This window comes from Tribolium castaneum, chromosome 8 (genome assembly GCF_031307605.1).
Source record: "Tribolium castaneum strain GA2 chromosome 8, icTriCast1.1, whole genome shotgun sequence".
In the NCBI taxonomy this organism is placed as follows: Eukaryota; Metazoa; Arthropoda; class Insecta; order Coleoptera; family Tenebrionidae; genus Tribolium; species Tribolium castaneum.
The window spans coordinates 15,571,943-15,693,838 of record NC_087401.1 but is presented as its reverse complement, the minus strand read 5'-3'; the positions used below and the strand labels follow the sequence as shown (position 1 = coordinate 15,693,838).

At 31.1% G+C, this 121,896-nt stretch overlaps 2 protein-coding genes across 20 annotated transcripts; one reads left to right on the top strand and one right to left on the bottom strand.

Moving 5' to 3' along the window:
* The first annotated feature begins 2,491 nt into the window (after window positions 1–2,491).
* Window positions 2,492–109,702, top strand: LOC663587 (zinc finger protein 768). 18 transcript variants are annotated; one of them, XM_064358327.1, is made up of 12 exons: window positions 21,331–21,463; window positions 21,517–22,275; window positions 43,271–44,173; window positions 46,728–46,817; window positions 73,437–73,662; window positions 86,406–86,599; window positions 99,377–99,527; window positions 102,661–102,852; window positions 103,084–103,257; window positions 105,140–105,474; window positions 106,136–106,454; window positions 106,506–109,702. In XM_064358327.1, the coding sequence occupies exons 3-12, from the start codon at window positions 43,679–43,681 to the stop codon at window positions 106,673–106,675; spliced, it is 2,346 nt and encodes a 781-aa protein (XP_064214397.1). In that variant the 5' UTR covers window positions 21,331–21,463; window positions 21,517–22,275; window positions 43,271–43,678; the 3' UTR covers window positions 106,676–109,702. The 18 variants fall into 18 exon arrangements, with proteins under 18 accessions (XP_015836369.1, XP_064214397.1, XP_064214396.1 ...); XM_064358326.1 differs by having other exon boundaries at window positions 46,728–46,841; XM_015980887.2 differs by having other exon boundaries at window positions 46,710–46,817.
* Window positions 109,703–111,552: 1,850 nt separating this feature from the next.
* LOC663602 (uncharacterized protein) lies at window positions 111,553–115,388 on the bottom strand. Of its 2 annotated transcripts, none has more exons than XM_969642.5 (7): window positions 115,178–115,388; window positions 114,693–115,132; window positions 114,481–114,637; window positions 112,431–112,568; window positions 112,221–112,380; window positions 112,012–112,171; window positions 111,553–111,960 (listed from the first exon to the last, which is right to left on the bottom strand). In XM_969642.5, exons 1-7 carry the CDS (start codon window positions 115,281–115,283, stop codon window positions 111,814–111,816), a joined length of 1,308 nt encoding a protein of 435 aa, XP_974735.1. In that variant the 5' UTR covers window positions 115,284–115,388; the 3' UTR covers window positions 111,553–111,813. The 2 variants fall into 2 exon arrangements, with proteins under 2 accessions (XP_974735.1, XP_008194678.1); XM_008196456.3 differs by having other exon boundaries at window positions 114,780–115,132.
* Window positions 115,389–121,896: the final 6,508 nt, after the last annotated feature.

The window sequence follows — 121,896 nt, the reverse complement described above, 5'->3', positions numbered from 1 at the left end:
TGGATGTTTTACACACTCCATTGTTTCGTTATCTTGAAGACATTGATAAATTAAGGTTACTTTTAAGGCGGCCATCTTTGTTCTCATTGTGGCATTATTTAAAAGATGAGGAGATATACTGAAGGGCGGGAACAAACAAACACGCAATGGGATATTTTGCTTTAATTTAACGAAAAAAACACACAAAATAAAGCAAAGCTGCGGGAGTTTACTTTCGGGTTTTTGCGTCTGCTCCGTAAATAAATATTTTTTGCAAGGGTTGATATTTACACTTTCGGAAACATTAAACTAATGTAGTATTTACTTAATTAACCCAAAAAAATAATCAAACAATTTGCACAACACAAATACGTTGTTTTAAAAATGATGAAAATTGGTGGATGCGCCGGGATAGCAAGTCGTAAAAGTTGTCAAAAAGTATTCTAGATTTATTTAAGCTTCAAAATTAGGTTTTGGGTCGTCATTGAAATTAAAATTATTACAATTTAATTAGTAATAAATATACAATGTGAAGCCAAAAATCGTGTCACAATAACCAATAATCAAACAAAAATCAAAGTTTGCTGTGAAAATTGTCTACAATAATTGGTTATAAAAAATGTTAATTAAATAATTTTTATAAAACTAGAAATATTAAAATATTCATTTTTGTGCCATTTCAATTATACAGGGTGGGGCAATTTAAAAGTCCGAATAGAAAATCACCGAAACTAAACGTTGTAGAGAAGAACAATTGACACATTCTTAAGTTCATTTTTTGAGAAAATAATTTTGGTCCAAACTGTATCTCGCTATCGTCTTTTGTTTTCGTGTTATAAACAAAAGTTTACATTTTGTAGTCATAATGTAGGCACCTTTTTACGCAAAATTTAATAATCTTGTTAATGAATTTTTTGCTATTTTTTTAAGTCCAGTAACATAGAGTTGTGTTTTTTAAATAAAAATCATAGGCGGCATTTTAAAAAATATATTAATTTGTGTAATACATATTTTTTAAAATAAAAAAAACATATTCTTTTACTTTTTTATAGTAGGCCATGAAAAAATGGGAGATCTTCAATTAATATACTAATCAACAAGTATTTATTACAATGATATTATAAACAGTAATTAGTCCGAAAACAGTATTTGTCAATAAATTTCTGCACATTTTTTACGTAATTAAAATCCGCGACGATCGTATAACTGTTAATTTAAAAATAGCTTTAACATAGTGCCATGTAATTATTGTTTTTGTTGTAAACTTATGGCAATATATATATATGATATATATATATATATATATATATATATATATATATATATATATATATATATATATATGCCATATAATTATTGTTTTTGTTGTAAACTTATGGCTATATATATATATATATTATAGCGTATTTTTATAATTTCACTAAACTTTTACATTATTTATTCTTTTTATTTAATTTTATTTAATAAGTAATAGGTTTACCACGGCCAACTACTAACAAATATTTTAAATATTTTCTATCAAAAGTATATAAAAATATCAAACTGTATTTAAATATTTTTGAATTCGGAAAAAAATAAGCTTTCGAAAACGTCATTTTCAACTATACCTACTATACCTACAGTGCTTCTACAAAACTCTAATTATTCCACAGCCAACTACTATCAAATATTTTAAATATATTTCTTATTAAAAGTATATAAAAATATTAAACTGTATTTATATATTTTTTATATCAGAAAAAATAAGCTTTTCAAAAATGTCATAGCCAACTACGTATCTCATTTAAAAAAATAGAACTTTATGTTATGTAATGATTAAAAAAAACCTTGACATTATTAAATTCTTTATAAAAAAGTGCCTCTACTTTATAACCGTTCACATAACTTATCTTTTATGTCAAATAATTTTTTCATGGCCAACTACTATGAAATGTTTCGAATACATTTTTTAGCAAAAGTATATAAAAATATCAAATTGTTTTATACTTTACTTTAAATACAGACTTGATTAATCAATTAAAATAAAATTTTTGAATCGAGTGTGCCTTGAACGTTAGTAGATAGAGTCGCTTTTCGTCCGCGCCCAGCGATTTCGAATGTCATAAAACAATCGAAAGAAACGGCAGGTTTCGTTCCCTCATCACGTCCCCATTTTGCGTCGTCGTCGTCTTCGTCGTCGCGACGCCTTTTCCATCTCTATCGATAAAAATGCTCGTCGCCGCGTTCTACTTTCCTCATCCCATCCACGCAAACGACTGCTAACGTCCCTTTTTAAAAGGCCGAGTTTTCCCTCCACGCTTTTTCTCTCTAACCCTCACAAGGTGTATAAGTCGAGACCGTCGGAACGTCTGAAGAGTCTACCAACGTCTAAAATACCGATCAATAAAACATCTGAACGTAGCGGAGTTTTCATTGGTCGACCAAGGAGTTTTTCCCCCACTTTTCCACGGAAATGTCCGTCAGAAAGCTTTCTTTTGTTTCAGGTTTTATATTAGATTTCGCCTCTCGCGCGCGCGACGCCGCCACCGGGGGCGGGAGGGGCGGCGGGACCGCGGCTCCCCTTCCCGGACGTCTCACAGCCAAGAAAAATTCGAGCGAAAGGAGGAAATCAACACACGGTGAGTTTAGCGTTTTCTTTTTTTTTCATGAGCCTAATGTACAAACAAATCTCTTACATTAAAAAGTAACAATTATGCGTGCAAAAAAATACCCCTGTATATAACAATAAACATTTTTATTGCTTTATAGTTCGTATAAAAAACTTGTGTCCAAATAAAAATTAATTAATAGATCGTAGAAATAATACAGGATTATTCACAAGTCACAAGCCGAATAAATACAGGGTGATTCTTTTATTGTATACATCAGAAATTTTTTAACTTTTAATACAGCTCATGCTTTAAAATGTTGAATGCGATCTAAATTTTGAGCTTAACTAAATTATTTTCAAGATGGCTGAGCGTTTTTAATTGTAACACATTGTAAGACATTTTTATTGTAATTTTGAATTCGCTTTTTGAAAATAAGCAAAATTTACTCAAATTATTGGTACTTATCTGTCATAGTTTTTGACATATGTCAATTTTTTTTAATTTATATTTGTCAAAATTTGAGACTAGTATGATTTTTTTAATGGTTATAAAAAATGGATATACCTAACTCAGTTTTTTTAAATAGAACTAACGGCTTTATTTTTTTACGACAATTGAAAAAACATTGATATTTATGATAACTTTTATGAATACGTCCTATACTTATTTCTTACAGTTTTTGAAAAAAATCAAAAGAAACGGAGTAATTTGTAATTTTCATCGTTAATCAAGTAGGTTTTGGAAAATGGTCCACAATTATCAAACTTTATCATTTTGTATGTTTACATATTATAGTAATGTGAATAAAAATACCGAAATATGTTCGAATTATGACGGAAAAATTAATGCATAATTATTTGTGAATAACCCTGTATAACATAAAAAATATGTTACATTAAAATTATAATACGAAGTTTTTTATGTTTTTACTAATTACTAACGATATGCAAAAAACTAATTATTTAATTACTACAAGAACATAAAAATAAATGAAAAATAAATATGAAAAAATGGTTTGATTTTTATCTGAAATACAAAATCTTGTTTTGGCAACAATGGCTAATTCAAACGTTAACCAACAATTGAGCCAATTATTCAGTGTTACCAATAGAGCAGATTACATTAATATATTTTTTTCTATTTTTTTTCATTAGTTTTAACAGCAGGTATGTAAAAAATGTAACAACTGGGGTGAGTTTGACACCCCTTATATTTTATTTCTGTTCATTTGAACCCCACATATAAAAAACTACCCCTCTATAATACAGTATACATTTTTTGTTTGATAATTGATTCGACTTATTATCCTGTTAAAGTTAAAAAAAAATATTACTAACGAAATTGAAGTGGAAACTAAGTTGGCAACGATGAACGTCTCGGCCAGCTAGATTTTTGTTTCCATTATTTAATAATTAATTAAGTAAGTCACAGAAAAAAATTAACTTACTTTTGAATTTTAAATTTTTAGGTTTTTTTGCTAGCCTTTACGACTTTACTACTATTACAGTGTTGCCAACAGATATTTTTATCATAAAAATAAAAAAAAACTGACAAGTTACAATTAATTTAAAAATCAACATCTCGGCTACGCCTCGGCTAATTAACTTGTTTTATTATTATTATTATTTTTATTATTATTATTATTATTATTATTATTATTATTATTATTATTATTATTATTATTATTATTATTATTATTATTATTATTATTATTATTATTATTATTATTATTATTATTATTATCATCATTGACTAATGTTTTTTATAAGCTTTGTATTATTTATTTCTAAAATTTTGAGTAAATAATTTTATTAAAAAAAGAAAACTATCTTTTACATCTTTTAATTTTAATTTGGCAACACTAACTTTCTAACTTGTTATGACCAGTAATAATTCACTGATGCTAATAATTTTTTTCTCTTTATTTCGGTCATTTAAATTTTATTATTTACATTATTATAAAAAGTACTACTAAAAAAAAATAATAGACTCGTATCAGTTTGCCACCCCTCACCACATGATTAACCCTCTAGATTTTTTCACCACCGCCAAATAAACCGCCCTTAAAAAACCACACACGCACAAAAAACGAAATAAACACCCCGAACACAAAAGAGACGCGAAAAAACACCTCATAAAAACTGTCATTAGGGGTAGCATCAACAGCATATTGCCACACGTAAAAAGCGCGACCATTAAAAAACATGTGTTGACAGCTTAAACGGTGAAAAAACAACCCTCACACATCCATTAAAAAACAATCAAGAGGGTTGCGGTTTTTTAAATCGAGGGTGATTTTTACAGACGGTAAAACAGAACGTGTCGTCTGACGTTGCTATCGGACGACAGAGGGCGCCAGGTGAGCGTCGCGCGAAACGGTTGTGAGAGGGCGCCACTGCTAGGGTCACTCGATTCGAATATTATCATAAATTTAATCCATGTAGTAATTTATTAATTGTGTTTTTGATTAATTAATTGATTTAAATTTTGTTGCTTGCACAATAATTGAGTTGGTTTTTTCAACCAGGGTTAAAAATTAAAATTGCGTCTTGAATCAAGCCACCCTTGAGGGGTGACAAGGGGTGGCTTACCTGTTTCCATTCAATGGGGTTTTTTTCAAAATGAGAATTTTTACAGACAGTTGACCCTCTCTTTATTGGTCCAGTCTTTAGTACTCTCTTTGGTTAAATCACGAACGGACGTTTTGGTTTTTCGAAAATTCAATCAAAAAATTATGTTTTCGCAATTGAATCATTGTTTCACAACGTTGCGTTTTTTCAGTTCGTTTAAAAAATATCGGGCGATTTTTAAGACTAGAAAGGCTTTAATTTAATCAACTGAAGTTTTGGGCTAATTATCAATGAAACCATCTCAGGGCAAAATGGTGCAACCGGGCTTTTTTGTACATAAAGTGTAGTGTTAGTGTTAATTAGTTAGTGTTTAGTTAGTTTGAAAAAAAAATGGGTGAGTTTTCATTTCAAATATAATTATGATAATCCGATTTCATATTTAATGTACTTTAAGTATTATTTACATACCTGTCAAAATTCGCTTGATCCGGTCACTGTTACACGTTATAAAATGCTAAATTATTATCCGAAATTATTTTCGGACGCAAAAATTAACTCAATCTGCGATAATTAGTTGATTAATATTGAAATAAGAATAATAATGAAATTAATTATTTCGCTATTAATTCGATCACAAGTTTTAATCCTTTATTAAATGACGGGTAAGCTCCGCAAAGCCGTTATTTGGGCTTCTGATGCAAAAATTTATTTTGCACCAAATGAATTTGTTTAAAATAAACGCAGTTTTACCAAAAAAGGAATTATCAATTACTGATAATTATCTTCATTAAAAATTTAATTATTGCCAACTGGATGAACCCAAGTTGGATAATAAAGTGCTCACCAAATTATACAAAATTTTTGGTAATTATAGATATTTAAAAAAATTAAATAAAATATAGAATGATATTCAATTTAAGTTAATTAATTCATTGTAACAATGTTTTTTGATAAGTATTGTAAATCAGAAGATTTTTATATACTGAAAAAAATACCACTAAAAATAGATTTTCCTAAGTATATCTTAAAAACTAATAATTTTTTATCCCTACCTAATAATTGAAATTAATTAACTAATTAATTAATTGATTAATTACTATTAAGTGTAGCTGCAAAAAATTGTTACTTTGTGTATCATTAGTAAAAAAAAATGCCGCTAGCGTTCAAAAATAATAACTAATTAAGTAAAAATTAAAATAATACATATTTAATTGTATAATTAAAATAATTATACAATTAAATTAAATTAAATTAAAACAGAAACCATAAATAAGATGTTTTTTGTAAACAGGGTGAATGTACCTACTAAGGTCCAGTTTCTGGAAACATATTTCCGAAAGAGACAAAATTTAACTGTAGTTTAATCGTACAAAAATCGGGGCTAAAAGTATATCTTTTCTATACCTATCTCAAAAAGTAAAAATTGCACAGAATTCAGCGTTTGCTGCTAATTACTTTGTATTTTTCTTTAGCCTTGATTTTTTCTACAGTTTCTCATCTTATAATTAAAATTAATTAATTAATTGCTATTAAGTAATTACAAAATTTTTTTATTTCAGGTGTCATCTGAGAACAAGCGATGCAAACAATTTAAATGTTGTGATCCGTAAAAAATGTCGCTAGCTCCAACAAATAATTAATTACGTAATTAATTAATTAACAAAGTAACACTAGAAACAATAATAATATTAATAACTAATTAATATTTTCGTATTTTTAATTTTATTGATATAATTATTCTTAATCAATTAAGTATAATTAGAAGGAAGGGTAGAATAAATCTGAAAAAAATACATACGGGCAGAAAATGCAACTATTGAACTATTAGTTTTTGAAACCTAGTGAAATATATACTTTTAGTAGAGTCTTAATTGCAGCGACTTAATGTGAATTAATTAATTAATTTTAATTGTAAGTAACTATAGTACACCTTGTTTTTATAAAATATCAAAGCTTTGTAAAGCTGTGAGATTTTCTAAATTAAATAGAATTAAAAAAAAATAGAAAAAACCGAAACGCCCTCGGCTTCGCCTCGGCTACTTTTTTATGACTTTTATTTAAGTATTTAAATTATTTATTTATTTTAGGTATTAATTACCTAAATGAAAAAAAAATGATTTATTTGATACATATTTAATTACCACAGTACATAATGAAGTAATAATTAAACAATTAAATTAAATTATAAAAAAATGGACCATTCAATGGATTTACGTGATTCTAAATTTTTGAAAAAAAAACGAAATTTTAGAATATACAGAGTGTTTGGACTGATTAGGCTGCAAAAAACTGAGCTGTGAAAAGGAAAATATGTAATTTTTTGTTGTACGATGTTTTTTCTCGTGTTTAACGTCTGTTGCGCGTCGTCCAATTACCAATCCTTTGGAGTGAAGACAGGGGTCGGTCGAATCGATGAAAAAGCAGCGCTCCTATAAAAACAGTTAAAAACAAACGCTTCTCTCTTTAAAAGCGTCGGGTAATTAAAAATGATCTAAAAATAACAAACTGGTAAACTTAATTGGCAAAGAAAAACAGGCCACTTTACCCGTTTTCGCATCGCCTCCGAGTGAAAATTCAATTTAAAGAAACGCACCAATTAAAAAGCGACCCCTTTTATAATTCATCGTATCAGAGTTAGAGAAGAGAAAAGAAAAAAAATCATGGAATAATAAATAACGACGAAACATCTGCTCTGGCCAGTGTCCCCTCGAAAATTTGACCTTATTGTTTGACCCTTTGTGGCCATTTCCGTGTTGGGTTTTTGGCTACCTGGTCTTTTGTCTAACACGGGTTACCCCTTCCAGGTGACTTGATGTAATCTGGATACGGTTTTTGAACGATGGCAGGACAACGCGATTTAATTATTAGGGGATGGTTTTTAAGCGGAGAGATCGCCTTTAATATATTCGAGGATTAGCCATTAGACAAACAATTTACAACTTTTGCCAACTTTTTAACACCAAATTCAAAGACCGGGGATTTACCAACTGACCAACCGGTACGTTTTGCCAAACTTACGAAAATTGATTCAGTTATTAATTTTTTAAGTCACTTTACTATGTAATTAATATAAATATTAAGATCAATAAATTACAATTTTTTAAATATTTCTAATCGAAATTTATACCTAATTATTTCTAGTGTCAAATATTAATTTTCAAATTTAATTCAAGTTAATTATGTTTATAATTTGTTGGACAAAATTTGTAATTGTTGTTTATCTAGCTAATTAATTGGCTTTTTAATTTTGAAATCGGTTTTTAATTAAAAATTTTGCACACAAAAAACATTTGTTGTAAAACCAAAATTGGTATTAGGAAACAATTTCCCAAAATATCAGAGTTATAAACTCAAAAAAACATGATTTTCAAAGTAATTAACTAATTTTTTGCCCAGTTTTAATAAAATTTCGCCAACAACTTATCGTTCATAAAGAGAAGAAAAATTGTTCTGAACAAGTTAAAATAACGCCAAGTTCGGTCTAATTTTGACAAAAGTTTGCTCAGGTTATTTAACAAAAAGTAATAGAACACTGTTATTGTGAGCCTTTTTGTTTTAATTTTTTATAAGAAAATTAATAAAATGTGCTAAAACGTTTTGCAAAAGACAAAAACAATAAATAATCAAAAATAATTATTTTGTCATTATTTAAAGTAGGTAAATTCTGTTTAAATAAAATAATTTAAACAGGCAAAAGAAAAGTCAAGGTCGATATAATAATTTAATAATTTTTTTAATTTACAAAATTGGTGAATTTATTGCTTATAAACAAGATATATCTAACAAGAAAATGACAAGTAATCATATAACACAAAAATATAAATAAAATGAGAATTTGTTTGAAATTTTCAGGCCTTTAGGTCATGCTTATATCATGCTCATTTCATAAAATAAAAAAAATTTTTACTATAATTAATGATTTAAAGATTTAAATACCACAGAGATAAAAAAATTAAATTTGTAACAACAAATAAATTAAAGCTAAGAGCCAATTCAACCTTATTTAGTAAAATTCGAATTGTTTCTCTTATAAAAAGAAAATTTCGCAAAATATCCAAGTTTCTACAGTGTGTTCAAAAAGTCTTTAGATCAACTCTTGCTCTGAAATTTTGAGCGTATGTTGATTTCACATACAAAAATACTGGCTTTGGAAAAAACCGCAGTTAGTGCCTTTGACACTTGAACAGAATAAAACAAAAAATCTGTCAATTTAAATTCCACAGCAAGAGTTGATCTTTTTAAACGCACTTTCTTCGCCAAAAACTTATTTTAAAAGTGAAACGATTTTTGAAAATTTTAACTTGTACGAATCAATGGTCGCCCTCCCCGAGATTAAAAACAACGTTAAAAGCCCTACTCTTCCACTATATGGGGTTGCATTTTTCCACCCCTTTGTCCCACCCTCCACCCACCACCCTCCCTCGAGACAGGGGTCGGTAATGGCCCGATCATCGCCATTTTCATCTGGCAAACATCACAAATAATGAAACTTCATCCACTGTTAATAAATTTTAATCAAAAAAAATTGTTCAAAAAAACCGCCCCGAATAAATGTTCCAGAGGAAAAGCGTGTGCACAAGGGTAAGATTTATCTGTTCCGACCTTATTACTCTTATTCTTCGCCTTCTTCCTTGACGTACATTTGTTTTCTACAAGCCAGCGGCCTGTTTTTAATCTCGGAACGAAACTTTTTCCGAACTTGAGGTAATTTATGGCAGCGGGGGTGGTTTTCTTGTGAATGTCGCTCTCCGTGTAAAGGCGCACTTTTTAACGGTAATTGTTTTAACTTAGCATGCTGTGTTTATCACAATCCGCGGCAATTCCGCGTGATAATGAGCAGACGAGGTGATTCTTGTACTTAACCAGATTATAGATTTTATTTATTTTAGTGTGAGCGAAAATTATGAGAGAGTTGGTTTTTGGTCGATTGCGACCACCCTCCAGTGGAAAAGAATGATCTAATTATTTTTTCTCGCTCACTGATAAACTGTCTGTCACGAAGAACACCCCAAGTGTCTTAATTTCGACGCCTGTCGCAAAGAAGCGGCACAACATTGATTTTTTAGTTTACAAGAACAGAATTTTCGCAAAGTTATTATTTTGTGCCTTTTTCAAGTTGGAAGACCATTTTTAAGCAAGAAACTCAGTTTTTTGCTCAACATTCTTAGAACGAGAAATTATTTACGACTGTTCCTTATCGCTAGAACAAGCCAAAATTTAAAAAATCGTAACTGTGATGATCGAAAGTAATTTTTTCCATACAGTATATATACTTAAAATGCCAAAAATTTGTTTTTAAAACTTTTTTAAAAATAATTTCAATAACTAAATAAATGTCGTAAAAAAGTAGCCGAGGCGAAGCCGAGGGCGTTTCGGTTACTTCCATTTTTTTTCCAAATTTTTCCAAAAATAAAAAATTACTTTACTTTTATTTTTTCAAATATTTTGATACGTTTTTTAGGTCAATAAATTTAAAAAAAGAGTTAAAAATAATATTATTTTGTCCTTTTTTGTAAGATCTATGATGTTTGTTATTACCTGGCTATATTAAGCAATTAACTCAAATTTTCCTCGAGAATGACCAGATTCGATCAAAATCCATGTGATTGTAACCTTTTTATACGATTTTTTGAGCTTTTTAATAAACTACAAAGTCACTTTTATGTCAAATGTCTTTAATTTTGGCTTTTTTCATCATTTTATTGTTATTTATTAGGCCTTTTCTTATAGGTTGCCATAGAAACGGGAGAAAAAAATGTGAGAAATTATAGTTTTTTAAACCAACATTCAATGAATTTGTTTTGTTTTTACAGGACAGACAACACAATTTTGAACAGAGTTTGTCATTTGTTTAATCAGAAATGTTTCCATGGCAAACTATGCAAACATAGCTGTGATTAGTAAGAAATTTTCAACAATGTCAAAAAAACCGACATAACTTGAAAATTATCACAGATAGGTGTAGGAAATGCTAATACAGATCGATGCAGAAAAAAATTCTCCTCCATCTAGTAAAATAAAAATTGGGACATCACATTTGAAAAAATTAAGTTATGAGTACTTGAAGTTGCCCAAACCTAACCGTAAAATTTTTGAGTTTGTTAACTTCTTTTCCAATTTTGAACACACTGGAGAACAGATATAGGCTTTCTGTTGTAATTTTTCAAATACGATTTCGAAATCTCTAAAACTAAGCGAGTTACTGATTTTTTAAGTAACAGGTGCAAATCCAAAAATTTTCAAAAAACTTTAAATATCTCGAAAACGGTTAAACTTAGGTATAGGGAAAGCCGATAAAAACGGCCTTAAAATAACCCAACTAATCCAAAAACGCAGTAAAAAACACAGCTTTCTATTTAAAATAAGAAAGTTGATGGCGACTTTCGGTATAACCGGACGTGCCGCCATCTTGAAAATATTTTCAAATAAATGTCTTTATTTAATGTGGACACCCTGTAGACATAATTAACAGACTGTGTCTAAAAAACTCGCTGTAATGCAATGATTATTGCAAAACCTCTCCGAACAAATTGCAAGTGTAATTAAAACAAGCCAAATAAATAATTCATTCGCTAATCCGTTCAATAATCATTAAATCAGCAATTAACCTTCGCGTAAGAAACGCATGAACATCGCTCTCGATTAGCACCAATCAGCATCGATGATGATAAGCCGGCCACTTTCCGATTTTCCCTCAGACGTGATAATTGCTTTAAAAAGCCGACCCTCGGACTTAACGGATGAGCAATAAACTGAAATTGATGAAACTGACCCTTACATTTTTATTTTTTTTTCATTTCTCTCCCTTTATATTCGATTTGATTTTTGCACACAAATGTGCAAATGCTTATCGCAGTGCGCTTGGAATCGCATCATTGCCAGTATTGCATTGGCTGGCTATTGCAGGACTTGTTACAATAAAATATCTATGTGATGTGTGCGAGCGCTTTATAAAAGCCGAATTTCGAATCGAATTTATCATTGTGTGTGCAATTTTACGTTTGACGGCCGCCTGTCACAGACGAGAGAAAAAATACAGCTTGTTTATCGATATTTATTATGAGGAGCGCGTGAATAAATTATGGAAACGTGGCAGAATTTAATTGTGACATATTTTCATATCACGCGACGAGACATAAAAACACCATCAAACATTTAGGATCAGTTGGAAAAGCGGACAAATGGCCCTAAAGTGCAACTTCTCGCTTTTTTACTCATATTACCATAAGCGTACTTGTTACGATAAATCTAGTAGGCCAAAGTAAAGCCCATAAAATTGCCTACAAGAGGGTGGTTTTAATTTTTTTCAGTGTCAACTAGTTTACAAGATATGTGCCACGAAAATTCATTTTGACGTAACAAAGAAAATTCACGAATTGTTTTTTAAAACAACATAACAGAAGAGTTAAAAAAATAGTAGATATAAAAATACTTATCAAAAATTAATTTCATGACGGATGCTTTTACAAGTCAAGCTCTTTGAAAGATTTCTTATAATGTTCAATAAATATGTTACATTAAAGGTACAGTCACGATCAAAAAGAGTGACACCCCGCGCCGGATAGCAAGTCCAACTAAAATCAATATCTAGCTAGTATATTAAACTAGCCAACGTACACATTTACCGAATCATTTGAAAAAATTTGAGGCTGCGGCTTTAGGGGTGTCATTCTTTTTGATCGTCACTGTACCTATAAAGAAACTTGTCTTTAAGCAAAAATATAATCTATATTGTTCATATAACAGAAAAATATGAAAAAAATGCTTAGAATGTTTAAAACTTGGAACTGAAAGCTAAACTAAAAATAAAGGTATATTGTTTTATTTTTTCTTACCTTTTGCTGCAACTTCAAATTTAACAGAGAATTTAAAAAAACGAGCAAATTCACATTAAAGTCACTTAACCCAAAAATTTTGTGTCTAAAGAAAATTAAATTTTTTTACTTTTTACAAGGAAATTCCGCAAAGATCTTAGTTTTAAACTTAATTTAACATAATTTCCAAAGTAATTAACTATTTTTTGACTAGTTTTAAAAGAAAGAGAGCTAAAAATATTCTAAACAAGTCAAAAGTTCTATCTAATTTGACAATTTTGCTTCAAGTTATTTGCCTAAAACCAAAACAAATTTAACACAAGAAGGCAAAATAATGTCATTCTAAACAATTTTTTAACATTTAGTTAAATAAAAAATATATCAAAAAAGCCAAAACTTAAAATTTTGCAACAAACTGACTTTTCCACTCATTAAATGATTAAGAATTTGTATTATACTATTTTTTTTAATTTATTGATAAAAAACGTAAAAAATGCTCAAAAAAAACAAAAGTCGATCTACATTTTAAGTATTTGAGGCCATGTTAAAACGTTTGAAAAAATTCCTTTATTAAAAAAAATTCTTAAATTAATCAAAACATAATTTTCGAGTAAATTTAAAAAAATTTGAAATAATTTAAGCAGGCAAAATGAACGCGAATGTCGATATAATTAATTATTTTTTGACGGTTTTAAAATTTCAGAACGTGACATCATATTTATAAAGAAAGCTAAACTTATTCTAAAGCAGTCAAAAAAATACCAAAATTGATCTAATTTTGTCAGAATGATGCACAAGATTATTCATTGAAAAACAAAATAAATCTAAAAAGGGCAAAACAATGTCAATGTAAACCATTCTTTTGTAATTTTCTGTTAAAAAACAAATTAAACTGTTCAAAAAAAGCCAAAAGTAATAACATTTTAGAAAAAAATGACTTTATTGCTCAATAAAAGATAGTCAAAAATTTATATAAATAGCTCAAAAGATCATCGACTTTGATCGAATTTGACAAATTTTTGGAGCAAGTTAATCACTTAATATTTTCAAAAACACGGCAAATCCAACGAAAAGAACAAAATAACGTTATTCTAAACTTTTCTCATTTAATTTATTGGCAAAAAACGAACAAAATGCCGAAAAAAGACAAGTATTTTCGATCTGCATTGTAACTAGTATTTGAGCAAGAATTTGCTTAAAACTTTTCAAAATAATTATTTGATTTATTTTTTTTGGGGAAAATTTCTCAAATTTAGTAGGTTTTTGGTTTTGTGGCATCCTTTAATAAAATTTTTTAAGCGATAATTGAGTCAGTTTTTTGAATAAAATTTTTCAAAATAATAATAATAATGGTATTTGGGGCCTGTTTTTGCAAATTTGTTCAAAATAATTGGTTCAATTGATCGGGGAACTGAAATTTTTCAAGTCACATATTTTCGGTTAAATTTACCCGAATTAATAGTGAAATAATTTTTTCGTGAAATCTCTGGAATGGCATCGTTCCGCACCGGCGCGCAACATTTGCTCGCTAATATATTTGTTTATTTATAATATTTATTTAATCGGGGCGTGTTTATTCAATATCGCATTTCCATGTAAAATTCAAATTGAAAATAAACACTTTGCGCGAATTTTTCGGCCATTTCCTCCTCCAATATTGAATTTTTCCCGCATTTTCACAATCGAGAATTAATTGGAGTCATTTCTTAATTTCTCGCTTCTGAAGTTTCCTCGGCGCCGACTTAAGAATCTCCGAATCTTTTTCTAGCACTCGCGTTCGCCATTTCGACGTCTTCTAATTAAAAGGGCAGAAAATTAATTTAATTTCATAATTGAATTTTTCAGCCGGCGACCGTTACTCCAATTAAATCCGAGTGACCCTTAAATAAATAAGTGTTAAGTTTCTATTATGACGAGGGGTCAGAAAAAACGCGCTCAGGTAGCGGCATGAGCCGCCCCTTTAACCGCCACTCGGTGTGAGAAAACGCCTGTTTGCAAACGGCGTTAATTAATCGCCAAAATTTGCATCGCACGAATTGAAATGAATCGATAACTAATCAAGAAAATGCAAATCGGAAAATATAAAATTAATTCGACAAAATGAAGGAGCGATTTTAAAAACGATGACGCTCAGAGGGTGGAAAAATTAGATAGGGGTGCGAAAAAAGCCTTTTAAAGAAATACCGACTGCTTTAAACGCTCTTTGGAGCGCTATTTACGCGAAGCGGCACAATTTTTTTGTTTCACAAACATCTGGTAAATTATCAGCATTGTTCGGTTATTTTAAAGCCGCCAACTGTAACTCTTTACCTGGCTTTAAGTACATAATTGATACACGAAACCGGATGTCTTCAAAGAATGCACTCGATAAATATTTTTTACGATGCTTTTATATCAATAAGGGGAAAGTTAAACAGATAAAAGCGCTTCTGTGGCTTTTTTTGACTCAAAATAAAACTGTTTTAAACTTGGTTTAAACAAAAACGATAATTTAATAATAATTAGTGATTTAATAAATTAAATTAATAATTTTATAAATTGTTAAAGCAACTCACTCGCGCTAGCTCGTGCTTTAAACAAAATATCTTACAAATGACTTGATTATTTTCTAAACAAATACCAACTCTCTTGATTTATTTTATTAGTTTATGAAGTATTGAGAATAATTTTTAACTATTTTTTAATCTTAATTAAAAATTACAACTGTCTTGAAAAAAATTAAATATTTCCTACTTTCGGCCAATGACTCGGCTTTGCCTTGACTTGTGAGACATACGGCTGTGCTAGTTAATCTTTTTCGAAAAATACCAAAAAACACAGGTATTACAGTATGGCTAGTTCTGTTTCTAGGATATGGATATAATTTTTGTCGCTGGCTATACATTTAGTACAGTGAGTATAAATAATAATGTCGTTTTTTGTTTGTCTGAACTTATTTGTTAAAACAATTTTGAAATAAAAATTGAGAATGAGAAAACAATAAACTGTTTTTTTTTTATTTTTTACAAAAAAATAAGTTCGAAGCTATAAAAAAATGTATTTTTTGGTCAAAAATCATCAAAAAATAAATTAATTCGTCTAGTAGACCAGAATGTACGTAGGTATGTACCTCAAATATTTGTTTTGTAACTTTGATAAAAAAACATTTGTTTAAAAAAAATCAGTATTTTTTGTTTTTGGCCAAAAATTAGTTAACAATAACTCGGCTTCGCCTCGATTGGTTAGACGCTGTGCTGCTTAAATTTTAACCAAAAATATAAAAAAATCAAAGTTATTAAAGTAGAGTTAGTTTTGTTTCTTTTGTCTCCGACAATATTTTAGTCGGTGACTGTACATTTTGTACAGTGGGTCAAAAACATAATGTCTTTTTTATTGGCGTAAAGACCACAACCCAGGACAGTGTTTCAATTATAAGCTTAGAATGTGAAGATGTCTGGATAATCTAAGAAAGTTGAATCACATTCTAAGCTTGGGATTAAAACGCTGTAGTCTGACTTGCGACAATACGACACTATATTTTTGATCCTCTGTACAACTCGATTTATTTATTAATTTCTAGAGTCAAAAAGCAATTTCTCAGTAAAAACATGAGAATGAAGAAACTAAAAAAATATAAAAAAATATGTTAGAAATTGTAAAGAATATTCTATATTTTCGGTCGAAAATTTAAAAAATAATACAATTCGTTTAGTGGACCAGTATTTGAGTACATCGAATATTTTTTGTAATTTTGATAAGAAAATTACACTCATCTTAAAAAATATTCATAATTTTTTGTTTTTACCTGAAAATTATTTAAACAATAACTTGGCTTTGCCTCGACTAGTTAGACTTACTACTGTGTTAATATTTTTTTTTAAATATAAAAGAACAGTTTTTAAAGTAAGATTAGGTCTATTTCTTTACCTCCGACAATATTTTTGTCGGTGACTATACGTTTAGTACAATGAGTGAAAAATATAATGTCGTCTTTCTCAACGGCGTAAAGACTACAACCCAGAATAGTGTTTCCAAGTTAAGCTTAGAATGTGAAGATGTCTGGATAAACTAGGAGTTGTAGATCACATCCTAAGCTTGGGATTGCGACCACGACATTTTATTCTTTAGCAACTGTACAACTTTATTTATTCATTTCTATTGGTTTGCGGAGTTAAGAGCTATTTTGAAATAAAAAGTGAGAATAAAAAAACCATCTGATTTTACAGAAATTTTTAACAAAACAATAAGCATGAAACTGTACAAAAATTTTTGAATTTTTTGGTCAAAAACCATAAAACAGTAAATTTAAAGGACTATTAGTTTCGCCTTTTTTTCGTTTAGTGGACGTACATTTTAAAAAAGGATACACACGGTTTTACTTTAGTTAGTAGGTACTTTATTTTTTTTTATTTTTCTATTTTTTTTTTGAGGAAAAAACACGTGTCTATACCAGGCAAAGCCGAGCTCTAAGCCAACTTCACCTCATTATATATAAATTATATATAAAAAAAATATATTGAAAAATATTTACACTACACTAAATAAAATAAAAATAAAATACACAAAGTCATCAGCATTTTGGAAAACTGATTGAAATTTTTTCATCAAAATGTGAGTGTTCACGTGATTAGTAATTTGAACTCGTCTGTTTTATTATTTCCATTGCGCTTTTCCTTGCACTAGATAACGCTATTTTTGCCCTTAACCTTCACCTTGAGTTATTTCCATCTTATCTAATCACAATTATGTCAATATTTTATTAAAAAACAGCCAACACGTAACCCCAATTTGCTTATGCAACCTCAGCCACAGTCGCGTCTCTTTGGTTGCCAGCACTTTTTTCCCAAAGCACCAAATTACCCTTCGCTTCATTTCTCCAAAATAGACTTTTAAGGCTTCGAAAACAAAGAAAATAAACGATATCGATTTAAAATTAGTCCATTGTTCATTGGCCATAAAAATAACAATGGCCGAGAAGCTTTTCTTCGACTCTGACCTTTCATCAAATGACAGAATCGTTAATTAGCCGACGAAATGATCATTTTTACCAATCGCGTTGGCTTTAGTGCGAAAGCATGTACCAACTGAATAATTAAAAATTATCAAAACGACAATTTTGCAAAAATACGAGAGAGGGAGGCACTTTAATTGCGATTTAATGTATATAGAAAATTGCAGAAATTGACCAATCACAACGCGCGATTTTTATAAATTTGTACGGCCGTTGCGAGCTGGCAACGCAAAAATTTTTGATGAATTTGCATCGTTGCCATGGGGACGGACCAGAGGTGGGGGCGAGGGGATTTTGATAACACATAGATTTATATGCATGTATTTTACAACTATATATTTAATACATTTCGAATCTAATAATCAATACAGTTGGATTATAACAAACTTCATGAAAAAAAATCGAAAAAAATAAAATATGTACTTCCTTCAGTTGCACAAAATCTAGCACGCACTGAAAAATAACGCATGGAAAAGGACGCAGCGAGAGTTTGCCGTGTGTGGGACAAGGACGGGCGATGGTCATGGCCTACCTTCATCCGAATCGTATAATACGAGTATGTCGATGGTGATTAGTTTTATCTCGTTCTGTGTGTGTTTCTGTTGCACTCTCAGTACGCCAGAAATGCATTTTGAACCATGCGTGATCCCGAACTGACGAATTTATATTGATTTGTATTAGATAGAATTTAGTTTTGTCCAATGTAAAGCCGCCGCTTTTTTTTTTCAAACGGATGGAAAAAAGACAGACATATGCAACCATAAATACAGGACGGACGATGCAATAACATAAAACTAGGAGGTTGGGTTAGGGGAAAAATGCGAGGGGACCGTGCACGGTTTGAGAACCGTCTGACTGTGAAACAATATTTGGAAAAATTATTGCATTAAAATCTGGTTTTACAAACCTGGAATTTAAATAAACCGGGTATGGACCTGGTTTTTGGGTTAAAACTCGCCCGAAAATGTAAAAAAATGGCCGAATTTCGTGTATTTTTAGCATTTTTTGAACAAAAAAATTTTGTTTACTGACTGCTTAGTTAGTTAACCAAAATTTAATACGGCTAGTTTTTCGTTAAACTCGCAATAAAACTAGTTTTAAGTTTATTTATTCAAGTTAAACCGGTTCCGAATTAATTTCCAGGACTTTCGAAAACGGATTTAAAACCGGTTTAAAATTTAGTTTAAACTGAAAACAAACAAAGTCATATCGAGATAGCCGACTAACCACTAACCTCGTATAACTGTGTTAACCTTCAGTTAACTTAGTTAAAAGACAGGTTTGTTTTTAAGTTAAATAACCATTATTAGCAGTTAAACATCAGCTTTTCTAAAACACTGCATAATAAATTTTTCAGTTAATTTGATCTTAGTTATTTAAAAATTTGGTTTAATTTTCGTTTCTTTCCTATTTAATATGTAGTTTTTATTGACAATAATAACTAAATCTAGAGACCTGTGAATTATGATAGATCGGAGCCAACTAGATTGAAATTTCCAGAATCATGTATTGTTTTTCTATAAATTGAAACAAATGGCAATCGGCTGAATAAATGAAACCTCGATTTGATTTAGTCGGCTGTAAACCTCGCAATCAATTGTTTTATTGCATTTGTTGCAAAATGGCGGCTCTGAGCTAATAGTAATTTTTCGTTTTGGAGATCGATCGAAAAAAATAAACACAGGTAAAGGTTTAAGCATGGTTTAGTGGGAATTTAGTTAAAAGAAGCTAATAATTATATAAATAAATTCAGTTAAAACTCGGGTTAAAAAAACTAAACTAAAGGTTTTACTAACTATTATTAACTAACCAGGTTTTTTCAGTAAATTTCGAGCTTACTTTGGCACAGCTTTAACTAAAAGTACTTGTTACGTACACAGTTAACTCGGTTAAAATGTAGGTTTTTACACCCCAGTTAAGAAAATATAAAATTAAAGAACTACTCTTATTAAGAAAACAGGTCTTAAACTACAAATTTTAAACAAGTTTTGGTGCAGATTTAGTTTAGAATAACTAGTAATTATATTAATTAATTCAGTTAAAACACAGGTTAAAAAAATTTGACTTTTATTTGGTAACCAGTTTTTTTCAGTAAATTACGATCTTATTTTGGTTCAACGTTAACTAAAAATACTTGTTAAGTACACAGTTAACTCTGTTAAAATTGATGTTTTTACAACTAATTAAATAATTCCTCTTTAAAAAAAACGTTTAATCTATAAGTTTTATCCATGTTTTGGAGCAGATTTAGTTAATTCAGTTAAAAAAAACTAAAAGTTTTACTAACTATTGTTAACTAACTAAAATTTTATCAGTAAATTTCGAGCTTATTTTGGCACAGCTTTAACTAAAAATACTTGTTAAATACACATTTAACTCAGTTAAAATTTAGGTTATTTCAGATAAGTTAAGAAAATAAAAAATTATAGACTTTTCTTATTAAAAAAAAAGGTTTTAATCAAAAAAAATTAAGCAACTTTTTGGTTTAACCGTAGATTTTTACCGGATGTAAAGGTTTTACTAACTATATTATTAACTATCCAAGTTTTTATCAGTAAACTTCGAGCTTATTTTGGCACAGCTTTAACTAAAAATACACAGTTAACTCAGTTAAAATTAAGGTTTCTATACCTGAATTAAGAAATTAAAAAATTATAGAACTTTTCTTTAAAAAAGAAAATAAATTAATTCAGTCAAAATCAGGGTAAAAAAATTAAAAAGTACAGTGAACTACACAGATAAAGTCGCACAATTTTGAGACGATCAACGTTACTGACATTACTGTACATATTATACAAGGTGACTCGCAAATATGTGCAAATATTTTAGCACTACATTAACAATAAATTGATGATTTTTTTTTAAATTTATTAATATTTTATATATTACAAAAATATATATAAAATCTAAATTTTTGGGGTAACTTTTATCTTGTACAAAGTGTTTTTGCTGAGTTTTATTGAAAACAGCAAGACGCCTTCAGCAGGCCATGAAAAAACGCGTAAACTTGTGATACATCTGTACCAGATTGATCCAATGAACAAATGCCTGCACCCTGGCAATCAATTGTTTTAATGCAATTGTTGCAAAATGGCGGCTCAACAAAAACTTTTTCGTTGTGATCGAGCGCGGCTGTGATTTTTTCCACCGTGGATTGTTTCAAAATGGCGGCTTGTTTAAAAATAATGCATGTGTGTGTGTGCATCGATGTTTCGAACGTGTCCAAATGCGAAATCCACCCTCGGATATGCGGCTATAGCGTCAAATGTCTACCCCACCGCCCTCTCCGACAATCGAGAGAGATTTTCTGTCTCTCACACATAGGCAGGGCCACACACATCACTATGTACAACCTATATGCAATCTATGTACACCATCTATGTACCTCCAGTACACATTTTCAACCCTGGAAAATTTCAGTGCATAGCCAACTGCGTTAAATACCCTTACACAAACCCTTAACCCAGTCTATACCTACAGTTAAAAAAATCAAGCTCAAAACGAAAAAATTCACAAACCGTAAGTCTCGCACGCTTCGCTCGCACTATTTTAATAATCGATGTGTTTTGCAGAAATTACAGTTCGAAACGTAGTACAAAAATTAAATTTCGTGATAATCTTGGCTAATGTTCCTATTTAGAGTAAAACGCACCGGACGCAGGAAGCTATAACAATAAGAGGATCAATTTTTACTTCAGTTCAGTTAACTAAGGGCACGTTTACACGTTTTTCAGCGCCAGTTAAATATTGAAAAGTGCATCGGGCAACTAACAACAAACGCATTTTCAATCATTTAACTCCGAGCTCAACTTCAGTGCAACTTTCGTTCATCAAGGGCAGCTTATTTCGTTTCCACTAACATATACCATAACAATAAACCGGGCAATATCGGGCTAAGTTTTAGTGAATTCAATCGATACACTGACGCGATTTTTTACGTTTCCATTCGACTTTTAAACGATCATTTAAACGAGAAATTTTCGAATAACCAAAACTGTGATTTCGTCAATATTAATTCATTTATAAAAAGAAAGAAAGTATTTATTAAACTAACTACATAAATAAGTTTTGCGAGTTTAGGTGTTGAAATAATTATTTTGTCGCAACTAAAAGTATTTTTCCAAAAATTCGACTATAGTGCCTTATTGTCGGCCTTAAAACAAACCTTCCTACTAGAAAAATTTGTATATTATTAATAAAAAATCACTATAAAAATACACAAAAAAAAAAATAATTAACTTGTGGCTTACTTTGGGAAAGTACAAAATTACTAATTGTTAAAACCTAAAAATCCTAATTGTGACTTTACGCCTGGACTGCGACAACCACCGGTAAGTTCGATGTTTGTGATGCTTGTGTTTTCAAGATGGCGGCGCTTGATGCCACTCCTTTGTTTTTTGCCTTTTCTTTCTACAAACGCCCTGTATATGAATGTCAATAACCGGACGCTATTGTTGCTCTCAGACGCTGATTTGCAACTGTTTGGCGTATTTTTGGACGGGTCATGGGCACGTTGATTAAACGAGGAAGACGTTTCGGAATTACAAGTGCACTCGTCAGTATTTTGGTAATTTTGGGCTCGAAGATAACAATTTTTGAGCACACATTACGATAAAATCGCACTTTTTCCCCAAGTTTCGCCGTAATCGCCCTTTGAAAAGTACAACAAAGCTCTACTAACTTCGCCGTAATCGGCGTTTAAAAATTTATGTTGTCTTAAAACTTTTACAACATTTTATAGATTTTTGGTCATGATATCAGACTTTATGCGCTAGTTTCAATAGCTTCGTCGTAATCGGTGAAAAAGTGCAGAAAAGCTGTTCTAGCTTCGCCGTAATCGGCGTTTAGAAACTTATATTTTTTGCAATATATTACCTTAAAACTTTATTATTATTTTATTTTGGAGATTTTTGATGACAATTTCAAAGATTTTGGGTTTTCTGTGCTGGCTTTAACAGTTTCGCCGTAATCGGCGCCTTGAAACTGAAGCCTTTTATGATATGTTGCCTTAAAACTTTCATCATTTTATAGATATTTGACAATAGTATTAGATTTTTTACGCTAGCTCTTATACTTTCGTTGTAATTGGTCTACCAAAAGTGCAGCTTCGCCGTAATCGCCATTTAGAATCTAATTTTTTATGCAACAATATGTTATCGTTATTTTATAGATTTTTGACGACAATTTTAAGTATTGGACTTTTAATGCCAGCTCTAGCAGTTTCGCCGTAATCGGCATTTGGAAACTAAAGGCGAAATGTTCCTTTTACAACACTATATTACTTTAATACTAGCGTAATTTTATAAAATTTTAACAGTCATTTGAATAGTGCTAGACTTATAGTACCAGCTGTAACAGTTTCGTCGTAATCGGCGCTTGAATCTAAATCTTTTTACGATAAATTGCCTTGAAGCTTGCAACATTTTATAGACTTTTGGCAATAGTGTTAAACTTTTTGCGCTAAATCCAATAGTTTCGCCGTAATCGGCGTTTGAAAAGTGTAAAAAGCTTTTCTATAACTCCGCCGTAATCGGCATTTGAAAACAGTTTTTTTATGACAATATAATTTCTTCAAACTTGTATTGTCTTGTAGATTTTTGACAAGATTTTAATGGTATTGGACCTTTTGTGCTAGTTCCAATAGTTTCACCGTAATCGCCATTTGAATTTATTTTTTTACGCTTCAAAGTTTACATAATTGTATAAGTTTCAATAGTATTGAATTTTTAGCACCAGTTCTAATAATTTCGCCGTAATCGGCGTTTGAAAAGTGTAAAAAACTTTTCTGTAACTCCGCCGTAATCGGCAATTAAAAATGAATTTTTTTATGAAAATATAATTGCTTGAAACTTGTGTTATTGTATAAATTTTTGACGAAAATTTTAATGGTACTGGATTTTTTGTGTTAGTTCCAATAGTTTCACCGTAATCGCCATTTGAATTATCTATTTTTTAACGCTTCAAAGTTTACATAATTTTATAAATTTCAATGGTATCGAACTTTTAGCACCAGTTCTAATAATTTAGCCGTAATCAGCGTTTGGATTATATAACTTCTTACGCCTTAAAACTTGCATATCGGGCTTTTGCTTTACTACAAATACTAAAAATGCATTAAAACACACTTAAATTTATATTGAATTGTCAAATCCTATAACTCGTAAATTATAAATGTAAGAACAAACGATTTCTTCAAGCGAATTTTTACATTAATTTTACTCTTTTTTGAAATTTTTAAAATGATTTTACAATTATTAAGTAAGATATTCGAGGGGTACATTTTTCCGCTCTCGCCTGTACCCATTTTGGGCCATTTACAGAATTTTTCGCGCCAGTCTGTGCCAGAAAAGTGTTTCATTGTTTCATTGAGCGTCTTTTGTTCTCCAACGCCGCCCCTTTATGTCCATATGCGGCCACCTAATCAACTTTGCAATTAATTATGTCGTCGAGTGTACACCGAAAAAATCCCCATCACTCACAATATGTGCAAGTGAACGAACTCGCTTTAAAATTTATAAATACCGCCAATATAAAGATAGATCCTTATATTTTGCAGTGTAAACTAAACTAAAAAGTTCTAAAAGAAACGAAAGAGTGTACCAGCTAGAAAATAAAACAAGTATAAAATGCATTGACCTACCCTACACAGATTCAGTTAAGTATGGGAGGCTGTGTGCATGTATACATATAAGTCAGTGGCGTCCCCTTATTTAAATTTTCATCCAAAAAAAACCGCCCATTTTTGTGTTTTTTTCTAAATGAGCCGACCTTTAACCACGCCCTTGGCCCAGCAGGGCCCACTTGATTTTTTCCTCGCCAAAAACTGGCCACTTTCTCGGGGAGAAAAAAAACTGGGGGCGTTTTACGCGTCTTGAAGGTGTAAAGTTAGTAGGGGAGGTCGGGGTAAGGTGGGCCCAAGGGTCGCAAGGCGGTTTTGGGGCCTCGTGGGGGTGGTGGTGTCGCAGTCGCCGCCACTGCGCGCTCCGTGCGTGGGACAGAGACAGACGCATATCTTTAGTTCGTTGACCTGCCGTTTCTTTCTACAGTACTTTATTTGCATGTCTTTTTTTCTCTCTTATTGCGTTCTTTTACAGCCTACTTTAACAGAAATAACTCAGCTTAGGCTAGGTTATGGTTGTTGTGAAAAAATCGCGGCGACTTTTAATTATGGAAGAGGGCGTTGCAGTCACAAACTTTATAAAAAAAAATCCACCAAGCAATAAAGTGGCTATTAATCTAAGTCATCTCTCTCTCTAAACGCGGAACAAAACGAATATAAAGAAGAGCGAAACATACGCTATTTGAACTCGAGACCTTTAAACTCCGAGTGTCAAACTACTTTTTAGGTTGGCGGAAAAATGGACACTCGGTAACGGATGACAGAACAGTGATTTTTGCACGATTTTTAATTATCTCAAATATGTAATTTCTATTATGATTTATAAGTCTATCGAACTACCGTTACAAGTTATTTATTATTGAAAATTGTTGCTCATTATCGGGGAAAAGAAACGGTTTGCCATTGATGGAAACCTTGTGGTGATTTTGTGTGGACTTTTCCACTTTTTTTCACATTTTAGAACGAGTTTATTTTGCAACTGCGTTAGGACGAGATATCGTATTATTTGTGTGTGCGCTCACCCATGTTTAACTAACCTATTTTTCTTATTACAAGATTTTACTAAATTCAAGATGCATCGAACAAATGGAGAAATATCCGGTTTTAATGAAGTTGTAATGATTTCCGATTAAATCACCGCAGAAATCTTACTTCATTTTATTGTCGCGATCGCTCATCAAGCAAAAATAACACTTTAAAAAATAAATAAGGTTAGTAATGTAATGGAAATACAGTACAACCTCATCGCAATGAATTGTACTAAAAAAATATATCAATAAAAATAATTACAGTACAGTTATTTTTTTTTCACCTAAATTACTCATAATATAAATGAATTATGTTTATCAACTTTCATATAATCGATAAAAATTAAATATCGCAAAGTTTAGATATTTATTTTATTCAAGTCTCAGTTTTTTGTCTTTTAATAAAAAAGGAAATTATTTGTGAATCATTTTATACAATACTCGAAAAAGCAAAAAACTTGATTTAATTTAAAAAAAAATGTTTTAAAAGTGTACAGTCTTTTATAAAAAGAATGTACCCACATGGTTGTCAATTTGTGATAACTTAATGCTCTTTACAATAAAGATATAAAAAATAAGTTAAGTTAGAAGTAAGTGTCACATTTTTTATGACAAAATTAATTAAATCTATAAATTAATCAATAAATTAGTAACTTTTAAATCTTTTTTGAAATTTTAAATAAAATAATAGCACCGAAAAAACGTAATAATTTCATAGTAATAGTTACAATGTAATAAAAAAATCGGAATCACTTTACACACATTTTCTACACATGTCAAAATATGTACACTTTCTTATAAAAAGAATGTACCCCCGTAGTGGTCAATAAGTTAGAAGAAATATTATTATGACCTAAAGCAAATCAAAAATAAGGTGTGGATTTTTAAATAATTTCAAATTTGCAATCAATAAAAATTAGATATAGCTAACTGAAACAAAGCCAATGGCAGTAGATATGTAATTTATTCAAGTCTCGTTTTTTTTCTTAAATTATTTGTGAATCACTTTGCACAATAATGCTTAAAAAAAGCGAAAAAAAAAATAGATTCAATTTTTAGGAAATGTATAAAAAGTGCACAGTCTTTTATAAAAAGAATGTAGTCATTTGTATGAGACAAACGTGACTTTATGTATAATATTTTCTACACCACTGGATTTGGACAATTGCCCCAAACGTTTTTTATTGTACGTCATATGCAGCTTTTGTACAGTTTCTGGCAAAAGTAGTGTTACTAGACCAGCTAGCGCGATACATTAAACTTTAGTGGCCTAATTATTTACTTTTATGCAATTTTTAATCGATTTTCTTATCCGAAGCTTTTAGCCGTTGCAAAATCAATTTTTAAATAGGTCAGAGTGATAAGGTCTTGCCGTGTCGTTACACACTTGATATTTTTCGATGCTATCGCCAACTTAGCAATTTTTCTCTTTTTGTACAGTAAACAGTCGCATATTTTCCCGCTTCTAATAAATTACCATTCACTTCAATCATTTCGAGCACCTTTTTACGTCACGTTACGCCACTGGAAACAAATTATAATCGTAATAATTACACAAATTATGTCAGAAAATTTTACATAAAATCGTTTCACATTCTAAATAAAATATACAGGGTGATGCGTTTTCAATTTTTATTGCGTCGCATCGTCGCATTTTTCCTCGTTATTTGTGAATTTTTATCTCGCTTCGCAACTGATGGATAAAAATGGCTTTTTCGTCCTATCACTCGTTATCATCGCACTTATCTGCTTAGCCTTGATCTCGTCTGCTGTCTCGCTCGCACCAATGGGAGAGACAGTGTCGGGCGCCATTTTTTCAAACACTGTCTGTCTTTGTCACTAGAGATTTCGGTGTCCTAGGTCAGACATGATAACAGTGTGTTTGGTGGAATCGAGACTTTTCATTGGTCGAATTTATTGAAACAAATATTGTGACAGGGATTTTAAAAATTTCCTCCTGCGTGATTAAACCATGTTTTTACGCCAGGAGTCGGATTTAAAAATTTGAAGGCTTATCGCAGTCGGCGGTCTTATCACTGTCTACGACGCGAAAAAATCACACATGATGAAAAAATTAGGCGCAGATTCGGTTTTATCCAAACCATTTTCAGCTTAAATACTAGTTTTAAGTTTGCAACTAGTGATTTTTTAACGAATTTTTGATGTTATCATGTAGTTGAAAAGTGAGAAGATAAATGGTATCCATGCATTATTTTACAACTACAGATCTTATAGCACTTTTCCCAATCGTAGTGTTACATTAAAAAAATAAATAAAATACTTGTCGTAAGACTATTGTGAAAAATTCAGTCTTGAAAAATTCCAAAAATGTGATACTTTGAGCTGACCTGACTTAAATTTATTTATTTTTTTATTACTTTATTTCCGATCTATTGAGGACTGGGGGGTACATTCTTTTAATAAAACACTGTACTCTTTTATAAAATTATTACTTAAATTTTTTTTTACGTATTTAAAAAAAAGTTACAGAGGAACATAAATAAAAACTCTTATTATTTAATAATTGTATGTACATATTTAGAATTAAAAAATGTGAATTACGTATTACTTAACTTTTGCTTATCATAATGTTATAATAAAATTTTTTGTTTTTTTCGATATTTTTAGACATTTTTGTGTAAAGTGACTTGCAATTTTTTTAGACAATATTTCAAAAATTTGTGAAAATTACAAACACCAAAACAATTAATAGAATCCAGTGGCGTAGAAATAAAAAATACAAAAATTATAAAGTTTAGCAAAAATCTCGGAAAACGGTTAGTTTTCAAAAAAATTTTGCTTTGTAACTCATATAAAATATTTAAGATGAGAAAGGGAAACGACTGCAGAAGCCCTTTTTTGTTCGTATTTTTTTTTTAATTATGACAATTTAAATTTTAACCACTTTTCTTAATTTGGACAATTTTTTTTGTTTTTTTTATCGCAGGAACCAATTAATTAACCCAAAAATATGCTTTTTTACGTAAAATTATTCAAGGATTTTAATTCTATAATCAATTTTGGTATTGGATTAACAATTTCTAAAATGTAGATCAAATTACTCTGGATTTGTTTTTTTTTTAATCAAAGTGTTTTGGAGAAAGCCTTCCAATAATACTTTTTAATTTTTTCAAAAGCTTTCGAGATACTATCGGCAAAAATTCAACATTTCTTTGCAATTCTCTAACAAATCAAACCTTGAAATTATAATTATTTAAAGGTAAATGAACTTCTAAATTAAACCGAAAATATACTTTTCTTATGCAAAGATATCCAAGGATTCCGATTCTTTAGTTAGTTTTGGTCTTGGATTGTTAATTTCAAAGATAAAAAAAATGTTTTAATTTTTTAAAATTAAAGTGGTGTTTTTACAAAGTTTTCAAGTTAAAATTTTCAAGGTCACACACGCAAATCAAACCAAAATAAGCTTTTTTACGTAAAAGTGTCCAAGTATTCTAATTCTCTGTTCAAAAGTTTTTGAGATATCGGAAAAATTCCGAATTTTTTGCAACTCCCCTTAAAATTTTATTTTTTAAAACAGAATAAACTTCTAACTTAAACCAAAAATATACCTTCTTTATGCAAAAATATTTACGAATCCGATTCTGTAGTCAGTTTTGAGCTTTAATCGACAATGCTCAAGACATAGATAAAAAAAATAATTTTTCAAAATTAAGGTGGTGTTTTTAAAAAGTTTTCAAGTCATAATTTTCAAGGTCACACCAAAACAAGCCGTTTTTTAAGTCAAATTGTTCAAAAGATTCTCATTTAGTAGGTAATTAATTTTAATTTCCAAGATCGTCAAATCGTCAAAGTTAAATTTTTTGTCTTAAAAAACCATCAAGTTGAACCAAAAATAGACTCTTCAAGGATTCTGATTGTGCAATCACTTGTGACCTCTGACCAACAATTTTCAAGATATCCGCCAAAAGCCCTCAATTTTTTTCAAAAAATGTCAACTGAGCGAATTATTATTAAATTATTAATTTATTCAAGGTTTTAGAAACGCTAAATCGAGTCTAAATTAAACTTTCTTTGTGTTAAAAGAATTTTTAAAAAATTGTCCGATGATTCATGGCTGGCAAGATGGTGCCTTATCAGTATCGTCCCGGTGGGCCGTCCTTCCCTCCTCTCCCCATTTTTCTCACGAAATCGTCGCACAAACAAATCTCTTCTCGCGTCCGTCCCGTTCCCCGCATGCAAATTAAAATAAAGTTAAAAGATAACTTTTACTTTACAACTATGACCTAGATAAGAACAATATTTTCAACCGCTGCATGCGGCGAGCGAACAAAACAGCGACGAAATAATGATCTCTCTCTTGTAAATTTGCCGCAACACTCCGTCAGCGAATCGAAGAAAAATGGCCGTGATGGTGAAGCTGGCACCAAAATAGACGAATTAGACGCTAGAACGCGGGCCGGTTGGGTTTTTTATTAGACGTAATGGGCGGCGATTAGACGACTTTGTTATGGGACAAAGTTCGGATTTTTTCGACAGCGCGATGGCGAACCGTGCACGAAAATAACGCATGGGACCAACGATGGTATGCAGATGCTCCATCGGCATCTTGCAGAAATTTTATTCGCGAATTTTATTGCGGTATTTATAACTCTCATTACGCGGGTTTATGACATTAAAACCTTATTTCATTCAAATGGCAATTACCATTTTTCTCTTAATTTCTATTTTATTGTAAGATTATTGGGATAACACAGTTAGCTCAAGAGATTTGTGGACGGAATGCCAAATAAATAAACAGTTAAATCATATAAGTAACTCTTGCTTTACATGCACCGTTTTTTAGCTAAATTAATTTAAAAAAAGTTTGCAACAAGTAGCTGATGATTAATTTCATAATAAAAGCCTTGTGTCAAAAGTCTGCTTTTTCTTATGTAAAATAGGCTAAAAATTCCAAATCTGCAATTTATTATTTTGTTTGTAAACCACTCAGTCTTGGACACTTATTCAAAATTTATTGTTACGCCACTGGATTACAAAAATTCGTCAAACATTTATATTTTATCTTGTAAACTGATCTAAGTTCTAATTATGTTATTGGAATATTTATAAATTTTTGTAAATCCATTAGAAACCAAACATCGTAAGGAAAGTATATTTTTGGTTTAATTCAAAAGTTTCGTCTGCTCAAAAAATTATTTGCCGGCTACTTGATTATTATTTAGCGTGTTGTAAACATTTTTGCCGATATATCTAAAACTTTTGACCGCACGTCAAAGTCAAAGAATCAAAATCCTTGGACAATTTTACTTAAGAATAGTTTTATTTTGGTTTCATTTGACAATTTCCGTGCCTATGAAAAATTTTTATTGGAAAAAAATTGATTTATTTAAAACACTTCAATTTGGAAAATATCTAAAGTATTTTAATCTGCGTTTTGGAAACTGTGGATCTGAGACTAAAACTGACTAAAAAATCGAAACCTTTGAATATTTTTGCATAAAACAGTATATTTTTGGGACAATTTATTAGTTTCTGGCGATTAAAAAAATTAAAATTAAAATTAAAAGACATGATTATTTAGAAAAAAATTTTACTTAAACAAGTATTATTCTGGATTCACTTCACAATTTTCATGTCAAAAAAATTATGATTAGAAGATTTTATTCAAAACGTTTTTATTTAAAAAAATCTAAAGTATTTTAATTTTCGTCTGAGAAACTAACAATCCGAGACCAAAACTGATTAAAAAATCAAACTCCTTGTATGTTTTTGCATAAAGAAAGTGTATTTTTGAAGAAATTTATTAGTTTTTGGCGATATAAAAAATTATAAGTTACAGACTTCAGTTTTTAAAAATTTGTAAAAAAAAATTTTTGACGATATTTTGAAATCTGATGACAGAGTGATAATTTTTGGACAAGTTTACTTAAAGAAAGTCTTATTTTGGTTTAATTTCACAGTTTTTGTAGCCTTGAAAAATATTATTTGAAGACAATCTTAGTAATCAGATGAAACACTTTATTATTTTTTAAAAATCTTAAATCTAGAAATTATTAACAGAATCGAAATTCTTTAATGTTTTTACATAAAAAAAGCATTTTTTTAGTTAAATTTACGAATTTCTCCGGTTTTAAAAAATTATAATTCGTTTTAATTTGTTAGCGATCTTTTATAAAAAATGCTGAGGAATTTTTGCCGATATCTTTAAAAGTTTTGGCCGTACCTCAGATCTAATCACAGAATCAGAATCTTTGAACAATTTTACGTAAAAAAAACTCATTTCGGTTTCGTGATAATAAATAAAAAGATTGTAAAACTTCATTAGAAATACTTTGATTAAAAAAATTATTGTACTTATCTAGTATTTTGATCTACATTTTTACAGTATTAATGCGAGAACAAAGCTGATTACAGAATCGAAAACTTTGAATATTTTTGCATTTTTGGCAGTTTATGCGACTTTTAAAAAATACAATTCAAACGCTTTGAAAATTTGCAAATTCGTAAAAATTCCTGTCCATAACTCGTAAACTATTGGCCGTAGATAAAATCTAAATACAGAATCGGAATTCTTAAGCGGTTTTGGTTCATTTTATAATATTTTCCGTGCTTCTAAAAATTATTTTTGAACAAAAAAAATTTTTTTGTAAAATATTTCAAACAAAACTGTTATTAATTGTGATGAGAAAATTCTCTCTAGTGTGCGAGATGATGAAAGCTTCCTTCGATTAGGGAATTTTTCAAAAATGTTGTTATGAATCATTGTGATATTGCGCCACAAATAATTGGTAAAAATCAAGTGATAACTGTGTAGTACTCGTAATCAATGAAAATATTTTTCTGCGCCGTGATTATTTATAAATTGCAAGTAAATAATAAATATTTTGTAAAACGTCGAATTTCCGAATCCAAGGTCAAAAATTGTAAACCGGGTGGCTAGATCAGACAAATGCCCATCGTCTCCGCGTTACGTAACCCTCGCATGCTTAATAATCGAGCATGAATTTCGCATACTTGCCGTAATCTCTCAATTAATCTCGATAAAGTTTTAATTTATTTGGATTAAATTACGTTACGTCACCGGTGCAAGCAGGCTGCGTTCGTTCGCAAAAGGCGGCATTTTTTCCCCATTGTCGAAAGTAAAATCCCGTGTAAAAAGCCCGAGCGGCGACTATTCGCTGCATCCGTCCTTATCCAATGCAAAATGCACAGTGTTCTAAAACTTATGCAATTTCGAATCCCCCCCACCTTCGCCGCCTTCATTTCTATATGCAGCTTTCTTACTACATACTAAGATGTTCAACTCTGTTTCAAACTCCAAATAGACACCTTCGAGTTTGAAAATGAATTATCAAGCCACCCTGTCGCGAAACAATCGCTAATCGCGCGTCTTCCGGGCCCCGGAGTGCACAGGTGATCCGATTTTTGTGAGGTTCAAGTGGCATAATGTGGCTCAAAGTGACCGATGGTTTGTGCACTTAATCTTACCCTTTGCATGTTGTGCGAAAAAATCGATACGCGCGCCATTGGCGCACTTTTTTAACCGAACAATCCAGCCAGCGCCGGAATAAAAATGGCTTCCACAAATATTAGAATTTTAACCGATAAAAATAGATTTGTTTGTACAGCCATTTTGATTTTTATCGCCGGCCGAAAAAAATTACACACAGTCGGTTCAAATTTCGGTGGTAAGTCACTTAAGATTTTTCGCTTCTCTTCAAATAAACGATTTGCGGCCGTAAAGCGGCCGTAAATCTCCAATTAATTGCATTTTAAACACACACACACGCATATACACAGAGGCGGCTAAACTCTCAATTTTTTTCCCACCGAAAAACTAACCTAGACAATAAAGCCTGCTTGATTGTTTGTTTGGATAAATGGTTATTTGATTGGCTGGATGCTCTTATTAAGCTAATTAACGGTAACAGTAAACTGTCAACGAGCGAATCCATAAAACGTGCAACTTTTGATATAATTTATACATAATTATGGCCAATAAAAGAAAAGCAAGTTCTACCACAGGAGAGGAATTTCTGTTTCCCACACTCGCCGTATTTATTTTACCTAGTTTTGTCAACAGGAAAGTTGTTCCAGATTGTGGAAAAAGCGCAAGATTTTAGGCCTAACTTAACGAGGAAATGACAATTAAATAATTAGAAATAAACAAACTTGACTCGCAATTAAACTTAACAAGACGAGACTTAGAAGTAATTAGAATTAATTAGATTTAAGCACGTTCATAACAATTCATTGTTTACCTACTAAGTTATTTTGGTTAATGTGATAACTTTTTTTCGAAAATTTTGCCAAAATCATGACCTACTGCCTGTCAAATTATCAAATAAAGCCGAGCTAAGAATGTGTTAAAAAAAGAGTATAGACTTTATTTTGCATTCTTTTTTTGTTAGAACAGTTTTCACCTAAATTTTCTTAATTTCGATGAACGGAAAATTACTAGTCTATATAGGTTCTACTTTTTTTTACGATACAAACCATTAAAATTTGATTGTTTTGAGCTCTTTTAAACTTATTTGCACAAAGAATTGGCTTAATATTTTGACACAATATCTAGACAAAAAAATAACGTAGATCTAATGTCATTACAGCGTTTAAGAACTTCTCAAAAAATAAATTGGAAGAATACTTAGAGCGAATAAATTACCTCCTTATACCCTCAGAGAATAATTCTAGTATTTAGTGAATTTTATTCATTTTTAATTTCTTTTTCTATCAAACAAATTTTTGGACTTTGGACGTTTATTTTAATTATTAAATATTTTTTTAATTCATTTCTCTATGAATTTCTCACACTTTACGACTTTTTTATATTAAAATAATCTAGGGTACAATCATCGACAAAATTAACGCCACAGCGCGCTCTTTTTTTACCTTAATAAATGTTTAAACAAAATTAAACTATTTCTAGACACAGTTTTATTAAAAAAAAACTACAATGTACTTACATTTTTAAACATTTTTTTCTAGAATTATTGCTAAATATGTTTTATGCGCTGTTATAAACAATATAGAAAATGTCTTTTTTATTTTTTAATTTATAAAAAAATAATTTGATTAAACTTGGGCTTAGTTAGGCTTTAAACTTTACAATTTTTTTTGTATTTTTCTGTTTAATTAAATTACAAGTTTCCACAATGTAAAATATTTTTTAAATAAATTTGACATAACGCAAGTCTTATAGCTGTAATAATATTTTTTCTTCCGAACTTTTCCATAAAAAAATTCTTACGAAATACTTGACCTAAATTTTTAAAATTTTTTTTCGTAAAAGTATTTATAAACAATGTTTTTTCCACTTTATTTTTTCACTGAATATTATTAGTTTAGATGTAAAACGAAAATCATTGTAAGTCCCCATTTTCAACATTTTTTACTAAATTTGTCTTTAATGTACAGTCGCTCCCAAAAGTAGTGTCATCTATAACACAAATACTAATTCATAAATTTTCATCATTAAGTAAAACCGGTTTCAAACATTTAAATATTTTCGGCTTAATTCAAATAAGCACAAAAAACTATTAGTACTGGATTAGAGTACAGTTATTGCCAAAGTTAATGTCATACGTAGCGTAAATAAAATTACAAAAAGTATTACAAGGAACGGTGTTTTTCGTCATTTTTAGAAAATAAGTATAAAAATGGCTAGTTTTTGAACTTCCAACGTTTATTTTTTACAAATTCATTAAATATAGTAGAGTACGTAACTACTTACAATTATTATCCAAAATATTTATGATCCCCTTTTGATTAATTTTTTTAATAATTTTCTTAATAGTACAAGTCAAGTCATCACGTTTTCATCTGTTTTTTTTATATTGAAATAATTAAGGGTACAGTTATTGACAAAGCTAATGTCACAGGACGCCATCTTTTACCTTAATAATTGTTTTAAACAAAAGTAAACAGGCTCTAAACACAGTTTCATTATGAAAAAAAATTACTACTCACTCACATCCTACAATAATTATTGCTTAGCTATTCCTCACACTTTATAATATTTTTTGTATTTTTCTGTTTTTTTTTTAATTTATCGGTTTCTACAATATAAACATTTTTTAAAGACAAATCAAACTACAACATTATTGCTATTAATGATGTTTTTCCTTCCTAATTACAATTTTTTATAATAAAATTAAACTTTTCTAGACAACTTTTTCTATAAAAAACCTTACTACTAGACGAACTTTTTTTTTCATAAAAGTATTTATAGTCAATGTTTTTACTACTTTATTTCCTTACCAAATTTTATTAGTTTGTGTAAACCGAAAGTTACGACCAGTCTCACTTTACAACATTTTTTTACTAAATTTATCGTCAATGTACAGTCATTGCCAAAATTAGTGTCACTTATAGCGCAATAATTACTATTTCTTATTTTTTTAATAAAGTAAAATCGGTGCCAAACACTTACATTTTTTTTAATTCCTATAAAACACAAAAATTATTAGAACTATAGTATATAAGGTACAGTCACCGCCAAAGTTAATGTCGCATAAATAAAAAGACAAAAATTATTACGAATGGTGTTTTTAATATAACTTTGAAATAATTTAAACTCGCAGATGCTCACTTTTGTCAGTGAGGGTATATAATAAAAATGTTAATATTTAGATAGAGTCACGCAATATCGGTGTAAATACCAATAAATCGCTCAAAATTTCGATTTTTATGCCCTAATGCTGTGCATGTTCTTACATGTGTTCCCACTTTTTCCGCTGTCAACTGTCAATGTAATAAACGCATTTAATTTATCATTGCCAACTGGCGCAATAATTTTCCTTTTTTTCCAATTAGCTTGCAATTAATGCGCTTATCAAGTGAAGTTTTGAGTCCCGAAAGCCTCCTTCTAAATTTAAAATTTTATAGCAGCGTCGACATTGGCCAAAGTGTATTTTTTCGCGTCTCCCCCTCCCGTTTATTTTGAGCCTTGCAACAAAAATAAAAATCAGTGCAGCCAACCTAATCAATAGTAATAAATTCGCGCGATTTCCGGAATAAATTACCGTCCCTTATTAATTCGTAACTGTTCTTGTTCGTGTGAAAATGTCCACTTTTGCGTGCATGTTCACACGCCCGAAAAAAACCCGCCATCTTGTTTATACTAGAAACTTAAAAAGTGATTTAGAGGTCAGGAGCGATTTTTATTGGTTTGTATTTATCATATCGATAGATAACGAGTCCGGTCTAAGTTCACACTGCCGGAAAAATCAACATTTTTCGGTGTGTTTGCTGTGAGGTCGGTTGTGCCCTTAGCCAGTGTCCCACGCCCCCCAGGTACGGCCCTGTCTCATTATCACCAACGCGCCATTTTATCAGGCGCAAGCCGGAACGCAATGTCTAGGTCAGGGAAAGTGATTTTTTTGCGATGCGACGACGCTCGAGATAAGGACGCCGATGCCATCTAGCGGACGCGTCGCGACGCCAACAAAAAATCAACACGCGAGAGCGAGAAGACCGGAAACAACACGTTTCCGCACGATTTTTCTAATGTTTCTCCACGACCTCTTATATTTACTCCGTGTAAATAAAACAATTAGCGCACTTTAACAATCGAGGCGGCCTTGGTGCGGATTTTTCGGACATTAGAAATTTTATTTTAAGGACTTTATTAATTTATTTCGTTCAATAATAAGTTACACTTCGACACAGTCTTTTTTACATGAATTATTAGTCGAGTACAGTCAACGACAAAAATAATGTCACATATGAAACAATATAAATAAATCGTGACTAATTCTTTTGTTTTTAGTTTCAAAAACTCGATAAATTTATGTGAACCTAAATTCACTTCTAAGATATCATAGTTGGCTGAGGCAAAGCCGAGACTAGTAGTTGCCTCACAATATATAATTTTAATAATAATAATAATAATAAATCTCAGAAGGCGAAGTCTAGCTAATGATAAGCTCTACTTAATTTTTTTAGGAAAAAAATACTATAAAACACATGTAAAAAAAGTATATTTAAAAAAAGCAAAAAAAACAAAAAATAATACAGCAAAAAAACAATTACAAAAATTAGGAATTAGGGATTTATTAATTATATATAAATTGTATATATATCATAGTATTTTTTTCTAATTTGTGTAATAAAATCGTTAATATCAAAGCATTCTCGATTTTTATTAATTTAATTAATTTACTTGATGAAGACTAATACTTTAGTACGTAATTTTATTCTCATTTTTAATAAGTAATTAATTAATTTTTGAAAACTTCACTTATTTTGCATGTAATTCGGTATAAGTATAGCGTATATGTAATTTGGGTGATGATTATAAATTAATTTATTTTAATTTAGTTAAATTTAAATTTAAGTCTAGCATCCATTGTCTAAGAAAAACACGAAATTTGGGTTAATTGAAGTGAATTAATTTAATTTAGTTTATATTATGTTAGTTAGTAGTTCCTTTGAATTAATTATGTCTTCATTATTTAATTTTTACTAATTTATTTTAATAAAAAAAACTACGTGATATACTGTTTTGGTAAACTTGCAGAAAAAAACACATTAAAGAACAATAAGAAATAATAAGAGAAAATACAAAGATATGTAAAAGAAAAAGTTCCTACTAATAACAGATAATGGAAAAAGTAGAAAAAAATAGAAATGAAAACAAAATAGGAAAAGAAAAATCACTAATGCTAGAGATAGTTTAACTTGATTTGTTTTTAGATAAGTTTTTAACAAAGATATTGTGTAAATTAAAAAAAATATTATAATTAATTTAGGTAAAGAAACATATTATTATGATTTATTATAATTAATTAATTTATCACTACCTACAGTCTTATGACCATTTTTAATTCAGGAAACCTAAAATTAAATTTAATTGAAGTTAATTTACCTAATTTAGTACACAAATTGTAGCTTGTAATTAATTATTTAAAATTATTTTCACTTTTAAAAAATAGTCAGTAAGTGCATGTACGTATAATTAATTAATTAAGAATTAAGTAGTATAGATAGTATAGCACATTTTTCTAATTTAGATTAATTTGTGTAAGAAAATCGTTAATAACAAAGTAGGCATTTAATGCCTTCATTAATTTGATTCAATTTACTTGAATTAAATTGAAGAAACAAAATTATGTTTAATCAAAATTAATTTAATTAATTTACGTGATTGAGGCTAGAAGTTTAGTAATTTTGTCCTCAAATTTAATAATAGATAATTAATTAATTATTTAATAGTTCAATTATTTTATATGTAACTCGGCATAGCAGCAGAGATGTAGGTAATTAATTTGTGTTTTAATTATAAAATAATTTATTTTAAATTAGCTAAATTTAAATTTAAGAGAACCATTCGTAGTCATAGGAAAACTCGAAATTTAGGACATTTGAAGTGAATTACTTCAAACGTTACTTTGCAATTACTTCGTTATTAATTATTAATTTCCAATTAAAAATTGTTTTTAATCCTTAATATAACTTTATTAATTAATTAACTGAATTTGCCCCGACATCTAATTTGATAAAAAATTCCTCGTTTTCTTACGTAAAAAAATTCATAATTAAATTAATTCACCCTGAACTGTCTTAATTGGGGTAGGGATACGTGGGACAAGAAAACAGAAACGACTTTGTAGATTTTATTCAGACACTTTTTGCCACATAATAAAGAAAATTGTAATTACAATTAATTATTTTAGCTAGCAGTCGTGTGATGTCTGCGCCATTTTTATGTTTATTAAAGTGTAACGCACTGGAAGTCCACTTAATTATGTTAATTTAAGCTAATTATCATCGTTTTTTTGCGGAGCGTAATAATATTTTTTTCTATAACTCTAATGTTTTCGCCATTTTTATGTTCATCTGCGTTAATTATGTTAATTTAAGCTAATTAGAAAGAAAAATCCCTTTTTTTCCCGGAGCGCATAAATATTTTTTTCTGCAAACAGATGCTCCCATTACATAATAGTGACCTTACCCACGAATTATGCAAATGAATTCTGTCTGTAATGCGAGTTAGTGAATTTTTCTGAAATATTCTTCGCCCTTTTTGCGCACCCTCGTGTGGGCCGAGCGCGAAAAAAATCGCCCCCGTAGTGGTGCGTCTTAAAAATGTGGAGGGGGTGCGTGGTGAAAAAAGGCGATGTTGGTCCTCGCAGACGTCGTCCACGACTGCCGTTCCATCCCTTAGATCGCCGCTGCCTCCCCTCCCCGGTGGTGGGGATGCGTTTGAAAAAATAAGGAGCGCTTTTTTTCGAGGGGCGAGATGGTGGAGGGGCGACTCCGTCGGATGACTCCTTAAACTTGCCAAGGGGTGCGCCTGCGCCGCCTAAGATACAATTCTAAGGTTCTTCCATCTCGCTCCTGTTCGTTTTTCTTGCATATATTTATTCCACTTGCCACCCTTGCTCGCGCCTTCGCTCTCGCTCCCACGCGTCGGCCTTGCCTATGTCCGTCTCGCTCGTTCCTTGTCCGTATTTGTGCCCCGTCTCAGTCGGGAGCGCACATCTTGGATATGGCCGTCTCGCTCTTTGAGATTCTACCCTTATTTTCTTAGTTTGAAGGCGTCGTTTTCAGACGCTGGTCGTCTTTTCGCGACGCCGTTCATTTTCTTAGTTATCTACTGACTTTCTTATCGTTTGGACGCGTCGGGACGCTCGCGACTCAACTTCGTGGCACAAGTTTCGAATTTTTTTTTTACTTGATAGTGAGATCAAGCCGGCGTTGATTCGAGTGCCATTTTTTCTGTGCTGCTACGGTGGTTACCTGATTTAGTGCAATATTTTTATAACTGTAAGTAAATTTTTTCGATTTTTTTTTTTTGAGAAAATTGAAAGCGACGGCAAACGCAACAAGTCAACACTGAAAATTTTTCTTATCACCGGCCTTGACCGCGCAATGAAAACAACTCGGATTAACTTAAAATATGTTAGGTTTTAATGATTGGCAAGAATTAATCTAGTTCCGGACTTATTTTTAAGACGCGCATTAAATTCGCAAAAACAACACTATATACAAGGTGGACGATTTAAAGTTGTTGCTTTCTCACAGGAATTATTTCGTTACCACTTTACCTGTCGGCACTGTTTGTTTGACTCACGTTTCCGGTTCTACCAGATGTACCATCATTTTTTACCAACACACTGTGTACATTCAGGATTATTTCGGACGCAAAAAATATACACAAGTATTTTAATTATTCATTTCCGGGCAAATCAAGTCGCCTTCGTGTCAAAATTGCCACTTTGAAGCGAGATTTTAATTTCTAAATTTGTACAAGTGTTGCGCAAAAATCGTAGTTAAATTAATCATTTTTTATTTTGGCCACATTTTTTCAGTAATTTTACACTGAAACTAAAATTATTTTTTGGTGTTAAAACATATTTAATTCATTATTTCACTGAAATCGGGATTATTTTTTGCCGCCGATTCGTGTAATATTTCGTAAATCTAACGCTCAGAAAATTGTTACAGATTATTTTAACCGAAATTTTGGACACACTACCGTTTTTTTTTAGTTAACTTTTATTAAAATTTAGCATATACCAGGTGTTTTATTTAACTATATGTTGCAAAAATCAGCAAAAAACCTTCTAAAGCTAGTACGCGGTTAAGTTTCAAACCATTTCAATTAATATTTAGTTAAATAATTTAACAAAAAACTAATAAGTGGTAACGTAATTATTATCCGAAAAATTGAAAAACCAGATTTTTAATGAATGTGTAACTGAATAACTTGTAACTAATTTTTTGAGCAAGAAACTAAATGCTAAACTAAACTCACCGGCAAATTATTTGCTTATAAATATAAAAAAAATATAACGTGTGGTCAACGCTTTCTGGATCAAATGTTTAAATTAATGTTTATACACAGTGAATGATAAAAAATTGTAAAAATAAAGCCCGTTATGACCAAAAATTCTGTTCAATTTATTTAGTCAAAAGGAGCAATAAAACAATCGTTATTTAGCAAAAATTTATTGATTTTTTAATCTAGTGCTCACGCATTATATACACAGTGAATGGCAAAAAATTGCAATTGTTGCTTCAATTTTGACCCGAAACTTGAATTTACTTCAATTAAATTGTGTTCGAATTAATTTTTACTGAAAAAATTAAACAGATAAATAAATTAAAATACGATTATTTATTGACAATAAAAATTAGAATAAATTAATAAATTATATGCTCATTGATCGACTAAGAATAAAAGTAACTGCCCTCGGCTCCGCCTCGGGCTGCAATAATTTATATTTTTACAGTTATTTAGTGATGTATTTAACGGTTTGTTATTAATCGACATAATAATTGCATCTACAGGGTGTTTAAACAATTTTAATCGTACGCATTTGCACGGAATATACGGTAAAAATTGTAATAATTTGTATAGAAAAAAGTAGATAACAAATAATAATCGAATGGAAGGTGATTTATTGATTATTAAAATTAAAATAAATCAGTAAATCAGTTAGAATAAGAATCCGAGACGCAGTCGAGGGCTGTAAGTATTATACTAATTGATATTTTAGTTACTTTGTGATTTCCTTGTAACGAATTTTTTGTTTTTTCGCAAATATATTTTTTAACAGCTGCACTCTTATACCGACTCAGCGATATATAGAATTACCTAAAATTATTCTCAATTATACAGGGTGTTTCAGAGGCGTAATAAATAAAAAATAATAGCCTAAACATAACATGAATATTACTATAACTAACTGAAAACTTCTCTTTTGAGTTATACAGGGTGTTAGGAAATTTTTTTTCCAACACGAGTTGGAAATCCTTGTCATTTAAAAAAAATGCATACTTTCTTCAAATTTTTTTGTTAACCCACCTATTGAGAGCCACTGTGTGGTTTATGGTAATTTATTAGCAGTTAATTTTTTCTTAAAAAAATGGGCATAGAGGCTTATGGACGATTATAGAATTTTTAAATAATGTTATAGTTCTGCCATATTTTTTTAATTTTTTTTTTATAAAATTTAATAATATAACACAAATTGCAATAGAAGAATTACAGAGTGAACCAAAAAATTAATTTACCTCTCTTTTTTCTCAATTATTAAAATTTACGCTGTTTTTTATCATTCTAGTTCAGCGATTCTCAAAATTTGTCACTGTAATTTTGTAAAAATCGTTTTACCATTTCTTCAAATTTTTGCTAAACCATTCTCTACACTTCTAAATGTCAATATTTTTCACAAAACAATTCCTTGTCTATTATATACAAAAAGAAAGCCGTCCTATTTAAAAATTTTCTTTGTAAATCAACTTATAAGAAACATCTTTTGTTTGAAAAATGATTGAAAAAAAAACATAAAATTGCATTTGGGAGTTTTTTTCTGAAATATGCTAAATACCTACTCACTTGAGAATAATTCTAGGTGAAGAAAAAGTACAGTCACGATCAAAAAGAATGACACCCCTACCAACTCATATCAAAAAAATGTGGGTGCGGTTTTAGGGGTGTCATTCTTTTTGATCGTGACTGTAGGTAACTATACATTTTAATAAAAAAACAATTTTCTAAGACACCCCAGCTATACATAATAACAATTAGTACAATGTGATATTAAAATAATTACGATAAATTAATCAAATAAGTTGTTACAGAATTTTATTTTAAACGTTTTTTGCTAATGGAGACATATACAGGGTGTTTGCACGACCGCATGCATAGCTAATTGTATTTTTTTCCTGCATACAGAGTGTTTATTTGACTTTGTCCGTTTCCAGATTGGAATTGAGTAAAGCGATCGGTACCAATCCGGACTCGTATTTCGTCATCGTCTCCGAACCCCTTTACCACGACGCCAATAACCCAGCCATCGCGCTCGCCACACCGTCAACCGGCCACCACATCCACCCCTAGTCCCATCGTCGGTACTAGAGCAAAATTAGTGCCGTTCGAGCGTTGGCTGCGCCTTCTTCTTCCGTCAAATAAAGTCGTCGTCCCTCACGGGCCGTATTCTCGCCTTTTCCCGCCCCGCCGTCAACATTTTCAACACGGAGGACCAAAATCTAATCAACAATCTCAAGGTCGAACATGAAAACCTCGTAGCGAAGTGGCTGCAGAACTCATTCAAGGCCCAGGAGAACGCCGCACTGGACCTCCGGTCGACGCCGCTGTCGCTGCAGATACCGATGGCCGAGGTCAACAACAGGCCCGTCTTCAAGATGAACAACGACTTCTGGAACCAGGCCCGCGGCCCGCCCCAGAGCATGGCCCAGAACTTGTCCAACTCGAACCAGAACTCGCCGGTGCCGGGCTCCACCAACTCCATCCCGGCCCACTCGCCATCGCAGCAGAGCAACAGCAGCCAAAACCACGTCATACAACAACAACCACAAAACCAACAACAACCCCAACAACAACAACAACAACAAAACTCGGTACAGCAACAAAACAACGGCCAACAACAACAGCAGCAACAACAGCAACCGAATCAACAACAGCAACAGCAACAGCAACAGCAGCAACTGGGCAGTCCCAACTCGCAGGTGGCGCAGGCCCATGCCCATGCCCTGGCCCAGGTCCAGGCCCAACAGCAGTTGGTGCACATGTCACAACAGCACCAACTCAACGCTGGGCAAAATTCGCCGGACAAAATGGCCGAAAAGTTGGTCAATGATTTGCAGGTAGGTGTTGTCCGATTTTTTGCATGACGTTTCGGACGGTTTACACGAAAATCGACAAATAATGAGAGTTTTAGAGGAGGCGGGACGGACGAAGGACACTTGATTAGAGAGAGAAAAATTGCGATTGGTTGGTGCGACTAATGGGTGGCGACCAAAAACTGACCACTATCATATTTACTTGCACATTTATTGTAATTGCAATTAAAATATTTTCGGAAAAATACGTAAATAATTAAATTACAGCCAAGTGGTAATTAACTTATTCATTTGTTGTGTTAATATTTAAATGAGCAAATATAAAAAACAATCGACTGTGAGTTAACAATTATTCAAATTTTATAAAGCAGCGAGTGACACTTTTATTATTCCCATTAGTTAGACGAATTACAATTTAATTATTATGTAAAAAATTAAAACAGTTCAATTGTCACTTCTAATCAATTAATTTTTTTAATTTTTTTTTATTAATTAATTCAAAGAAACAATAAAATCGTTGACAGGGGAACTAAATTGACACTAAATTAATTTACTAAGAAATTAATCAATTTAAACATTCCAATTACGCAAAACTAAATAATTTGCATGTTTTCTTGAGCAAAATCAGCTAAGCCTTGGAATGAAGTTAGAAGTATTTAATAATTATTTTTGATTAACTTGCATATTTTATTACGAATTGGACGCAACTTTCGTGTTAAACAGTAGAAACGAACGTTTAATTAATTTAATTAAATTTTAATACAGGGTTAGTCTGCCGAAAGTACCTAAAAAACTAACAAAAACTTAAAGTAATAGTAGCTCCGAATTCAACATTTGCCTTTAAATAATCAATATTTTTGCCTATTTATGTGATTTTTTTTAGAATTTTTCTACTGTTTCTTATAATTAAGATGAATTAATAAGTAGTATATGAAAATGTTAATTATACGAAATTAATTTATGATTTCTAGTAAAAAATTGCTAGTCTTAAAAGTACGTTTTTGAAATTCTTATCAACTTTCAAGTAACGCTGGTTCTCTGATAATACAAGAAATAATAATTAATTAATTAATTGTAATTTTTAATAGAATCATCTTGTATATTAACTGGTGACTTTAAAGTCAATTTAAAAGAGAATAACTGTAAAGGTTTAATTCATTATTAATTAAAAAAATTAATTAGCTATGATTATAAAAAAATATTAAAATTGTAAGCTATACCAATCTAATTAAATTAATCAAAGAATTAAGATTAATTCTTCAATTTGGAACCGTTATTTTAAATAATTTGTAGTTTTATGAAAATAAATTGTCGAAATTTTTCAGAATTTTTTTACCCTTCCTTACAATTAAAAATTAATAATTAATTAAAATTATGAAAATACATATTACTTATTAATTATTCGAAATTTTATAATTTTCTGTTTTATTCTAAAAAAAATTGAACAAAACGTTGTAAAAACTTCTACTATTACCAAAATTACGTTACTTAATTTTTTAATTTTCACTTAATTAATTATTTATTAAACTTAACGACAATTTTTTAGTCACAAGATAACATTTAAGCATTGTTTTGTCTCAGACGCGTCAAGAAAAAACAATAATTTTTACAACTATTTATCAGTAATTAATTAATTCCTTAATTAATTAAGAGAAACTGTTGACATATTCTGAAAAAATGCACAGGAATAGAGAAAAATAAACCGTATTTAACAACAAATGTCGAATTTTGTGCGATTATAAGTTTTGAGTAAAAGTGTACTTTTAATAGCCTCACCCTGTATAATAACTTTTTTTTAATTATTTCAGATTAAAATGATACGATTGAGTTGTAATTAATTTAATAATTATTAATTAAATTAATTTAATTATTTGAATCTAAGAAGAATTCTACAAAATTCATTTTAAATGATAACTAAAATCTGAAAAATTATGTTATTATAGCTTTCTTGCCAAGCCCTGTTGATTCTTATTCTAAACGATGTGCTGACATTAGACAAATAAACAGTTGAATTGCGAATCGAATTATAATTAGTTACGTTAAATTCAATGTGTTTTTATTGCAAAAAGGAGAAAATAAAACCGCGGGCCAAACTTGCCGATTGTTTTGACCACATTTTGAAAAAACTATTGAAAAACACCAAAAATGTGCAAGTAATTTTTCATCCAGTGGATTTTCCCTCTCGATCGGAAAAGTGGCCACGTGTCCTTTTTTTCGTCCCGTCGATCGGAAAGCATTTATTAGCCGTATTGCGAGACGAGCAGCGACTTTAATTACATACGCACTCTTTAAAAAAAATCCCCAACATATGTCGGCAACATATGCTCAACATTTTAGTACGCATTGTCTTCGATCGGAAGGGTTATAATTTAAGTAACACGGCAATTATCCGTTCGGGCGCCAAAAAGGGCCAGCTAGCGCCCTCTTCTCGGCGACGTCGCGAGCTTTTTATCGGGGCGTCGCGACGCCGGTTCGCTTCTTAACTAGAAAAAGACGTGTGGCTGTTGTGTTTGTCCTTCTCTGGTTCTCTGTTCGAATTGTACTAATGTATACTAAACAGTTGCTTTCCCAACTAACGCTGCCGGACTTTAACCAACTGCAGAGGAATTCGACTTCTTCGGCCATCTCCGAAAGGACGCTTGAAGAATGTTGGACCACACTGCAGCGAGTGAGTTGGATTCTATTCAACCGTGTAGAGTATTCTTCCAGTACAAAAAAAAAAAAATTCGGAAAAAAATTATTTTTTTTTGGTCATTTTTCAGTTCGAGTTTTCTTCCTGTCATGTCACGAAAACACACGGAACGGTTAATTGTTTTCCCAGCGTTTTGCGTTTTTTCGCGCGCTGTTGGCAAGCTTTCGGTTGCGATTATGCAAAACAAACAATTCACTCTGTTCAAATATTTGATTGTTGCGACACTCGATTGGGTTTTTCTTGCGCTGGCAAGTTTGTCTTGACCTACGGATGACCCACTGGAAAAATCTCACACAAAACTGCAAAAATATTGCAAGCAATTCTGTACAATTATTTAAAACGAATCCAAATTAGGGTTAATTCTACAAAATTCTACAAATTAATTAATTTTAAAATTGGGACCATTTTAGTTAATTGATTAAATAATTAATTAAATTATGTTGATTTTATTTCAGTTTGTCTGAGTTTAAGAATACAATTAAATTGAATTAGTGTTAACTTAACTAATTTTCTTTAATTGAAACGAAAATTAGCAATAATTAAATAGTATTCTGCTACGATTTGCATACGTTAATTTATGACCAAATTACAATTAATTAAATTAGTTAAATTAAATTGTGGTAAGTTTAAAAAAAATAACTTCATAAATCAATATATATCAAAAAAATATATATTCTTTTAATTAATTATCTTTAATTTAGTCCAAAATTACGTAAACTAATGACTAAATTACAATTAATTATTAATATTAATTAACAATTAATTCATTATTTAAACAGATAAAAATCTTCATGTAGTTTTTATTTCATTTTTTGAATTCATTAAATCAATTAAATTAAATTACTATTACACTTTCTGTACAAAATAAACTAAATAACAAAAAAAAACACAAAAAAATATTCCCATTTAATTAATTATCTTTAATTGAATCGAAAATTAGCTACAATTTGCATAAGTTAACTTATAATCAAATTACAATTAATTTAATTAAATTATTGCAACAAAGGATAATTAATTTGTATGAATTTAAGTGAATTTTAGATTAAATCAAATTAAATTATTAGGAGTATACAAATCAAAACGGATTTAATTTTATGTTAGGTGAGGTAATAATATCTAATAAAAAATTATACCCCTTAATTAATTATTTTTAATTTTTAATTTTCACGACATTAATCATTTACTTTAATTAATTTATAACTAAATTACTAATAATTAAGTTCAATTATTGGAACAAAAAGGAAATAAATTGTATGAATTTAAGAGAACTCAGATCACTTTAAATTAAATTAAAGTGACAAATTAGGAATATAAAAATATAGAACGGATTTAATTTTAATTCAAGTCGAAAGCAAACCCAAGTTAAAAAAATACCTATTTCAATAAAGTTGCTAGAATTTTTAATTACACAATTATAATTAAAAAATTAAAACGAAAAATAATTATTAGCTAATTAATTAAATTGAATTAAATTGCAGAAACGCAAAGATTAATCATTTCTGTGGCTCTACATTATATATAATATTTTTAAGTAAAACAATTAAAATAGTATTCCGAGGCGAAGCCGAGGGCTGTAATTACGTATAATTAATTATACTTACTATAGGTTTTCAAATTTTAAAATCAATAAAAATAAAAATAAAAATACTCATTTTTATTGAGTGTTTGAGTAAAAGTAATAAATATTATGCACAATTAGTCATTTGTTGAAGCTCGAAAGTATACTATAACAATTTTGAAGCCAAAAATTATTTAATTACTGGTAAAAATTAATTACAAAAAATCATACAACTTCTTGGACTTTGGTAAATCAAGAGGTTATAAATAAACTTTAATAACTTTCCAACGATAAACTTCAATTTTCTTTAGGTTAAAAGAGCACATCTACAACATTATTAAAAAATTATTAAAAAAATTCAGTGAAAATAAAAAACTAATTTTATTTAATTTCTTTAAATTTTGTTTAATTTCGATTAATTATTTAAAAAAAGTAAAGAAAAAATAAAACCCAGACGGTGTTCTTAAAAACTTTCGTGCATTTAATTAATTAAATAAAATCAAATTAAATCCAATTATACTACCGAAATACTTAGAATTATTTCCGTTTTAAAATTTTGGTTAACTGTAAGTCCAAGGCGAAACCATAATTCATCAAATATTAATAAAAACTATAAAATGTGAAAATTAGAGCCTAATTTTATCAAATTATTTCAACAAAAACCAAATATTAAATTAATTAAAATTAAATTATATTATAATAAATAAAATTTTGTGATTAGTTTTGAAAAACTAGACAAAAAAATCTTGAAATTGGATTAAGTTATAACAGCCGAGGCGAAGCCGAGTGACTCATAGACGTGTTTGTGTAAAAAATGAAGACCTTTTGTGTACAATTTGAGTCAATAAAGTAGTCACATCTCTCGCCGAAAAGACAATTAACCGTTTCTCCCCTTTTCCCCCATTTGTCGCTTTCTTCGTGTGTCTTTTGCATGTTTGTTCGCACTGTCTCATTTGTAAGTGTGTGTGTGTGTAAAAATGCAACGAAATGTACTCTAAATAACACAAGGACATGATGGCATTATTTGGGGTATTGGCAGTAAAATCATGTCTCTCCGGTGAGTATTTTTCCACTTCCACATCAATAAACCACCACAATTCTACCCCTCGCCCCAATTGACACGCGGGCGTCCGCCCACCGCCGCCCCAGCATGGCGCGAATTTTATCAAAAATCGGGGGCGCATCTCAGGCGGCCGCGACATCCGTTTCCGGTAATATTTCACCCTCGGCGATCAACACGTAACATCTTAAAATTTTTAACACTCCAACACGTTTTAATTCCGCCGCGCGCTACTGTGCAAACAGAGAGGGGCCACCCCCCGAAAAATTTTCAATACGCCACTGGGCCGGAACGAGTTTGAAATGAAACAATGCATAAGAAGAGAGAAAAAAAAACGATTCACACGGAAGTCGAGTAAAAACAAAAAAAACGCATGTCATAGAGAGGGTTAGATGGGGCGATTGTTTCAGGGGTTGATGATGAAAAAATTTCCAAAATTAAACCCTCATGCAAATGAGCACCAGGTAAAAGAATAACAACACGGCGTGCGAGAGGAGGAAGCGAATCCGAGAAGCGATTCTCACGGAGGACGCTTTTGTTTTCCGAAATTTTTTTCGGATTGTTGCTTTGTGAAAGCTTCATTAACATATTAGGTGCGTTAAGACGATCTGCCAAGGGGTGAGGAATAAAATAACGCACGGAGACTGAAACAAAGACGCGAGCAATTTGAAAAAAAACATAGCCAACTAGAAACTAAAACAGTTATTTATTATACAAGACGACCTTTAAAAAAATCACCAAAAATTTTTTTGTATACAGGATGTCCATTTTTCGAGTTCCACTACAGAAATCTTAGTTAATATAAGAGATACGAGGTCGGTTAAATTAGAGCAAAGTTGCGCATTTTTATGCTGAACAGTTAGTTTTGATGTGTAATTTTTAGTTTTTGAATTATTGCAAAAAAACGGTAATTTGTAATTTTCGTTTCTATTTTTTCAAGCGAAAACCAAAAGAACTAGACGTTTCTAACTTGGAGATTCTTCAGGCACTTTTGTACAAGGAATCTAAATTTGTCATCGCCTTTTCCAAGGCGTTCTTGATATCAGAGTTACAACACTCAACTTTGTTTTTTCTTATGGAAGCCATATTTAATTTTTATATTTTTGAAAAGAGTTTTTATTCCTGATTCCAACGATGTATCACATGATATGATCGAATCTGACATGCTGATCACAATGGAGAAAAAAGCATTTTTGCGAAGAGTGCTTTGGAAAAAATGCCAACAATTTTGTTTAAATTTTGAGGTTTCATTGAATTTACATCTGGAAGTGCTAGAAATTATTCTTTTAAAAACAAAACAAGGCAAAGTTATAAAAATTCTACTCGCATATTTAATATAACTGTCAATATTTTTGACGTTTTTTTTCCGAAGCACTCTTTGAAAAAACACTTTTTTTTATTTTAATCAGCATTTTAAATTTGATCATATCATGTGATACATCATTGAAATCAGGAACAAAAAACTTTTCAAAAATACAAGTATCAAATATGGCGTCTATAAGAAAAACCAAAGTTGAGTGTTATCAAGAACGCCTTGGAAAAGGCGATGACAGATTTAAATTTCTTGTAAAAAATGCCTGAAGAATGTTTAACTTAAAAACGTCTAGTTCATTTGGTTTTCGCTTAAAAAAATAAAAACAAAAATTAAAAATTCTTGGTTTTTTTATCAATAATTCAAAAACTAAAAATGACAAATCAATTTTTTTTTTAGGTAATTGTCCAGCATTAAAATGCGCAACTTTACTCTAATTTTACCGACCTTGTACTTTTATAATAACTGAGATCCCATGGCGTAGCTCGAAAAATGGACACTCTGTATATACCGCAAAATTTTTAAAATATGCAGCAGAAACGCCATTATAATGTAAAAAAAAGTCAGTATTTCTAACAATAAACAGGTTATGGAGCTTTTTAGATCGTTCGGACCGCCTATATTTTCTTATTTTTAATATCCTTAATTAATTAATTAATTATCTTTCAGGTGGTAATAAAAAAAAATTGAAAAAATATAGGAAAATTAAATAAAACAAAAAAAATAACAATTACATACCGAAAGCTTGATCATTTTGTTCTTATTTTATTTTATAACAAATAATTGTTTTATATACAGAGTTATTCACATATAGGACTCCAAACCTAATTAATTGTAAAAACTAGAAAAACTAACTAGATTACTGTTATAGTGACATAATATCTACTTGAATTAATGATTTGATATTCAATTTTAGATTCTGGTCGCACGTGCTTTGTAAAATATGTCTTTCTCGTAAAACAAATGAAACCGTAAACAGCTCGCCTACGGCTCGCCTACTAAGTTTTATTAGGTTTTATTTTATATTTAATACAAAAAATAAGTTTTTTAAATTCCAATAAAATTTTGGAAAATAATTCTACATTTCTTCCAAAAAAATTGAAACATTATATAACTTTCCCCTAATTAATTATAACTAATTACCAATTTTTAATTGTTACTTGTTTTTTATTATTGTATCAATTAATTTAATATCTATTTTGTTTTCAAAAAAACAAAGGTAAACATATTTTTTCAAAAAATCTGAACCAGAATACCTTTTTTTAATATAGTATATGTCAGTTTTTGACACTTATGGAAAACTGGTTCAAACTTCAAGTACCTATAAGTTCTAAAGTGTTTTGACACGTTCTCAAAATATTTGACACAGTTTTGTAACTTTCGTGACGTCAGATTTTTTCTCTTGTTTCTTCTCGCCTGCTATCTATGCAGGTCTGGGCTGAGAGGGTTGAAGGGGCTGTTTTCTCACGCGTCGTTGAAATTTTTTTGTGTAAATGGGGCCTCATTTGACCATCGATTTACATAAGTAGTTTCTATTTTCGCTCAGGAAACGAAATTATCTAGTAAGAACGTCTGATAAAAATGGGGCGTCCGATAAGATCAGCCCCGTTCCGTTCACGCACCCCTTTCGGGAATCGGGTGACGTGTGCGTCAGAGAGAGACGGGCGCATTTAACAGGAATTATTGTTTAGTGTAGTGGTTGTGTACGCATTTTGTACCATCGGGTACCAGTGTGATGAAAATCGCTCGATATCATCTGGAAAACTTTGTGTTTTATTACCATTTTTTACGGCATTTTAATGGGGGAATTTTGTACGATCACAGATTGATTAAAATTCCTCATCGCGACTAGTTTTTTTACTGTTTCATCGATTCGGTTTGAAAATTTAATGAGGATCAGAGGGTGCGATCGATGAAAAAACATATTCTCACCCCTTGTATGATGATTATTTTCGAAAATAATAACACGAAAAAAATGAATAAAATTTGTAAGGGTGGCCGGAACATCACGTAACCGACGACATGGATTGCTTACGAGACGTGCACAAAAAATCCCCTCTTATTGCAATCAAATGAATGGGGTTGGATTTTTTTACGAGAGATTACTAAACACTTTCATTGTGGTCCGATGAATCGGTCACAATGAAAATTTAATTACGGATCTGTGCTTAAAAAAATCGACCGGCGATGACGTGTAAATTTTTAAATAATCAGGCCCGGACTGCTAAAAATCATCCTCAATGAAAAAAAAAATTATACAGGGTCTTTCAAAGGTTAGAAAATTACTATTTTTTTATAAAAGTCATAGATAGGTAGAAACCTTCAGATTCACCTAAAATTATTTTTAAGTATACAGGGTGTTTCCGAAATTACAAAGTCGTGAAAGTCCAACGTTTTTAGGATTAGTAATTCCAATTTTTTAATTCAATAGTAATTTCCAATTTTTTGGAACAAATTATACCTATTTTTACCATGATTTTAATGAAATTTTATAATCGTATATTTTTTACACTAGTAATAAAAATAATGGCTATTAGAACTAAGTAGGCGAGGCGTAGGCGAAGCTGTTAATAGTTTCATTTGTTTTATTTCCAATAAAAAATTGATAGATCGTAAAAACTGCTAAATAATTTAACTATTGTTAAAAAATAGATAATTGCTACAAATTTTCGTTTCAAATTGGTCATTGTCAATTTGTTTATTTTTGTTATTATTTTTTAATTTTATTTTTAACATTTACATTATTGAAATATCCATCTGTTCGATTTTTTTTAACAATTTATAAGAAAATTTTGGTTCAGTGTGTATATTTTTTCTACGATCTTTATAAAATTTTCATAAAATTTATACTTTTACAATTATAAAAATAGTAATAAATCTAAATAGGAGAATCATGGTCGAGGCTATTATTTCTTTGAAAAAACTGAGTTATAGCCGTTTTTTGATCATCATTTTGAAAAAAATCATACTAGCCTTGAATTCTGACAGTTGACAGTTTTAACAAATCTAGAAGGCTTTTTGAACTTTTTGCTATCGAATATAAAAACAAATATTCACTTATCGCAAAAACTTCAAGAGCTGTGATATTTTAAAGAAACTACTGCAAATAAAAATTTTAACAAAAAAATTGACATATGTCAAATACTATGACAGATAAGTATTAACAATTTTAGTAAATTTTTCTCAGTTTCAAAAGGTGAATTCGAAAATGCAATAAAAATAAGTGGTTACTATTTAAAATTTCAAAATTGGTGCCAATTTCTCGTAGTTATGGAAGCTCAGCCATTTTGAAAATAATTCATTTGGACTCGAAATGGTCGATTTAGATCGTAAACCAAATTTCAAAGCTGTAGCTACATTAAAAGTGAAAAAGTTTTAATGAAGGTTTTAAAAGAATCACCCTGTATAGTAGTTATTTTTCAATTATTTTACCGAGGCTATTAATTCTTCCATTTGTTGTAATTCTATAAAAAAAGACAGTTATCGTGTTAAAAATTGCTAATTCAGTAATTAATTAAACGAAAATTTCTCAATTGTATTAATAAAATTTATGTAAATATTTATTTTTAAAGAAATATTTAATAAAAGTTGATAAAACCACCATAAATTTCAATGTTATTTTGATTGTCGTTAAGAAAATAAAGTCATTCCATTTGAAAAAACTGAGTTATAGCCGTTTTTTGATCACCACTTTGAAAAAATCATACTAGCCTTGAATTTTGACAGCTGACAATTTTGAAAATTCTAGAAGGCTCTTCGAACCTTTGGCTATCGAATGCAGAAAAAATTGTTCACTTATCGCAAAGGGTTTAAGGGCTGTAATATCTTAAAATAAACCCTTACAAATAGAAATTTTAACAAAAAAAGTGACATATGTCAAAAACTATGACAGATAAGTACCAATAACTTGGGTTAATTTTACCCAGTTTGAGAAGGTGAATTCAAAAATGTAATAAAAATCGGTGGTTATTATTTAAAATTTCAAAGTTGGTGCCAATTTCTCGTAGTTGCGGAAGCTCAGCCATTTTGAAAATAATTTAGTTGAACTCAAAATGGTCGATTTAAGTCGTACACAAAATTTCAAGACTGTAGCTACTTTAGAAGTAAAAAAGTTTTTATTGAAAGCTTTAAAAGAATCACCCTGTATGGTAGTTATTTTAATTATTTTATTTTGTAAATTGTAAAGATAACGAAAATGTTGAAGACGGAAAGGTCATTAGATTATTTTAAATAAGAAATAAAAAATAGAATATACTTTTAACCAAAAAAATAACAAAATTTTGGCTTAATTTTTGCCAAAAACTAAATTTTTATAGTTTTATTTACAATTATTAAAAAATACCAATATTCCTAACTTTTTTCAAGCATTCCATAACAAATACCACATTTCGAATTGAACCCGATTCGTGTTTTTTGTCAATTTTGCCACTTCAGGGCCGGATCAGGGCGCGCATTGTGGCAATTCCGTCAAATTGTGTGTAATGGGTGTAATAATTCGGCGTTAGTATAAAATTGCTTTGTAACACGAGACCCGGAACCGTGTAAGGCAATAATCCGGAAGAATAATTGTAGGAATGTTTCCTGGGTCCGGTCCTGTCCGTGCGTACTTTTTTACTCAGAGTAGTAGAGAAGGCGATAAAAATAATAAAAACATAACTGACCCGCACAATATAAAATCGCGCGAGGCTCCGGACTTAAAGTCAACGTCTGCTTTCAAAACCAGCAGTAAAAAACCGGTTACACGTTGAAAAATCGAGTGACCTGCGGCGATCCGCCACCGCCAACTTGCGTTTGTTTCGTCGGGGAGGCGGCGGCGTACAATGGCCTAAGTGGCGGGTTTTGTCGAAAAGAATAAAAGAAAGAGAGCACTTTGGAGATAATTCGATTAGAGGCGGAAAAGCTCGAGTAAAAGCCATCGAGGAAAAAATCCGGCTTCTTTTTCGCTTTGTTTGGCTGATGGCTCGAACCGATTTGTTCCTTTAATATCAACACAAACTTTTCAAGCTTTAAATTTCTCAAGCCATAATTTGATTCCTAATATAGAAGATATTGACATGCAATATTATAAAATTACGTTACAAACTTATAATTTGAAAATTTTTAGTTAATAATGACGGGAGAACACGCCACCATTGGCATTTTTGCACCCCGCCCACCTTTTTCCAAAGGGACGCACACTTAACAACACCCTCCAACACAAACTTTACATAAACAAATCTAATATTAGCAGCCACTGGGAGATTATCGATACCAAAACTTACAACTTCGATAATAACACCATTATTATTTCAAAAGCAACATTCCAATAAACGGCATTTTTTATTTATTCTTTTCACGATTCAATAAATACGGGTAAAAACCGGTTCGGATTTTTTTTAATTACCAACCTAATCTCTTATCAGATATACGAAAATAACTAATACGTGATGGCGGCGTGATAACGCTTTACGAGCAACTGATTTCATTCTGTGCCAAAGAACATTCTTACGTGACTTGCTAATTGAAAAATTCACACTTTTTTCAGAGTCAAATACGGTGTCAAAAACTGTTTTTCCCATAAAATTTGATAGAGTTTTGTAGTTTTAGTCAAATACAGCGTGAAAACTTTATTTAAAAAAATCTGAAACTTGAACTAGTTTGACTGAACTTTTCAAAGTCAAATACAATGTCAAAGAACAGTGCTCAATTCGTACAGAACAATTTTTTTTCAAATTTAGGACTTTATAGTGTTACGGTTTTAGTCAAATACAGTATTAAAAATTTTTGTGTGTCTGAATAGTACAGTCAAACCCAATCGAATCTAAAGCTAAAAGTAAAATATTTTCTGAATTTATTTAAAGACTGGTTTTAGTAAGTCAAATACACTGTCAAAAACTGTCTTATTTAGAACTTCTAGACAAAGTTTTAGGCAAATCAAACACAGTCAAATACGATTCTTTGGCATCAAATTTATTTCTTTTGAGTTTCCTTAATAAGTAAAGTTTTAGTCAAATACAGTGTCAAAAATGACAATAACAATGTCATTTATCGTAATTCAAAATTGCTAATTAGTTGAACCAGTAATTTTTTCTAATTGTTTTTTTTTAGATTTTTTAAACAAATAAAGAAAACCACTCTTTTAGTCAAAAATTAAAAAAAATCTCAAATATAGTCAAACACAATTACTTTTAAACTTTAACAACATTTGAAACTTATTTAATCTGCTTTATGTCTAATTTTGACCAAAACTAGAATTTTATTTAGCGTAATTTAAAACTGATTATTAATTGTAATAGATTATAAAGCAAATTTAAATAATTCCAGGCTTTAATTTGCTATAGTTTTTAGTCAAAAACAGTTAGAAGTATGGGTTTTGTCACAATATATTAAATGAAGATTCTGTATTTTTCCGCTTTATAACGTTATTCAGTTTCCTTTATTCCTTTTTATTAAAAAAAAAATACATTTACGTCAATTAATTCAATTAATAGCTAATTAGTGATGAAACAAACTTAAATAAATACCATTTGAATTTTTTGTTTCTGATTAAGAAGTTGAAATAAAACTCTTGTTAATTTTAGTGTTAGTTGGCTAACAGTTATTCCGTTAATTTATTTGTAATAAAAATGTTCCAAAAACGGTGAATTTGTGAAATTTTATCAAAACTTTTCGATCGCTTGCGTTAATTTTAGCCGAAAGTTTTGTCGCTCTCTAATTTTATCCTCGCCACCATCACATAATCTCGTGTAAATTCTATAACCAATTAAAACCGCTCACTCTTTATCATAATAAATCCGAAAATAAAACGATCGATAAGATAGTCGCCCCCCGTGAGCCCCGTTCGGAAAATCCAGTCAACCCGGAAGAAATTTCCTCGAAATTTCGGTTGTTGTAGAGCAGGAAATCAAGTCGCCGATATGAAATAACAAAATATGTGTGTTCTCCGCCAATCTTATTTTACCCTTGAAGCTCCCCCCACTTAAAAAAACTCCTTTATCCAGGGTTTTATGCATTGCAAGGCCGACAAATGCAGTTACTTGCATTAGCACAAGTACATTTTAAACCACGCAATAATGTGTTGTGCTGTTCGAGAGACGTCTTCTCGATCGTTCGTCGCTTTAATAACGAAAACGTGAAAAAAATCCAAGGGACTTTTCGTGGCCAAGTGATATTGTAACAACAGTGGCAGGACATTGATTAGGATGGAGACTGAAAGCGCGGTCAGTATTTACTAAATTTTAACCAATCGGACGGGATTTCGAGCCTTATCTGCTCGCTTATCAATATGTTGAAAATTATTATTGGGGGGTTATCTCGAAATAAACGCTCAGTTTGTGGATTTTTTTTCTGACAAAATGGCGATCTGAGCGACATGGATGTGAGTAATTTTTTCGATTTTTTACGCTATTTTGACCAAGGTGGCCAGGCTGGCTGTCACTAAACCGTTTTTTCTAATTTATTACGAAAAAAAAACCGATTTTTTTTCGTCTCAAAATTACGGTTTATTTTGTTTTTATCATTTTAAAGTGGGACGTACAGTAATTAAGCGAGGGGCATTTTTTTCGAAAATTGTCCTAATAAATATTAATACCATAATTGATTGATTATTTAACAATGTGTCTCAAAAATAATTTTTTGTAGCCGTTTTTTAATTCAAATTTTCGGAAAAATCGATTTTTCAAATTATTTTTTTGGAGTTAATTTATTCTACGAATAGTACAAGGTGTGTTAAAATGATTGTCGCCTCTGAATTACTCAAGAAAATCCGAAATGGCGTTTTGTAGAACTAATGACAGACATTCAATATGAAATATTTCCATTCACCATTTTGAAAATAAGTTTGGATAATAAAAATATTTTCGTCTAAAGTTAATATTTTAGTTGCTTTTTAACGAAATTTTTAAAGTGAACTTCACAACTGACTGACTGACGGTCAATTTATTTGAGTAAAACAGTGCATTTTTTTACAATTAAACTAGATGAAAATCATTTTAACACACTTTGTATTCATTTTACCTAGACTATATTATACAGACTGAACTTAAATTTATATTTAAGTTATTAAAAATGTTTAAAACAATTTTTGAAATAATTTTATTTTTTTAATGCTACAGTTTGACATCATATTGACATTTATAATGTCATTCGTTTTTTTTTTTTAAATGGCAACCGACATTTTTATTCACTGTTATAGATAATACACATCTTTATCATTCTGGTAACAAGGAAAAAAAATAAATATAAAAAAATTCAATTTAACAAAACAAAATAAAAATTGACAATTAGATAAAATGGACTTTATGTTTTAACTTTATATGCGGCATTGTTTTTATAATTTTTCGCTCTCAATAACTTCTATCACTCTTTGTTTGACTTACTTCTTTTTCTGAATTTTTTATTCTTTTTTTTTTGAATTTTTTGTATTACCAGAAAGATAATTCTTTGTATAATTGATATTAAAACACATAATATGACACTTAAACATAAAAAAGACATTAAAAAAACAATCACTTCTTATAAAAAAACAAGAACTTTTTATTTAATACTCTCATTAACTTCTATCACTTTTTATTTTATTTTCTTGTTTCTCTGAATTTTTTTGTTCTTTTTTGAATGTGTTTGTTTTTCCAAAAAGATATTTTTTGTATAATTGACATTAAAACATTTAATATGTCACTTAAAGACAAGTAATAAAGAAAAATTTTTTGTAATACTTTCAATAACTTATCTATCACTCATTATTTTATTTTCTTATTATTCTGATTTTTTTTTTTTTGAATTTTTTTATGTTTACCAGATAGATAATTTCTTGTATAATTGACATTAAGACACTTAATATGACACTTAAACACAAAAAATAAAGAAAAAACAATCACTTTTTAATAAAACAAAACAAAAACGAAAAAATAAAACTTTGTGTGTAATACACTTAATAACATCTTTGTACATTTTTTTCCAAATTTTTTTTTGTTTTATATTATTTTATATTTACAAGAAAGATAAAAATGGGTACCATCTTAAACACTAGTCAAAAATGTCAGTTGTCATTTAAAAAAGTTATAAATGACGTCAACATTCAAAAACGAATGACGTTAGAAATGTCATAATGGTGGCAAAATATAGTATTTAAAAAAATAAAAAAAAATTTTTTGAAAAATTACTCATAAAAAAAATGTGATTTTTGTGCGTTTTTTTTTTGCTAGAACGTGTGCAGTTGTTTGTCTAATGTTTTCTATAAAATCAGTCTTAGTTTCTTATTTCTTCGTAAAAAAATGAACGAAAAAAAAAAACACTAACAAGGTAGCTATTATGTTTTTCTTTCATTATACTTTGGAAAAAACATTTTTATCATACTTAACACCTGCTGAGCTTAAAGAAATAGGACTTTACCTCATTTTTAATAAAATTTAAATAAATCAGTTTATTATCACACAAGTTCGTGATATTTAAACTTATTTAAAAAACAACTAAATTTAAAGTATATCTTACTTTAGTAGTTGTTCTTTTGCTGTTTTTGTTTCTTTATTTTGTGTTATTTTATTATTTTCTACATTTCTTCAATATTATTAAAAATACAGACTTTTTCATATTATTTAAAAAAATATTTTATGTTCTGTTTATTCTTCTATGTATTTTTTTGCCTTTATTCTAGTTTTAGTAATATTTGGGTTTATATTTCATAGTTTGTTCCGTTTTTTCACATTTTTTCTTTACCAAAGGCTTATATTATGATTATTTTTTTCTAAAAGAAATTTTAATTGAGTTTAATTTTGTCACGTGACCTTATTTCGGAATGAATATTCACTTGCACTATTCATTGAGCAAACAATGCTCGCCGTCATCGTATTTTTTCGTAGCGTTTAACGCACACAACAATAATTTTTATCGTTCATATAGTACGACGTGTGGAGACTTATTTAGATTACAGTGGGGTAGGTCAGGAACCTCTTATCACCGTCGACGTTGTTTTTATCGTTCAGTGCGGTGCAGTCCTCAAACAAAAAAATCTATATTAATAATATAAGTAATAAAAATGAGCCGGTGAACGAGAGAAATCTGGGCGTGTGCAGATTTTTGTTTATTTTCGTTCCAGAGGGGGCAAAAACCGCCGCTGATTACGAGAAAGTATGCGTACAGCATCGTACAATATAACTATATGTAATGGTTAATAACCGCATTTCTTATTAAGTTATTTTCTTATAAACCAATATGGTTCTAACTCGTAGTTAACATAAAGTTTATATTCCGTTAGATTTTAAATGAGTTATGGCGGAGTGCGGCGTTTTGTACTTTTTGCCGCAAAAATAATTGCGAGGATTTGCTATCAGATTGACCTGGACGTCGATTGGATGCGATCATGCGTTATGAAGAAAAAATACAAATTGTATCCGGTACGGACCTGACACACGCGCGCTCAAATTTAGACCGAATTATTTTTATACACTTATGGAGCGACACATTCTAATTTGGTCAACTTACAACTAATTAAATTTTATTCATTATTTTAGAGGCGGCTGTGTGACCTACACACAGCCTGCTGCGACTGTTGGTTACCTTCACGACTGACTCACGATTGACGCAAATTTTACGACAAAGGCCCAAAATACGGGTTTTTGACCAGTACACTACTTCCTGCACCGGCTGTACGACACTTTTTTGAGAAAAAATCGAATTTATTTTCATATTAAATGTGAAAATGGGCATAAAGTGCACTTATCCCATTTAATTATTGAAGTGACACTTATGGCGATTAAATTGGTAATTAATGGTAATTCATAATTTAAAAAAACGCAAGGTTAAGTAGCTACTGTCATTTCCTTTTCCAATTTTTAGAAAAAATGATCGATTCTTGTAATCATTGTGAAAGAATTTAATAAGATTTTGGATCAAATTTGAAAAAAAAAGAGTGTGTTTTTTTCGATAGCGACTTAAATTTAAACTTAAAACGACGTTTAGAGATTAGTCGTTTTGTTTAATTTTTTTCAATTTTTAGAAGAAAAGATCGACTTTTTAATAATTTACAAAGAATTTGATAAGATTTTACGTTCAATATTAAAAAAAGAATATGTTTTTTGAACCGGTACACTTTTTTCGACAGCGACTGTACATTTATTTTTGCCAAAAAGTTGTAAATTTTGCTTTAAATTAAAAATGATAATTTTATCGCCATTAAAAATGCTAATTAATAATTATTCATAATTTTAGAAAACGACAATAAGTAATTATAGGCCTCGGCTTCGCCTCGGCTACTTGTCCTTTTGTTTTTTTTTTCAATTTTTAGAAAAAAAATTTATTTTTGAATAATGTACAACAAATTTGATGAGATTTTATGTTCAATATTAAAAAAAAAATTTTTTTCCAGTTGAACATTTTTTTCCATTGTGATGTACACCCATATTTCGTTAAAAAAAATGTAAATTTTGTTTTATACTAAAAAGAATGAATCATATCGACATTAAAAATACTAATTAATAATTATTCAAAATTAGAAAAAGCGTCCTTAAGTAAGTGCTAACCTCGGCTTCGCCTCGGCTACTTGTCATTTGTTTTTTCAATTTGCAGAAAAAAAGGTCGACTTTTTAATAATTTACAAAAAAATTATAAGATTTTATGATCAATATTAAAAAAATATATATTTTTTCTTATTTGGACCTGTACATTTTTTCCGATAGCGACTGTACACTCATGTTTTTGTCAAAGAGTTGTTCATTTTGCTTTAATTTAAATACAATGAAGCTTATCGTCATTAAAAAATAATGCTAATTAGTAGTAACACATAATTATGAAAGAATTAAATAAGTTAAAAAAATTTAAAAAAAACGTCAAGTAACGACAAGCTTTGAATTTTCCGAAAAAATACTTTTTATACCATTTATACAATAATATTGTTGAACTGTACAAAAAAAATATTTATTTATTTAGAATAATTGTCGGTTCGGACTGGTACACTTTTTCCGGTAGCGACTGTGCACTCGTTTTTGCCAAAAATTGCAAATTTTGTTTGCATTTAAAATTAAAATGAAACAAATTACTCCCACATTTCAGTTTTATTCAAGCGCCGTTGTTTACACTAAATTAGATAATTGTTAATTATCTAGTAATTAAAATAATATTATTTGGCACAAAACTTAATTACAAATGACAATCGTTTGCAATTATGTATCGGGAAAAAAATGCTCGCATAAATTGGCCACCTTGTATATATTTCAATTACGGCGCTCATTATAAATCCCGCATAACCTCCGTGCCCCCTAATGAATTTCTTTATTACGGTCCTGCGCCCGCGGCCAACTTCGTTCCCATTTCATCGCAGTTCAAAAAAAAAGTGCATTTTTGCGCCGTTCTGGGTCAAAAATTCCGTTTGAAAAAAATAAAAGATGGACGCCCCCCACGCTCACTCGATTTTTTCCCATCCGTACCAGATTAAAAGCTATTTTTAAATCTACAAACAACATTTTCAAAGTTGAGATAGGTTATGGCTGTGCAACGGCCCAGCTTGAATTATGAACGTCTCGACTAAACATTGCGATGGTCGTTTGTCTGGTCGGCCATAGGTTAATATACTTTGAAAAAGCAAGTCGTTTAAAAACAAATAAAAATAAGAAAAAAGGACAGTCGGTTTGCTTGGCATGTAGAGGGCGTTGCATCCGAATGCATGACGCGCGATGCGATTTTGTTTCATGTCGGTGTGGCCGAAAATCGAGCAGGCCGCGCAATCGAGGCCAACTTATCGTAATTAAACGCCTTAATAAATAATAAATAGCTTTCTTTCCACGATTGTTTGTGACAGATCGCAAATATTCATTAGATTAATTAGATTGACATTTACGGACAAAACGTGTGTACAAAAATGACTCACAAAAGTGAAAATAGAGACATAAATATCTAGGAAAACATAAGAAATTAAGAATGTACTAATTGAATGGCTTTAATTCGATGCAGGGAATAGAAATCGTCATATTAACAAACCACATACAATAAATTTAATTGCACGCCATCTCCCGTCTCGCTCTCGCACACGGCATATGCCACGCCGACTTGATCTTACGGCCGCCATAAATTTCTAAGGTAGCTGTGCAAAAAACGCCATCGATGATATTACGGACGATTCGATTGTCGCCTCGATTAAACAAATACAAGAGGGAAAAATCCGCAGACGTGTAAAAATAAACGCACATGAATAAAAAGGCAACAAACTTAGGCGGCCTTGTAAATAAAATGCGTATGTTTACGCGACGATTTATGCGATCGAGGTGGCTTTGTTCGTCGTCACGTGATCATTTTTTCATAAACGTCAAATCTCCACCGAAACTGCTCAAATTTTCACTAATGCTTTAATCACGCGGTTTAAATTCAAACGATAGAATGTGACGCGAATTTATTATGGAACGGGTGAAGGAGGGTCACAGTCTGAACGCGAGGCCGGACAAACAATCAAAATCAAGCAAAAGATTTGCGCAAAACGATCAAAAATAACCAAAATGTTAACATGCGTAAAATGATAATGTACAGTAGCTTCCCAAAAAAGTGGACTGAAAATATACAACTAAAAAGTATTAAAACTGACAAAGAAACTTTAAAGATAAGAAGCTGGAAAACTGAAACACAAAAAAACCTAAAAACATAGTGAGATTGAAATTCTGAAGAACTGAGAAACTGAAAAACTATAGAACTAGAAAAAAAAACAGAAAACTAACAGATTAAATTATTACATTCGGAATAAAAGCCAAAAAACATAAAATATATAACTAAAAAGTATTAAAAGTTCAAAAACAGACAAAGAAACTTTAAAGCTGAAAAACTGAAACACAAAAAAACTAAAAAATATAGTAAAATTGAAATTCTGAAGAACTGAGAAACTGAAAAACTATAGGACTAGAAAAAAACACCAATGATTTTAAACATTATTCTCTGAACAAAAAAACAAGAGACTGAAAATATAGAACTAAAAAGTATAAAAAGTTCAAAAACAGACAAAGAAACTTTAACGCTAAGAAACTGAGAAACTGAAACACAAAAAAACTAAAAAATATAGTAAGATTAAAATTCTGAAGAATTGAGAAACTGCAAAACTATAGAACTAGAAAAAAAACGCCAATAGATTTTAAACATTATACTCTGAAGAAAAAACCAAAAGACTGAAAATAGAGAACTAAAAAGTATAAAAAGTTCAAAAACAGACAAAGAAACTATAACACTAAGAAGCTGAAGAACTGAAACACAAAAAACTAAAAAAAATAGTGAGATTGAAATTCTGAAGAACTGAGATAATAAAAAACTATAGAACAAGAAAAGAAAAACACCAATAAATTTTAAACATTATACTCTGAACAAAAAACCAAAAGACTGAAAATATAAAACTAAAAAGTATAAAATAGACAAAGAAACGTTAACGCTAAGAAACTGAAAAACTGAAACACAAAAAAACTAAAAAATATAGTAAGATTGAAGTTCTGAAGAACTGAGGAACTGAAAAACTATAGAACTATAAAGTATAATAAGTTCAAAAACAGACAAAGAAACTTTAAAGCTAAGAAGCTAAAAAACTGAGACACAAAAAACTAAAAAATATAGTAAGATTGAAATTCTGAAGAACTGAGAACCTGAAAAACTATAAAACTAGAAAAGGAAAACACCAATAAATTTTAAACATTTTACTCTGAACAAAAAACCAAAAGACTGAAAATATAAAACTAAAAAGTATAAAATAGACAAAGAAACGTTATCGCTAAGAAACTGAAAAACTGAAACACAAACAAACTAAAAATATAGTGAGATTGAAATTCTGAAGAACTGAGAAACTGAAAAACTATAGAACTAGAAAAAAAAAACAGAAAACTAACAGATTAAATCATTACATTCGGAATAAAAGCCAAAAAACTAAAAATATATAACTAAAAAGTATTAAAAGTTCAAAAACTGTCAAAGAAACCTTAACGCAAAGAAGCTGAAAATCTAAAACACAAAAAACCTAAAAAATATAGTAAGATTAAAATTCTGAAAAACTGAAAAACATAGAACTAGAAAATAAAACACCAATAGATTTTAAACATTATACTCTGAACAAAAAAACAAAAGACTGAAAATATAGAACTAAAAAGTATAAAAAGTTCAAAAACTGACAAAGAAACTTTAACGCTAAGAAACTGAAAAACTGAAACACAAAAAAACTAAAAAATATAGTAAGATTGAAGTTCTGAAGAACTGAGGAACTGAAAAACTATAGAACTATAAAGTATAATAAGTTCAAAAACAGACAAAGAAACTTTAAAGCTAAGAAGCTAAAAAACTGAGACACAAAAAACTAAAAAATATAGTAAGATTGAAATTCTGAAGAACTGAGAACCTGAAAAACTATAGAACTAGAAAAGGAAAACACCAATAAATTTTAAACATTTTACTCTGAACAAAAAACCAAAAGACTGAAAATATAAAACTGAAAAGTATAAAAAGTTCAAAAATAGACAAAGAAACGTTAACTCTAAGAAACTAAAAAACTGAAACACAAAAAAACTAAAAATATAATTAAATTTAAATTCTGAAGAACTGAGAAACTGAAAAACTATAGAACTAGAAAAAAAACAGAAAACTAACAGATTAAATCATTAGTCTGAAATTCTGAAGAACTGAGAAACTGAAAAACTTTAGAACAAGAAAAGAAAAACACCAATAAATTTTAAACATTATACTCTGAACAAAAAACCAAAACACTGAAAATATAGATCTAAAAAGTATAAAAAGTTCAAAACAGACAAAAAAACTTTAACGCTAAGAAACTGAAAAAATGAAACACAAAAAACTAAAAATACAATGAAATTGAAATTCCGAAGAACTGAGCAACTGAAAAACTATAGAACTGGAAAAAAAAACAGAAAGTTAACAGATTAAATAATTACATTTAGAATAAAAGTCAAAAGACTGAAAATATACAACAAAAAAGTATAAAAAGTTCAAAAACTGACAAAGAAACTTAAACGCTAAGAAGCTGAAAAACTGAAACACAAAAAAACTAAAAATATAATTAAATTGAAATTCTGAAGAACTGAACAACTGAAAAACTAGAACTAGAAAAGAGAAACAAAAAACTAACAAATTAAATTGACAAAGAAACTTTAACACTAAGAAACTGAAAAACTAAAACACAAAAAAACTAAAAAATACTATTCTGAAGAACTAAATAACTGAAAAACTGAGAACAAATTAGAAAACTGAAATAACCTGCAAGATAATGAAACCACAAAAAACAGGAAAATTTGGAAAATAAATATGAAAAAATACTTAAATTAGGAAACAAATTTATTTCGAGTTTGAAGAAACGCCTTGAAAATTTAATCTGAGACAGTAAAATAAGCCTGTATTTGGTCATTTTCGTAACGGTAAAATTTTGAAAAAAGTGCAACACGCGTGAAACAATAAAAATCCATTTGTGCTCCTTGTGCTTTTAGACTGGCTTGTCAATATTTAATCAGCAAACACACAAACAACAATTTTATGCAATTAGACGAAAAAAATTGATAAGAGCGGAATAAAATGACGTCCACGTGAGTCGTCATGATCGCAAACATCGCCTTATCACCGATTTTGGTAAACGCCATGACGTCCAACTTGCCAAAGTGCAAAAAACTAATGACGGAATGGTGACTTCCCGATTGAGTTAGGAAGCTTCTTAATAATTACGTTTTTGCCGCAACGTCACTAAAATTCGTGCATACTGCACTTGTTATCTCGTAAATAAATTGACCTAATTACAATCGTCCAGAGGCAACTGTGATCGGGTCTGATTGGCGAAAAGCCGCGAAGTAACGCGTTGGTCGTGCGGTATGAGAGCAAATCTAATTTGTGAGACCAAAGCTCGTTGAAATAAGGAGCAGATTTGCGTAATGGCAAAATAAAACAAAAAGCGATTTGTTTTAGTTCGATTTTATAAATTAATTATTATAAATATGGAGCATTTAAATTGTTTGACAAGTTCTTTCAGTTTTCGCGCGGTTGTCGGCCGGTGAACGCGACGCTAAGTGTGAACGTGCCTTTAGATGGGACTTTTTACCATCGCTTGAACTGATGGGACCATGTATGGGTCGAGTGCCCAAAATGACTGGACGCCGGTCACCACCAGCGCGTATTTCGATCCGGTGCCCGGAACATCCACCGGAATTTACCAACCCAATGTTTACTATTATCCTCCGGTGATGTCCTTTGACTATCCGCCCCATCAGGTCAGGAAAAAAAACGAAAAAAAACACAATTTTTTTTGAAAAAAAATCAAAATTTTCGTTACTTTTTCAAAATAGTCAATAACTAGGGAAATATTTGATCTATTTATAACACGCAGAGGTCACGAGATATCTCAGAAATTAGAAAAATGGCTCTACATATTATGTTGGAGAAAGTTATCAATTTGTTGGAGGTTTTAACAATTTTACCGTTTTTTTAACAATTTTTTTTATTCTTACTTACCAACAATTCTAATATAAAAAATTACAAACTTATTTTTGTAAGTTTGCAGTTATGAGTAAAACAAAGGCAGAAGATATGACAGTTGACAGTTGTTTGTTGCCAACTTCATTTCAAAGACAGCCCAAAATTTTTTTTGAGCTGATATTTTTAAATTGTTTGATTCTAATTTTGCTATGATGTAAATTAATGTACAGCAGGAACAAGTTTAGTGTCCTACTTTTTGAAACTTTCTGGTAATACATTTTGTACAAAAAATACAGAAAAATCACCAAAAAAAAAACCAAATAAACACAATCTGAATAAACGCCTTTCTTTTTCTATACATAATACCTTCTGAAAAATTACTATTACATATTTTCAAATGCGCAAACAAAACAAAATAAATGTACAGTCAAAAACAAAACAAATGTCACGACTGCTGATAACAAAAATTTAGTGAACGAAAAATACAGAAGTTTTATGATCAATTTATTGAGTAGATATTTATTTTTCAATTTCTTAGAAAACGTTAAAAAAATTTAGCACTGTTGGTAAAAAAATTGAATTGGTATTAAAAAAATTAATTAACAATCTTTTTCGAACACATTGTACTTAAAGGGATTTAGAAAACCGAAAAGCCCTCGGCTTCGCCTCGGCTACTATAGTGTTACATTAAAAAAATATTTTTTTTTAAACTTTATACTTTCTTTATACTTTAAAATGCACAAAAAGTAAATGTAGTCAGGAAAAAAAAATGTTTTTTTTGCATAATATTGCTGGTGATAAATATTTTGTTTACGATAATTACAAGTTATCCGAAAACATAAAAAACTACTGCTAGCCTCGGCTTCACGTCTCTTTAAATGTACAGTCAGACACAAAATTTATGTCCCATCCTCACATCTTACTGCTGGTAGGACATACTTTCGATTGTTTATTATAAAAAATAAAAAAATGCACATTTGACAAGAAAAAAATTTAAAAAATATATGTAGCATCTATTTCAAAATTATAGGATGTAGGTATAATTGTGTAACCACACTGGAGAAATTGATGATTGATTAATTTTTGGAGAAAAATACATGTCTTTCCTCGCTTATCGCTTGTCAGTTATGAAAAATGCCGATAAGGCAGGAATCTGTTCGGTGGGAAATGAATTTCAAAGGTCACGTGAGCGCAGATCGGGGTTGAATCTCGAGCAAAGCGTGCAATTTTTTCCAAGCGAGTAGATCTGGTATTTTAGTGGCACTAATAGTCGGTTTTCCCCCTCGTATTAAATAATTCCGAGCCAGTAACAAATAAAGAAATAAAATATAAAATGACATATTATAAGAATGCAAATGAATGGAATGAGGGAAAGGATTTCCGCGGAAATGGCCATAGAATAAGGCATATAATCCGGAGAAGGGCGACAGGAAGAAGGAGGAGTAAACACAGGGCTCACTTTTAGCGATTTTCAAACTGTTTGTAGTCACACCTCGTATTTATCTCCAACCAAAGGTTATGGAGTGCTAGAACGAGGAAGTATAATTGGGTTCTTTTACCGTATGAGGTCGTGTAGGAGTGCTTATATTGTGTGCTTGCATTTTCTCTTCAAAATCGAGATACAGATGGTTGCGCTCTTTTGTCTCCCGATCGTAAAAATCGCAACTTACGCTAATTGCGCCAATTTAAAAAGCGCTAATTGAGAAAAAACACCAACATGCCATCCACTATCAATTTTAAGATTAAGGTGGACCATAATTTTGTTATTATTACTACAAGAATTGAGAGATAACGGCTTTTCTTTCGCCAATTAACGGGAAACTATAATTAATTATTCCGATTCGATTTACGTAATTGTGAAATATTTCACGACGGAAAAATGCAATGACCCCAGTTTTATTCCGCTTTGCAATTTTCAATGATTGTAGGATTTTGTACTAGCAGGTGTGCCAACCCGACAATTTGAATTTATAATGCTATGACGTGCTCCAAATTGGGGCTATTTGCACAAAAAATCGCTTAATCTTAACCGGCGATCTTCACAGATTCGTTTTTTTTTTGTTTCATACCGGGTGTCCCAATCGATGACGGACGGGACACGAAAAACTTTTTTATTGTAGAAAAATCGTTATAAAATTCTATTACTTTAAACGGCACTGATTCGAACAAATATTTTCTGATTAATTTACTTTTTGTTCACATATGACGGACGGGACAAAAAATCTTGTGTGTGAAAATGACGCTAAAAATTGATCCAGATTAAAGACTTTAACAATTTCAAAATTAAACAGTGAAAATTAAAAATTCTTGGTCCTGACGAAGAAAATAACACTGTAATAACGGACGGGACAGCAAAATGTACGGAGAAAAAAAGTAATATCATTAACCAATTTACTTACCGATTTTTATTTTAATTTTAATTCCATAACAAAATTCGCAAAATACATTAAATATAAAGCAAATCGTGTATTTTAAAAGTCACTTAACATTCTAAAATTATTTTGAAAATTTCGGTGTAATATTACGTTATTTCTAAAATGGCTGTATTATTATATAAAATGCTCGATACATAAAACTAAATAAATAAACAACCTCTTTTGAACACATCCTTAATACTAAGTGTTTTGAAAACCGGAAAGCCCTCGGCTTCGCCTCGGCTACTATCACGCTACATCCAAAGGAAGAAAATATTTCCATGTTTAAAGGGTAGAAAACAATATTTTTTGCTATAACGTGCTCTAAATTAGGGCTATTTGCACAAAAAATCACTTAATCTTAACCGGCGATCTTCACAGATTCGTTTTTTTTTTGGTTTCATACCGGGTGTCCCAGCTCAAAAGAAACGCAAATCGATGACGGACGGGACACGAAAAAACTTTTTTATTGTAGAAAAATCGTTATACAACTCTACTACTATAAAAGGCACTGATTCGAACAAACATCAACTGATTAATTTACTTTTTGTTTACACATGACGGACGGGACAAAAAATCTTGTGTGTAAAAATAACGCTAAAAACTGATCTAGACCGGTTTTAATTATTAGAGACTTTAACAATTTCAAAATTAAACAGTAGAAATTAAAAATTCTTGGTCATGACGAAAAAAATAACACTGTAATAACGGACGGGACAGCAAAATGTACGGAGATAAAAAGTAATATTACTAACCAATTTACTTACCGATTTTTATTTTAATTTTAATTCCATAACAAAACTCGCAAAATACATTAAATATAAAGCAAATCGTGTCTTTTAAAAGTCACTTAACATTCTAAAATTATTTTGAAAATTTCGGTGTAAATTTACATTATTTCTAAAATGGCTGTATTATTATATAAAATGCTCGATACATAAAACTAAATAAATAAACAACCTCTTTTGAACACATCCTTAATACTAAGTGTTTTGAAAACCGGAAAGCCCTCGGCTTCGCCTCGGCTACTATCACGCTACATCCAAATAAAGAAAATATTTCGATGTTTAAAGGGTAGAAAACAATATTTTTTGCAATAACGTGCTCTAAATTAGGGCTATTTGTACAAAAAATCGCTTAATCTTAACCGGCGATCTTCAGAGATTCGTTTTTTTTTTGTTTCATACCGGGTGTCCCAATCGATGACGGACGGGACACGAAAAAACTTTTTTATTGTAGAAAAATCGTTATAAAACTCTACTACTTTAAATGGCACTGATTCGAACAAACAACAACTGATTAAGTTACTTTTGTTTACACATGACGGACGGGACAAAAAATCTTGTGTGTAAAAATAACGCTAAAAACTGATCTAGACCGGTTTTAATTATTAGAGACTTTGACAATTTCAAAATTAAACAGTAGAAATTAAAAATTCTTGGTCATGACGAAAAAAATAACACTGAAATAACGGACGGGACAGCAAAATGTACGGAGATAAAAAGTAATATTACTAACCAATTTACTTACCGATTTTTATTTTAATTTTAATTCCATAACAAAAATCACAAAATGCATTAAATATAAAGCAAATCGTGTATTTTGAAAGTCACTTAACATTCTAAAATTATTTTGAAAATTTCGGTGTAAAATTACATTATTTCTAAAATGGCTGTATTATTATAGAAAATGCTCGATACATAAAACTAAATAAATAAACAACCTCTTTTGAACACATCCTTAATACTAAGTGTTTTGAGAACCGAAAAGCCCTCGGCTTCGCCTCGGCTACTACCACGGCTATTATCATGGAAAAATATTTCCATGTTTAAAGGGTAGAAAATGATATTAAAAAAAAAAACAGCAAAAAACCAACTATACCTAGTCATGAATTCGAGGCGAAGCCGAGTGAAAGCTATGCGACTTGTCATATTTTTTCAAAAATTTTGTTCTATTCTATAGTTACGAACAAAAATTGCTATAAAGGTGGCATTTTTCATAAAAAAATATGTATTACCAGCTGTCATATGCAAAAATAGGACATTGATTTTGTTCCTCACTGTACATAATTCGACTAGAATTTAGTAATTTTTTGTCCCTTATCAGTGCTATCACACGTTCTGTAATGTTTCGGCGTCGTTAAGTGAGAGGAAAAATGCAATAATTTCTCTTCTTTATTAGCCACCTGCGATGATTTCGTTTTGGTGGCGGTTTTTTCCGCGTCGTTGGCGGCGTCGTTGATTTATCGTAATGTCTTACCGTCCCCAAGAGATAAAAACAACTGTTTCATAAACTCTGTAAATGAAAAAAGCCATTCGCGCGCTGCTCAAGCCATATATCAAGCTGTGTAATTCAGAAAGAAATAATTCGTGAGACACCCTGTATGTGCGGAAACGGATGGACGACCTTTGATACGTCAAGGATGTTGCTAGAGAGTATCAGTCATGTTCGAATAAATAACAATGATGTGTGCAAGAATGCAGACATTGATAAACAATTCAGACTCAAAAAAAAATACGAAAATAAAATAAAATAATAAAAATCTAGTCGGGAATAATAAATCGTCGCTTTCCCCATTTCAGTCGCCCCTCCTCCCAAATGAAATATTAAAACTGAAGCATTATTTTAATAATGACGAATTAAAACGGCAGGTAAGCGTCGAAATCTCAGAAAGCTGTGATTAAAAACGAGAGGGCAAAACGAAAAACGGAAAGGACGGGGTTAAAAAGTTGGAAAGAAATTAAAAGGGATGGTCGCGGCGCGGCGCCGCGACAGGACCGTACTCACACAATGTTCACAAAACACTTGAAATTTTTTTGCGTTTTTTTGTTTAGTTTTGGAATTTTTTCAGATTTTCATGCACAAATCTGCGATGCAAATGCATGCCAGGGAGCTGACGGGACGCTCAGAAGTCAAACCACACCAGTGCCAGCAATGTCTAAAGTCTTTCAGCAGCAATCACCAGTTAGTCCAACATATCAGGGTGCACACGGGGGAAAAACCCTACAAATGTTCCTATTGTGACAGGAGGTTCAAGCAGTTGAGTCACGTGCAACAGCACACGAGGCTACATACGGGTAAGTAACGGTTTTTTTGCAGAAATGTAGTAATTAATTAATAATTTAACTGATTGAAATATTTTTTACGGAAACAAGCAACGAAATCAATGTACAGTCACAAGCAAAATGAATGACACCCCTGAAACCGCAGCTACAAGTCATGTCATTCTTTTTGGTCGTGACTGTACGGTCAGGAAAAAATAAAATAAAAGCTGGAGTACTTTTATTTTTGTTATATTTTATATTTTGTAAAATGTGGCCATTGAAAAATATTTTTTTCGTCAAAGTTTTTTACCAAATTTTCAGCTGAAAAATTGTTTATCTGGACAAGCTTCCTTCAATAAATATTAATTTACATTGTATTGAGCCAATGATGTGAAATTTTCTGGCATTTCTGCCACTTCACTTATATTTCTGCTGTCAGTGTAATTTATGTAAACTTTACTAAAATTTTCTGAAAAAAGCCCTGAAGTTTCCGAAAATTACACAATAGCAGATGGAACTTAGTGTTTTTCAGTAAATTTTCGATTTTTTTTGAAAAAATTTTTAATTTTATTACCTCAAAATATGTTAAAAATCTTACACATATCAAATTTAACGTTAATTTTAGTTGTGTTTTTAACAAACTTTAGGATATATTTACATATTTGTATTTGCACAAGTCCACAAAAACAATAAACGATAATTTTATGCTTATGTTCTGAGAAAATTATTTTGTGTTTGTTAAAAATATGCCAAAATAGCTATTTTTGACCTTTTTTATAATTTCTCAGCTGTTTTTTTTTTCAAACTGTTTCGAAGAAAATTGTGTTTATACTTCAAAAACAAGCTTAAATGCTCGAAAAAGGCGAAAATAACATTTCTTGGGCAATTTTGGGGGCAATTTTTTTTTAATTTGGTGTTTTTTAACAACTTAGAAAATAATTAGAACAAAATGTAAATTTACTTCAAAAATCTGCAAAAACAAATTGAAAAAATCGTTTTAAAAAAACCTTAGTCTTTACTTCAGGAACGTGCCAAATACTCAAAAAAAGCAAAATTGACAACAACAAAAATAATGTCAGCTATTTGATTTTTGGAGTCTACAAAAATTGCAAAAATACCAGCATTTTAGTTTATTTAATTTTTTAATTTAACAAAAAGTTTCAGAGAAATTAAGCAGAAAAATCCTTCATGGTTTATCCGAAACTGCTTCCAATGTCGACTATTAATAAATATTCTATTAATTGTAATAAAATAAAATAATTTTTTGGAATTTGAAGTTTGAAGAAATCTGGTGTTTCTGAGAATATTTTAGAAAAACACTTAGATTTTTTGCCTGAAAATGTGCTTTACTTACTCACCTTGAAAAAAATTTGCTAAATATTTGTGGTCCGATTCAGTTTAAGCCAAAAAATAATAAATAAACATAGCAAAAATAATGTAATTTTCAAACTTACTTGAAGATCTCTCTATTTTTTGGCCCAAAAACGCGCAAAATGCTCGCAAACTAAAATAACAGCAACTTTGAATTAATTAAAACGAAAAATAATGTCAGCTTTGAGTAATTTTAACGAATTTTTTTTAATTGTAGTTTTCATTAAGTAAAAAAAAATAATTAAAATTAGTCCTGGGCCTGCTAGATTCGTGCAGTGCGCCCCTTATCGGGCATTGATTTCGGTGAGCACCCCCGTATGATGTCCAAATGAAATATTTTTGTAGCGTCCAATCGTTCAATAACTTCCCGTCGACTTTTCGCTCTAATTACACGGTAAATATTTGATATGGTCGATTCTGGGTCAGTTTTAATCTCATTGTTTTTCTCTTGTAATTATATCGAGTTCAAAGGGCCCACCCTTTTAATAATATTTAGTCTGAGGAGAAAAAAACTTTTTCTCTTCGACTCTTCAGTCATAATTAAAAATCGATCTGGGGCACACATTTTTTCCGACTTGGAAATAGGGCAATGAGACAAGTCGCCCCTTCGCCGACTTAAAGGGTTAAAAAATGAGGGGATTTTCCCTAGTCGTTAAAGGGGTGCGATTTTTATTTCGCATTTCGACCACTAGTTAATATTCGGAGCAGTCGCTGCTCTATTATGAAAAAATTCAAATGTGCTCTCCTCCAATATATCAAATTAGAGCAGAAGCCCGCTTAATGACCGGAAAAACGGACGGGAAATTTTAAAAAGCTGCAAGAACGCCGAACTAATCGGCTTAAGCACGAACTTATTTGATCGGATTCTTTGCAACCGAACCGCTAAATCCGCCAAAAATCGCAAATACATTTACAATTTCGATGAATTAGGGCCATTACGGGCCATATTTCCATGGCTTGCTCATTTAAATTAAAGGTAATGGGAATAGGCGCACCAGCAAGCGATTTTCACACTTAATGTCAAACTATCCAAATGGACCAGTGGGTTTTCGGTGGGAAAACTGGACACTGAAAGGGAACAATCACGTGGACGGCTGCAGTGCACACGTATCGAACTGAAACTGCATCACCAAACACACATTATATTTTCTGATCGATTTGCAGGGATGCACGTGATTGTTGGGGGAAAAATACATTTTTAACACAACACTGACGAACAAACTGAAAAAGCTGCATTTTATTGTTTCACACAACTGAAAGTTTAAATTTTCAGTAAATTCCTGCTGAAGGATTTTTGAAAATCCAGCAATTAATTCGTGGCAGTTTTACCCATCCTTTGCAGGAACAGTTGGAAGACTTTCTAAAAAAGTGATGTTTTTTCAGCTGTTATTAAGTTCAGTTTTTCAGGATTTTTTGTAAGTCGTAATTTTTGTTAAAGCAGTGTTGGGAAAATTTCAGCCTCAATGGTGACGACATTCCTGCAAAAACAGTTTGAAAAACCCTGTTTAGAAAATAAATTACAAACGCAGGACACGATTCCTGCTGAAGTATTTTTGAAAAACTAGCAATTAATTCACAAAAGGCCATCCTTTGCAGGAACAGTTGGAAGACTTTCTAAAAAAGTATTATTTTTGCAGGATAAATAAATTTACAATTGGGTTATTTTTGAACGATTGCAAACAAAATACGAGTAGAAAATTTGCAGGAACTTAAAATTAAGTTGTAACAAAGTATACAACTAATTTCTTGCTAAAATTAACTTTTGTATCTGAAGTTTACTCATACCAGGAATCTCCATCTGATTTAAAATAGCTTGTCACTATGTTTTCTTTGCAGGAAAATTTTTTTTTCGAATATTTTTTTTTTATACGAATAACTAAAAGTTTCATTGTAAGATATGAAAATAAAGTGTTTTACATAAAAACCAGTCTTGTAGCAAGAAACTAATTTTCGAGAAGAAATTCTTGTATTTTTACGTCAGCTAAGTATCACTCTCTGCTAAAACTTGTTTTGAAATTTATAAACAGGACACAATTCCTGCAGAAAAAAATCAGGATTTTAGGAAAACCATTTTGTTTTTGTTCGAAATTATCTTAGTTTTACAAAACTTACCATTGTTCATTTAAAGGACTTTCTAAAAAAAAGTGTTGCTCCTGCAGGATAATGAAATATTTTACTGAACTGTAGATTTTCTAATTTGAGCAGGAATAAATTTCGATTAAAAAACTGCAGAAAAACAATAAAAAAAACAAAGCAATAGAAAGTAAGTTTAGTTTTCAGGATTTTTCAGAAATATTTTTCTGATGCAGTTAAATATGATTTTTGTCACAATTATCCTTACAGGAAAATATTTTTTTGAGTTCGTAAGAAAGACTGAAAAATTTCTTTCTTCGTACAAATGTAGGAAAGAAAAAGGTTTTCCTGCAACAAGAAATTCCTAAAAAAATGTGCCAAATACAAGTCAAAGGCTTTGTGAAATAGTGTGTTTTACATTAGAAAAATTTTTTGCAATTTTTTTCTAAAATTAAAATTTCCAAGCCAATCCTGTAGCAGAAAAATAATTTTCAAGAAAGAATTTCTGTATTTTTACGTCAGCAAAGCATCAATTTCTGCAAAAAAACCAGGACACGATTTCTGCAAAAAAAAAATCAAAATTTTTGGAAAACTAAAAAAAGTTTCAAAATTCATTGGAAGTTTTGTAATTACAACAGAAATGTAATTTTGAATGGATTATAAATAAAGAAAGAAAACTTGCAGGAAAACAATCGAGAATCAGCAGAAACACGAAATTTTTTTTTTCAGGAATTATATAATTATATCCTGCTCAAGGCAAATTGACTTTTGTGTTTGAAGTCATCTCCTTCTGATACAGCAAAAAATCGCTTGTGTCACGATTATTTTTGCAGGAAAATAATCCTGAAAAATACGTAATTCCTGCAGAACTTTTGTAGTTAGTGATAATTTTTTTGAAAAAAATCCCAAAAAATAAGTCAGGTACGAATAACCAAAGGCTGCTTCACAGTTTATAAGATTATTGTGTTTTGTAAGAATTGGAAACCTTTCTTGTTTAATTACTTAGCAGGATTTTAAAAATATGTCTCTTTACAGCAGGAATAACATTCCTGCTTTGTCAAAACAGTATACAAATTTTGGATAAAATTATATTTTAGCAAGCTTTTTCAGCGATTAATTTTTTTCAGGAGAAGCGAGTAGTTTTTTAAGCCAAATAATACTATTACTAATAATTTTGAAAAATAATTTTGAAAAACATTGGACAAAATAGTGTGATTTTTAATGTTAAAACACCACAATTTAATTTAATTTCGGCTTTTGTAAAAAATCGTGCTTGATTTTTGGATTTTCACCAAAACTTTCCGTCTACAACCACCGTAGGAAATGTTTTCGATGATTACCCCTTGTCTTCATTACGCTGATTCAATTGATGCTTTCAATGCAATTTCAGTGCTTCCAGTAATAGTTTCAGATTACACTCCTGTAAATTTTTAATCGAACGAATCGATTCACTCGCTTCGTCCACCAAAGAAACCATCAGTCGCCACAATTTTTCCACGTGTCCCTCACCCTCCTTAAAAAAAACAAAACCCACCACAATTCCCTGAATCGGCCATCAAAGCTCACTTCCCCTCTGGCTTTAAGTGGCACTTTTGACTAGTTTTCAGGAAGCGATTTGTATTCATCGCCTTGGCTATAATTTTCTCGGAAAACTCATTCCGATTGCGCTTATTTATACCAATTCCCGCATTTTTCCCGTTGCTGTTTTTCGGTCACGTCACCGGCCGACGTAACGTGTGAACATCGAAATCGGCACAATACTGTGTTCCGTTAGTACATAGGCAAAGCGCCGCCCTCTAGATATATCACATGTCCCTCCCCCGCCCCGCATTGCATTTTCCACCCCCTCTTTACCACATGCATGGTCGAACCCTATGCACACATTGCACCGGCCGCCATTTTGAATAATGGCAAAATTACGGAAAAATTCCAACGCACGATTGATCGGGACAGTCGCCGAAACAACTGAATAACGCCGGATTCAACCCCTTGAAGAAATTCATATGAATTTATTGGTGCGGTTGGAGGAAATGGCGCGAGAATTATTATACAAGGGTTGGGTTTTTTTTTTTGGGGAAAAATTCGGTTTCGGCCAAGGGTGGAAAATGCGCTAATTTGTTGCCCCGAGTTCTTATTTAAAGCGAGAAGGGTTGAGGAAAATTAAAAAAGCCATTTATGGTGATTACGCTTAAATATGAGCTTTAAAGCTGGTGTAAGAGCTTTACGTTTTTTACACCTGTTAAAGGGTGCGGATTTAACGACTTGCCATTTTTACGAGGGAGGCTGTGGAAAAATTGATACGTCTCTTGTTTTCGCGATTATTTCATTAAAATCGAGATTTTGGAGCTTTTAGCACAAAGAAATCGGTTTTTAGGCAAAATCACACGAGATTTTTGCTCAATTTGAGCCAAGATCTCAAAATCTGGGTCAATTTTCGGGTTAACCTCACTAACTAATCCCTGTTACAATGACTCAGGTTAGACAAAAAAACATGTTTTTTAAGGATTAGTCATTGATTTAGTCCAGAACCGAATATTTAACCATAATTTTAGCAAAATTATTTTTAATTAATGAATTGAATAAGTCACCGATTCAAAAAAAAACAGTGGTGAGCACAGAAATTTAATCACAAACTCTTAACCCAGGTTTAGTGTTTTGTTTATAATTAAAAATTCTTTACCAAAGTTTAAAGGTTAGAGTTTAACGCAAATTAATCTCAATTTTAAGAAAAACCAAGCTTGGTTTGTTAATCTTAACCCTGAGCAATTTCTATCTTTGTTCAAGTTTACTTGGATTAGCATTTAATTTTCAAGTTTGGACTCCTAGAAAACATATTCAAATATCTTTTGGTTAAAAATTCAGTTAGTAAATTACTTAATCAATCCAAAAATAAATAATCTACGTATGTGTCTAGACATAAATAAGCTCTAAATTAAATTCCCTTAAACGAAAACTTTAACCGAAACATTTAACTCGGGTTTTCTGTCTGGTTTAAAATTAAAAATTCTTTACCAGGGTTTAAAGGTTTGAGTTTAATCGATCAAAACTAGCAAAAGACTGGAATTCTGATTAAACTAACGCAAATTCATATTAATCTTGATAAAAATCAAGCATGGTATGTTAATCTTACCTGGTTTAGTATTTTAGTTTGCAAACTTGAACCTCTAAAAAAAATATTTAAATATAGTTTAGGTAAAAATTTAATTAAAAAATTAACGTGTCTAAATAATCCAAAATAAGTTTTAGCTTTTTGGTTAAGTGAAACATTTAACCCAGGTTTAGTGATCAAATATTCCCTATCAAACTTTGCACCAGACTAATATATGTTTATAAAAATTAACCCAAATTAATCTAAACCTAAGCGATACCTTGAATAGTTGTGATCCTAGGTTTGAATTTAGTTTAACAAACTCAGATTTGATTAAAATTGAACTTGTTTTGTTAATTTCAAACCTTCTTCAGGTTTACCTGACTCAGCATTTTAACTAGCAAACCTAGTAAAAAAAATGTTTAATCGCAGTTTGGGCAAAAATGTAATCAATAAATAACTTCATTTATTTATTTATTACTTTGCATAAAACCTAAGCCTTAAGCCTAGGCTGTCTTAAATACACATTAATAATTTAGGAAAATAAATTTGTATTCAAAAAAATAATCCGGCCTTAAATTAAAAGTTCTTTACCAAACCTTGAATACCATCACAGGTTTGGGTTTAATTTGAAAAACCTAGTAAATTAACCTAGAAGTAGGTTTAACTGAGATCTAGAAATAAACCTATCTAACCTAAATTTGATTAGGTTTAGGTTAATAAAAAAATCTTGTCTTAGGTTTATCAACCTAGATTATCGATCTTTGGGTCAAAACCTGAAAAATTTCTATTCTAAAACAGAAAATACAAAAAATAGCTCTCTTGACTAAAAAATTGTAAATAGTGTCAGGTGTACCAATTTTTTCCGCCGATTTATTCTCCCACAGTTGAGCTCGTTTCGCACTCGCACCCCTTTTTCCTTACTTTGAAATAGCCTCGAAGGAAACGAATAAATTCCGATTCGGATCGAAAAGCGTGTGTTGTATGTAAATGACCCGACATGTTTTAACCGAAGCATTAGTAAACCATGAAAATAAATTTCATCGTCCGAAAACGGATTGTAAATAAAAAATCCCCTTTCTCACATGTGCCTCATCGAACAGATGCTTCTCGGAGCAAAGAAAAAATGAACAAAAAGTGAAAGTACTAATAGCCATATTGCCGGTGATAGCATCAATTGTTTCGGATAAAGTTATTTAAAAATTGAACAGCCAACGTATAATCTTCGAGGAAGTCGCCTAATTGCGGTTACTTCTCCTACCTGGGGCGGATATTTGCCCAGAAAACGGTTAAATCTGGCTGTTTATTCTGGATTTTTTACACAGTTGTATGCATATGGTCAAGAGGTGCCCCTTGAATTAAACTAGAGTACCATCTGCTGGGTCATCGTGCGTAGGTACAAAAAAACAATTAAAGGAAAAAAGAGCGGACGCACCCCGGACGCATATCGAATGCGATAATGAGTTTTCATTGTGATATCATTCACCTTATTAACTAGACATATGTAAAGCAAGTCGAATTTTCGGCTTCGATTCACCCTAATTCCGTTTACTTAAAAAATACACTCGTCATTTCCTTTTTGTTTTGATTGAGACACGGCCCCCTTGATTAAACGGACGCCGATTTTTCCAATAATGGCGCTCTTTTCTATTCAATAACTCGCCTTTATTAAAAATATGTCACAGTTCGAAAGAATGTGGAATTAAAAAGTTTCGGTTTATTATTTCCATTAAATTGGACGTGAAATTCTTACCGATTTTTAATCCGTTGTGAGGCCGCTTTTATTAAAAGATAGAAGGGAATTTCAAATTAGGAAAAAATACACGAGGGATGGACGGAACTGGGACGGGAGGGATTCTTTATTTTATCTCAGACCGAAAATTGAACTCAAATCAAGTGCAAACTTAAATCAAACCTCATAATTGGCTGATAACTTAAAAAATAGTTTTACTGACTTATTCTTAACTCCATAATTTGGGTTAATTTCATCAAAATTTGGGTTAGGTTTAGCAAATGAAACCTAAATTGCGACCGCATCTAGTAAAAAATTCTAGACCTTAAACCTGGGTTAATACGTTCAAAAATCAAATCTGAGTTTGTTAAACTAAATTTAAACCTGGGATCAGAACTATTCAAGGTATCGCTTAGGTTTGATAAAGAATATTTTTTTCAAAAGAAGACACTAAACCTGGGTTAGGTACTTACGTCTTTAATTTTATTCTAACCTAAACAAATATAAGTTAAGGTTTGTTTAAAAATGAGTTATGTTTTAAACCTGTGTTTTAAATCATAGTCTTTTGTTAATTTTAATCGATTAAACTCAAACCTTTAAACTCTGGTAAAGAATGTTTTATTCTAAACCAGACATTAAACCTGGGTTAAATTTTATCTGTTAAAGTTTTCCTTCAAGTGAATTTAACTTAGAACTTATTTTTGAACCTAGATCATACGTAGATTATTTGTTTTTGGATTGATGAAATAATTTATTAATTAAACTTTAATCCAAAATAACATTTCAATATTTTTTTCTAAGGGTTCAAGTTTGAAAATTAAAATGCAAAACAAAATAAGCCTGAACAAAGGTAGATGATTGCTCAGGTTTAATTTTAATTAAAACCCCAGTTTTCTGCTAGTTTTGATCAATTAAACTCAGATTTTTAAACTTTGTTAAAGAATTTTTAATGCTAAACCAGACACTAAACCTGGGTTAAATGATTTTATTCAAGTTTTCGTTTAAGTGAATTTAAACTGAGAGGTTATTTTTGTCTAGACTCATACGTAGATTATTTGTTTTTAGATTGATTAAGTAATCTATTGATTAAATTTTTACCCAAAATATATTTAAATATTTTATTATTTTTTCTGAACAAAGAACAATGCTTGAACAAAAGTTGCTCAGGTTTAAGATTAACATACCAAGCATGATTTTTATCAAGTTTAAGATTAATTTGCGTTAATTATAAGCAAAATCCTGGTCTTCAAACTTGGGTTAAATGTTTCGTTCAATTTAACTGAGGGTTTATTTTTGTCTAGACACAGGCGTAGATTGGTTGTTTTTGGATTGATTAAGTAATTCACTAACTGAATTTTTAACCAAAAGATATATATCTTATAAATAATAAATAATAAATTATATATATATATATATATATATATATATATATATATATATATATATATATAAATATATAAATATATTTTCAAGGAGTCCAAGCTTGAAAATTAAATGCTAACCCAAGTAAGCCTGAACAAAGATAGAAATTGCGCAGGGTTAAGATTAACAAACCAGGCATGGTTTTTCCTAAGATTAAGATTAATTTGCTAAAACTCTAATGTTTAAACTTTGATAAACAATTTTTAATTCTAAACAAAACACTAAACCTGGATTAAGAAATTTTGATTAAATTTCCGTGCTCATCACTATTTTTTTTTGATTTTTTTTTTGAATCAGTGACTTATTTAATTCATTAATTAAAAATAATTTTGCTAAAATTATGGTTAAATATTTGGTTCTAGATAATCAATGTAAAAAACCTTAACAAAACATGATTTTTGTCTAATCTGAGTCACTTTAACAGAACTCATAGTTTGCTGTCTTTGGGATTAGCTAGTGAGGTTAACCTGAAAATTGACCCAGATTTTGAGATCTTGGCTAAAATTGAGCAAAAATCTCGTGTAGGAGTCCAAACTTGAAAATTAAATGCTAACCCAAGTAAACCTTAACAAAGATAGAACTTGCTCAGGGTTAAGATTAACAAACCAAGCATGGTTTTTCTCAAGTTTTTATTTTTTATTTTAATTTTTTTAGATCAATTTAGGAGTCTGAAGTAATTGATCTGAATGATTTTTGACGAATTACTTGTTTTATCTGTGACTTTTTTTGTAAATTTTGTTTAGTTTACGTGACGTTGCAGTAATATTTAGCTGTTTCGCTTGAATGAATGAAGATTTGTGTTGGTTATTTTAATTTTTTTTAAACGGTCGCATCGCCGGCATATGGCGTATGCAAGCCAAGCAAGAATAATTACTTCTTATTCAAGTACACCTTTTCGGTCCGAGCCACCCACTATATTAATACGTTTCGGGCCCCTTGCGTATTGTTTCAAGGGGAACACCTGCCCCCGAAAACCGGGGGCCCCTAACCCGGAACAGGTGAGTAGTGAACGTGTGATTAAAGATACCACATGGCTCAGGATGGGTGTGTTGATTTTTTTTAATGCTATCTCTCACGATTATTTTATCGAGGGGCCTTCACACTCTGATTTAAACAGCTATAATTTGAGATGTCGTTGAGATTTCGGTCAGGTGGCGTAATTTACACTTGGGCTTCCAAGACGATGAAAAATGTGAGGGGATTACGACGCGCAAAAAGATTAAAATCGGTAATTGCCGCAAAGGGGCGATAAATATCGAATGGCTTAAGCGGAAAATTAAAAAAGCGGTTTCTAAAAAAGCCTACATCGAAAAAAAAACGCTGTAAAAATTTGGTAACTTAACCCAAGTTCGAGAATTATTCAGATTAAATAAATATTTTCGAATCAATTAAAACCCCAGGTGATATATTTAATATTTCTTAAGCCGCTCTTAAACCTTTCGTGAAGGTATTACGTAGTTTGAGTAAAAGTTTAAACAACAAATAACTTGAACTAAAAATAATTCGTTTAAAGCACAAAATTGTTCTTTAAACCTGGACATTAGTTCTAGACTTGACTGCATATTTTAATTTGTTTGAGTTTCATTTACTAAACTTAATCCTAAACCAGTCCAAAAACAAGTAATCTACTAAACTCTAAAGTTTAGATAGCAAACCTAGGTTTCTAAAAATATATTTAAGCACAATATTTAGACAAATATTTTAGCAACAAATCAACAATTCAAATGATTAGAATTAAACGTTCTTTATTATACCTTGAAACAAGGTAAACTTTTGCTAGAAATTAATCCAAATTAATTTAAACCTGGGCGATACTTAACCCAATTTAATGTAAACCTCAAGATTACCTAAAACTAAACATATTTTAATTTGTTTGAGTTTCATTTACTAATCTTAACTCTAAATTTTTTGGGTTAACATTAACCCAAATTAATCAAAACCGGTCGAAAAACAAGTTAGCCACAAAGTACAAAAGATTAAAATCTAGACAAAAATAAGTCACCGTGTTTTTTCAGTGGTGACAAATAAATTTAAACAAAAACACTTAACCCAAGTTTAGTGTTTAAGATTAAAAACCCAAATTAATTAATTAATCCTGATTAGTAGATTAGGCTCTACTTAGATTTGATAAAATGTTACGCTATTCTCAAACCTAAAAAAATTATCTAAAGGCTGGGTCAGGTATACGTAACTCAGCAAACCTAGGTTTCTAAAAATTATATTTAAGCACAATTTAGGCAAAGATTTTATTAACAAATAACTCGATATTTTTAAAAAAAATTGAAGTAATTTTTTTAACAAAACAAATGATAAAACACTTAACCCAGGTTTAGTATCTTCTTCAGAGTTAAATATATTTTATTAAACCTGAAAGCAACGTAAATGTTTGTTAAAAATTAACCCAAATTATACCTTGGATCGTTTTTATATCAGGTTTGGCTTTATTTTAACTGACTTTAATTATTATCGCAACTAAAATAATCTAAAAATCTATAAACAGATAAAGAAAACCGTGTAATCAAACTCCGAGTTTAGATTAAAAAATAAGTTATTTATAATTAAACCTAAGTTCACAATTCGTTTTAGGTATAAAAATAATAAATTTAAACCGATTAATTTAACCATAAAATGATCTAAAAAAATAATGTCTGATACAAAGAATGTAAGAAAATAATAGAAAAAAATCGCTTGGCTTCAATTCAGAAGATCTTCTAGAAGATGCAGGTTTAACTACACATGTTGTTACAAATTTAACTATAATGTGACCTCAGATTAGGTTTAGTTAAGTAAATATTGCGTCAAAAAATTAACCTTAATTTAGGTTTATCTGAGTTAGCAGTTTAGTTCGCAATCTTAAAAAATAACCGTAATTGGAACAAAAACTTAATTAATTAATTAATTAAATTTAATTAAAGTGTCGCTATCTTATATTTTCATTGAGCACAACTTAACGGACCAATTTCCTGCTTGATTAACTAAATAATAATGCATTTTTCCGCAGATTACGTAACCATGTAAAATTTCAGTTCATTCGGCCAACTTGTATTTTCTCAAATTTGGCTCGAAAAAAATGAGTGTGATTTTTTTCAGGTGAGAGGCCCTACAAGTGCCACTTGCCTGACTGCGGAAGGGCCTTTATCCAACTGTCCAACCTTCAGCAGCATCTCAGAAACCACGACGCTCAGGTCGAAAGGGCCAAAAACAGGCCCTTCCACTGCACCATCTGTGGAAAAGGGTTCGCCACCGAGTCCAGTCTAAGGACCCATACGTCGAAAGTAAGCCATGTATGTATACACAGTTTTTTTTAATTTTTTTGGGGGGTTTTGGTTTTTTGTGTTTTGGTTTTGAGGCCGGAAAGTGTGGCAAAAATGGTATTGAGACTTGATTTTCACGCGAAAAAAGCATTTACATGAACATTAAAGTTTAAGATTAATAAATTATCCATTAATGAACGTTTAAGTTTAACCTACATTTATTTATGCTAATTTTTCCGCTAATTACACTCTTACTAACATGTTTTAATTAGCATTTTATTATTTTGTGCGATTTTTTGATTAATTGGCGACAAATTGGGATCAGAGAATCGGGTTTAAAACTAAACTTGACAATAGAGTTGGTGAAAAGTTTGTTGCGCGCCCTAACCTTCGGTAATTAAATGCACGAGTTGATGTTTTAACACACAAGTGACGATAATGTATCGAAGAGGAAGTTGTAAATCGTATCAAACCACTCGACAACACACCACTTTATAGTTTTCTATTTAAATTCCGACAAGTAACAAATTAATTAACGAGATGCTTGGAAAAAAGTTTCAATGCCAAGTTCGAAATGCAACCTGAAAATTTGATGATAAACCCGACGCAATCGATTCGGGTCAATTAACCCGGAATTCAATTAATAATCACCTTGAAGGACAATGCCAGACACTTTCCGGACTCTTTTTCACTTATCACTTTTCCGTAAGATTATCTTAATTCACACACTGTCGATTTATTGTTGATTATTATTATGGTTTTGCATTATTTTTGGTTTTGGTTTAATGGTTTTGTTGGGGTGGCAACAGTGCGCACCGATCTATCCTCTCCCAACCCTGATATTAAACCCCGAATTTTAACCAAAAATAATATCAAGTGAATCCTCCACCCAGTTATTTGCTGGTTAAACGGTTTTTTTTAGCTGAGAGTTAAGGCTTTCAGTTAACTGTAACCAAAATCTATTATTAACTAACTAGTGACTCATGACTTCTGTCGGCAACTAAGTGGACAAATAGCTGCGTCAATTCGCCAATGTTTACCGTTTAAATAGCTAATTTACAAAAAAATGGTAAGGTTAAACCAGATGTCAAAAAACCGGTTAATTAACCAAAAATTTAATTTTTATGTTTATGACCGTTAAATTAACTAAAATTCTACATTTTAGGTTTTATTAACTAAAAGATTAACTAAAAACTATCAAATTTTCTTGATAAACTGAGCGCTTGCAACTGGCTGCGTTAAAGTAGTTGGATAAAATTTCGGGTTAGTTAAGAGGTAAAAATTGGTTATTAACTAAATGGTTAACTAAGTCAGTTAAGAAATTAAACTATTTTTAACAAAATAAAATTTTATCGAGAAAAAAACCATCAATTAATTGGTACAACTACATACCTGGAAATGGATAGTTAAAAGTTAATAAAAAACTATGTGACTTGAGGAAAAAACAGATTCAAGATATAACTAGTTATCCATTTTTACAGTTTGGGCCAAAATGTGTTATTAATTAACTAACAAACCATGGACTTGTGTCAGTAACTAATACGTGAGGTCTCCAAAATGTGAAATATAACTAAAACACCTAAGACTGGTTGGTTAACTGTTCAATTTAACTAAAGTTTCAGTGAAAAATAACTAACTTCCTAAAAAAATTACAAGTTTGAGTCGAGTAATAAAAATTAGTTTATTAACCAGAAATCGACTTTTTATGATTATGACTGTCAAATTAACTAACTGTTTGAGAGATTTAGTTATTTAATTAATACCACAAAGTAATTAAAAAACAGCTGAAATTCAACTAAAAAATTAACAAAAAACTATCAAAAACTATGAAAATATATGAAAAAAAATTCAGTTTAGTTAAAGAAAAAAATTCTGTTATTAACTAACCGTAACCAAAAACTAGCTAACTATTTTTGACAGAATGAAATTTTTTTGAGAAAATGGATAGTTTTCAATAATTTAGTTAAAAGTTAGGTACTACTTAGTTAATATTTAGTTAATAAAAAATTAAGTGGCATATAAATGAACTGAATTTTGACATTTAACTAATTGAAATTTTTTTGTATAATTATTTTTTTTGGTTTTGAGGACAAAAACAACTAATCGGTTCAATTAACTACAAAAATAGCTAGTTATTCATTTATATTTACATTTAGTTAACAGGTACCACTTAGTTAATAAATTTTTTTTTAGCTAGAATTCAAAATAACCACGGTTTGTTAACTAAAAATTGTTTTTTTCTTAAAATAACTGATGTCTAATATTTATTAACTTATCCAAAACCAGGTTTAACTCAAAAGTAGACGTGTAAGATTCTGAAGCTTTCACACTTAAAAAACAAACTTTTTTGGTAAAAATTCAGTAATACTTAGCTGATACGTGGTTAATCTCTGAAATTATAATTAGTTAAAACTTAACTGAATTAACTATAAAGCATTAAAAAATAACAAACTTTTGTTAAAAAGTACTCATTATTCTACATTTTAAAAAAAATCCGTTAGCTTTTATTAATTAAAATAAGTTAACTTAACGGAAATTATAGCAATTTCATTGAATATTTCATAGTAAGTAAAAAAACAACTGCTAATAACTAATTAATCACAGTTACCTTATTTGTTTGGTCGAAAAATACTTCAAGCTTTTAATATTCCTAGGTATTTTAACTAAAAATTGCAATTTTTGCTGTATTAAAAAACAGGACCGGCTTAAGCTATGTTGTATAACAAAATACCAAACCTAAACTAACTAACTAACTTATTTATAGTTAAAAATTGCTGCTATTTAGTTAAGATAATCAACGTTTATTACCAATACAGGACCATGTTAAGCCTTAAAGAGTGAAAAATAATTTTCACAAATTAATGCCCATTCCAAACTGTATTTTTGATAAAAACTATTTAATAAATACAACAAACTACTTGAAAAACACTGTTTTTTATTAAAAAGTAGTTATTTTACATCTGCTTTAGTCAAAAATTTCAACAAATGAAAATGCTCAGAACTTGCATGTTTTTGAAAAAAATCAAAAAATTAAAAATGTCTCAACGTAATTAAGAAAAAAAGTAGCAAATTTTTAGAATCAACTACATTTTATTAAAATTTTAGTTAAATGGTCAAAAAAAAATCATACTGGTTTAAGCGAAAATCAATAAATAAAATCTCCAATTAACTTCTTTAATGCGAAAAATTTTCACGAAACTATTTAAAAATAAGTTTTTTAATAAAATACTTTCTATTTTAGCTAAAAATTTTACAAAATTCTTAAAAAAAAATTCCATGCTTGAAAAACGCAGGCCCGTCTGTAGTCCTCGTTTTCAATTAGCTAATTGTGTGAATAATCCCCGAAAATGATTAAGAAAAAGATGCGTGTACTGAAGACATTAAAAAAGATCGCATGTCGGGCCGCATTCAGTTTTAACCCTTTTGTATAGTCCGGTCCGTTATTGCTGTTAAGTTTTCGATAATTAACCTGAATTATGATCCCGCGTTTTCCAGCGCGCACGTCTCCAATCCTGATTACGACTACCTACTTTATATTAAGACAATAGCAATATAGTTTTCTTTAATTTATTTGAAAAATAAAATATAGCGACCGGAACCAAACATAAAACAACTTTTCCTAATTTACGGCGAGAATTTTTTCTCCAACCACCGGAGAAATTAATTACTTACCACAGACCTGATTATTATGATTACAGAAAGGGGTTTGGATTTTTTACGTTGCGGCGATCGATCCAATAGTTGCTAAAAAATACCAACAGTTTTTGCGCAATTTGTAACGAGGATTTGCTGTCAGGGTTTTGATTGATTAGCGTTTCTTCGATCAAATTACGCGGAATTCGAACGTAACGAGGGAAATAATTGCGATTTTTCAGCCGGGAGGAAAGTCCGACTTACCGCCCTTTTCGCCGATTTATGAATGGATTTTTGTGTAGTTCAGCCGTCGCTGAATTTATGTAAGAGCGTTGCATGCTTGGGAGCATTTTGTGATTTTTCCCATAAAGCATTTAAAGCATTCTGTCATACAATATGCTCTAATTCTGTCATTTGTCAAATTTTTTCAATGTAAATTATGATCCGAGTCGCAACGGCAATAAATAAGAGAGATAATTGCCCGCTTACAAAATAGTGGCCATTTAACGTCCCAAGTTGGTAAAAGTGCGCTAATAAAATTCGTCCAGTAATTAAGGGGAAAATATTCGAACAAATCGCGTTATTTATGTCAAAATCGAGCGCTTGTGCAATTGCACATTGTCCGTGCCAGTTAATTCCGAGCAAATTTCGATTCTTTTCAATTAAATCGAATAATAATCAGCGACTTTCTCTTTCGCGCCCCGCTTTATTTTCAGATTAAAAATCGAAATCTCGGCGGCGTGGCGTTGTGATGGTGTGGCTTTTTTCCGCCCCCTCAAGCCGGGAAAATGTATTTCTTCGGTTTTATTAAAAGTGTGAGAAAGTCCGCACCTGCCGTCATCTATATAAAGAAACGAAATTAAAAATTGTTCGAGTAGAAACGGCCGGTAATTTCGTAAATAAATCCTAGCGAAAAAACCACATCGATCCGAAACACTAACACACTTTTCACCCCTTTCAAGGGGCGAAAGTCGTAAGGAGGGCAGGGCCGGACTGGGCTTTTTCGCCCGATATGTTTAAATTTCTTGATTTTTTTCCTACACACATAAAAACAACAACAAAAAACTGTGATTCCCTTGAAAAATCCATATTGTGAAGCCGAGGCGAAGCCGAGGCCTGTAATTTATTAGCTAATTTTTTTACATAAACAATGACTAATTTTTGGATTTATTTAAAAAATAAACAAACAAAAAATCCTTTTTTTCTCATAAACATACTAAAAAGACAATTTCTGGTACTTTAAATGTCATTTCGTGAAACCTCTTAACACCGTATTTCTTCAAAAGAACAAAAATCTCTGAGATATTGTTCGAGTTTTTTTTTTATTTAAAAGTAAACACCTGAAGCGAGTACCAACACTTACACTGTCTTTGTTCTAAAAAAGGAAAAATATCAGATATTTTGAAGCCGAGGTCTGTAATCTATTAGCTTTTTTCTTAATTTTTTTATGTAAACTAAGACTAGTTTTTGAATTTACATAAAAAATAAACTATACCTCCTTGTAGTTGTATGTTATAGTAAGTTAAAAAAAATTGTTTTTCTTATTTTTTTATTTTTTTTCCATCTTTCAGTTTCTGTTTTGGCCAGTTTCTTTATTTAATCAGATAATTATGTTCTTTGTGTTTTTTTTTTAATTTAAAACTAAACATCTGAAACAAAAAAACAAAAATATGAGATATTTTGAAGCCGAGGCGAAGCCGAGGTCTGTAACCTATTAGCTGTTTTCTTATTTTTTTTTAAATAAACTATGACTAATTTTTGAATTTATATAAAAAATAAACTTTACTCGTAGTTGTTTCTAGTAGGCTGTAGTAAGTTAAAAAAAATTTTTTGTTTTTTTTATCCATTTTTATTTTTTTTTACCTTTCAATTTTCGCTTTTGTCCAATTTTTTTTTAACTCAGATAATTATATTGTTCGTGTTTTTTTTAATTCAAAAGTACACATTTGAAGTAAACAAGAAAAATCTGATATTTTGAAGTCGAGGCGAAGCCGAGGTGTGTAACCTATTAGCTGTTTTCTTAATTTTTTTTATAAACTAAGGACCGGTTTATAAAAGCGTCATTATTTTAATCTGCCATTAAATGCGTGATTAACTGGTCACATGACCAAATTTAACCAATTTGATTGGTCCATTCGCGTTGTTAGCTTTTAACAACAAATCAGATTTTAACAAAGCATTCTACAAACCGGTCCTAAGACTAATTTCTTAGTTTCTTATGCCCAAAAAAATGCCAATAAAACACTCAAAAGCATAGAAAAAAAGACAATTTTTAATAGTTTAAGTGTAATTTTGTGAAGCCTTTTAACACTGTATTTCTACGGAAGAAAAAAATCTCTGATAAAATGTTCATGTTTTTTTTAATTTAAGAATAAACACCTGAAGCAAACAGCTGGAATTGTTACTTAGACCGTTTTACTTCTAAAAAAATATCCGATATGTTGAAGCCGAGGCGAAGCCGAGGCCTATAATCAATTAGCTACTTTCTTATTTTTTTTTTAGATAAACTAAGATTAATTTTAAAAATTACACAAAAAATAAACTATACTTGTAGTTGTCTCTAGTATGTTGTACTAAATTAAAAAATGTAATTTTTTTATTTTCTTATCTCTTTATATTTATTTTTCTTTTTATTTTTCAGTCTCCGCTTTTTCCAGTTTCTTTTTTTTGTATATTTATGTCCCAAAAAAAATGCCAAAAAACGTCCAAAAACATACAAAAAGACAACATCCAGTAGGCATTTGAATGTCATTTCGTGAAACGTCTTAACACAGTATTTCTATGAAAAAAAAAACTCTGATATAATGTTTGTTTTTTTTTAATTTAAGAATAAACACTTGAAGTAATCTACTTAGACTGTCTTTCATCTAAAAATAAAAGAATACCTGATATTTTGAACCCGAGGCGAAGCCGAGGGCTGTAATAAATAATAATCTATTAACTGTTTTCTTATTTTTTTTTTTAGATAAACTACGACTAATTTTTAAATTTACATAAAAAATAAACTATACTCGTAGCTGTGTTTAATATATTGTAGTAAGTTACAAAAAAATCTTGTTTTTCTTACCCTTTTTATTTTTTTTCCATCTTTCGTACTATCCGCTTGTGTCCAGATTATTTTTTTTTATTTTTTTGTGTCCAGAGAAATGCCAATAAAACGCTCAAAAGCATAAAAAAGACAATTTTCCGTACTTTAAAAACGTCATTTCGTTCATATTTAGGATAAAATTAAAGATAACTCAATCAAGCCGAGGCTCTAATTTTTTTAAACCAACAAAAAGTAATTTTTCAACTGTACTCTTAGTTGTTTTCTCAACCTCACAACAACGAACACGGATGGGGAACTTTTAATTGTCCGTTGTGAAGAGGTGTCCGCTAATGGGAGGTGGAAATTTTAATATAGGGTTTTGTTAAAAAATTTCCGTTGTAAAGAACTGTCCGTTGTTTGGAGTTGTCCGTTAAGGGAGGTTTCACCATTTTCTTTACCAAACTCGTAAAACTAAAACAGCATAATACAAAAACAGGCTTTTAACTTATTAGATGTTTTTACAATTTTTTTAAGCAATTGTTGAATTTTAAGTTAGTTTTGACAATTTTTTCCTGTCGTTATTTTTCAATTCTGCTCTTTATTGCCCAATTAGCTTTATCTAAAGCTGGTCAGTCCGGCCCTGGGGCGCGTTTAATTCACCCCATCGTGAGTCATCATATGTAGGTCACCCTCATCGAGGGGGTGTCGTGTTTTTTTCTCCCGTCCGGTGTGTGGAGGAAATGGGCGTGGAAAGAATCGCGTGCGTGAAAAAATCCACGATAAAAAATGCATCTCATTTGTCGGTTAAATACGGGGTGGAGCCGCTAATATAACGAACAAATAAGCAGAAAGATGTGCGATAACGGTGTGAAAATTTCCCAAAGCGTGAAGATCGCAAGATTGCGGAAAAAATGGTGGAGAGCAAAATCGCGACAGGATGCGCTTTTTTTCTTCCAGCAAGAAAGTTGGCTGCGTACATATTTTGTTTTAATATTCATTAAGAATATTGCAAGAAATTAGAACGGATACAATGTTATTATAGACGGTGCTGTTCAATGAACTTTTTGCCGCTCTTTTTCCTTTTTCACCGTGTGAAACTGTTTGAAAGTAAAACTCTGAACGCGCCGACTTTAGCGCAATTTTCTTCACACTTTGGTCACATTTGCGCGAAAAATACGGCAAATTGCTGTTATTTAAAGAGAAAGTTTCGGTATTGTTGCCATAAACAGGACATAAAATGACAATTAACGTGATTTCTTTGACGCAAATGTCACCAGGTTCAAGCCAAATCAATAGAAAAAAAAACAGAAAGGTCGGGAAAAAATCACCGAAAAAACTGTTTGATCGTTTTGGTGCCACAAAGCGTAAGAACCTGACTTAGGTCAGGCATCAATAATTCAGCTTATCAATTAAGTAATAATTTATCCGATTTTTTGTCTCTCCGGGACGTAACTGGATGTGTCCAAGGTTGCATAATACGTATCTATTAATTGCCATCATAATTGATTGATTACAAACAATATAATTACAAAAATATCTCAAACTCCGTGGAATTTTCTCAACCTTGTGAACAGTTACAGCCACCGAAATTTATTTCAATTTCGGTGAGGCATCAGGAAGTGAAAGTAAAAATGAAATACCAGTTGAAAAACTCGTAATTAAGCCCATGTCCCTGATTGAAAAAAATATAAGGCGCACATTTTCGCACAATTTAATGTTTAATTAGCGAGCGTTCGTTTTGCGACAAACCTCCCTTAAAAAATCGACTCAAATGAACTCAAAATGTGATAAAGAATGCATGATAATTACAACGAGTGCTCGGACCGAGTCGAACAACTCTGTCTTTTTTCACTGCTTTGCTAATTACGTGAAACGTAGCTCGGGGATTACGGACGAAATCTTAAATTAAAAACAAGCTAGATTGCTGTTAAAAGGTCTTTAATTTTTACAAACTGGGCGAGAGAGGATTGCGACGGCTTTTTTACGGAGTAATAAGGTTGCACGTTTGTTTTTAGACAATTTGGTTACACAGGGACGGATCCAGGCGCAGTTTTTTACACAAACTATTATTAATTCCCGATTTTAATTAAATCTAGTTTGGAGTTTTGGTCCCAGCCTTCTCGATTTCTTTTATTCTGACTTTTTTTCACGTTTTTTTGCTGTTTTTTTTTCTTGTTTACATTTTTCTTCGCTTTTTGTTTGATAATTGAGAAATAAAGAACACTAGAAATAAATTAAATAAAAAATAAATAAATAAATAAAAAATAATAAAAGAAACAGACTTATCACTAGATACATTGCTAGAGTTGATATGAATGATGTTTCTGTAGAAATTATGAAAACAATAATATTTATCTAACGATAAATTGTTCTAGAAACCGAGAATCTATCTAATAAAATGGTCTATGGTTGTTTTGTTCCCAATTTTTGTATTTTTTTGTTTTTTTTTTCTCAAGTCTTTTACAGTTTTTTTCTTATTTACATTTTTCTTCGCTTTTTGTTTGATATTTGAGAAACAAAGAACACCAGACATAAATTTGTCGCACTTGAAATCAGTAAAAAACATAAGAAAAAAAAAAGAATAAAAAAACAGACTTATCACTAGATACATTTTATCGGTTTGATAATTGCTAGAGTTGATATAACTGATGTTTCTGTAGAAATTATCATAACGATAACATTTATCTAACGATAAATTGTTCTAGAAACCGAGAATCTATCAAATAAAATGAACTATGGTTGTTTTGTTCCCAAATTTTTGTAATTTTTTTTCTATTTTTTTTCTCAAGTCTTTCGCTTTCTTTTTCTTATTTACATTTTTCTTCTCTTTTTGTTTGATATTTGAGAAATAAAGAACACCAGAAATAAATTCGTAGCACTTGAAATCAGTAAAAAGCATAAGAAAAAAAATAAAAGAACAGACTTATCACTAGATACATTTTATCGGTTTGGTAATTGCTAGAGTTGATATAACTGATGTTTCTGTGGAAATTATCAAAACGATAACATCTATCTAACGATAAATTGTTCTAGAAACCGAGAATCTATCTAATAAAATGGTCTATGGTTGTTTTGTTCCCAATTTTTGTATTTTTTTTTCTATTTTTTTTTCACAAGTCTTTTACAGTTTTTTTCTTATTTACATTGTTCTTCTCTTTTTTTTGATATTTGGGAAATAAAGAACACCAACAATAAATTCGTCGCACTTGAAATCAGTAAAAAACATAAGAAAAAAAATAAAAGAAACAGACTTATCACTAGATACATTTTATCGGTTTGATAATTGCTAGAGTTGATATGACTGATGTTTCTGTAGAAATTATGAAAACGATAACATTTATCTAACGATAAATTATTCTAGAACCCGAAAATCTATCAAATAAAATAAAGTATAGTGGTTTTGTTCCTAACTTTTGTATTTTTTTTTGTTTTTTTTCTCAAGTCTTTTACAATTTTTTTCTTATTTACATTTTTCTTCTCTTTTTGTTTGATATTTGGGAAATAAAGAACACCAGAAATAAATTCGTAGCACTTGAAATCAGTAAAATACATAAGAAAAAAAAAAAGAATAAAAGAAACAGACTTACTACTAGATACATTTTATCGGTTTGATAATTGCTAGAGTTGATATAACTGATGTTTCTGTAGAAATTATGAAAACGATAACATTTATCTAACGATAAATTGTTCTAGAAACCGAGAATCTATCAAATAAAATGAACTATAGTTGATTTGTTCCCATTTTTTGTTTTTTTTTTTGTTTTTTTTTCTCAAGTCTTTTACAGTTTTTTTCTTATTTACGTTTTTCTTCTCTTTTTGTTTGATATTTGAGAAATAATGAACACCAGACATAAATTCGTCGCACTTGAAATCAGTGAAAAGCATAAGAAAAAAAAAGTATAAAAGAAATAGACTTATCACTAGATACATTTTATCAGTTTGATAATTGCTAGAGTTGATATAACTGATGTTTTTGTAGAAATTATGAAAACGATAACATTTATCTAACGATAAATTGTTCTAGAAACCGAGAATCTATCAAATAAAATGAACTATAGTTGATTTGTTCCCATTTTTTGTATTTTTTTTTGTTTTTTTTTTCTCAAGTCTTTTATAGTTTTTTTCTTATTTACATTCTTCTTCTCTTTTTCTTTGATATTTGGGAAATAAAGAACACCAACAATAAATTCGTCGTACTTGAAATCAGTAAAAAACATAAGAAAAAAAATAAAAGAAACAGACTTATCACTAGATACATTTTATCGGTTTGATAATTGCTAGAGTTGATATGACTGATGTTTTTGTAGAAATTATGAAAACAATAACATTTATCTAACGATAAATTGTTCTAGAAACCGAGAATCTATCTAATAAAAAGAACTATGGTTGTTTTGTTTCCAATTTTTGTATTTTTTTTCTATTTTTTTTTCTCAAGTCTTTTACAATTTTTTTCTTATTTACATTTTTCTTCTCTTTTTGTTTAATATTAGATAAACAAAGAACTCCAGAAATAAATTCGTCGCACTTGAAATCAGTAAAAAACAAGAAAAAAAAAGAATAAAAGAAACAGACTTATCACTAGATACATTTTATCAGTTTGATAATTGCTAGAGTTGATGTGACTGATGTTTTTGTAGAAATTATCAAAATGATAACATTTATCTAACGGTAAATTGTTCTAGAAAAAGAGAATCTATCAAATAAAATGAACTATAGTTGATTAGTTCCCAATTTTTGTATTTTTTTTTGTTTTTTTTTTCTCAAGTCTTTTACAGTTCTTTTCTTATTTACATTTTGCTTCTCTTTTTCTTTGATATTTGAGAAATAATGAACACCAACAATAAATTCGTCGCACTTGAAATCAGTAAAAAACATAAGAAAAAAAAAGAAACAGACTTATCACTAGATACATTTTATCGGTTTGATAATTGCTAGAGTTGATATAAATGATGTTTTTGTAGAAATTATGAAAACGATAACATTTATCTAACGATAAATTGTTCTAGAAACCGAGAATCTATCTAATAAAAGGAACTATGGTTGTTTTGTTTCCAATTTTTGTATTTTTTTTCTATTTATTTTTCTCAAGTCTTTTACAATTTTTCTCTTATTTACAATTTTCTTCTCTTTTTGTTTAATATTAGATAAACAAAGAACTCCAGAAATAAATTCGTCGCACTTGAAATCAGTAAAAAACAAGAAAAAAAAAAGAATAAAAGAAACAGACTTATCACTAGATACATTTTATCAGTTTGATAATTGCTAGAGTTGATGTGACTGATGTTTTTGTAGAAATTATCAAAATGATAACATTTATCTAACGGTAAATTGTTCTAGAAACCGAGAATCTATCTAATAAAATGAACTATGATTGTTTTGTTCCCAATTTTTTAAATTTTTTTGTTTTTTTTTCTCAAGTCTTTTACAGTTTTTTTTATTTACGTTTTTCTTCTCTTTTTGTTTGATATTTAAGAAATAAAGAACACCAGAAACAGAATAAAAGAAACAAAAACAAAATAGAATGACTTATTATTAAATAAATTTTATCTCTATTTCTCTTATTCTGTTTTTTTTGCCTCAAGTCTTTTACTATTCTTTTTTTATTCACATTTTTTTTTCTCTTTTTCTTTGATATTTTAGAAATGAAGAACATCAGGAAACAGACATTAGAAATAAAATCGTGTCATTTGAAATAAAAAAAAAATTGAATAGAGACACAAGCCGAGGCGAAGCCGAGTTTTGTGCTCACGTTAGATAAAGTAAATTTTATTGCTCATTTCGAACAAAGAAAGTTAGTCGAACGTTAAAAATGTTGTCGCCCAACAATAACTATCCTTTTTGCGAAAAAAATCGCATCTCCTTACGTGTGGGAAGCCGTCTAGTGAGAGTCAGTCATCCCACCATCGTCCATCTCGTTCCAATCTTCAAAGAAAGGGAGTGGCGAACCTTGTTGAAAAAACCTTCTCCCAGTTCATTCACTTGATATTTATTGTAACCTTCCTAACCTATCTGTCGGCGCAGGTCCGTACTCGACGTAAAGTTCGATTCAAACCAAACCAAAAAAAAAAAAAATCTATCATTCTATCACTCAGATTTCGGTTTGGTCTGATCGAAATTTTCTGATTAACGCGCGCTTTTGTCAACAGTGTATTGGTCGTTTGCAGCAACATGCAGCTCTGATTGGTGGACCCAACGCCACTTCTTGTCCGCTTTGCCATAAGATGTTCTTAGGAGGAGAGGCGCTCATGGAGCACATGAAGCACACACACAAGGACCCCAATGCCTCGGGGGTTGCCAGTAAGTATCTAAGTTTGACTGTGGAGGAGGAGGAGGAGAGGGTGCCTAACTGCATGTGGAGGGTCACAGGCGGCGGGGCGACTCAAGCGAGCCCAGTTTTGAATTTCCCGCCAGGGGTCCCAACAATTTGTAAAACTCCAATAACATCTACACAAAAAATAAACAAAAAATCAAAATAAAATATTCAAAAATAAAATAGCCTGAAGAAAAAACTAGAAGAAAATAACAAAAAAAAAGAAATTCTGGAGAAAAACTAGATTGTTTTTTCAAATAAATAAATATTTAACAACTAAGAAGTAAATAAACAAAAATTGCAGTTTACGAGAACTAAAAAAACCTGAAGAAAAACAATAGGAAATAAAAATAGAAAAAAAATAATAGAAAATAAAGCTAGAATAAAATAACAAAAGCAAAAAAAATTCAAAAAAACACTAGAGATTAGAAAAAAATGCTTTATTTTCTTACGAATAATTGTTTTTTATACAGGGTTATTCACATAAGGCTCCGAACCTGATTAAATATAAAGTGAAATAAAAATTAAAATAAATAAATAAATAAAAATAAATAAAAAATTAGGAAACCATTGGAAATTTATAATTTGATTTTCAATTTTAGAATCTGGTCGCATGTGCTTTGTAAAATGTGTTTCTTGTAAAACAAAAGAAACCGTTAACAGCTCGCCTACGGCTCGCCTACTTAGTTTTATTGGGGATTAGTTTATGATTAATAAAAAAATTGGTTTTTAAATAAAGGAAAATTCCATTATTTAACAACTAAGAAGTAAATTGACAAAAAAATAAATAAACACAAAAATTTCACTTTACAAAAACTAAGAAAAAAACTGAAAAAAATAATAGAAAATAAAGCTAGAAAAAACTAACAAAAAGCAAAAGGAATTCTCGAAAAAAAAACTAGAGAATAAAAAATTTGCTTTATTTTATTGCAAAAATTGTTCATCGAAAGTTTTTCTTTAAGCATAATATACAAAAAAATAATTGTTTTTTATACAAAGTTATTCACATTTTAATTTTAAAATCTGGTCGCATGTGCTTTGTAAAATGTGTTTCTTGTAAAACAAAAGAAACTGTTAACAGCTCGTCTACGGCTCGCCTACTTAGTTTTATTGGGGATTAGTTTATGATTAATAAAAAAATTGGTTTTTAAATAATGGAAAATTCCATTATAACTAAGAAGTAAATTGACAAAAAAATAAATAAACACAAAAATTTCACTTTACAAAAACTAAGAAAAAAACTGAAAAAATAATAGAAAATGAAGCTAGAAAAAAATAACAAAAAGCAAAGGGAATTCTGGAAAAAAACTAGAGAATAAAAAATATGCTATATTTTATTGCAAAAATTGTTCACCGAAAGTTTTTCTTTAAGCATATTATACAAAAAAATAATTGTTTTTTATACAGAGTTATTCACATTTTAATTTTAAAATCTGGTCGCATGTGCTTTGTAAAATGTGTTTCTTGTAAAACAAAAGAAACCGTTAACAGCTCGCCTACGGCTCGCCTACTTAGTTTTATTGGGGATTAGTTTATGATTAATAAAAAAATTGGTTTTTACATAATGGAAAATTCCATTATTTAACTACTATGAAGTAAATACACAAAAAAAATAAACACAAAAATTCTGGAAAAAAAAAACTATAGAATAAAAAAATACTTTATTTTATTGCAAAAATTGTTCACCGAAAGTTTTTCTTTAAGCATATTATTACACAACGAATACTTATTTTTTATACAAGGTTAGTCACATTTTAGTTCTAAAATCTGGTCGCATGTGCTTTGTAAAATGATTACGTTTCTTGTAAAACAAATGAACCCGTTAACAGCTCGCCTACTTAGTTTTATTAGGTATTATTTTATGATTAACAAAAAATATAGGTTTTTTTAATTTTATTAAAATCCAGACTTGATAGACAAATGTGATATAAGTATATTAAGTAACAAAAAATATAGGTTTTTTGAGTTTCATTAAAATCCAGACTTGATAGACAAATGTGATATAAATATATTAAGCAGAAAATATATTCAGTATAAATTACCTCTCACCAAAAATGATTTTCAAGTATACAGGGCGGTTTCGAAATTGCAATACAAAATAAAAAAAATACAAAAAATACAAAATACAATTCAAAAAAAATTCAAACTTCTGTGTCTTTAAATGGAACACCCTAATTTTTTGCATTTTTAGATGAAGCTTTTAACAGTGATGTGTTTTATTTTATCGGTAAATGTCAAAAAAAATTTGAGATATTTACACATTTATTTTTCAAACACCGATTACGGAAAAACTATTTGAAAAAATACAACTATTTTAATGGAAGCTAATGTAAAATAAACCATTTTTTTTGTAAAAAACAAATAATTGTAAGATTTTTCCAAAATAGTATGGAAATTTATGAAGTTATTCATGGTTTTTTCAACTCGCTGGGACACCCTGTATGTAGATTTTTGGGCAAAATTGGCCTCGCTTTGGTCGTTTTCCCGAATAGTTCGATTGCGCTTTCCCCAACACCGCTTCAAAGTCCACCTTTGACTCGCGTTAATTTTTCCTTGGACGGGACGTTTCGTTATCTATCAACGTCAAGTCTCACTTAAAAATTGAATGGCTTGCGTTTTTCCCTCATCGTATCCTTGTTGTAAATCAGGATCGATTAGAAGAGGGGCTTAAAAGCATTTTTGTTCGCCGCTGTTTATTTTTTAATTGTATACTCATTAACTTTCTTTTTAAGCCATTGATACGAACAAGCGCGGATTTTTCCAACCCCCTCGCTCCTCGAACGACTTGTATCTAACTTTTCGATACGGCAAACATTTTATTAAGTTTCTTTTCACAAAGCTTTGTATCGCTTTGTTGAATCAAACTAAACTTTACGACTTGCTTGAAAAAATCCCGCGATTTTTTCTTAGCTAGGGGAAGTACCCGATCGAACTGTCACACAGTCACGTTACTAATCGAGATAATCTAGTGCTTGAGCGGTTCCCTGTCCTTGATTTAGTGCTGCTTTTGTTGGTGTTTGTGATGTAACAACTAGTTAGTAATTTTTGAGTAAAAAACGAAATAAATCGCTTTGATAAAGATCCTGGGGTTGCTTGGCTTGATCTTTTTTTCTCTCTCTGTTGACGTCATCGATCCTTATTTAGCGAAGAGAAGGACAGCGAATCATCCTTGTCCCGTTTGTGGAAAGCATTATGTGAATGAAGGATCCCTCAGGAAACATTTGGCGTGCCATCCCGAAACGTCACAATTGTCAAGTTCGTTGAGAATGTGGCCGTGTTCTGTTTGTCAAGCAGTTTTTACGCACGAATCAGGTATCACGTTTTTTGAATTTACCGCCAATTATAACCTCATCAGTGATGGCGCGCGCGCGCGATTTTCAAATTTCTCCAAAACTCTTGACAGTCAAAACCCAGCCAACTGATGAGGCTATAAACCCAAATTTTTCTATACTCTTGTCCTCGTTTGCTTTCTGTTCCGTGTCTCATCCTCACAGTTTTCACAAATTACTCAAATTTCATGCCGTATTTTTATTTGTGTTTTAGGTCTTCTCACGCACATGGAGCACATGAGGATGGACACCAAGCACCAGTTCGCCGCCCAATATGTGCTGTCACGCGCCGCCGCCGAAAGGAGAGAACGAGAGACTTTGCTGGCGGCCGTTTCCGCTTCCGCCTCCGGGAGCGGCCTTCTAGGCCTCACAGGAATGGCCGGGGCAGGTAAACACTCTGCGCTGTACTAAATGGCATGAGTTGTGATTTTTTATTCTTATATTCTTTATTTTTTATGTAACTTAAACAGGCTTCTATCTACAATAAATTATTACTCCGCCTTCGACTCTCTCTCTCTGTCTCTCTCTTTCCCTCTGGCTTCTTAACTGTCTATCGCATTTTAGAATAACCCTGTATAATACAGGTTCTTGCGTCTAAAGCCAACATTAGGAGTTCTAATAATTTTTAATAATTTTTTATTTGAAAATTTCTGTAAAACCATAATTAACTATCTCCCGCACGCGTATTTTAGAATAACCCTGTATAATACAGGCTGTTGCGTCTTTGAAATAGCGGGAGTTCTAATAATGATAGCCACCTGAAAATTTGTATACAACCATAATTCGTTAGGTCCTGACCTTTGAAAATATTTTCAATGTGGCGGAACTTCCGGTTATACCGGAAGTCGTTACTAACTTTCTTATTTTAAATGGAAAGTCATGTTTTTACTGCATTTTTAGATTAGTCGAGTTATTTTAAGGGTGTTTTTATCAGCGTTCCCTATACCTAAATTTAGCCGTTTTCGAAATATTTCGATTTTTTTGAAAATTTTTGAATTTGCATCGGTGACTTCAAAAATCAATAACTCTGCCGTTTTTTCAAATTTTGAAATGGTTTTTGACTTATTTGAAAGAGAAAGCTTAAATCTTTGCTTGGGTGTCTTCAAATTTCTAAAAAAAAGTTAGCAAATCCCAAATTTTTACGATTAAATTTGCATAACTTCATACCCATAACTCAAAATTTTCAAATAAAATGCCATAGTTTTTATTTGACTAAATAATATTTTCTATACTTGTCTTAATAGTTTTCAAGTTATACGAACTTTTAGTTGGCATTGAAAAATTCATAGCCATAATTTTTTCGCATCGGTTGCCATGGCAACGTGAGTACAGTATGAAAAATCAAAGTTTTCCAAACCTAAATTAAATGAATTTATTTTGTTTTAACGGAAAGAAAAGCAAAATTTTGAACAGAACTTAACATTTTTTCAATGAGAAATGTTTTTTTGACAAAATGGTTGTGAAGAGAATTTCCGGCAATGTCTAAAAAAACCAACATAACTTGAAAATTATCACACATAGGTATAGGGAATGCTAATACAGATCGTTGCAGAACTAAATTTTCTTCCACTTAGTGAAATAAAAATTGGGGCATTCTATTTGAAAAAATTGACTTACAGCTTGTAGAAGTTGTCCAAAAATATCGTCAAAATTTTGAATTTGTAAACTTTTTTTTCCAATTTTGAACACACTGAAGGAAAGATATAGACTTTATTTTTTGATTGTCCAAAAATTATTTCTATAACTCTAAAAATGGCTGAATTATCGATTTTTGAAGTAAAAGGTGCAAATCCAAAAATTTTCAAAAAACCTTAAATATTTCGAAAACGGCTAAATTTAGGTATAGAGAAAGCTAATAAAAATTTCCTTGAAATAACTCGAGTTATCGAAAAACGTAGTGAAATAAGAAAATTGATAGCGACTTCCGGTATAACCGGAAGTGCCGCCATGTTGATAATATTTTCTTGATCAGAACGTAACAGATTATGGTTGCATACAATTTTCCATATGACTGTCATTATTAGAAATATTGGAAATTCTATAATTTATTTTTCAAGATGGCGATACTTCCGGTTAAACCGGAAGCTTTCCGTATTTTTTCTTTTTTATATTTTATTTTCTTAATAACACCAGCTATAATTCTGCATGCACTTTCTGAGGTTGCAGTCCCCTTTCTCTCACTCCCTGGCTAACCTAACCTAACCTAACGTAGGTATGTTATCCGGTGTTTCCCCTAAACTCCCCTTTTGAGCAAAAAATTTATTTTTCAGCGAGCGGTAGCCCAATGTGTGCATCCCCCAGCGCTCACAGTGACAGTTCCTCAGGCAATGGCCGCCTTTCCTCTGCCGGTTCAGAAGCCGGCGGTCTTAACAACAACAACAACAATTGTACAACAAAACTGAACGAGATTTTACGGAGCAACAACGGTCTCCACCAACAGTACAACGTCGAAGAACAGTTTCATAATGCTAACAGAATGGCCGTCATTGCCAACATGGTGGGCCAAGGGGGGGTTCCCCCAGGACTCGGCTCCGACTCGTCGGCCGCTGCCAACATCGCCGCCGCCAATATTGCCAACCTTGCCATGCGCCTCGGCGTCACACAGGTATTCAAAAATTCATAACTCGTTTTTTACTTTTGATAAAAAATATATTTTAAATATTTGAAAGTAGTTGGCCATGTAAAAATTATTTCACATAAAAGGTGTGAATAATCTAGAAATTTTGTGAACGGTTATTAAAATAAAAAGTGAACTTACCAAATAAGCTATGTTAAAGTTTTTTTCAATTGAACAAATAATACGATTGTCGCTGATTTTAATTACATAAAAAATGTGCAAACAATTGAAAACGATGTGTCACTACCACTTGATGACACTTTTTTATAATTTAGTGAAGTATAATGAAGGTGGCGTTGATAATGTCATGTATTTTTTTACCACAGATGATTTGATTTTGGTGCTTGGATTGACGTTTTTTTGTAAAATAAAATTTTATTGACAGGCACTTAATTAAACACTTTTGTTTAATAAGAAAATAGAATGACAATGTAAACCAAATTATTTTGATGGCCTACTATGTTTTTTTAATATTTAAAAATAATGTATTACACAGACAGACATATCAAATCAGAAAAATAAGCTATTCAAAAATATCACAGCCGCCTATGACACCAATTAAAAAAAAACTTAAAAAAATTTTTTCATTTTTTTTTAATTTTCGAAAAAAATGGAAACAAAAAAATAAGAAAAATGAAAAAAATTTCAGGCCAATCAGGTGAATAACAGCAGCAACCCCTCAACGCCCCCCATCAACAATGACACTCTTTCCGCGTCCATGAACGCGATGAACGCCATGCGGGCGTCCATGGACAGCATAAGAAACATGGACGCGATGCGGTCGTCGGTCATGGACATGTCGTCGCCTCAGCAGTCCCAGCAGCAGCAGGACGCGCTCAGGATGCAGCAGCACGCCGAGGCGCTGCTGCGGTCGCAGGCCGAGGCGGCGCTCAGACTGGCCATGAGCCAGGCGCTGCCCCAGCTGAACCAGCACCAGCAGGACAACGGCAGCCCCCTGCGGCACAACGGTGGGTGACTGCAGTTTGTGCAAGTTTTCCGACTTATGCGGGAAATTTTAGGCAACTATCAGCCGCACCAAGGGCAGTCGTCGCAGCAGCTGAGTCCGGACCTGACCGAGGCCCTGCGGCTGCAGGAGCAGCGGCTGGAGCAGGCCCTGCGGCTGCACGGGAGCGACCCCCGGACTCTGGGCTTCTCCCTCAGCAGCCAGCAGCAGAACCAACAGCCATGAAACTTTAACTACTACTGAACGCAAAAGTACAATCGGCCGCCATCTTCCATTCAGCGGCCATCTTCCAGCACGGACGCCATATTCGAAAATGTGCCAAATTTTTGATGCGCTCAGTATACTACTAATGGCCAAGCCATTACTAAACGCACTTTACAAGTGCACCAACTACACAAATCAAGAGGAGAAATCATTTAAACAATGTATAGTAACTAAGTGTTGGAGATAAATACCTAAAGTAAGTGTTTTTAGGTAACGTTAAGTAAAGCAAATACTTAATGCATAACTATATTTAAGGATAAGCTGTAAATATAAAGATTGTTTTAGAAGAAGAAATTCGGAATGAATGATAGAGAATTTGTAATTATAAAGCGCGATGTAAGTACGAGGTTTTATTTACAAAAAATGCGAAAAGAATCAAATTTCACGAGGAAAAACTTTTTTTGCAAACTGTGATTTTAGTTATTTGGCCGGTTATAAACACGCTAGCAATAAATCGAGGAAAAATCAATTTGCAATTTTTACTGTGATTTTTTATTAATTAAAGATCGGAATTTATTATTTTGTTTTTTCTTTAAGTACAAAGGGGGCTCCAAGCCCCGAATTTATAATTTCTAGTGCGAAAGCGGAATGAATGAGACGACTGTGCGGAAATCATTTTTTTGTACCGAGTACTTAAATGGTTCAACTTTTCGGTTTCTCGTCGATATGTGGTTTTATCAGACTGTACATAATTTATACGTAAGGCCTGTACATAAGCAATCCGGCACGGTTCCGTCGCGGCGCGGGGACCGCGGGGCAAAACACAATTACAGTTTCCTGTAACCGAAACTACGAACCCCAAAACCACAACCATTATTTGCAAATCACTGTATTGATTGGCACGTGTCTCGGCCACGGAACCAAAATCACAAATTCGGAAATTACAGTTTCCTGTAATCCAAAATTTTTCAAAAATTGCGTTTTTACGCGGTGGTTTTGCCCCGCGGCCCCCGCTCCCCCCTCAGACCTTCACTAGATTTCCCATATAATACAATAGCCATATAGACAATAGTTTAAAAAATAAATCTACAATAGTGGCGGCGTTGCCGCGTCTCACATTTCCTAAAAAGTGACAAGACCGTTTCACGCCGTGAAACACCGCCAAAGTTGACACAGTCTCGGCGCGCCAGCGCCCTCTCCCACCGATATTGACAGTTAAAATACATACAAAAACTCTACAATAGCCCGGTTGCACTCAGTGCTACAACACTTTTGCCCATCCAAATAATTACTCGCGTAATTATTCCATCGTAAATTTTACAATAGCCCATTGTCGGACCCCGGTCCGCCCATCAAACTTTCTGTAAAAGCCCGCGGCGGCCATTGCCAAAATGGCCGCCTTATGTGTATTTTACATAAATATTAACGTCTAGTGCCCGAATGGACAAATATTTATTGTAAAATTACCAAAAAAATAAAAATTTTCTTTTGCAATAGCCCACAGTACATCAGTGCAAGAATTTTGCACAGTTTTTTCAAGTTTTAACCAGATTCAGTTCGATGATGCTTCAGTTCGGTGTTTAGTACGGCCCTGGGGGGCCCTTTCGAGGGGACCCAAAAACACATAGGCGCCCCCTCCCTCTCGCTGTTCAATACCACGCTTCGATAGTTAATAGAGAAAAAAAATACAATGGAAAAGCCCCGAAAGAGGGCCCCGACCAGGACCGGATCCTTAAATTTTCAGTTAAACAGCAATAGTCTAAACGCATAATGATTCTCTTATGCTATACAAAAAATTCGGTAACCACACTTCAGTTCGTGTTTGTTCGGTCGGGTCACGTGACGCAGTCACGTGACCCGAACGTTTTCATTTGTTTTACAATAATAATCAGATTTTACACACTCACACTTACACAGTGAACGGAAACAACTCTCGGTCCACACTCGAAATTGCGACATTTCGGCGCCATATTGACACACTCACACAATATAATCAAGTCGTCTAAAGTCACTTTTGGGAAAACGCACACTTTTCGGCCAACAAACGTCAAAAACCGGTCTAAAATTCCATTTAAAACCACATGAAAAAAATGCAAAAAAATGTTTCTATAGTTATTTCAATGTTAGTTGTGTTAACACAAGTTAATGTTAAGTTATTTTTCGTCGTATACGTATATATGATATAAGTTTCGCGGGCGCGCGCAGATGGCGCCCGCTTCGAGTCGCGGCCGTCTTTGCACTTTGCTATAGTTTATTAGCTAAATGTTTATTGTTGATTAGTTGAGGTGAGAAAATCGAGCTCAGGGCCGGCTCGAGGCGGGCGCCCCGCGCCCTTTATCCGAATCAATGTAACAATACGCCATTTCCGTTGCTTGTAACAAGGCCGAGTTGGCCATGCTTGGCCAAGTCGGCCCGTGTTGACTCAATGTTTTTTTCTCAATTTTTTCATAGTTGGTACTGTATATGTTACTACAACAGTTGTTTTCATAGTTTATGCTTTATTGTAATTTATTAAATGTTTGAATTTACGGAAAAACAAGGAAATGTAATATTTGATATTAATAACTTTTTTATATATTTTACTAACTCGCCGGACCACCGGACTTTATTTATATGTTACGTAACGTTAGGTAAGGAGTTATATACGTTATTATAATTTTATACAAGTTTTTGCCGCCATCTTTTTTATTATTTAAAAATTCGACTGCCATTTATATTTTTTAACTTATGCTTTTCGTAGAGTTTTTTAAGTTCCTATTACAATTTTTTCGGCTGTAGTCGCATTACAGTGAAAAATAAATCAGTTCAAGTGTGAATGCTGCGCGATTGATCGAAAATTCTCATTTTTTAGGTAACGAAATTCGATAACTTGAGGCATTACGTGCAAAATTACACCTCTTTTGTAACATATAGGCTAAACAAAATTTAATAAGATTGTGGTTTTAGGAGAAATTATGTTAACATGTTTTTATTCAACAAATTGATGTATGAACTGTACGTGTGAAATGTATCTTACTTACTGGAAATAGCAAATATTAAAAATAACAACCGTGTTTTATTCACCCCTTTTCATGGCCAACGAGGGACACGATTTTTTTGTATACTTAGTTGCATAACCACTCACATTTAAACAAATCGTTTTTTATTTAATTTTGGGGCACAAATGCCACGTAACATCACAGTACGTCAATAACGAGCAAATTTAATTTAATTACTAGTAAATTAACTTTGATTTATTAAATAAAATAAATTCATTGTAAAACATAGCAAGCTATGATTGTGGCTTTGTGACTAACTTCCGATCATTCGGCCATGTTCGCGTTTGCTCGTTCTAATTATCGTTTGAAAGTGAGTTAAATTTGTGAAAAACCGTCTCAAAGTGATAATAAAACGTGAAAAAGACTTTGCTGTGTTGGATTGGTGGAAAACAGACGATAATTCCATGTAAGTAAATGACTAGTTAAGATTTTTTGCGAAACAAGTGAGCATCGGAAACGCCAAGCGTCCGAGCTTTTTTAACGAGAAAAACGCATTTCCCCCGAAATTCCTGTCACAGAAATTAAAAATGGGGTAAAATAACATGAATATGAACGATAATTTTATATAATTCGGCGATAGTTTCGTGAAAACGTAAAATTTGTGTTTCGCCGTTCGTTTACGTTCGGCCGTCTTCGCCATTTCTCGTTTTTGAATTTCGGCGAAACGATTAAAACTCACGCAGGAAGAGAAATGTGACACATTTTATTGTTTTTCCAAGATACACATGCATTAACAGCATTAAATATCTTTCATAAATTAATTTTCACCACATGAACATTATTAAAATTTTTATTTATTAATTACAATACAGCAAGAAGCAAGCTATCATTGTAGCTAACTTCTGGTCATTCGGCCATGTTCGCGTTTGCTCGTTTTTAATTATCGTTTGAAAGTGAGTGAAATTTGTGAATAAGTGCCTCAAAGTGATAGTAAAACGTGAAAAAGGCTTTCCTGTGTTGGATTGATGGAAAACAGGCGATAATTCCATGTAAGTAAATGACTAGTGAAGATTTTTCGCGAAACAAGTGTGCATCGGAAACGCCAAGCGTCCGAGCTTTTTTAACGGGAAAAACGCATTTCCTCCCAATTTCCTGTCACAGAAATTAAAAACGGGGTAAAATAACATGAATGTGAACGATAATTTCATATAATTCGACGATAGTTTCGTGAAAACGTAAAATTTGTGTTTCGCCGTTCGTTTACGTTCGGCCGTCTTCGCCATGTCTCGTTTTTGAATTTCGGGGCAACGATTAAAACTCACGCAGGAAGAGAAATACAACATATTTCATTGTTTTTTCAAAATACACATGCACCAACAGAATTAAATATTTTTCATAAATTAATTTTCACCAAATGAACATTATTAAAATTTTTATTAATTAAAATAAATTAATTCTACAATATTGCAAGAAGCAAGCTATGATTGTAGCTAACTTCTGGTCATTCGGCCATGTTCGCGTTTGCTCGTTTTTAATTGTCGTTTGAAAGTGAGTGAAATTTGTGAATAAGTGCCTCAAAGTGATAATAAAACGTGAAAAAGACTTTCCTGTGTTGGATTGGTGGAAAACAGGCGATAATTCCATGTAAGTAAATGACTTGTTAAGATTTTTCGCGAAACAAGTGAGCATCGGAAACGCCAAGCGTCCGAGCGTTTTTAACGAGAAAAACGCATTTCCCCCCAATTTCCTTTTACAGAAATTGAAAACGGGCTAAAATAACATGAATGTGAACGATAATTTCATATAATTCGGCGATAGTTTCGTGAAAATGTAAAATTTGTGTTTCGCCGTTCGTTTTCGTTCGGCCGTCTTCGCCATGTCTCGTTTTTGAATTTCGGGGCAACGAATAAAACTCACGCAGGAAGAGAAATGCAACATATTTTATTGTTTTTCCAAAATACACATGCACTAACAGAATTAAATATCTTTCATAATATACATATTTTTGTGATTTTTATACATTTCGGCTTAACAAATATAACAATGCACGTTTCATCATTTCGACGAATTCACAAAATTCGCCAACTAAATGCTCAAAAATAGGTACAGTTTATTAAAAAAATGCAACAACAAAATTATATCCGATTGTAGAAATTAAATAAATGCGAAATAAAATTGTCACTAGTTCAAAGAAGGTGTCCCTAACTCGTTCCATCGAACTTCTATATTTGGCCACTTGGTTTGCAACACCGTCAACATGGGATTTGACTCACTGACGGCCCTCAAGTCCGACTCCAATAAAACGCATTCACCTATCCTGTACCGTATCTGGAAAAAAATTACTAAAAACTAATCAAAAAATTCAATCACACAACAGACTTGTCCGTCCAAATTACTCTGCGCCAGGCTATTGTAATGCACCAATGAAAACACATCGGGCATTGGATTATCCTCCTTGGGGAAAAACTCATCCATAAAACTATTTAACAGAATTATGCCTAAATTTTCCGGGTCCAGTTTTTTCCGCATGACTTCTACACTAATTTTTTCGGTAATAATTATTAACACACGAGTTTTACACAACTTACTACTCCTCTTCACTGACTAGATCAAGGGCTTGGAGCACATCTTGCAATAGAGACGAACTTATGAAGTTATTTCCGTCAGGATCGAAATGTTTAAACACTCGCTTCGCTTGGTCGGTTTTAGTTTCGGGGCTCACGAGCCGTCTTTCTGTACTAAATAATACTAAAAACTCGGTTTTATTTATTTTTTGTGTATAATGAAAGGCAAGGCACCTGTTAAGTGTGTGTCAGAGCCCAAAACCCAAACCGGATGAATCGGATTTTTGTAAAATGAACCCACCGTACAATACCTCAAGTGCTCCATTATTGTGATAAAACCGATCTGACTTTGCTTCTCCAAACCTTTCAGTTCTAAAAAAAGTAAATGGGAATTGCCGGGGCTATAGATTAGGAAAGGAAACGAAACGAGATACAAAATCGCCCCAAAAAAATCGGTTTAAATTAATTTAAATTCAACCAGTTCGCTGATTATTTGAAAAAAAAAACAGAAATGTTGACTTTTGCACGAACCCAGTTTTAGATTTAATAAAAATTACAATTTTAAAATGTAATTTTACTTTTTTACATTATAACTTTTTGATTTTTTTTAACTAAATTCAGGACTACACAGATAAATAGGAAATAAACAAATCACAGCTTTTTTGCACCGAAGACAATCCTAAAGTTGTATAAAAAGCAAAAACTTATCATTTTTGACGTAATTGAACACTTTTACACTAATTTTTAACAAAATTTTCGGACATAATTCCGTTTCTGACTAAAAAAATATACTAAAAAAGCAAAAAAATTTCATTTTCTTTAATTTGGTGCTAATACAAGTTGTTTTTTTTTATGATAAAAGTCTACGAAATAACTGTATTTTTAATTAAAAAATGCCCAAAACGACAACAATAAAACCACTTTAGAATTAAATTGATAATTTTTGACCTGATTCAGCAAAATCTCTGCAAAAATAATATTAATTTTGGCTTCACTAATGATTATTTGGCTTCTTTTTGACGAAATTTTGCACAATAATTGCGTTTCTAAGTGGAAAAAGTGCTACAACACCCGAAAAAAAGCACTATCTTTAACCTATTTGTGACAAAATTGAATTAAATTAAAACAATTGCGATTGTAACTGAAAAAAACACCCGAAAAAAGCAAAATAACTCCATTTTCGACCTATTTTCTTGTTTTTTTTGACTTATGTTTGAAGAAAGTGTTAAAATGCCGAAATAACTTAAAGAAAAACTGATTTTTCTGGCCGGTTTAGGAGAAACCCGAAAAAGTTTTTTGACAAAAACAACTAAAATTCTCAAAAAAAAAAAAACAAAAATAACACTAATTTTCTACTAATTTCAATGATTTTTCGGCTTTTTTGTGACAAAATCATGCAATGTAAATGCATTTTGACAGAAAAAACGTCCAAAAAATGACATTTTAGAGCAAAATTTTTGTTTTTTAAACTCGACCAACCAAAATATAACATTTTAAAACACTTAAAAAACACAATTTGTTATTAATTCCATAATCTCGGTGACTATTTTTAACAAATCCTCGCAAAGTAATTACATTTCGAGAAGACATTTAAGTATTTGTTGGAATATTTTTTTAACGAATTAAAAAAAAAAATGTGTCCTTTTCGATCTAAACTGATGATTTTTCGGTTTAAAATTTTGCAAATAAAATAAAATTTTCGTTCAATAACGTAGTTAAACGGTTAAAAACGGCAAAATGAAATCGTTTTAAAGATAATTTACTGCTTTTTCATCTTAATTGTGACAAAACCATGCAATATAAATGCGTTTTTGACTAAAAACGTCCAAAAAAAGGTATTTTTTTATTTTTTGACACAACTTGACAACATTTTTTACCTAATTTTATGTCAATTTCATAATCTTACTGATTATTTTTAATAAATCATCGCAACGTAATTGCGTTTTTCTACCAAAAAAATCTCCTGAAATAACATTGTCTGAGAATTATTAACAAAATTTCACGATGTAATTGAGTGTGTAGCCTAAAAAAGTAAAAATTAACTTTAATTAATTTTAAAAATAGCACGAGTACAAAAAGTTATAAGTGATAATTAATTTGAAGTTCCGCTTTATATTTCGAAAAATACAGAGAATACGGTTGAATAAACAAAAAAAATAGGAAAAAATCCGGGACATCACATTTTTATCTTCAACGGTTCTTAAAAAAATAATTTAAATTTTATTTGTACCTCGTTTCGTAATCCTAATAGAAAAAACTACGTTACCGACCGCCTGACACCTACTTAAACCCCCAACATCCTGCTCGTGGTCCCACACATAAGTCGTCGCACGTCCCGTTATCATAAGATTGATAAGACTTTGGCTGCCATAACCATAAGTGTCATCAATTAAAGGCTCTGAGGTGTCATTAGAATTATCCGATTGGACCTCTTCCAATCCCTGTAACAAATACGTTTGGTCGTGAGGTGCATAAAAAATTTTCTCTCCAACCGACCCGTGTCAAAATGACCGAATATAAAAATAACAAAATTCCGTATTGTGACTTCAAGTGGTTGATATTCTCAATGTAATACTTCCTAACCTCCTCCACGCCCTGAAACACGTGTATTCGGAGCCCCTCGTGAAAAACCGTCGATTCGGATTCGGTGTGCTGTTGTGACACAACCCCATTTTGCACCACTTGGTCACTTATTGTGTCACTCAAATACACTAAAAAATATTTGCGACCGGTGCACTGTTCCAATATCTCGCACAAGGCGTTGACGAGAAGATGCGTCTGCATGTCACTAGTGACGGCCATCTCCCGGAATGATAAATCCTTATATTTGAGTAACAAATTTTTCAAAATGAAGGCTTGAACCGGGGCGATGATGGCACAAGGGCCCCCTTCGGCCTGTTCCAAGGCCGTCGGTTCGCTTGCACTGAAATAGAAGCCTGCCTTTGGGGGTTAGTGGGAGGTGTGGGGTTTGTGGGGCGTACCTTGAGACCAACGGCGGAAAATGTCCGCCTTGATGTCGGTGCTCCACAACAGGCGTTTGATGTTGGAGAGGTCGCGCTGGTGGACCGACGGTGATGTCTCGGCCATTCTACGTCAAAAGAAAGGCGATTTTTGTGGTAGAGAACGCGGAAAGTGTGTGAGGTTAGGGTGAAGCGACATTGGGAACAAAACGCCATTGTGCCGCCAACATGACGCAACAAAAAACACCGATTTTTTTTTAGTTTTTACACGATTTATTGTTATTTGGGAACGTTTTTATGATATATTAGTGCACTTGACGGAATTGCTATTATTGCAAATGATGTTTTTATAACAAAATGATAATTTTTGCGTTAAATTTTTTGGTTGTTTGTTGGGTTGCCTGAAAAAAACCTAAAAATCGTAGTGCAAATTGGTTTGTTCGCGGCCCATTTTCTGTGTTATACCAACTTTTCACGAGATTTAAAATTTTCAATTTTTTTGCTTAAATTTTTTTTGGTCAAGGCTTCATTAAAATGAGAAATTTTTTTTTTATCTCACTGCAGCAAATTTTTATGGACTTCTATTTGTCTTAACAACCAATAAAAGTTGTTAAAAGTCCAGAAAAAGTCCATATGTTCGATTTTTAGATGTTTGATTTTTTCAATTTTTGTCGCAGTTTTTGTCGATTTTGGGTACCCGGAACTTTTGTCGAGCAATAGCTCCGGAACTATCAGAGATAACCCCATGAAGTGTATTATCGTTGGAAAGCTCTTTAAATTATCTATCTTTTTCAAAAAAAATTAGTGTTCTCCGACTAATAGTTTTCGAGCAAATTGGAGACAAATGCAAAAATTGGTAAAATTTTAAAAAATTCATAACTAAAAAACTATTGGGAATTTGGCAATTTTCTCGGTGCCAATCGATTCCCCGGATCATTTTGCATAGGTATGGATCAAAATAGTTCCACTTTTTCGAATAATTTAGCCATAAATGAGAGAATAAAAAAAAATAAAAAAAAGTTAACACCCCCCCCCTTAAAATCGGTCAATTTTTAAAGTGTCTCTAAATCAAATGAAACCTATTCTATCTTATAGATTTTGATGTGCTCCTTACGATGGAAAAAACCGTTTTCTCCTAACTCTTTTAGTTTAGCCGTAATCGGCGTTTGAAAATTGAAAAATTTTTTGCGAGATATCGCTTTGAGTCCTATGCCATTTTGTAGAGTTTTTTATTCCGGTTATCCTCCATTTTTCCGTTTCTCGATAACTCTAATAGTTTCGCCGTAATTGGCGGTTGAAAATTGAAAAAAAGTGAAAATGGAAACTTTTTTTGCGTTTTTCTCGGAAACTGTAAGACTTAGAGCAACGAACAAAAAACCATCTGATAGCGCTTAATTTTATCTATTTTTTCGACCAAACCCGGAGCCGCTCCGGGCAACGGTTCCGGCTACAGAGGCGATCAAAGTTTTTCACTAAAAAAATTCAAAAAAAAAAAAACTAAAAGTCGTAGAGCACTGCGGTTTGTTCCATTGAATTCTACGGCTCATTTTACATATTATATCAATTTTTCACAGGAATTAAAAATTTAAAATTTTTTGCCTAAATTTAGGATAGCCATTTGTCATAGTGGAAAATTTTATTCAATAAAAAAATTCATAACTCGAAAACTAAAAGTCGTAGAGCAACGCGGTTTGTTCCATTGGATTCAGCGGTTTTTTTTGTATGTAATACCAACTTTTTACGAGATTTAAAATTTTCAATTTTTTTGCTCAAATTTCCTGAGTAATATTCACTTACCTTCAAAGTGATGAAAAAAAAAAAATTTTTAAACTCACTTTAGCAAATTTTTATGGACTTCTTTATGCCTTAACAACCCACAAAAGTTGTTAAAAGTCCACAAAAAGTCCATATGTTCGATTTTTTGATGTTTGATTTTTTCAATTTTTGTCGCAGTTTTTGTCGATTTTGGGTACCCGGAACTTTTGTCGAGCAATAGCTCCGGAACTATCAGAGATAACCCCATGAAGTGTATTATCGTTGGAAAGCTCTTTAAATTATCTACCTTTTTCAAAAAAAAATATTGTTCTCCGACTAATAGTTTTCGAGCAAATTGGAGACAAATGCAAAAATTGGCAAAATTTAAAAAAATTCATAACTAAAAAACTATTGGGAATTTGGCAATTTTCTCGGTGCCAATCGATTCCCCGGATCATTTTGCATAGGTATGGATCAAAATAGTTCCACTTTTTCGAATAGTTTAGCCATAAATGAGAAAATAAAAAAAATTAAAAAAAAGTTAACACCCCCCCCTTAAAATCGGTCAATTTTTAAAGTGTCTCTAAATCAAATGAGACCTATTCTATCTTATAGATTTTGATGTGCTCTTTACGATGGAAAAAACCGTTTTCTCCTAACTCTTTTAGTTTGGCCGTAATCGGCGTTTGAAAATTGAAATTTTTTTTGCGAGATATCGCTTTGAGTCCTATGCCATTTTGTAGAGTTTTTTATTCCGGTTATCCTCCATTTTTCCGTTTCTCGATAACTCTAATAGTTTCGCCGTAATTGGCGGTTGAAAATTGAAAAAAAGTGAAAATGGAAACTTTTTTTGCGTTTTTCTCGGAAACTGTAAGACTTAGAGCAACGAACAAAAAACCATCTGATAGCGCTTAATTTTATCTATTTTTTCGACCAAACCCGGAGCCGCTCCGGGCAACGGTTCCGGCTACAGAGGCGATCAAAGTTTTTCACTAAAAAAATTCATAAAAAAAAAACTAAAAGTCGTAGAGCACTGCGGTTTGTTCCATTGAATTCTACGGCTCATTTTACATATTATATCAATTTTTCACAGGAATTAAAAATTTAAAATTTTTTGCCTAAATTTAGGGTAGCCATTTGTCATAGTGGAAAATTTTATTCAATAAAAAAATTCATAACTCGAAAAGTAAAAGTCGTAGAGCACTGCGGTTTGTTCCATTGAATTCTACGGCTCATTTTACATATTATATCAATTTTTCACAGGAATTAAAATTTTAAAATTTTTTGCCTAAATTTAGGATAGCCATTTGTCATAGTGGAAAATTTTATTCAATAAAAAAATTCATAACTCGAAAACTAAAAGTCGTAGAGCAACGCGGTTTGTTCCATTGGATTCAGCGGTTTTTTTTGTATGTAATACCAACTTTTTACGAGATTTAAAATTTTCAATTTTTTTGCTCAAATTTCCTGAGTAATATTCACTTACCTTCAAAGTGATGAAAAAAAAATTTTTTTTCAAACTCACTTTAGCAAATTTTTATGGACTTCTTTATGTCTTAACAACCCACAAAAGTTGTTAAAAGTCCACAAAGAGTCCATATGTTCGATTTTTTGATGTTTGATTTTTTCAATTTTTGTCGCAGTTTTTGTCGATTTTGGGTACCCGGAACTTTTGTCGAGCAATAGCTCCGGAACTATCAGAGATAACCCCATGAAGTGTATTATCGTTGGAAAGCTCTTCAAATTATCTACCTTTTTCAAAAAAAAATATTGTTCTCCGACTAATAGTTTTCGAGCAAATTGGAGACAAATGCAAAAATTGGCAAAATTTAAAAAAATTCATATCTAAAAAAATATTGGGAATTTGGCAATTTTCTCGGTGCCAATCGATTCCCCGGATCATTTTGCATAGGTATGGATCAAAATAGTTCCACTTTTTTGAATAGTTTAGCCATAAATGAGAAAATAAAAAAAATTAAAAAAAAGTTAACACCCCCCCTTAAATTTGGTCAATTTTTAAAGTGTCTCTAAATCAAATGAAACCTATTCTATCTTATAGATTTTGATGTGCTCTTTACGATGGAAAAAACCGTTTTCTCCTAACTCTTTTAGTTTGGCCGTAATCGGCGTTTGAAAATTGAAAAATTTTTTGCGAGATATCGCTTTGAGTCCTATGCCATTTTGTAGAGTTTTTTATTCCAGTTATCCTCCATTTTTCCGTCTCTCGATAACTCTAATAGTTTCGCCGTAATTGGCGGTTGAAAATTGAAAAAAAGTGAAAATGGAAAATTTTTTGGCGTTTTTCTCGGAAACTGTAAGACTTAGAGCAACGAACAAAAAACCATCTGATAGCGCTTAATTTTATCTATTTTTTCGACCAAACCCGGAGCCGCTCCGGGCAACGGTTCCGGCTACAGAGGCGATCAAAGTTTTTCACTAAAAAAATTCATAAAAAAAAAACTAAAAGTCGTAGAGCACTGCGGTTTGTTCCATTGAATTCTACGGCTCATTTTACATATTATATCAATTTTTCACAGGAATTAAAGATTTAAAATTTTTTGCCTAAATTTAGGGTAGCCATTTGTCATAGTGGAAAATTTTATTCAATAAAAAAATTCATAACTCGAAAAGTAAAAGTCGTAGAGCACTGCGGTTTGTTCCATTGAATTCTACGGCTCATTTTACATATTATATCAATTTTTCACAGGAATTAAAAATTTAAAATTTTTTGCCTAAATTTAGGATAGCCATTTGTCATAGTGGAAAATTTTATTCAATAAAAAAATTCATAACTCGAAAACTAAAAGTCGTAGAGCAACGCGGTTTGTTCCATTGGATTCAGCGGTTTTTTTTGTATGTAATACCAACTTTTTACGAGATTTAAAATTTTCAATTTTTTTGCTCAAATTTCCTGAGTAATATTCAAGTACCTTCAAAGTGATGAAAAAAAAATTTTTTTTTAAACTCACTTTAGCAAATTTTTATGGACTTCTTTATGTCTTAACAACCCACAAAAGTTGTTAAAAGTCCACAAAGAGTCCATATGTTCGATTTTTTGATGTTTGATTTTTTCAATTTTTGTCGCAGTTTTTGTCGATTTTGGGTACCCGGAACTTTTGTCGAGCAATAGCTCCGGAACTATCAGAGATAACCCCATGAAGTGTATTATCGTTGGAAAGCTCTTTAAATTATCTACCTTTTTCAAAAAAAAATATTGTTCTCCGACTAATAGTTTTCGAGCAAATTGGAGACAAATGCAAAAATTGGCAAAATTTAAAAAAATTCATAACTAAAAAACTATTGGGAATTTGGCAATTTTCTCGGTGCCAATCGATTTCCCGGATCATTTTGCATAGGTATGGATCAAAATAGTTCCACTTTTTCGAATAGTTTAGCCATAAATGAGAAAATAAAAAAAATTAAAAAAAAGTTAACACCCCCCCCTTAAAATCGGTCAATTTTTAAAGTGTCTCTAAATCAAATGAAACCTATTTTATCTTATAGATTTTGATGTGCTCTTTACGATGGAAAAAACCGTTTTCTCCTAACTCTTTTAGTTTGGCCGTAATCGGCGTTTGAAAATTGAAAAATTTTTTGCGAGATATCGCTTTGAGTCCTATGCTATTTTGTAGAGTTTTTTATTCCGGTTATCCTCCATTTTTCCGTTTCTCGATAACTCTAATAGTTTCGCCGTAATTGGCGGTTGAAAATTGAAAAAAAGTGAAAATGGAAACTTTTTTTGCGTTTTTCTCGGAAACTGTAAGACTTAGAGCAACGAACAAAAAACCATCTGATAGCGCTTAATTTTATCTATTTTTTCGACCAAACCCGGAGCCGCTCCGAGCAACGGTTCCGGCTACAGAGGCGATCAAAGTTTTTCACTAAAAAAATTCATAAAAAAAAAACTAAAAGTCGTAGAGCACTGCGGTTTGTTCCATTGAATTCTACGGCTCATTTTACATAATATATCAATTTTTCACAGGAATTAAAAATTTTAAATTTTTTGCCTAAATTTAGGATAGCCATTTGTCATTGTGGAAAATTTTATTCAATAAAAAAATTCATAACTCGAAAACTAAAAGTCGTAGAGCAACGCGGTTTGTTCCATTGGATTCAGCGGTTTTTTTTGTATGTAATACCAACTTTTTACGAGATTTAAAATTTTCAATTTTTTTGCTCAAATTTCCTGAGTAATATTCACTTACCTTCAAAGTGATGAAAAAAAAATTTTTTTTTAAACTCACTTTAGCAAATTTTTATGGACTTCTTTATGCCTTAACAACCCACAAAAGTTGTTAAAAGTCCACAAAAAGTCCATATGTTCGATTTTTTGATGTTTGATTTTTTCAATTTTTGTCGCAGTTTTTGTCGATTTTGGGTACCCGGAACTTTTGTCGAGCAATAGCTCCGGAACTATCAGAGATAACCCCATGAAGTGTATTATCGTTGGAAAGCTCTTTAAATTATCTACCTTTTTCAAAAAAAAATATTGTTCTCCGACTAATAGTTTTCGAGCAAATTGGAGACAAATGCAAAAATTGGCAAAATTTTAAAAAATTCATAACTAAAAAACTATTGGGAATTTGGCAATTTTCTCGGTGCCAATCGATTCCCCGGATCATTTTGCATAGGTATGGATCAAAATAGTTCCACTTTTTCGAATAGTTTAGCCATAAATGAGAAAATAAAAAAAATTAAAAAAAAGTTAACACCCCCCCCCTTAAAATCGGTCAATTTTTAAAGTGTCTCTAAATCAAATGAAACCTATTCTATCTTATAGATTTTGATGTGCTCTTTACGATGGAAAAAACCGTTTTCTCCTAACTCTTTTAGTTTGGCCGTAATCGGCGTTTGAAAATTGAAAAATTTTTTGCGAGATATCGCTTTGAGTCCTATGCTATTTTGTAGAGTTTTTTATTCCGGTTATCCTCCATTTTTCCGTTTCTCGATAACTCTAATAGTTTCGCCGTAATTGGCGGTTGAAT

Coding starts and splice junctions, on each gene's coding strand:
- LOC663587 (XM_015980883.2), top strand. CDS start 43,679: ATGGCCGAGGTCAACAACAGGCCCGTCTTCAAGATGAACAACGACTTC. Junction 46,842..73,436: donor GTTGGATTCTATTCAACCGT/GTAGAGTATTCT, acceptor GAATTTTTTCAG/ATTTTCATGCACAAATCTGC. Junction 86,600..99,376: donor ATACGTCGAAAGTAAGCCAT/GTATGTATACAC, acceptor TTTTGTCAACAG/TGTATTGGTCGTTTGCAGCA.
- LOC663602 (XM_969642.5), bottom strand. CDS start 115,283: ATGGCCGAGACATCACCGTCGGTCCACCAGCGCGACCTCTCCAACATC. Junction 112,381..112,430: donor CTCTGACACACACTTAACAG/GTGCCTTGCCTT, acceptor CCGAGTTTTTAG/TATTATTTAGTACAGAAAGA. Junction 111,961..112,011: donor AGAGTAATTTGGACGGACAA/GTCTGTTGTGTG, acceptor ATTTTTTTCCAG/ATACGGTACAGGATAGGTGA.